The following is a 143100-nucleotide window of genomic DNA, read 5'->3' on the forward strand; positions in this document are numbered from 1 at the left end:
CCTTGCCCCCTGTCACAACTCAGCTTCATCCCACTTCCTCAGGACTCTGGTCTGATTCTGCTTCCCCCAAATTCACCCCCAAACTCTGCTCAGTGCTGTTCTGCCCCTCCTCAGCCCACCTTTGCCCCGTCCTGCAGGAGTGGGGCTCGCCCATCTATGGGGTGGGCTCACCCTGCAGTGCATGACTGCAGATGGTGGAGGAGGCCCGTGCTGAGGGCGGAGCTGGCAGCATGGCCTTGCTAGGAGCCCAGCAGGCCCCTCGCCCTAACTGCTGTGCCCCTCCAGCCTCCAACCTCCCATGTGGCACCTGCACTCTTTGCCTGCCCTGGAGCCCACAGAGCTCACAGGTGTATGGGTCCAGAGTGCCGGGGCAACCACATCCCCTGGAGGGCCCCATGCCCCTGACCATGGAGACATGGTGAATGCCCAGCTTCCCAGGCTGCAGGCTGAAAGCTGCTGCCTGGGTACACTCCACTCACTCTGCTCCTTCCCGCCTCACTTCCCACACACCTGTGGGGATGCTCAGCCCCTGATTAGGGTGAATGTGATGAAGTCAGAGAGCTACACCTGTGAGGAACCATTGAGGCACGCTGAAGAAGACTCTGGCTTCTTGTGCTCCACTGTGGAGAGGGTGAGTGTGCACCGGGGCAGTCGTGCCCACTGTGGAGAGGGTGAGTGTGCACCGGGGCAGTCGTGCCCACTGTGGAGAGGGTGAGTGTACACCGGGGCAGTCGTGCCCACTGTGGAGAGGGTGAGTGTGCACCAGGGCAGTCGTGCCCACTGTGGAGAGGGTGAATGTGCACCGGGGCAGTCGTGCCCACTGTGGAGAGGGTGAGTGTGCACCGGGGCAGTCGTGCCCACTGTGGAGAGGGTGCGTGTACACCGGGGCAGTCGTGCCCACTGTGGAGAGGGTGAGTGTGCACCGGGGCAGTCGTGCCCACTGTGGAGAGGGTGAGTGTGCACCGGGGCAGTCGTGCCCACTGTGGAGAGGGTGCGTGTACACCGGGGCAGTCGTGCCCACTGTGGAGAGGGTGAGTGTGCACCAGGGCAGTCGTGCCCACTGTGGAGAGGGTGAATGTGCACCGGGGCAGTCGTGCCCACTGTGGAGAGGGTGAGTGTGCACCGGGGCAGTCGTGCCCACTGTGGAGAGGGTGCGTGTACACTGGGGCAGTCGTGCCCACTGTGGAGAGGGTGAGTGTGCACCGGGGCAGTCGTGCCCACTGTGGAGAGGGTGAGTGTGCACCGGGGCAGTCGTGCCCACTGTGGAGAGGGTGCGTGTACACCGGGGCAGTCGTGCCCACTGTGGAGAGGGTGAGTGTGCACCGGGGCAGTCGTGCCCACTGTGGAGAGGGTGAATGTGCACCGGGGCAGTCGTGCCCACTGTGGAGAGGGTGCGTGTACACCGGGGCAGTCGTGCCCACTGTGGAGAGGGTGCGTGTACACCGGGGCAGTCGTGCCCACTGTGGAGAGGGTGAGTGTGCACCGGGGCAGTCGTGCCCACTGTGGAGAGGGTGAGTGTGCACCGGGGCAGTCGTGCCCACTGTGGAGAGGGTGCGTGTACACCGGGGCAGTCGTGCCCACTGTGGAGAGGGTGAGTGTGCACCGGGGCAGTCGTGCCCACTGTGGAGAGGGTGAGTGTGCACCGGGGCAGTCGTGCCCACTGTGGAGAGGGTGAGTGTGCACCGGGGCAGTCGTGCCCACTGTGGAGAGGGTGAGTGTGCACCGGGGCCGTCCTGCCCACTCAGGAGAATCGCGTGTGCTCCAGGGCGTTGTGTCTGGGAATCCAACCTGGCAGCCAGGAGAAGGGCTGTGACATCAAGGGGCCCTGGAGCTCGCCCTCGGGTTCCATCACATCTGTGGGCAGAGGAGGGCAGCTCTACTGGGTCTGGAGCTTCCCAGGACGCCTGCCGGGCAGGTCGGTCTGGCCAGAGGGCCCTGAGGGCAAGGGAGGGTGGCCGCTGGCCCCTCCTTGCCCACCTCCAGCTGTGGCTCCTGGGCCATCTCTGTCTGCTAAGGAGGACTTCGCAGAGCCGCTCTCCAGGTGAGGAGCACAGGTGTGGTGGCCGTGGGGCTGGGACACCCGTATAGCACAGTGGATGGCTGGAGGGGCTTGCTGACGGGAGGCTGGGGTGCAAGGTCAGACCCAGGAGAGGAGCCCATGTCACCATGGTGTGCAGATGCAGAGCTCCAAACCTGGCCCCACAATGAGGGACTCAAGGGCCTTTGCTAGGGACAGGGAAGGTCAGCCCAGCAAGGAGTGGTGGTAGGGCTCTGGCCAGTGGTCGTGGCATGCGTTTTGCTCCTCACCCAGACTGTGACAGCCAGGCGAGTGCCCACTGGCTAGGACATCTTGTGTTGGGGACGCAGGGCTGGGCAGAACACTCATTCCCTGAGAGGCAGGGTCCCCATCCACCCATGCGGAGCTTGTGCTGCTCCCAGGGCGACCGGTGCAGGGCGGGCTGCTCCCCAGATCAGTGCCTGCATTTTCTTCAAGGGGTTGCTGGGCTCCTTGCCCTCCCCAGGGGACCCTCCAACCGTTTGTTTCCTGTTAGGTTCCACGGAGCTGGAACTCCTTGCCCATCCACAGAAGACCTGTGAAGACAGGGCCCATCATCCAACGGGGCAGGAGTCCTTGGCAGAACCCTCACTGCACCCTCCGCCCAGGCAGACGTGAGATGCCCCTGCAGTCATCCCTGAGGGTTGGTCTGCTCTGTGGCAGCTGGAACCTGAGGAGGCATTAGGAGGGTGGGGTGGGTCGTGGCACCACCCCTCAGGGTAGGTGCCCCTCACAAGTGTAGCCCACGTGACTGAGGCCTGGCCAGAGTGAGGAGGTGCTGTGCCAGGAGCTGGGATAGAGTCTCATGCCTGGCAAGCAGGCCGTGGCTGACCCTCAGGAACCAGGAGCGGCAGAAGGCCTGGCTTGGTGACTGTGTGGATCTGCCCGTTTTTCCCTAGGCTTCACTGGCTCAGGCTAGTGCAGGCCAGCAGCTGCGGATGTGTGAGCTGTGGCTTGTGTGGCCACGCCTCCGCTTTCTAGCTCCTGTGAACCAGGCCAGGGAACTTGGGTGTCTGTGAGACCTGGAGTAACATTGTGACCACAGAACCGCCTTTGCTTTTCTCAGCCATAGAGAAGAAAGGGTTTTCCCCACCTTAAAAATTTTTTTCTAGTTGTAAATGGACACAATACCTTTATTTTATTTATTCATTTTATGTGGTGCTGAGGATCGAACCCAGTGCCTCACACATGCGAGGCAAGTGCTTTACCACTGAGCCACGACCCCAGCCCTCCCCCGCTTTGTTTTAAACCAGCTTTTTGCTGCTGTGAGCGAAAGACCTGACAAGAACAGTTAGAGAAGGAGATGTTTATTTGGGACTCATGGTTTCAGAGGCTCAGTCCATAGATGGCAGACTCCATTGCTCTGGGCCCAGATGAAGCAGAACATCATGGTGGGAGGGTGTAGTGGAGGAAAGCAGCTCAGGACAAGGTACCAAGAAGCAGATATGTATATATAGAGAGAAGCTCCACTTATCAAGAATGAAATATGAACCCCAAAAGCACACCCCCAGGGACCCTCCTCCTCCAGGCACTCCCACCTGCCTAAAATTACCACCCAGTTCATCCTTGTCAAGGATTAATGCGCTAAGTAGGTGAAAACTCTCACAACCCAATCATTTCACCTCTAAGCTTTCTTGCGTTGTCTCACACATGAACTTTCCTGGGACACCTCAGATCTTAACCATAACACGCTTCTTATTTGGACAATATTTATCTCACCAGAAATCAGGAGAGGGATGACAGCCTGGAGGGCCCATGAGAGAATCCCATTAGTTAAAAGAGGGGAAAGATTCAAAGCCGGAAGCCCAGAGCTGATAAAATGTGAAGAAGAAGTCAGAAAAGCTCTGGCAGATGAAAGGCAGGGCTTGCGTAGCGACGCCATGGCCCTGGCAAAGCAGCCGAGGAGGAGTGTGGGCAGAGACCCTGTCCAGGGCTGAGCTGCAGTGACAGAATAGGAGGGGCCCCAGGATACAGCTGCCTTTGAGCATCAGCTGTGAGTGAACCTCGGGACAGCCCTGGGAGAGGGCCGCAGCCACGGCAGGCATGTCTGTGTGTCCTGCAGAGTCCAGGGGGAGAGGGGCTGCAGACAGACACTGTCCAGCCAGCCAGTGGAGGGGACGCCAGGCAGAGCTGAGAGAGGTGGAGGGGTTGGGCGAGGTGGAGGTGCACTCTTGGAGTACCCCTTTTTGGTAGCCAAGCACATCCACACATGAAAGCTGAGGCTTGCTGGCCAGTGGATGAAGTTGCTGCTGACTTGTTACTGATCTTGTGATGGTTCTATTGCTTGCTTGGCTGATCCCTTCAGTCTGTGGCTCCATGTGAGGAGCCACCATCAGCTTCTCCTAGGCACCCCTGGGGTGGGGGAGGCGCTGTCCCTGGGCGATGCCATGGCTCTGGCAGGGCATGTGAAGCTGTTGTGTCTGGAGGTTGCCCCCTCTCTCTGGGCTGTGCCCCTCCCACTCTGAAGTGGGCCTGCTGGGCCCTGTGATGGTGCTCAGCCTCAGCAAGTTGGCATGAAGTGGGTGTGGGTGGACGTGGACCCTGGTCGGTGCTGGGGGCTGCTCCAGGCAGGACCTGTCTGTAGAGCCAGTGCTCGGGGGCCAGGCCCAGCTCTCTCCCCGCCTCAGCACAGACCTCCAGTGCCTCCAGCTGCATCCCCAAGGCTGCCCTCATGCTGTGATAGGGAGGGGCTCGTGCCAGCATTCAGGGACCTGCCTGTCTTTGCTGGGAAAGCCTTGTTAGAGCAGCCTGGGCTTGTCCACAGGAAGCAGGTGCCGTGGGGTGAGAACAGGTAGGCCCAGCGGCATGCAGCCTGCATCTGAGGCTGGGGCCTGGCTCAGCTGCCCATCTGGGGGATAGCATCTGATCTCAGAGGGAAAGGCTACCTTCCCGCGGGAAAGTCCCATTTGGGGCCGATGCCAGACCTGGCCCCAGGGCATGGCAACTGGCTCTGAGCTGTCAGAGCTGGTGGAGGCCATCATTCCCTGATCCAAGTCACTTGGGAAAGTATGGGCTTTGATAAGGCCAGGTCCTAGTGACTATCCAACATATCTACTGTGGCAGGATTTGGGTGAAGCACTGACAAAGCTAATGTCAGGAACTGACCACTCGAGGACCAGGTTCTCTGTCATTCCTTTCCTCCACCTGACCGGGAATCGATAGGTCCCAACCCCAGGTCAAGCCACAGGCCTGGGAAATCCAGGCAGCTGGGCATGAAGAGACAAATGAATTCTTTAATGAAGAAGCACGAAGAGCTTGTTCCCCATCCAGAGGAGACATGTGACTACTGAGGACGGAGACAGAAACCCTCAGGGACAGTCACAAACCCAAAGGCCAGGAGAAACGTTCTGAAAGCTTATCAGAGAAGCAGCTCCTGTGAAGAGAACTGCAGCTAGAGTGAGTGGCCCAGGGCCTGGCTGCCCGAGTGGGATGCTCAGAGCAGCACTGACTCCTGTGAGGACTGAGCTCCACCATAGCTGGCCTCGGGCAGCTGACTGGTAGAGGAAGCAAGAAAGCCACTTTCAACAGCAGGGGCCAGCTTGTCCTGGTTCCTCACCCATAGAAGCCTCAGGTTTGGAGAGGGGTTGTTCCCACACCAGGGTCCCACCACAGTCATCCTGACGTGAAGTGTGGGAGAGCCAGGGGGATGACTCTGGTGGTTGTGAGCCACACCCAGCTGAGCGTGCTTACCGTGTGTAGCATGTGGCACATGGCGGGCTTCTTTAACCCCTGATTTAGAGGGTATGGTCAGTCTTGTCCCCGTTTTCTGAGACGCTATCATTTTTCATCCATGCAGTGGCACTCTCAATCTAATTTTATTGGTCTATCCATCTAGCCATCATCTGTCCATCATCCATCCAGCACCTTTCCATCTATGTATCTATCTATGCATTCATTCTTCTATCTACCCAAGTATCCACCCAGCCACCCTTCATCCATCCACCCAGCCATCTTTCCATCCACCAGGCATCCTTCATCCATCCACCCAGCCATCCTTCATCCATCCACCCAGACATCGTTCATCCATCCAACCACCCATCCTTCATCCATCCACCCAGCCATCTTTCCATCCACCAGGCATCCTTCATCCATCCACCCAGCCATCCTTCATCCATCCACCCAGCCATCTTCATCCATCCACCCAGCCATCCTTCATCCATCCACCCAGCCATCTTCATCCATCCACCCAGCCATCTTTCCATCCACCCAGCCATCCTTCATCCATCCACCCAGCCATCTTTCCATCCACCAGGCATCCTTCATCCATCCACCCAGCCATCTTTCCATCCACCAGGCATCCTTCATCCATCCACCCAGCCATCTTTCCATCCACCAGGCATCCTTCATCCATCCACCCAGCCATCTTCATCCATCCACTCAGCCATCTTTCATCCATCCACCCAGCCATCCTTCATCCATCCACCCAGCCATCTTCATCCATCCACCCAGCCACCCTTCATCCATCCACCCAGCCATCCTTCATCCATCCACCCAGCCATCCTTCATCCATCCACCCAGCCATCCTTCATCCATCCACCCAGCCATCCTTCATCCATCCACCCAGCCATCTTTCCATCCACCCAGCCATCTTCATCCATCCACTCAGCCATCTTTCATCCATCCACCCAGCCATCCTTCATCCATCCACCCAGCCATCTTCATCCATCCACCCAGCCACCCTTCATCCATCCACCCAGCCATCCTTCATCCATCCACCCAGCCATCCTTCATCCATCCACCCAGCCATCCTTCATCCATCCACCCAGCCATCCTTCATCCATCCACCCAGCCATCTTTCCATCCACCCAGCCATCTTCATCCATCCACCCAGCCATCTTTCATCCATCCACCCAGCCATCCTTCATCCATCCACCCAGCCATCTTCATCCATCCACCCAGCCACCCTTCATCCATCCACCCAGCCATCCTTCATCCATCCACCCAGCCATCCTTCATCCATCCACCCAGCCATCCTTCATCCATCCACCCAGCCATCCTTCATCCATCCACCCAGCCAACCTTCATCCATCCACCGAGCCATCCTTCATCCATCCACCCAGCCATCCTTCATCCACCCACCCAGCCATTCTTTATCCATCCACCCAGCCACCTTTCCATCCACCCAACCATCCTTCATCCATCCACCCAGCCATCTTCATCCATCCACCCAGCCACCCTTCATCCATCCACCCAGCCACCTTTCCACCAGGCATCCTTCATCCATCCACCCAGCCATCCTTCATCCATCCACCCAGCCATCCTTCATCCATCCACCCAGCCATCTTTCCATCCACCCAGCCATCTTTCCATCCACCCAGCCAACCTTCATCCATCCACCGAGCCATCCTTCATCCATCCACCCAGCCATCCTTCATCCACCCACCCAGCCATTCTTTATCCATCCACCCAGCCACCTTTCCATCCACCCAACCATCCTTCATCCATCCACCCAGCCATCTTCATCCATCCACCCAGCCACCCTTCATCCATCCACCCAGCCACCTTTCCATCCACCAGGCATCCTTCATCCATCCACCCAGCCATCCTTCATCCATCCACCCAGCCATCCTTCATCCATCCACCCAGGCATCCTTCATCCATCCACCCAGCCATCCTTCATCCATCCACCCAGCCATCTTTCCATCCACCCAGCCATCTTTCCATCCACCCAGCCATCTTTCCATCCACCCAGCCATCCTTCATCCATCCACCCAGCCAACCTTCATCCATCCACCGAGCCATCCTTCATCCATCCACCCAGCCATCCTTCATCCACCCACCCAGCCATTCTTTATCCATCCACCCAGCCACCTTTCCATCCACCCAACCATCCTTCATCCATCCACCCAGCCATCTTCATCCATCCACCCAGCCACCCTTCATCCATCCACCCAGCCACCTTTCCATCCACCAGGCATCCTTCATCCATCCACCCAGCCATCCTTCATCCATCCACCCAGCCATCCTTCATCCATCCACCCAGGCATCCTTCATCCATCCACCCAGCCATCCTTCATCCATCCACCCAGCCATCTTTCCATCCACCCAGCCATCTTTCCATCCACCCAGCCATCTTTCCATCCACCCAGCCATCCTTCATCCATCCACCCAGCCATCCTTCATCCATCCACCCAGCCATCTTTCCATCCACCCAGCCATCTTTCCATCCACCCAGCCAACCTTCATCCATCCACTGAGCCATCCTTCATCCATCCACCCAGCCATCCATCATCCACCCACCCAGCCATTCTTTATCCATCCACCCAGCCACCTTTCCATCCACCCAACCATCCTTCATCCATCCACCCAACCATCCTTCATCCATCCACCAGGCATCATTCATCCATCCACCCAGCCATCCGTCATCCATCCACCCAACCATCCTTCATCCATCCACCCAGCCGTCTTTCCATCCACCCAGCCGTCTTTCCATCCACCCAGCCGTCTTTCCATCCACCCAGCCATCTTTCCATCCACCCAACCATCCTTCATCCATCCACCCAACCATCCTTCATCCATCCACCCACCCATCCTTCATCCATCCACCCAGGCATCCTTCATCCATCCACCCAGCCATCTTTCCATCCACCCAACCATCCTTCATCCATCCACCCAACCATCCTTGATCCATCCACCCAGCCATCCTTCATCCATCCACTCAGCCATCTTTCCATCCACCCAGCCATCCTTGATCCATCCACCCAACCATCCTTCATCCATCCACCCAGCTATCCTTCATCCATCCACCCAGCCATCTTTCCATCCACCCAGCCATCCTTCATCCATCCACCCAGCCATCTTTCCATCCACCCAGCCATCCTTCATCCATCCACCCAGCCATCCTTCATCCATCCACCCAGCCATCTTTCCATCCACCCAGCCATCTTTCCATCCACCCAGCCATCCTTCATCCATCCACCCAGCCATCCATCATCCATCCACCCAGTCATCTTTCCATCCACCTATCCATCCATCATCCATCCACCCAGCCATCTTTCCATCCACCCAGCCATCTTTCCATCCACCCAGCCATCCTTCATCCATCCACCCAGCCATCCTTCATCCATCCACCCAGCCATCTTTCCATGCACCCAGCCACCCTTCATCCATCCACCCAGCCATCTTTCCATCCACCCAGCCATCCTTCATCCATCCACCCAGCCATATTTCCATCCACCCAGCCATCCATCATCCATCCACCCAGCCATCTTTCCATCCACCCAGCCCTCCTTCATCCATCCACCCAGCCATCTTTCCATCCACCCAGCCCTCCTTCATCCATTCACCCAGCAATCTTTCCATCCACCCAGTCATCTTTCATTCATCCACCCAGCCATCTTTCCATCCACCCAACCACCTTTCATCCATCCACCCTTCATCCATCTTCCTGGCTTCCTTCTTCCTTCCTTCCATCATCCATGTACCACTCGTCCACCACCCACTCGTCCACCACCCACTCATCCACCCCCCGGTCACAGTTGGTATCTTGCCCTTTTATCATGTATGTTGCTTCGTATACATGCCTTTGTTCACAGGAGAGAGTGAAGTCAACTGTGGAACCCTGGGAACACGAGCCAACCTCTGCGTGCTTCAGTTTCTGCTTGTGCAAAAACCTAATGTACCTTAGAGGCCTGATGGGAAGATTAGTTATGTTAATGTATACGAAATGCTAGGAGCCATGCCCAGCTCATGGTGAGTGTCATGTGTGGAGTGTACGACAGCAAAGTACTTGTGTGCAAGTGGTCGAGTCACTTGGATTCCACTTTCTCCATCTGGAGGTGCTTGCAAGATCCAGCCCTGCTGGACTGCTGTATGATATTTCACAGTGAGGCTCCGCCATTTTTTCCAGCTATATTGAAGTAATTAATAACAAACAAACACATCTGTACAGATTTAATTCAGCCCCCTGAGCTCAGCTCTGTCTCCTGCACTGACTGAGCTCCTCTCCTGCTCCACAGCGTGGGACTCTCTCAGGGTGGTTGCCCGAGGACAGTGGGCTCCCTACTCTTGTCCCCTAATTCTAGGGCTCATCGGGTCTCTGCCTCATGCCCAGCATCTGAGAGCCATGGTTTGCTGTGTCTGCCAGCTTTTCAGTGGTTCTGAGGGAAGGGCCCCTGGACCCTGCTGGAGAGGAGAACCACCCAGGGCAATTGCTTCCGGTTTCCTCTCATCTTCCTGCCACAGACCAAGCTCCTGTGAACATCCTGAGCACCACTCCAAGGATTCATCTGCGCTGGGCTCACATCTGCCTGTGAAGAGCGGTGCCTCTGGAGGTGTCTAACTTCTGACTTTGCAGGTTGGCAGGTGTAAGGAGATGGTTAGGCAGACACTTGTTCTTAACAAGTGAGGACATGGACACGGGAATTTTGAGGACCCTCTTGAGGCCACACAGGTAGAAACAAGTTCCAAACCAGGGACCTAACCCCACATGGCTGCACCAGGTAGCCCAGGTCGGGGAGGCTGCTGAGTGCCTGGGAGGTGGAGTAGCGGGTATGGCTGTGCTTCGGGGCTGTGGTGCCGGGCTGCTCTAGTGTAGCAGTGGGCAGCATCACCTGCCCAGGTGTGGCCTCCTCCCCTGATGGAGTTCTGTACTGTCAGGAACAGCAGTCAGAGGAGAAATAGGGGGATCTTCACTAACCAGTGGGTGGGACTTCGGAGAGAGCCCGGAACTCCATGGCCCCCAGGGCGGGAAGGGGGCTCTTGCTGAGGCCCCAATGAGAGGGACATCTCACACTTCTCTGGTCAATCCCTAATTCTTCAGTTAGTGCAGTGGCTCGTCCTGAGGTGCTGGCCTGGCCACAGGGCCTGGAGATGCACTGGAGCCTATCCACACGGCTGGCCTGCTTCTGCTGCCCTGGGTCCTGCAGCTGTACTGGGGCCCACATCATGTCTTGGAGGTGGTTTCCTCCTGTCTGTCCTGGGGGCTGGGTGGAAGAGGGCTTCTTGTCTACCGTCCCTTTGAGGACGAGAAGCAGGAGGGGTTGGGCAGAGTTCCCGGTCAGCTGGAATATGGCAGGGAGGGACCTCAGTGTGCTCAGCCTGCGAGTTGCTGGATCCCAGGAGAACAGAGCACAGGAGGGGCCCACCCCCAGGCCTGCCCCATGAGGTAGCCTAAACCCCTCAGCTGTGGCCAGTGTGACGTAAGAGCAGGGGCATTTCTGGAGTCCGGAGACCCCAGGGGATGCTTCTGAAGTCTCGGTTTTACTGTGAGGCTGTTTAAGCCTGGTATGGGTGCACACTGATCACACAGGGGCTCACTGTGATCTGCTGGTACTGGCACAGAGCGCAGATGGGTGGACGCTGTGCCCCTCACCTCCCTCTCCTTCCTGCCTCTCTCCCCCGTCCCTCTCCTCTCCTCTCCTCTACCATCTCCCCTTGATTGTCACAAGATCCCCCACCTTTCTTTCCCTTTTTCCTCTCTAGTTTCCACACAAGAGAGTAAACGAGGTCAATGTCTCCTTGACCTGCTGAGTCTGGCTTACTTGGCTTCACATAATCTCATTCCATCCATTTTCCTGAACATGATGTGATTTCATTCTAATGTACAGTGGTATTCATACCACGTTTTATTCATCCATTCGTCTGCTGATGGACTCCGAGGCTGGTTCCATCCTTTGGCTACTGTGAATTGTGCTGCTGTAAACATGGGTGTGCGCGATTGTCTACAGGAGGATGACTGTGATTCTTCAGGGTAAGCACCGAGGAATGATATGGCTGGGTCATGCTGTGGTTCCATGGCTAGTCTTTTGAGGAGTCTCCACACTGAAGTGCTGATTTCCACAATGGTGACACTAATTTACAGTCCCACCAACAGTGTAATAAGAGCTTTCCTTTCGCTCCTGCATCTTTGCAAGTGTTTATTATTGTTTGTATTCTTGATGTTTGGCATTCTGGTTGGAGTGAGGTGGAATCTTGGTGAAGTTTTGATTCAAATTTCCCTGATTGCCAGGATGTTGAGCAATTTTTTCATATATTTATTGACTATTTGTATTTATTCTTTTGAGAAGTGTCTGTTTAGTTCTTTTGCCCATTTATTTTTGGTTTTAAGTGCTCTGAGTTTTCTATCTATTCTGGATATTGATCCCCTGTTGGAGGGTAACAGGCGAAGATGTCCTCCCATTCCGTGGGCTCTCTCCTTGTGCTCCTATGTTTTTTGCTGCACAGAAGCTCTTGCATTTGAAGCCATCCACTGATTGAGTCTCTTTTTCTCTCGAGACTTAGGAGACTTGTAAAGGAGGTCTGCACCCGTGTTGGAGTGTCCAAGCTAGTTTCTTCTGTCACAGTAAGGGCAGAATAGAGGTGTGAGTCTCCTCACTGAGTTGGGGGCTGGGGGTCATCCAGGGCAGATGCAGACAGGTGGTTAGTACTACCTGAGGCTCTGGGGACAGGTTTAAAGTCAGTATTAGTCTAGGAGTTGTCAGAATCCAGGTGTTTCTTAAAGCCTGGAGGGGCCCTAAGGGAGCCAATGAGACAGAGACAGGGTCCAGGGTTGAGCCTCGTGGGCACCTGCTGGCCCCACAGGAGAAACCTCCCAAGAGCATCCCGTTTGATATGTTGGACTATGTTTGTAAGCAGTTATTCCTGTGGCTATGACTGATGTTGCCTTTCACATGAAGCTACCTCAGGCAGCAGGAACTGAGACTGTTTGCTACCACTACACCCCAACACCCAGAGCATCTTTGCCCATCTCAAAAAAACTATATAGACACCTCTTTATTAAAGCAGTAACTGTGGCCAAGGGCAAGTGTTCTTTTGTGCTTGTTTTCAACTTTTAAACCCATGAGAAATAACTGTTTTATTGGCATTTGTGGGATGAAGATATGAAAATTAATTTTTTTTTTGGTACTGGGGATTGAATCCAGGGGTACTTAAACACTGAGTCACATCCCCAGCCCTTTTTTTAAAATTTTGAGACGGAGTCTCACTATGTTGCTCACTAACTTGCTGAGGCTGGCTTTGAATCTGAGATCCTCCTGCCTCAACCTACAAAGCCACTGGGATTACAGGTGTATGTCACCATGCCCAGCTAATTCTATGTTATCTTACTAAAATTCATGCTACCACTTGAGGGTTAACATAAAAATTTTCAATGACATTTTTATATAAGTTTAGAAATGAAGTATTTATTTTCCTTTCATTTTGTAACTTCAGCATGACTTGCTATTTCTTGCAAGATCTACTCTGTTTTTATAACTCTATCAACAGCAGTGATGAATAAAGGCCTGATTGTGGTCTGACTCAGCAGAGATCTTGCTCCCTTCCTGACGGGTGGCAAAGCACTGGAGCCAGGGAAGCGAGGTTGCAGGCATTTGCCACCCAGGTTGTGCCCGCTGGAGCTTCCTGGTGCTTGTGCTGTTAGACACAGAGACCGAGGCACCACCCACTCGAGCTGAAGTCTGCGTTGTGCCTGCTCCCACGTTTGGTTAAGTCAGCCAGCCAGCAGCACAGCCAGGCCTGGTGCAGATTCTGCTGTTGCAGCCATTCACACCACCGCATGGAGCTGCTGAGCTTGGAGCTGGGGCAGAGCAGCGGGCTTTGTGTTCCCACTAAGTCAGAGGCGGCCAAGGTGAGCAAGCTGGGAATACAGATGACAGCAGTGTGGAAAATAAAAAGCGAAGGCTTTAGGAATCCATTATCTGCATTGTAATAGTCCCAGAAGAAATCAGGACTCTAGCTGGCCCTTGGCCTCAGCATGGTGAGGCCAAGAGAGGCCCCAGCTCCCTACCTGGTCTCCTAGCCCACAGGAGATGTAGGGATAGGTTGTGTTGTTTTAAGCCATTCAATCTGTGATAATTTGTTATGCAGAAAGTGAAACTAATGAGTGAATTGGATCCCTTAGTTGGAAACTGAATTCAGAAAAGAAAAATCTCCTTTTTTTTTGGTACTGGGGATCGAACCCAGGGGTATTCTACCACTGAGTCACATCCCAAGCCTTTTTAAAAACATTTTTTATTTTGAGACAGAGTCTTGTGAGGTTGCTGAGACTGGCCTGGAACTTGCCATCCTCCTGCTTCAGCTTCCCAAGTTGTTGGGATGGCACTCCTGTGCCACTGCCCGCAACCATTTACGTTTTTTTATTCCCCTATGACTTTTAAAGGAGAATTTGGACGCAATGGAAGGTGCTCACACTGGAAGACGAGAACTGGGTGTCAGAACTAAACTGCTCCAGGACCACCAGGGCAGGAGCAGGAGAGATGTGGAGATATGAGGCGGGGACAAGAGAGGACAGGCTAGGAAATGGAACCACTGGAGCAGGGGACACTGGCTCCCTGAGGCGGGTTGCCAGGCATGGCAGGACACACAGGAAGACCTCTTCCCAGGAGATGTCCTGTGAACAGCAACTCATTTCCCTTGACATCCTGAGTGCACTGTCCTGTCTGGTGACCTTGCAGAAGTGGAGTTTTGTTTGGGGGGATTTTGTTTGTTTTTTGTTTATTTGGGGTTGTGGGTGGAGGGAAGCTCAAGGATGCTAAAGTGAGGACAGGTGATACAATGGGCTGCAGAGAGAGAGGGGCAGGGTCTCCATCAAAGAAAGCAGGACTCACCTCTTCCCCACACACCTGCTAGCAAGCACCTACAGAATGTTAGAGGAGCAGCAGCAGGTCTGGGACACGGGACCGCAGAGGAGGAGCACCAGGCGGGGCCCTGAGGAGGAGCACCAGGCAGGAACCCAGAGGAGGAGTACCAGGCGGGACCACAGGGGAGGAGCACCAGGTGGAAGCCCAGGGGAGGAGCACCAGGCGGGAATCTCAGAGGAGGAGCACCAGGTGGAATCACAGAGGAGGAGCACCAGGCAGGAACCCAGAGGAGGAGCACCAGGTGGGGATCTCAGAGGAGGAGAACCAGGCGGGACCCCAGGGGAGGAGCACCAGGAGGGACCACAGGGGAGGAGCACCAGGCGGGAATCTCAGAAGAGGAGCACCAGGCAGGAACCCAGAGGAGGAGCACCAGGTGGAAGCCCAGGGGAGGAGTACCAGGTGGAATCACAGAGGAGGAGCACCAGGCAGGAACCCAGAGGAGGAGCACCAGGTGGGGATCTCAGAGGAGGAGTACCAGGCGGGACCCCAGGGGAGGAGCACCAGGCGGGAAACTCAGAGGAGGAGCACCAGGCAGGAAGCTAGAGGAGGAGAACCAGGCAGGACGCCAGGGGGGGAGCACCAGACGGGACCCCAGAGGAGGAGCATCAGGTGGATTCTCAGAGGAGGAGCACCAGGCGGACCGCAGAGGATGAGCACCAGGCGTGAATCTCAGAGGAGTAGTACCAGGAGGGACCCCAGAGGAGGAGCACCAGGTGGGAATCTCAGAGGAGGAGCCCCAGGTGGTACCCAGAGGAGGAGCACCAGGCAGGGCCCCAGAGGAGGAGCACCAGGCGGGAATCTGAGAGGAGGAGCACCAGGCGGGACCCCAGAGGAGGAGCACCAGGTGGTGCCCCAGAGGTGGAGCACCAGGTAGGAATCTCAGAGGAGGAGCACCAGGCGGGACCCAGAGGAGGAGCACCAGGCGGGACCCCAGAGGAGGAGCACCAGGTGGAATCTCAGAGGAGGAGCATCAGGCGGGGCCCCAGAGGAGGGGCACCAGGCAGGAATCTCAGAGGAGGAGCACCAGGCGGGACCCCAGAGGAGGAGCACCAGGCGGGGCCCCAGAGGAGGAGCACCAGGCGGGACCCCAGATGAGGAATACCAGGCGGGACCGAAGAGGAGGAGCACCAGGTGGGAATCCAGAGGAGGAGCACCAGGCGGGACCCCAGAGGAGGAGCACCAGGCGGGACCCCAGAGGAGGAGCACCAGGCGGGACCCCAGATGAGGAACACCAGGTGGGAATCCAGAAGAGGAGCACCAGGCGGGACCCCAGAGGAGGAGCACCAGGCGGGACCCCAGAGGAGGAGCACCAGGCGGGACCTCAGAGGAGGAGCACCAGGCGGGAATCTCAGAGGAGGAGCACCAGGCGGGACCCCAGAGGAGGAGCACCAGGCGGGACCCCAGAGGAGGAGCACCAGGCGGGAATCTCAGAGGAGGATCACCAGGCGGGGCCCCAGAGGAGGAGCACCGGGCTGGGCCCCAAAGGAGGAGCACCAGGTGGGAATCTCAGAGGAGGAGCACCAGGCGGGACCCCAGAGGAGGAGCACCAGGCGGGACCCCAGAGGAGAAACACCAGGTGGGAATCTCAGAGGAGGAGCACTAGGCAGGACCCCAGAGGAGGAGCACCAGGCGGGAATCTCAGAGGAGGAGCTCCAGGCGGGACCCCAGATGAGGAACACCAGGCGGGACCGAAGAGGAGGAGCACCAGGTGGGAATCCAGAGGAGGAGCACCAGGCGGGACCCCAAGGAGCAGCACCAGGTGGCTCCCCAGAGGAGGAGCACCAGGTGGGACCCCAGAGGAGGAGCACCAGGTGGAATCCTAGAGGAGGAGCACCAGGCGGTGCCCCAGAGGAGGAGCACCAGGCGGGGCCCCAGAGGAGGAGCACCAGGCGGGGCCCCAGAGGAGGAGCACCAGGCGGGGCCCCAGAGGAGGAGCACCAGGCGGGACCCCAGAGGAGAGCTCCAGGCGGGGTCCCAGAGAAGGTGCTCCAGGTGGGAATCTCAGAGCAGGAGCACCATGCGGGAACCCAGAGGAGGAGCACCAGGCGGGCCCCAGAGGAGGGGCACCAGGCAGGAATCTCAGAGGAGGAGCACCAGGCGGGACCCCAGAGGAGGAGCACCAGGCGGGACCCCAGAGGAGGAGCACCAGGCGGGACCCCAGAGGAGGAGCATCAGGTGGATTCTCAGAGGAGGAGCACCAGGCGGACCGCAGAGGATGAGCACCAGGCGTGAATCTCAGAGGAGTAGTACCAGGAGGGACCCCAGAGGAGGAGCACCAGGTGGGAATCTCAGAGGAGGAGCCCCAGGTGGTACCCAGAGGAGGAGCACCAGGCAGGGCCCCAGAGGAGGAGCACCAGGTGGGAATCTGAGAGGAGGAGCACCAGGCGGGACCCCAGAGGAGGAGCACCAGGTGGTGCCCCAGAGGTGGAGCACCAGGTAGGAATCTGAGGAGGAGCACCAGGCGGGACCCCAGAGGAGGAGCACCAGGTGGAATCTCAGAGGAAGAGCATCAGGCGGGGCCCCAGAGGAGGGGCACCAGGCAGGAATCTCAGAGGAGGAGCACCAGGCGGGACCCCAGAGGAGGAGCACCAGGCGGGGCCCCAGAGGAGGAGCACCAGGCGGGACCCCAGATGAGGAACACCAGGCGGGACCCCAGATGAGGAATACCAGGCGGGACCGAAGAGGAGGAGCACCAGGTGGGAATCCAGAGGAGGAGCACCAGGCGGGACCCCAGAGGAGGAGCACCAGGCGGGACTCCAGAGGAGGAGCACCTGGCGGGGCCCCAGAGGAGGAGCACCAGGCGGGACCCCAGAGGAGAAACACCAGGTGGGAATCTCAGAGGAGGAGCACTAGGCGGGACCCCAGGGGAGGAGCACCAGGCGGGACCCCAGAGGAGGAGCACCAAGCGGGGCCCCAGAGGAGGAGCACCAGGCGGGGCCCCAGAGGAGGAGCACCAGGCGGGGCCCCAGAGGAGGAGCACCAGGCGGGAATCTGAGAGGAGTAGCACCAGGCGGGACCCCAGAGGAGGAGCACCAGGTGGGAATTCCAGAGGAGGATCACCAGGCGGGGCCCCAGAGGAGGAGCACCAGGCTGGGCCCCAAAGGAGGAGCACCAGGTGGGAATCTCAGAGGAGGAGCACCAGGCGGGACCCCAGAGGAGGAGCACCAGGCGGGGCCCCAGAGGAGGAGCACCAGGCGGGGCCCCAGAGGAGGAGCACCAGGCGGGAATCTGAGAGGAGTAGCACCAGGCGGGACCCCAGAGGAGGAGCACCAGGTGGGAATTCCAGAGGAGGATCACCAGGCGGGGCCCCAGAGGAGGAGCACCAGGCTGGGCCCCAAAGGAGGAGCACCAGGTGGGAATCTCAGAGGAGGAGCACCAGGCGGGACCCCAGAGGAGGAGCACCAGGCGGGGCCCCAGAGGAGGAGCACCAGGCAGGACCCCAGAGGAGAAACACCAGGTGGGAATCTCAGAGGAGGAGCACTAGGCGGGACCCCAGAGGAGGAGCACCAGGCGGGGCCCCAGAGGAGGAGCACCAGGCGGGACCCCAGATGAGGAACACCAGGCAGGACCGAAGAGGAGGAGCACCAGGTGGGAATCCAGAGGAGAAGCACCAGGCGGGACCCCAAGGAGGAGCACCAGGCAGGGCCCCAGAGGAGGAGCACCAGGCGGGAATCTGAGAGGAGGAGCACCAGGCGGGACCCCAGAGGAGGAGCAGCAGGCGGGACCCCAGAGGAGGAGCACCAGACGGGACCCCAGAGGAGGAGCATCAGGTGGATTCTCAGAGGAGGAGCACCAGGCGGACCGCAGAGGATGAGCACCAGGCGTGAATCTCAGAGGAGTAGTACCAGGAGGGACCCCAGAGGAGAGCTCCAGGCGGGAACCCAGAGAAGGTGCTCCAGGTGGGAATCTCAGAGCAGGAGCACCATGCGGGAACCCAGAGGAGGAGCACCAGGCGGGAATCTCAGAGGAGGAGCACCAGGCGGGACCCCAGAGGAGGAGCACCAGGCGGGACCCCAGAGGAGGAGCACCAGACGGGACCCCAGAGGAGGAGCACCAGACGGGACCCCAGAGGAGGAGCATCAGGTGGATTCTCAGAGGAGGAGCACCAGGCGGACCGCAGAGGATGAGCACCAGGCATGAATCTCAGAGGAGTAGTACCAGGAGGGACCCCAGAGGAGGAGCACCAGGTGGGACCCCAGAGGAGGAGCACCAGGTGGGAATCTCAGAGGAGGAGCCCCAGGTGGTACCCAGAGGAGGAGCACCAGGCAGGGCCCCAGAGGAGGAGCACCAGGCGGGAATCTGAGAGGAGGAGCACCAGGCGGGACCCCAGAGGAGGAGCACCAGGTGGTGCCCCAGTGGCGGAGCACCAGGTAGGAATCTCAGAGGAGGAGCACCAGGCGGGACCCCAGAGGAGGAGCACCAGGCGGGACCCCAGAGGAGGAGCACCAGGTGGAATCTCAGAGGAGGAGCATCAGGCGGGGCCCCAGAGGAGGGGCACCAGGCAGGAATCTCATAGGAGGAGCACCAGGCGGGACCCCAGAGGAGGAGCACCAGGCGGGGCCCCAGAGGAGGAGCACCAGGCGGGACCCCAGATGAGGAACACCAGGCGGGACCGAAGAGGAGGAGCACCAGGTGGGAATCCAGAGGAGGAGCACCAGGTGGAATCCTAGAGGAGGAGCACCTGGCGGGGCCCCAGAGGAGGAGCACCAGGCGGGACCCCAGAGGAGGAGCACCTGGCGGGGCCCCAGAGGAGGAGCACCAGGCGGGACCCCAGAGGAGAAACACCAGGTGGGAATCTCAGAGGAGGAGCACCAGGCGGGACCCCAGAGGAGGAGCACCAGGTGGGGCCCCAGAGGAGGAGCACCAGGTGGGGCCCCAGAGGAGGAGCACCAGGCGGGACCCCAGGGGAGGAGCACCAGGCGGGACCCCAGAGGAAGAGCACCAGACGGGGCCCCAGAGGAGGTGCTCCAGGCGGGAATCTCAGAGGAGGAGCACCATGCGGGGCCCCAGAGGAGGATCACCAGGCGGGACCCCAGAGGAGGAGCATCAGACCACAGCCCTGCTGAACAGAGGAAGAATACTGAGTCTCACATGGCAGAACCTAAAGGAAACTGAATTTGCATAGAAAATACATAAAAACACAACTAAAGTACAAGACCAACCACTTTATTCCCTTGGTACTGGGGATGAAACTCAGGGGTGCTCTACCACTGAGCTATAGCTACATCCCCAGCTCTTTACTTTTATTTTTGAGACAAGGTCTTGCTAAGTTGCTCAGGCTGGCCTCAAACTTGTGATCCTTCTGCCTCAGACTCCCAAGTTGCTGGGGTGACAGGCATGCCACGCTGTGCCACAAAGATAATACAATTTTTGTTTAAATCAATGAAAGATCTGAAAAGACCCTTTTCTGAAGAAGATATATGAGAAGCTCAAGATCATTGGTCATCAGAAAAATTCAAATTAAAACCACAAGTTACCACTATATGCCCACATATGGCTAACATCATTAGGAAGGCTGCCCAGCTGAGCCTTTAAGGATGTGGAGCCTGGGGTACTCATTCATCAGTGTGGGAAATGCAGTGGTTTTGCTTTCCTGGGAAACAGTCTCTCTAAAGTTCCATTTAACAACAACCCAGCAATCCCATTTCTAAATACATACCTTGGGCAGTGAGTGCATGTTCATAAGACTCATACCTGAATTTCACTACTAAGCACCCCTGAGCAGCAGCTGTATGCATAATAACCCAAAGGAGAAAACCCAAATGCCCATCATTGTGTGAATGATTAGCATATTTGGTAAAACTTTACTCAGCAATGAACAAATGATCCATGACTTCTTGCAACAGTATGGACAAATCCAAAGATGTGTGAAAGTGAAAGAAGCCTGCAGTGTGAGTCTTTGGTACAAAACCATATAGTAAAACCACTGCTGCAGACCAAGGTGAGGTCAGTGTGACTGGGAAGGGCATCGCAAGTTGGAATACTGCATGAGGAGGTGGCAGTGGCATAAGCCAATGCACAGTTGTCCAGATTCACAGAGTGACACACTTGAAAGCTGGTGATTGCTACTGTACATGAACTGCATCTCAATATAAATGGACACAAACAGGCAAGTATTATTCATGATCCAGCAATTTCCTTCTTAGGCACATACCCAAAAATGCATGCCCAAGTTCTTCAGGGTACACAAGTGAGGTTCACAACCTATTCACAATGCCCTGGACAGATGCAAGCAGATGTTCATCACCAGTGATGCAGAAAGGCACATGGCGGCATTTCACCAATGGGCTTGCAGCCAGCAATGAATGAGCTATAGTTGCACACATCAAGCACAGGGAGACAGCACAGACATGAAGCCGACCAGGTTGCTGGGCAGGGTGTCACATGGTACTGCTGTTTGTAAATGTTCAAAAGATAGGCAAGCCCAGGCAGACGGTTAGCCATGCATGCCTTGCTGACAGACACAAACAAATGCAAGCACAGCCCAAAGGAGCTGTGTGCTCAGGCCCTGCAGGCTTCTGCTCCCTGGGTGCAGGTGCACATTGATAAATCATTGTGTTGATTTCTCCCTGAAGATTTACTTATATTCCACAGGACCAAGGCTCCTAGAATCTCAACTTGGAGCATTGCTGCCTCTGAGCACCTGCTACTGTGATAGCACAAGAGCCCTTGGACAATCTGCCAGCTGTGGGAGTTCCCCAGAGCTGCCTGCTGCCCTACTGTGAGTGGCGGCTCAACAGTACCATTCCTGGAGAATGGGTGGGCACAGTAGGGAGAGTTCAGCTGTGCACTCAGTGATGTGTTTTACTGCTCGTCTCCAGAATTCATGTGCTGGACACATACTCCCCCCGTTAGCCAACACGTACTAAGGGTGTCTAGGAGGTGATGGAGCTGCGAGGACTCTGTTGCACTGACCACCCCTGGGTAATGGGCTGCCCTGGAGTGGCCTTCTTGCTCTGCCTGCCTGTGATGCCACCCACATGCCACAACCCAGCAGGAAAGAGCCTCATAACAGGCCTTGTGCTTGCTTTCCCAGCTCCAGAATCGTGAGCTCCGTGAACCTCTATTCTTACAGATTTCCCAATCTGCAGTATTAAATTATAGCAACACAATCTTCTAAGACAGCCAGTTAAAAAAGGATACAAATACTAAAAGTTAAGTGCTAAATTAGAAAAAAATCAATTGAAGTCAACACTATAGGAGATTGAATTTTAAATAGTAATAAATATGTGAAGATCAAAACAAGATTTAAAGGTGATAGGAGAAATGTTCTTTAGTTATCACATGCTTATTGTGTTGTAATCACACATGGAAACATGATTGTCTTAAGAATGTCATCTGAGCTTCTGGATCTTTGTCTTCAAGTGGGGCAGGGATGGCTGCCCTGCAGGAGGTGGCTGCCAGGATTGCAGGAGGCTGTGTGAACTTGCTGGGTGGGGCTGACTCTGTGACTGTAACAACTCCTCTCCCCCAGCGGCCTGGAGGAGAGTCATCTCCCACTACTGTGGTGCTTCTCCCCAGAGTGGGTGCCTCCCTGACCCCTGACCCTCAAATCACTCTGCTGGCTGCAGCTGCTGTAGGGTCCCCTCTTCTGGGGAAAGATGTGGCAGGGTACAGGGTGGTGGGAAGGAAGGGGACTTTGCTGCGGAAGGCTGCAGAAAGCAGTCTAATCAGTGCTAAGACTGTGCACAGGTTGGCTCCAGTTTCTACTCCTGGTTTTAGGTGTCAGAAATGAGGTGGAGTGTAGAGATGGTCACTGTGAGTAGGAGGCGTTTGAGGGGCCCCTGTGACTGCGACAGACACCCTGAAAGAAAGCTCTGTACATCTGGGATGAGGACCCCCCTCATCTTCACCTACCTGGTGTCCCCCACTGGAGAAGATGCGACCTCTGTCACAAGCCTGGCAGGGACTGTGCATGTGGGGAACCTGTGGCTGCAGTACCTGTAATGCCCCCAGGCTCCAGGCAGGACTCCTCAAAACACACAGGGTGGGGCGGGGATTGTGGCTCAGTGGTGGAGCGCTTGCCTAGCACATGTGAGGCACTGGGTTCAATTCTCAGCACCACATACAAATAAATAAATAAAGGCTCATCAACAACTAATAAAAATATAGTAAAATTTTTTTAAAAAAAACCACACAGGGTGTCCTCATGCTCAGGATAAAACTGAACTCTTGTCTCAGCCCAAAGACCCACCTCAGTGGGGTACCTACTGCCTATGGTCTCAGGCAGGAGCTTTTCTGTGAGCACAGGGGCCTTTGCTTTTGCTGCCCCAGCAGGCTCCTCCTCCAAGCCTCCTCCCCACCCTGACACAGAGGTGGTGCCTCCCCTGCATGCAGGGGCCCTGCACCCCTCGTGAGCCATGTACTGTCAGGGGCAGACCCACCTGCACACTCATTTATCCCGGGTAGACCAGGTGAAACTGAATACTTGATGCGTGTTTGGCAGGGGGCAATGGGACAGGACCCTGGCTTTGCTGAACCCCAATCTTGTGGGGAAGACATATTTGGACCACAGGGAAATCCTGCAGTTTGGGGGCCACCTACCAGAGACTTGGAAGGGCGGAAAGGAAACGGGTGGAGCAAGGAGGGGGCCGAAAGAGCCACTGACTCCACCAGCCCCTATTCGTGGGAAGTCCCTCTGAAGATAATGCAGCACTTGCCTCCCAGACTACAGCAAGGAGTGAATAAGTCTAAAAAGCCCTTGGCTCCGGACAAAACAGAGGTTATTAAGACCTGAGAAATGAGACGGCGACGCCAGGTGAGGACGTGGAGCGAGAACATAACTCGGGAAGAGGGAACCGCATGTGCAAAACACTGGGGGCAGAAGGCAGGTGAGCTTAAGCAACCGGGAGGTGGTGCGGGGGATGGAGGTGTCTAGAGAGGGGAGCAACTCCACGGGAAGGTCTGCCTTCTGAGGGGCTTCTGACGACAGGAGCTCTCTGCACCATCCCATTCTGCGCTCTTGCACCTGAAGGATGCAGCCCATCCCTCCAGCCAGGGAGGCAGCGGCCAGCCGTTTTTTATTCAAGCCTGGCCAGTAGGCTGCGCCATCCCCGCGTTCGGAGTGGAGAGGTGGCTCCATCCACCGGCGGTGGCTGCAAACCTCGTTTCCCTGGAAACCGCAATAACCGCTAGGAGTCGGCTCTGAAGCTTCGCTCAGCGCGTGGGCGCCACGACCCTCTTGTAAGCTGGCTCGCACAAGGCCCTCCCCAAACCCACACTCCGCTTGCAGAGACCGGACCACCTTCCCCGCTTTCTGGCAAGTCACGCTGCAGGAGGTGCAGGACCCACTGGCTGCTATTCCAAAATGTGCACTCCCTGCTATAGCGAGTAAACACCACGCAAGTGTCCAGCGAGCGCAGCCTTCACGTGTTTTCCCACTGGGCGGGTGGTTTCGGCGAGGCGTGGACAAGGGCCCTACGCATGGCCTCCCGGTACGTGGGTGCGGCTTCTCAATGCGCAGGCCTCCCGCCCTGCTCACTAGGATCTCTGGGCCCTTTAGGACCAGGAAGCGAGCGCTGGGCTATGCCTCCTGCAGCCGGAACCTGCGGGGCCGGTGGCTGCCGCGCAGGCGCGTTCTCGAGCACCCCCCACCTCACCCCGGGTCCTCCCCACCCCGGGTCGCGGGCGCGGCCACCGCATCCAGTGCGGCCTCAGACGCTGCGCAGGCGGCCTGAGTCACCAGCACCAGGGACAGCGAAGCAGCTCAGCTGGGGCTTCCGGAGGGTTTGGGTCCTTGGAAGGTCCGGGCCGGCCCACGGCGCCCTCCCCTCTTCCACCCAAGAGCACAGGGGTCTGAAGGAGGCGATTTGTCTCCCCACCCACTTCGCGCCAGTCGAATCAATTCACCTGAGTCCTGGTTTGCGGAAATTTCCTGCCTGATCCGCAGACCCGACCCAAACCCAAACAGATTCACCCAGGGTTTTGTCCATGACTTTACCCCAGCTCCGCTCTGTGGCTGGTCCTACAGCCCGCCCAGCGCGCACACCGGGCACACTACAAACAACACGCACAACACCCCTGCACTGCACATACAACACAGCACACTGCAAACCGCACACAACACCCCGAACTACATACAAAACACAGTACTGCACACCGCACACATTACAGCCCCTATAAAACACCCGCCTACAGCCCACACGGCATACCGCTTACACAACATACACGCAACCCACACGCACATCACAACGCACAGGTTCACAACCGTAACACCCCTCACACGTACCACATACATGATACGCAACGTGGCACACGCACCGCACACACGACACACCACATAGACGACACCACCAAACGCACCCCTCACACACAAAGCACACCGCACACACTCCCCACCCCCACCCGCACATGCCCGCACTTCCCCGAGATCCAGGCTCCGTCCCGCATCCCCCAGCAGCCCCTCAGCACCTGGCTCCCCTCGCACCATCTCCCAGCGCCCCCAGCTAACTTCCTCGGGCCTCCAAGAGCTGGCAGGAGGGTGGGCGTGGAGAGCGGTCGGGCGGGGTGGATAGGGAGGCGCACTGGTAGGCACGGAAAGGTGGGAGGTGTTGGAGGTGGGGCCCAGGGGGTCCGGGAGAGATAGACCGGGGTGGGGTGGCGTTCCCAAAGCGGCGGGCACTGGGTTGGGGCATCAGCAGGGGGAGGGCAGAAAAGCTGAGACGAGGCGGCAAGAGGCGCCTCTTCTTGGGCGGGGCAGAGGGGCGTCCTGGGGGCGGCCGGGGGCTGGGGAGAGTGGAGGGGGGCGGCGCCAGGGCGAGGCGCTCGGGGCCGCGGGCGGGTGGGGGGGCACGCGTCCGGGAGGGGCGCCACGGGCTGGGGAGGGGGCGCGCGCGCCCTGCGGTGCTCGGCGCCGCCTCGGTTCCCGGCGCGGGGTCGCGGCGGCGGGAGGCGGAGGATGCGGGCTCCGGCGGCGGTGGCGCGGGACCGGGAGGACGCGGGAGGATGAGGAGGAGGCCGGCGGTCCGGCCGCGCGGCGCCGGGAGGAGGCGCAGGCGGCGGGGGCGGCGGCGGGCGGCGGCGGGCGCGCGGGGTGCGGGCCGGCTCGGGCGCGGAGGATGAAGTGGAGCGTCCGCGGGGCCTGCGCCGCGCTCTCCTCCTGCCTGCTGCTCGCCTGCGCACTCAGCGCCGCCGCCGTCGGCCTTAAGTGCTTCTCTCTGGGCTCGGAGCTGCGCGGGGAGCCGTTCCGACTGGGGGCTGCCGCCGGCGCCTTCTACTCGGGGCTGCTACTGGCTGCTGGCCTCTCACTGCTCGGCGCCGCCCTGCTCTGCTGCGGGCCCCGGGACGCGCCCCTTGCCGGGCCGGGACCGGGGCCAGGCCCAAGGCTAGGGGTTCCCGCGGCTCCCGAGGGCGCTCCGGAGGCCGCACCGGGCGAGGCGGGGGCGGCGGCGGGGCCCCCGGGGCCGGTGAACAGCCAGAACCTGCTGCTGTTGGGCGTCCTGGTCTTCATGCTCGGGGTCCTGAGCGCCTTCGCGGGCGCCGTGATCGACGGCGACACGGTGTCGCTGGTGGAACGCAAGTACTCCCATTACTGCCTGCCCCCGCGCGCTCCCGCCGCGGTCCCCAGCCCCGCAGCAGCGGCCCCGGGCCCGGCCCCAGGGGCGCCGCGCTCCCGCAGCACCCTGGACAGCGCCACGTCCGCCAAGTGCCGCCAGCTCAAGGACTACCAGCGCGGCCTGGTGCTCTCTACCATCTTCAACTCGCTCGAGTGTCTGCTGGGCCTGCTCAGCCTTCTGCTAGTCAAGAACTACAAGTCGTCGCAGGCCCGGAGGGGCCGGCGCGGCCGGCGGAGGGCAGGTCGGGCCCTGGCGCGGCCCCGTGGCATCCCTGGGCTCCGTGCGCAGCCGCCATCCTCCCGCGCTCGGCGAGGACGGCGGGGTCGGCGGGGACGACGGCTGCAGCCACGGCCGAGCGAGGCCTCCATCCTGTCCCCGGAGGAGTCCGACTTCGCTGCCCCCGGGGACTGCGCGGGCTTCGCGGCGCACCACGCAGTGTCCTACATTAACGTGGGTGTCTTCCACGCGTTCGACGAGGCGGGCGTGGAGGTGTGCTGCGGCGGACACCCGTCGGTGGAGCTGCCCGGGTACGCGCCCTCGGACCCCGACCTCAACGCCTCCTACCCGTACTGTTGCCGACCGCCCTGTGAGGCGGCGCGCCCCTGGGAGCCGAGGCGGGCCTGCTGAGTCCCAGGCCGGGTCCCTGCACTCACGCCTCCCGCTAGAGCCCAGGGGAGGGTCCCAAGCCAGGCCTCGCGGGAGCAACAGCTCCGTGACAACTGGACAGTCCACCAGTATTATCGTTTCTGTGTCCAGGACGTTTCTCTTCTGTGTCGTTCGTATCCGGATTCCATTTAAAGTTTACAATAAATGTTTTGGGTCGGCCTGCCGGATGCACTTCTTTTTGGCAAGTCGGTTCCCTGGGGCTGCGGTGAGGTCCCGGAGCGCGCGCAGGGAGCGTGATTTCCTTCGAGGACCTCGGCTGAGCTACAGACAAAAGCCGCGGTCCTGTAGGAACCCAAGGAGAAGGTGCCGCCGGGCAGCAACACTGCGACCCCATGTGCCTGCTTCAGCCGACACTTTCTTACTGTAAAGCTCTCCATAAACAGTGACAATGTTCGGTAAATTTATTGCAATTTGAAGTTGGTGAGTTCCTTTATTAAATTAATCGCTGTGTTACTGGAGAATGTTCATCAACTTGGAGTTAGAGGGTGTCTACACGCAAACGAGCATGGGAGGAATGGCCGCACTGGGTCAGGACCTGTGTTCTGCCAGCTGTTGGCTCAGTCTGCCTGTCTCTGAGCTAGCTCGCTGAGTGTGCAGACACTGATACCAGACACTTTCATTCTGTTTTTGGAAACTGGCTGTGTGGTTTCTGCTGCAAAGCAGTAGAATTTATTTTTGGTTAATACATATGAACAATCTAATCCTATTTTGGAAAATCACAGTCATAGTTTTTCTGCAAAGATAATTTTCCTGTAAACTCATTACTCTGGTAATTTTGAATATAGCATTTCATCTAAAATATACCCCTTAAATAGCCTTAATGAATGTGAAGGTCATACTTTTAAACTAAACTAGGATGTGTGTGTGCATGTTTGCACAACGTGGAATGAACTTCATATGACGGCGCAGTGTGTGTCCATCCTTCTGCGGGGCCGGCTGCTAGTCTTGGAAAAAGGTTATCTGACTTCCTTGTGCCTGGAATCTTTGTGTCGAGCCAGGGAGTTGACTGATCAGCTGGGAGCAGAGTCCCACCCTGGTCCCAAAGTGTGTGTCCTCTGCAGTTGGGAGTAGGGGACAGTATACTCTACCGTGTAGGCACCAGCATGAAGCACTTGGGATGAAGGGAGTCAGGGAGATTGTGTAATATCTTCATGGTGTGCAGGAGTCCACTTCTGTGAAAAAGTTGAAATTTAAGGATAGTGTACAGTTTCTGGGTGCAGGCTCTGAGGTAGGACCTCTCCTCAGCCCCCAGGTACCCTGTCCAGAGCTCCCCTGCACCGCTGGTGAACCAGTCCCATCTGGGACCTGGCTGGGCTGCCTTGACCTTTTCCCTCTCAGTGTGCTAACTGTGGAGGTGCAAGCCTGTCCCACTGATGCTCAGTCAGTTCCTGCGAAACTTGGGGTTCTGATCAAGAGGCAGCAAGTCCAGTCCTCACCCGGCTGTACTGAAGCTGCCCCAGGAAAAGGAATGGCTCTCAACCAGCTTACTGGGTTCTCATGCACAGGGCACTGCCCGTATCAGCCCTGTGCTGTCCTGGGGGCAGGGTGAGCAAAAGCGTTCAGCCTGACTTGCTGGTCCTATTGTTGGTTTATTTGACCCCTTCTGCCCCAGGACAAGCATCCCTCTGGCCATTGGCCTAAGCAGAAATGTCCCAAGTGCAGCACAAAGTGACCTAAACCACTTCCATATCTACCTAATTCAAATCCACATGGCAGGTGTTTTCTATTGGGAGCAGAGCCTTCCTGAGGCAGCCAGGCCCCTCCACCTGCTGGGTGAGCACAGGGTCCTCCCTGTAGAACAGTTGCCTTGACAAACCAGAGGACGTGTAATCAGTGCCCACCTTTGTGTTTTCTGAGCTGTTTTGTCTTACATGCTTTATACAGCTCAACATGTCAAATGCCTTATGGAGCTTTCAAATTTGCTATCGGTCAGGTCTCTAAAGTTTCAGGCTTTCCTTGGGGTAAAGCAGACAACTAAAGGATAGGGAAGGCAGGTCCTGCAGCCAGGGACTGGTGCAAGAGGGTGTCATCTGTGTCCTGAGCCCTGGGGCAGCAGGGGGACCTGGGGTGCAGGAGGGAGGGCATTTCCCCAGCCTTAGGTGAGCTAGCCTCTTCCCCAGGACCAGCACACTAGGTGGGCCAGTTCAAGACTGAGCTTCCCAACTCCACAGAAACAGTAAGCTCTACTTTCACAGAGCTGGATGTGAGATGTGGGGTATCAAGTCATCATTTTTATGGTTTATTAGAGAAAACAGAATCCCACTCTCCCTAAACTCAGATGTAACAAAGATCAGCTCTCAGGGAAGGAGTGGAGGGTGTGGAAGCCACCTTGCCTCCTGATTGGACTAACTTCCTGTTGCCCCTTGACACTCCACTCCTGGCTGCAGGTTTTGCATATGTTGGTTCTGCTTTTCTGGAATGTTCAGTTAGCCACTCAGAACTGAATTGTGCTACCTAGAAAATAAGGCCAGCTCTTGACCCTTCTTCAAGTGGGTCTTATTCTGCTTCCTGCCAGGAGTTTTAGGATGATAAAATGCCAAAATTAAACACACATTCTAGCATCTTTCCGAAGGCTGAACGTGTGTTTGTGAGTCATTATTTATCATAAAGGTGCGATCTGGTTCAGCAGGAGTGCACTGCGAATGTGGGCAGGGTCTAGAGCTGAAGGGCCACGTTAATAAAGGTAACATAATGCTGTGCACGAAACTGGGCAGTGAACTCCCAGCGAGTCATGTTTCCTTAGGCTCAGCAAACCTTTAGATATCTGGGTTTTCATGCCCTTCCTTAGTCAGAGGGGGAAGACAGGTGGGGTTCTCTGCCCTGGGTACCTTTAACCTGAGCCACAAAACTGAGCTTTTGAATGAAAATTCAATTAAACAATCATTTAAATTGAAAAATCAGTCAGATGGTCGGTTGATGTGCATGTGAAGAGCTTACAGCTGAGGTTCTGACCCCTGGCTAGAGCCTTGGTGCAGTGCAGGAGGAGCTGTGAGCACAGGTGCACAAGTGTGCATGAGTGTGCATGCCGCCACCAGTACCTGCACACATCCTCAGGCACTGCACAGACGCGCACATGCAGGCATACGGACACGATGAATACACGCGTGTGCACACACACATGGCCTCCTGGGCAGTGTCTGAGGGCCAGGACAGCAGCTGTGCCAGGGGAACTCAAGTGGAACCCATCCAGGGCCACGAGCTGGCCTTGCTGCCCCTGCTTTGGCATCACATGCAGGACAAGCCTAAGGGGAACTACCCCGGGGCCCCAGCAGTTGTTGAGCCACTGGCCACATCTGGAGGACAGGCAGGTGGGGCCGGCAAATGGGGCTGGCAGGTTAGTCTGGGCAGGTAAGAACAAGAAGGTGGGCTGGGCAGGGAGGACAGAAAGGTGGGGTCAGGCAGGTGGACAGCCCCTGGTCTTGGGCAGTGCAGCTCAGTGTGTCATGACAGAGAGTATGTTGGGGCCTAGGTAAGAAGGAGGCTGCCAGGCTGCATCCCTAGACTCCTTGCAGGTGTGGGGTTGGGACGTTACCATGCAGGACTCTACACCCTCTCTGCACCCTCTTCCTCCATCCTCCAAGGGCCTGGCACCTATGCAAGTGGACAAAGGCCATGGTCCTGCAGTGCCCTCCAGGTCATGATCTCCCCAAGGCATGTTTTATCACTGAAATAGGAAAGTAGGGAACAGTAGAGGCCTGAGAAGTGACCTCTGGCAGCCGAACAGTCATCAACCGAATGTAGACCCATGTCCCTTCTTCTTGTCTGAGAAAGACAGCAACCTGATGTGAACAGGTTTAATTTCCTGATGATCCAACGTCTTGACCTAATTTGCTGTTCTGTAGTACTGTAACCAACAGAAAAAAAAAACAGTAACAAAATGGAAAACATAATTTAAATTAGCAAAATGGAACACAAGGATCCTTGTGTCCTCTGCTTGAACCCTCCTGGGCAGCCCTGGGTGGCAGGAGAGCCTGGTGGTCCTGACAGTTGTCCACCAGCCTCTGCATTTTGGAGGTCCTGGAGGAGCCCGTTACAGGCAGTTTCCCCTGGAGAGGCCCTGATCTGATACACATTTCGCCTTTTTGTCAGCCATTGGTCCTCAGTGGAACGTCACTGTCAGATCAATAAAACCTGTTTTAAAAACATAGTATACTTCGGATTCATGCTTTTCTGGCTACTGTCCTGTTTCTGACTGACCATATGAAAAGTGGCCAGATGCCCACATGCTGCAGGTGGGAGGTAGAAGTGAGCTCGCTTTTTCTGGGCCCTTTGCTGGTTCTCTCCTCAGTGGTGCTGGGCCCCTGGTTGCCTTGCCTTGGACAGCTGGCTCCTATCTTCCCACCCTCAGGCCCTGGAGCACCTGCCAACTGCCATGGAGGGCAGGCTTTGCCTCCCCTTTGATGTGATGCTAGTTCCCTGCTAATCTCACTTACTGTCACTACCACACCACTTGGTGCAGCATTACCTGAACATGTCAGGTCATGTGACCACACTCAGAAGCATGCAAGAAGGAGGGGAACCATCCTGCCAGCTTTTATGTGGGTGCTCTAGGGATGGGAGGAGCCAACAAGAGCTACCAGGTGCGGCACCAGGAAGAGGTGAGGTGCAGTTGCTGGGATACAGGAGGTGGGAGTGAGGAGGTGGGATGCAGGAGGTGGGGTGCAGGTGCTGGGATGCAGGTGCTGGGATGCAGGAGGTGGGGTGCAGGTGCTGGGATGCAGGTGCTGGGATGCAGGAGGTGGGGTGCAGGTGCTGGGATGCAGGAAGTGAGCTGCAGGAGGTGGGGTGCAGGTGCTGGGATGGAGGAGGTAGAGGCAGGTGCTGGGATATGGGAGGTGCAGGCAGGTGCTGGGGTGCAGGAGGTGGGATTCAGGAGGGTGGGTACATGGGGTGGGAGGCAAGAGGTGGGATTCACTTGATAAGAGTGAACATTGTAGGATGTACTGTACCCATGGTTTTGTTTTCTCCAATTTCAGTTACCTTGGTCAACTTCAGTTGAAAATGTATTAAATGGAAAGTAGTAAATGGAAAATTCCAGAGTGATGCAGCCCATAAGTTTTAAATTATGCTCCTTTCTGGGTAGCATGATGAAACCTTGCACCATCCCACTCTTTCCTGCCTGGGACATGAATCACTCCTTTGTCCAGCATATCCCCATGTCCACTCTACCCACCCGTTAATCACTCAGTAGCTATCTCAGTTATCAGGTGAACTGTCGCATCACACCGCTTGTGTTCCAGGATTAATATTTTATTTAATAATGGCCCCAAAGTTTAAGAGTGGTATAGCTGGCAACTAGGACATGCCAAAGAGAAACTGTAAAATGCTTCCTTGAAGAGAAAAGGTGAAAGTTCTTGATTCCAGAAAAGAAAAACATCATATTCTAAGATCCACAGTAAGAATAAATCTATTCATGAAACCATGAAGAAGGAAAGAAATTCCTGCTAGTTTTGCTGTTGCACCTGCTAAATTTATGGTGATGGTATGTGGTAAGTGCTTAATTTAGATGAAAAAGGCATTAAATGTGTGGGTAGAAGATATGAACAGAAAACAGTTCCAACCGACGGCGAAGCGTTCTCTTCCAGAAAGCACTGAGCTGACGCGAGGATACTTCAGGAAGGAATTCCCCGGAAGGAATGACAGCTAACCATTTGCCGCAAATAAGGGTGTCTAGCTTTGAGCTGAAATCAGTTACTTTTGTTAATCTCTTACTGCACTTAACTTATAAATTTGAATTCATCATGGGTATATATATGAAAATGTGAATAACACATTTTTATGGTTTGGTACCCTAGGAACATATCGTATGGATAAAGGGAGACTGATGTACATGGTGGAATGTCATGGGCAGGATGCAGGAGGTAGGGTGCAGGGGATGAAATGTACATGGTGGGAAGCAGGAGGTGGGGTACAGGAGGTGGAGGGAGGAGGTGGGATGCAGGAGGGGGGAAGGAGGAGGGAGGAAGGAGGAGTGGGGAGGGAGGAGGTGGGAGACAGGTGCTGGGAGGCAGGAGGTGGGGTACAGGAACTGGGAGGCAGGAGGTGGGAGGCAGGAGGCGGGAGGCAGGAGGCGGGAGGCAGGAGGTGGTGAAGGGATGGATGAGGCACAGGTACCTACCCTGAGGAAGCAAGGGCTTTCAGAGTGCACACAGAGTGCTTTATGGTCCAAAATACTTGGGTTCTGGCAGTACCTAGGATGTTCATTCACCAAAAGCGCTCATAGCAGCTGTTGTGTCCTGGCTTCAGTGGGGAAGGGGGACTTCTGCTCTCACCAGTGTAGGAATGGGCAATGTCCCCCTCCCCCAGAAAGTACCCGTCTCTCTGGGTTGGGTGCTGGAACAACTCCTGGGGCCACAGGTACAGGCATGAAGGAAATCCTCCCTGTGTTGTTGGACAAGGCCAGTGCGTGTCAGACCAGGGTGTTCACGGTCCTGAATAGACATGCCGGATGAGTGGCCTAAACAAGGAAGAAATATTAAAAGCAGCCATGTGAGGGGGAAAACCCTGAGGCCTTCCAGAGATTCCTATTCCAGCTGAGCAGGTTCCACTGGGCAGAAGGCCTGAGCAAGGGCTGCTCTGGACAGGCTGCTTCCCCAGGAAGAGATGCCTGGATTCCTGGGGCCTGCCAGCCTCAGGCAGGGCAGAAGCTCAGAGGCAGCTCCAACCTGTTCAAGTTATGAGCTCCCAGCTGGAGATCATTGTCACTCAGATTCCCACATTCCCCAAATCCCTTTGCCACAAGGCTTCCTACACGGTTGTCCCCCTCTCCATGGGAACAGGTACGACCTTGGAGGGTCTTGGAGGCCTGGTGGTGACAGCCCTCTTGCTTGGGTAGCCTAACTTGGGTTATTTTTTCCTTAAGTGCGTGATTTCGCGCTCTCCCACACTGAAGCTTGCCCGCGCCGTGCAACCACCCACACATGCTGCTGCTCCTGCTGGCGCCCACACTCCCTCTCTGCCATCCTTCTCCATTCCTCAAGGCTGGGCTGCGACAGGGAGGGCTCTGCACCCTGTCTAGGCTCAAGCAGCAGTGCCCTTAGATGCTTGTCACTGGGCGAAGGAGAGGGCACCATTTACTGAGGACCCTGCAGGAGCCCTGGGATCTCCCTATGTGGCCAGTGTGGCCTGGACGTCAGCTCCTCACAACTAATGGTCCGGAGGGCGTACCTCAGGGGCCCTGCATGCTGAATGGTCACTTCCCTGGGGAAGACTGGGCTTAGAGCAGCGCCTGTGCTCTGTGGGGCTGGACTGAGTCTTGCTGCATGCACTGTGAGTTCCGGGCTGAGTCTTGCTGCACGCACTGTGAGTTCCGGGCTGAGTCTTGCTGCACGCACTGTGAGTTCCGGGCTGAGTCTTGCTGCACGCACTGTGAGTTCCGGGCTGAGTCTTGCTGCACGCACTGTGAGTTCCGGGCTGAGTCTTGCTGCATGCACTGTGAGTTCCGGGCTGAGTCTTGCTGCATGCACTGTGAGTTCCGGGCTGAGTCTTGCTGCATGCACTGTGAGTTCTGGGCTGAGTCTTGCTGCATGCACTGTGAGTTCTGGGCTGAGTCTTGCTGCATGCACTGTGAGTTCTGGGCTGAGTCTTGCTGCATGCACTGTGAGTTCTGGGCTGAGTCTTGCTGCATGCACTGTGAGTTCTGGGCTGAGTCTTGCTGCATGCACTGTGAGTTCTGGGCTGAGTCTTGCTGCATGCACTGTGAGTTCTGGGCTGAGTCTTGCTGCATGCACTGTGAGTTCAGTTGCTCTCCTGGGGTCTGAGACAAAGCAGGACTGAGGCTCGGCCCTGGGTGGTGTGTGGGAGCTTTGTAACTCAGGTGGCAGGTGGGCAGATCACATCCTTGCTGCTGCTTCCTGCTCACTGTCCAGCTTCCATGCTCCAGATCCCTAATGCAGCCTTCTCCCCAAACTCAACATGTTCCTTCTCAGATGACTGACTCACCCGAGCCCACCCACTCTGGAGTCCTGCCCTGGGATCCCTGCACACATCTGTCACCAAGTCCTTCAGCTTAGCACTCTCCGAGGATTGACCTCACAGTCTTCACCAGCAGCTGTCAATCAGAGCCAGCACAGCCAGAAGCCCGAATGCCAGGGTGCCTGTCTGCAGTGCCTCCCCTAATTCAGGCCCCCACGCCCCATCCTGGGAGAACTGGAGGACAGAGAGGCTTCACATTCTTTGTTTCATTCTGAGTCTGGAAGTGAGTCCTGTGTTACATGTAGAACATACTCCCTGCGAACCAGCTGTATTTTGCATGCTGCAAGTCACGTGGGGCCAGTGACTGCTGACCACCAGTCTGGAACTGCCTCTTGGGTTTTGAATTAGGACACATCTTGAGCACAGAGTGCACAACGTAACACAGGTGCCTGAGCTACCCATTGGCACTGTCATCAAAATCCAGACATCTAAAATCTGAAGTTTAGACTTCTTTCCCTTACTTGGTCCACGTGTCTTTTATCTTTAAAGATTAGGTAGCCTGAGCTCCCCGACATCTTTCCGAAGCCTGCAGTCACCACACAGCTGATGGTGTGCTCTTCCCCAGGCCTGTTTCTGGGCTCTGCATAATCAAGAGTGCCCACAATGCTACATTGCATTCTTTGCACTTGGAACACCATGGGAGTGCAGCACACTGTATTTAATATGCTTTTTGTATTCAACATTGCCATTCTGAGACTCACGTGGCCTGTGTGACTGACAACTGTCACTGGCTCACTTGTTCTGATGTGCCTCCCGTTGTTCTGTGTCCCCTGTGGAGAGGCTCTCAGCACATTTCCTTTTTCATTATTATAATTGGTACTGCAGTGAAGAGCCATTGCCTGTTGCTATGGTCTGGATGTGGTTGGGCCTGTTCCCCAAAGGTTCCTGTATGAGAAGCTCAGTCCCTAGGGTGGCTGTAGAAAGAGGTGTGGTACCTTTAAGAGCTGGGGTTAGTACAAGGTCCTGAGGTCACTAAGGTTCCTTACCCTCAGATGGGAGCTGGTCTCTCAAGAAGGTTGTTATAAGAAGATCAATCCTGGTTCTCCCTGCCTCTTGCTCCTATCTGTCCATGTGGGCTCTGCCTCTCATACCTGCCCCACTCTGATGCCATCTGCCATGTTGTGATGCAGCACAAGAAATCAGCAAATGCTGGCCTCACATCATCTCCAAAACTGTGAGCTAAGTAACCTGCCTTTTTGTATAAAGCACCCAGCTTCAGGTAATGTGTTACAGTCACAGAAAACACTAAGCCTCACCTGGGCCCCAGGCCTAGGTGTGGCCAGGGCATGTACATTGGGCTCTGTGGGTGCTGCAGGGTTGCAGTGAACAGAGAAGTTTCAACAGTGCAGGCGTGTGCCTCTCCCTGTGTCCCAGCCTCTGTCGCTCTCAGTACTGTGAGGTGTTGTCTCATCCTCGATTGCATTCCCACGACCACAAGTAAGTGTCTTTCCTGATCATCTAGCGTGTTCTGTGCTCCTATCCTCTTGCTTTCAAAAAATTGCTTTCTTTATTTTGGATTTCATTACCCATTCTCTAGACATGACTTGTCTGTCCATTTCTGTTGCCATAACAAAACAGCTGAGGCTGGGAAACTTATACACTAGAGTAAACTTGCACACTTATACAGTGGTGCTTCTGAAGGCTGGGAAGTCCCAGGTTGCTGGCCAGAGCTGTGGAGCTGAGCCACCCTGGACTGGCTCCAGGAAGAAGAGCAAGAAAGCAAGGAGGGCCAGGCTGGCCCTTCCTGGGTCCCACACCACCATGCACCGACCTGCAGTAATGGCACTGATCTGTCCCTCCAGGAGGTCCCACTTCCAAGCACTGCTGCCTGGGATGGAGTTGAATGTCCTGCCACAGCACCACTTGCCCCCACAGCACAGTCATCTCATTTGGCAAGAAGGCAGTCACATTTATTAAGCTGTCCTGTGAGACCTGTGTTCCAACCATTGAAAGACTTCCTCCTAAAGTCCTCCTTCTTAAAATCCTCCCTTCTGAAGTTCCTCCCTCCTGAAGTTCCTCCCTCCAGAAGTTCCTCCCTCCTTAAGTCCTCCCCCCAGAAGTTCCTTCCTCCTGAAGTTCCTCCCTCCTAAAGTCCCCTTTCTGAAAGTCTTCCATCTTAAAGTTCCTCCCTCCTCAAGTCCTTCCTCCTACAGATATTCCCTCCTTAAGTCCTCCCTACAGAAGTCCTCCCTTCTGGAGTCCTTTCTCCTGAAGTCTTCCCTTCTAAAGTCCTCTCTTCAGTAGTTCTTCCTACTGAAGATTCTCCCTTCTTAAGTCCTCCCTCCAAAAGTCCTCCTTTCTGAAGCCCTTCCAGTTTCAGTTTGCTTTGACCTGTGGGCATTGAGTTCATCCAGGAGGTTACTCTGTTTCCAATGTAAGGCAGAGATCTCATCCTACTGTCATGCATACCTAGGTGTGGTCCTATAGTTGAGGATACCCACGCATACATGCCTTTAGAAAGAAGTTCTGCAGGTGGGAACGTTGGTTGTGCCTCTAGAAATCTACCATTTCCTTCTCCACATTCATGCCTTTCTCTCACATATTGTTATTTTTCTGCTGTTGAAAGTCAGCATATTTCATATCACAAAAGAACTTGAAGTTTGGTAGGTCCTGTGATGGTGGTGGTGTCATGAAATCCTGCAGGCCCTGTGATGGTGATGGTGTCATGGGATCCTTCAGATTCCTTGATAGTGGTGACCTCATGGAATCCCACAGGATCCTTGATGGTGGTGGAGTCATGGAGACTCACTCAGGCCCCGTGATGTTTATGGTGTCATGGAGTCTCACACAGGCCCTGTGATGATGATGGTGTCATGGAGTCCCACAGGCTCCTTGATGGTGGTAGTGTCATGGAATCCCACAGGCCCCTTGATGGTGTGGTGTCATGGAATCCCACAGGCACCTTGATGGTGGTGGTGTCATGGAATCCCACAGGTCCCTTGATGGTGGTGGTGTCATGGAATCCCGCAGGCCCCTTGATGGTGGTGGTGTCATGGAATCCCGCAGGCCCCTTGATGGTGGTGGTGTCATGGAATCCCGCAGGCTCCTTGATGGTGGTGGTGTCATGGAATCCCGCAGGCTCCTTGATGGTGGTGTTGTCATGGAATCCCGCAGGCTCCTTGATGGTGGTGTTGTCATGGAATCCCGCAGGTCCCTTGATGGTGGTGTTGTCATGGAATCCCGCAGGTCCCTTGATGGTGGTGGTGTCATGGAATCCCGCAGGCTCCTTGATGGTGGTGTTGTCATGGAATCCCGCAGGTCCCTTGATGGTGGTGGTGTCATGGAATCCCGCAGGCTCCTTGATGGTGGTGTTGTCATGGAATCCCACAGGTCCCTTGATGGTGGTGTTGTCATGGAATCCCGCAGTCCCGATGATGGTGATGGTGTGACGGAGACCCACAGGTCCCATGATGGTGACGTGGTAATGGTGTCATGGAGTCCTACAGCCTTTTATGAGTTTGCAGGATTGTCTCTGGATGCAGTTCAGTGTTAATTGTCTTTTACAACATTTTGTTTTTGCTTCTGTTGATTCAAAGACTGTGAATGACCTGGTATTCTGAGTTTGTAACCAACTACATTGCTAAATTTTCTTCTCCTTTCTGGTATTTTTTTTTCTTTTGTTTCCTACATCTTCCTTGAGAAATGACTTTTGTGTCTTCCTCTCTAAGCCTTGGGTGGTTTTCTGGTCTTGGTGTTCTTGTCAGCCCCTCTACCCTCAAGCAGAGGTAGCTATAGCCTCGGTGCTCCTGGGTTCAGTCCCCAGGATATGGAGTTGCTGGGAATCTTGGTAGAGATCTTTTAACGAACTGAGGAAGTTTTCTTCTCTTTCATTTGCTGAGTATTATTGTTAATCAGAAATGGATATTGAATGCGGTCAGTGTTTCTGCTCACCTGTTGTTTTTTCTCTGGATCAATCTGTTCATGTAGTAATCATACCAATGTACACTTCAATTTTAGGTCAGACTCATGCTGCATGGGGTGTGGAGGCCCCCACTTCTCTCTCCAGAGGGAGGGTGCACGTGCACCTTCTGCTTCCTGCTCCCGCCTCAGCTGGGCTTGCTGTCTCCCCATGGTTCCAGCACTGCCTTCCTGGAGCTGTGAACCTCTGTGGAGAGAGTTTGCTGTCCGCTGCTTCGTGAGTCTAAATGTCCACCCAGTGGCTCTGTAGTGTTTCCCACTGTGATTTTCTTCCCTTTTCCCTCAGCATTAACAGCTAACTGGCAGAATGTCATCCAGGGTTTTGGCAGAGGGAAACTGACCTTTCACTGAGCTCCAGGGTGCTGGGGGGTCTAGGGATTCTTCCTCATGCCACCATGTCCCTGTCCCTCCGAATGTGGTCTCTGCAGTCAGCTCTGGGCCTCCCTTCCCTCCTCTCAAGTCCCTTGCACACGGCTTCCCTGTGTCTGCCCCAGTGACCAGCCCTCTGTGTGTCCACCCTGAGGTCACTGTCCTGTGCCTGCCAGAGACCTACCTCTGTGGGCCAGCCACCTCTGCTCCCCACTGGGTGTGGCCACCTGACCCCCATTCCTCCCTCCATCAGAGGTGCTGGGAGTTGCTGCCCTTGGAGTCGGAGGACGAAGCCCTCTGGCTTGCAGTGCTGACAGTGTGACTGTGGACTCTATGCCTTTTGCTCGCACCATGGAATGTGAGCTGTGCTGGCTCTTGGTGTTGGCAGCGTGTGTCTACTTCCCTCAGCTGGCATTCGAGGGAACCCTTCACTTTGGAACTACAGCTTTGGTTCTGGGAGGGCTGTCTTATTTTATTTATCTAACGATTCTCCCTATTTTTTCTGTTCTGCACTGTTCTGCTACTGGGGCCCTGCACTCTGGGTTGCAACCCTCCATTCTCTTTGTTCCTCTCTCCTATTTTCCTGTACCTACCTTTTTTCTGCCTAATGTTTCCCAAAGGCCTATGAACTGAGGCTTGGTCCACAGGGTGACAGTGCTAGGAGGAGGTGGGGCCCGGTGGGTGGTCCTTGGTCCCTAGGGCTTCCCTTGAAAGGACCATGGGACCCTGGTTCCCCCATGTGCTCCGTTATGTGCCAGCCAGGAGGCGAGGGGCTCTGCTCCCCCTGGGCTCCTTCTGTGATGTGCCGACTCTCCAAAGCACCACAGCCATGGAGCCAACAGAAACCTCTAAAATTGAAACCTCTGAAATTGTGAGCCAAGATAAATTTTTTCTCTTATCAACTGATTATCTTAGGCATTTCATTATAGTGATGGAAAACTGACTAAAACAGAAAGCTCATACCAAGAAGTGGGGCCTTTGTGGTTACTAGATGCTTGATGATGTGGAAGAGCCTTTGGAATTGGTTTTCAGGAGGAATTTAGAAGAGTTTGAAGGAGTAGACTAGAGAAAGCCTGAAATGCTATCATCAGAGCTTATCAGGAATTCTGGTGAGAACTCAGAAGACCAGAATTCTGATAGTAATATGGACAGCAGAGGCCAGATTCATGAGATTTCAGATGGAAGTGAAAACTCCCCTGGGAACTGGATTAAAGGCCACCTGCGTGACTCATGGCAAAGAACTTGATGGCATTTGTCCATGCCCTGAGACTTCATGGGAGGTTGAGCTTTAGAGTGACAGGTTTTGAGGGAATTCAAGATGGCAGGCCAGGGGGAGGCTATATTTCCAGTCACTCTGTGGCTCAGGATCCAAGCAGCAGGAGTACTGCTTCTTAGTGAGTTGGGTGAAAGAGGGAATTCACTGAAACTCAATATCAAACAGTCAGTCTCTTAGAGACTCAGAAATTCAGGTGCGTTGAACAAAGAACAAGAGCGAGCACACTGGGGCCAAGCTGGTTGCAGAGGCGAGGGAAAACACAGAGAGAAGCCCCATGGACAGATCTGGCACAGGAAAATCTGTAGATCAGAGAAGCGGCCTAGACTTAGCTGATCCAGAGGCTGCACAGTGAACTGGTGTTTGACAGGTGCTGTTTCTCAACCTGCTACAGAGAGTTGAGGCAGGATCTGTCCCCAAAGTGGCCACGCTGCAGCTTGCTGCAGGAGCTGGGCGGTCATAGCAAACACTGCCTGCTGTCCCGACAAGCGCCTACGATGTGGCCTAGGGTGTACCTAGCTCAACAGGAGTGAAATGGCACAGAGAAGACTGACCCAGGAGAGTCCAAGTCAGAAGCACGGAGGGGAGTGAAACTCACTTTCCCCTTGAGCCTGGAGGCTCTTGTGACCAGCTGAAGAGGGTCAGGAAACTGAACATGTTGATGGGAAATACATTCAGGGACTCAGCCTGGGAAGACTGCATCATGGGCAGTGCAGTGTGTGGGACCTGTGGAGGACTGGCTTACCTGTCCCTCAGGCGTGACTCTCAGGAGCTCCTGAGGTCCAGATTCCCAGCAGAGACTGGCATACATGAAGCCCTATGGCTTTAGAGTTAATCCAAACTCTCCAGAACAAATACCACCCAAAAAAGTTCCAAAGTCCTAATTAGTCCTAATCCCCAGTCAGAGGAACTTCCCTCTTAGAACTTACAGCAGCTCCACCCTGGAAATGCATTGATCTGGTCTCTCCTGACAAAACTCCAACTGACAATATTTCCCATCCCATCCTACCTCATACTGGGGAGAAGAGAAGCTAAGAGCTAAGAGCTTCTCTCTTAGGTCACCACAACTGGCAGTGAGCAATGCAAAAAGAGGTAGGGTTTAACAACAACCAGCCCCTTGCATGTGCATGCCCTCTCTCTCAGTACATAGCCGAAGAAGAAACAGAAAGAAGGGCAGTCGGGCATAGACAGTGATCATCCAATTGTGTCCACCTCAGTGGGGACAATTCTTTCATTTTTCATTAAGAATATTTTTGCTTTTTTATTTTATTTTTTGGTGTTCTTGCTGTGCTGATTGCAGACTTATACACATATACATTTTTTTTTCTAATTTTTAGCCCATTTTACAATAGTTATTTTTCCTTGACTTTTGGTTTGTTTATTTTGTTTTTGTTTCTACCATTTCTGTCTCTCCTTTCTTGTATTACTAGCAGCCAAATTCTCTTGTTCTCTCTTGCTCCCTTTACTTTTTTCTATTTCCCCTCCATCTTTATAGCTATACTTGTACATCTCTTCTGCATTATTTCTGTTCATGTGTGAACACTCTAAACTTTCTTCTACCTTCCTTCACATTTTCTTTTCTCTTAATGAATGCTATTTTACCATAATCTAGAACTATTTGTTTTTGTAACTCCCTCTCTCACCATTTATGTTGTTGCACTTATTATTACTGTGGATGACATAGTTGACACCTGCGGATTGCTTTATGTGCCAGATCTAGTTCATGCCTACTTATTGCTTTTGATGTTGTCAACTGCTAACATCACCATTCCTGTTTTTGTGATCGGTGTTGTGGTCACCAGGTATTCATCTTAATGCTGTATATTGCTTGTTTCAGTGTTCCTATTTGTTTCCCCCCACAGGATAGAGGTTCCTCTGCTGAACCAAATATAGCCAAAAGACAATATATCTTACTCTAAACACAAATTAACCACACTCAACTTCAGCTATACTTTAATGCAAAGAATAGAAGAGACAAATCCCCAAAACAAATGACAAGGTCCCAAATAGAAATGTGGTTGGGGGCACACTCCAGACCCACTCCTACAACAAAAAGAGAGAATTAACACAAAGGCTGTGGATACAAAACCTGTAAGGGATCTCAGGACACTTTGGCAAAAGAAGACTGTACCCTAAAAAGCACTTCCCCCAAGAATGAAAGAAATCCATCCTAACAGATACATAAAACCCAACACAGGAATATAAGTGATGAAAAACCAAGGTAACATGGTGCCTTGTAAAGTTCATAATTAATATTTAAGTGGATAAAATATCACATAAAAAATTCAAAAGAATGATTGTAAGAATTATCAAGGAACTTCAAGAGAACACAGAACAACTGAATGAATTAAGCAAGTCAGTACAGAATATGAATGAGAAATTCAGAGACATTGAAAAAAGAAAAAACAGAATTATTGGAAATTAAAGTCTAATAGAGTAGATCATGCTGAAGACAGAAGCTCAGAGCTGGAAGACAAAGTAGCTGGCCTCGAACATTCAAATAGTATTGACAAAGAGAATGAGCAACCAATATTAAGAGATCAAATTTAAAAATCATGGGAATTGAAGAGAGTTGTGAGATGTAGGCAAATGGCATGGATAACCTCTTCTGGTAAATAGTTACAGAAAATTTTCAAACCTTGAAAATGATTTGGACATCCAGATACAGGAGGCATTCAGAACCAAATAGGCAAGATCAAAAAAGAAACTTTCCATGACAAATAAAAATTAAAATGTCTAAATACAGAACAAGGATAGAATTTTAAAAGTCTCAAGAGAAAAATGTTAGGTCACATTTAGAGGAAAGTCCATCAGAATTACCTCCAACTTCTCAGCACAAACTCTAAAAACCAGGAATGCTTGGAGTGATGTGTTCTAAGACCTCAAAGAAAAGAAATGTCAACCAAGATTGCTGTATCAAGCAAACCTATCCTTCAGAATATAAGAAGAAATAAAAACACAGAAACTAAAAGAATTCATGACTACTAAGCCAGCACTATAGAAAATATTAAGCAAATACTTCACATGGAAGAAATAAGTAACAAACCCCAGAGCTCACACATGAATAAATCTCATTTGAAGAGTAGCTAAGCAAATGAGAAACAAGACCAAATTAAACATTAGAAACAAATCAAAATGACAGGAATTAATAAATACTCTTTATAATAACATTGAATATAAAATGATCTGCATTCTTCAATTAAACAACATAGGCTGGCAGAATGGAGTAAAGAAACAACTATATATTTTTTGCAAGAGACACCTTGCAGGCAAAGATAGCCGCAGGCTGAAAGTGAAAGGATAGAAATTGATATATCTTGTAAATGGAACCTGAAAACAAGCAGGGGTTGTTATCTCATATCTGACTGTTTTAGTCAGCTTTTTCACTGCTGTGACTAAAAGACCTGACAAGAACAATTTTAGAGGAGGAAAAGTTTATTTGGGACTCATGGTTTCAGAAGTTTGAGTCCATAGACAGTTGGCTCCATTTCTCAGGACTTGAGGTGAGGCAGAACATAATGGCAGAAGAGTGTGGTGGAGGGAAGCAGCTCTCATGATGATCAGAAAGGAAAGAGAGAGAGAGAGAGAGAGAGAGAGAGAGAGAGAGAGAGAGAGAGAGAGAGAGAGAGAGACTCCATGCACCAGATACAAAATATCTACCCCAGAGGCACACCGCCAATGATCTACCTCCTCCAGCCACACCCCACTCTGCTTCAGTTACCACTCAGTTAATCCTGTCAGAGGATTAATTCACTGATTGGGTTAAGACTGTCTTAATCTGATCATTTCTCCTCCTCACAACTAAACCAAAACATCAACAAAGCAGACATCAAGCTAAAATTAGTCAGAAGAGACAAAGAAGGTCGCTTAATACTGGTAAAGGGAATAATTCAACAAGTAGGTATAATGATAGTGAATATTTATGTCCCAAATGTTGGTGCACATAAACTACTGTCAGATCTCAGCACGGAAAATCCAGGGAAGAGTGAGCCCTGCTCATGGAGGGAACAAACTATCATGGGGGTTGTAGGCTGTGGCAGACAGGAGCAACCAGGAATAGGAGAACATCCTTGGAGAAGATTAGTGTGGGGGTGAGGCACACGCATGCAATGAGATAGAAACCAGGAGTACTTAACTGCTGAGTTACACCCACCAACTTTTTTATATTCAGAGAGAGGGTCTTAATAAGTTGCTTGGGCCTCTCTAAATTGCAGAAACTTATTTTGAAATTGCGATCCTCCTGCCTCAGCGTCCCAGGTGTGCTTCACAGCACCCAGCCTGAAGAAGAATGTGGAGGATGGAGCTTGGATGGAGGGGAGCAGTGAATGTGGGATGGAGATAACGAATGTGAATAAGATGAACATGGTGAGTGTGAATGGGGTGGAGATGGTGAGTGTGAATGGGGTGGAGTGGTGAGTGTGAATAGGATGGACATGGTGAGCGTGAATGGGATGGAGATGGTGAGCATGTATGAGGTGGAGTGGTTGAGAGTGAATTGAGTGGAGATGGTGAGTGTGAATGGGGTGGATGGTGAGTGTGAATGGGATGGAGATGTTGTGTGTGTATGGGGTAGAGATGGTGTGAATGGGGTGGAGATAGTGAGCATGATTGGGGTGGAGGTGGCCAGTGTGAATGGGGTGGAGGTGGTGAGTGAGAACTGTATGGAGGTGTTGAGGGTAAACTATGGAGATGGTGTGTGTGAATGGGGTGGATGGTGAGTGTGAATGGGGTGGAGATGTTGAGTGTGAATGGAGTGGAGATATTGTGTGTGTATGGGGTGGAGATGGTGAGTGTGAATGGGGTGGAGGTGTTGAGTGTGAACTGTATGGAGATGAAGAGTGTGAATGGGGTGGAGCTATTGAGTGTGAATGGGGTGGAGATGGTGAGTGTGTATGGGATGGAGATGGTCAGTGTATATGAGATGGTGATGTTTTGTGTGTGGGATGGAGATCATCAGTGTGTATGAGATGGAGATGGTGAGTTTGTATTCTGTGGATGATGAGTGTGCATGGGATGGATACATTTTGCCTAAGTGGCAATTACATGACACCACAGTAAATAACTACTGCACAGAGAATGTCCATTAAGAAAGATCAAGTGCTGGGCCATAAAGGATATCAGGAAGTATTTCCAACTGCATAATAAAAAATGTGAAATATGAAATATGTTTGGTCTAAATTTCTTTTACCTATTTCCTAAAACTCTAGGAATATCCTTATTAATGTGATTGTCTTGTTCTTCTTATCCTAAACTCATGGGACATCCTTATTGATGGGATTGTCTTGTTCTAAGTCCTGATCCTAAACCCATGGGATGTCCTTATTAATGGGATTGTCTTGTTCTAAGCTAACAAGCTGACCTAGGGTCAGGTCCCTAGATAGCTTCAGGATGGGCCTGGTCAGAAGACCAAGAGTTTAGAGGGTTGGAACTTTCAATCTTGCCCACTGGCCTCAGGGAAGAGAGTCTGGAGGTCCAGCTCTGTAAGAGTTGTGGAGAGAACCAATGAGGTCTGGGTGCCTGACCACCAGAGTCAAGCATGAGGCTCCGTGCCCGCTTCCCCAGCCTTCTCTTCCTCTGGCTGTGCTTTTGCATTCTTAATAGCACCCTTTATAATGAACCAGTAAGTGTAAGTGAACGGTTGCCTGAGTTCTGCGAGCCATCCTAGCTAATTATCACACCTAAGTAGGGAGGTTGTGGAAGCCTGGACACAGAGCCAGTTGGAAGCCCAGGTCACAGTTGAGGGCTGCCTGGTGTCTGAGTGGGTGCAGTCCTGTGGGATGGAGCCCTGCCCAGTGGGACTGGGATGTCTCCAGGAAGGCAATATGACTCTAAACTCGGGGACTGTGGGAGTAAAACAGACTTTATGTGGAGTCTTAGGAGACTCTGAGTTGGCAATTTGAGGAGGGCAGCATTCTGGGTGGGAGCCCATGTGGGCTACTGAGGGCCAAGAAGGACAGGGTTACACAGACCACCAACAGCAATGAAGTACGGACAGAATGGAAATGCCCATAAACAGGAGGCTGTGACCTCCTGGGCTGCACCTGTCTGGTTGTCCTAGTTGCTCTAATGCCTGCGGTTCAAGCAGAGGTGACCCTACTCCTGCTCCACACAGCAGCTGAGTCCTGAGTACGTTCTTCCCCATTTTGAAAGCTCTTTCAAAGGTGCTTTCATTGTAATTTTTCTTTGATTTTCAGGGCAATGTCAGAATTGAATGGGATTATGAAGTACTCAGTTGGTGTCCACTGGAGAATAACTGGATATGTGAGAATCCCACACAATGGGTGCTGTGTCGTGAGAGAGCAGTAAGGAAAAAACAGGTGTCTCCCCTTGCCCCCCAGATGGGGATGTGTGCTCTTACTGGAAAAGGAGACTATGTTTAAGAAGGTAGAAAAAACAAAACAAAGTAAGGAGAAAATAGGAATAAGGTTAACAGTAAAAATAAATAAAATAGAAATAAGAGAAAGTTGATTCTTTGAAATGAGATCAGCCCCTAGAAAAAACCAATGAAGATGAGTGGGGGAGTAGACAGAGAAACTACCAGAACTAGAATGAACAGCAGATCCAAACCCTACAGACAGCATCAAAAGTGATATGGAGAGATTGTGAACAGACATGTCAATTTACCAAAACTGACACAAGACAAAGTAGAAAATCTTAATGAAACAGCAGTTATCAAATACCAAAACTGTTGTCAGAAATTCTCCAGAAAGAAACTTCAGGTTCAGATCATTCAAAGTAAATTCTACCAAGTTTTTAAGAAAAAAATTTATTTAAACTCTTTGAGAAAGTAGAAGGGGAGGGAATGTTTTCCCACTCATTTTACCAGGCCAGAATAACTCTCATGTCTGACATTTTAGTAATGGAAGACATTACAAGTGTGTCAGCCAGGTTTCTGCAACTATAACAAAATTCTTGAGAAAAGCGACTTAAAGGGGGAAAGGTTAATTTTGGCTCACAGCTCCCAGCTTTCAGTTGTGCTTGACTGTGTTGTTTTGGGGTCCATGATGGCCCAGCACATCATGGTGAGCACAAGACAGAGGAAGCTGCTCACCATGTGGCAGCCAGGAAGCAGAGAGAGAGAAAAGGTGGAGGTCCCAGTGTCCCATTCAAGGGCGGGACCTGCTTTCTTCCCACTAGGCCTCACCTCCCGACAGACCTCAGGCTGGCCTCTGGGGGACATGTAAGATCTAAACTATAAGAAGAAGAAAGGAACAAAACCTACCAGGAGCCCTCATGAACACGCAAAGGTCTTAATTAGTGAATAAAGTCCATTGACATATAAACAGCATATCACCACCACATGGGGTTTATCCCAGAAATTTAAGATCATGATAAATTTTTTTAAAAAGTCAAATAAAGTGATTCACCATATTGATAAATAAAAAATTCTGGCATGTTCTAAATCTAATTAAGACTAGAGGGGAGTTGGGCGTGGTGGTGCACGCCTGTAATCTCAGACACTCAGAAGGCTGAGGCAGGAGGATCGCAAGTTCAAACCAGCCTCAGCAACTTAGCAAGGCCCTAAAGCAACTCAGTGAGACCCCATCTCTAAATAAAATACAAAAACATGGCTAGGGATGCGGTTCAGTGGTTAAGCGCCACTTAACATGCAGACTCTTGACGGAACTTGCAGAAACATCGACCTTGCCTCCTGAGACCTTGCTAAACAGACTCAGAATCTCACTCGTAGTTAAAAAAAAGTATGACTAACTAGAACAAATAAAAAATCAACAAACAAACAAGCAAACATAACTGGAAGGGAAGAGAGATGGGGGACGTTAATCTGCGGACAAGCCAGGGGTGGAAGCGAGGCCGCTTCACATCCACGGTGTGCATGAAAACCTTCCCTGAAGCCCCTGGAAGCTCCTAGCACTTCCCCATCCTGCTCAGACCCCCACCGGTCTGGAAGCACGAGAGCTGCCCTGACAGACTGCCCTCCTGTCTCAGAGCTGTCTCTAGTGCATGTAGTCTGCCTCTCCTTTCTACAGCCAATGTAGGGTCCCGGTCAACAACCATGCCTGCCTTCTCCAAATGTCTGTCATGTTAAAAATGCTCTTGGCTCTGGTCTGCTGAATATTTCCAACTGCAACCTAGTCCTGCTGCTGGTAGTCACGGGAACTTCCCAGAATCTGGTCCTTTCCCTGGCTAGGAGCTACTGTGGTCCCAATAAACCCTTTTATGTTAGAAATCCTTTGGTATCAAGAGTTCTTGGTTTAACAATCTTAACAGAATAAAGGAGAAATATGTGACTAACTTATTAGATGCAGAAAAGCAGTCGACAAGGGGTTGGGGTTGTAGCTCAGTGGTAGAGAGCGCTTGCCTAGCATGCGTGAGGCACTGGGTTGATCCTCAGCACTGATAAAAATAAATAAGTAAAGGTATTGTGTCCATCTGCAGCCTAAAAAAAAATTAAAAAGGAAGAAAAGCAGTTGACAAAATCCAATATGAACTCATGGTACAAACAAAGAAACTCCGCAAAGGAGAAGGGGGATTCCTCACTCCGGTGCAGCACCTTTGGTAGAAGCTGAGTTGCACTTGATGCGAAGACGCAGAATCCCACCCTGGGAGCACGGCAGGAACATCTTCACAGCATTTCTGCCCAACGCAGTACAACAAATTGAGGGAAATTACAAGAGGCAGGGAGAGGAAAGTGAGGAGCAAAACTATCTCCACTCACAGGACGCCCATGCTTGTGGAGAAAAGCCAAGGAAGCTCCAAAGCTGAGAGTGAAACTCAGACCTTCAGCAAGGCCTCGGGAGCAAGGTCAACGTATCTGCAGGTTCTGTCAGCAAACGACTGGAAGGTAAAGGTAAAGTGTCTTCACAACAACATCAAAAAACACCAGGAAAAATTCCAGGAATAAACTTAAGATAGGAGGTGGACCTCTGGGCTGGAAATTGAACGTTTATGAGAGAAGTTAGAGAGACCTGCGAAATTGAGATTCACTTTGGTCACAGCATGAACAATGTTGGTTCCCTCCAAACTTATCCATAGATTTAATATAGTCCCAGCTGCAATCCAGCAAGCTTTTAAAAACAGAAATCAATAAGATGATTGTAAATTTATGTGGGAACTCAAAGGACCTAGAATATCAAAATAATTTTGAAAAAGGAGAAAAAAGCTGGAAGACATGTTTCCAGGTCTCCAGGACTTGGCATGAAGCTGCAGTGACCCCAACAGCCTGCTCCTGGTAGAGACCAGAGTCAATGGGACCCCATGACTATCCCTGCTGGAGCAGTGCAGGGAGGAAGAGAAAGTAGCTTCAGAACAGTGTGGAGAGGGGTAGCAGCTGCAATGAAAGAGGGCTCAACTCTGCTCACACCGCCCACAAGCAGCTCGAGATGGGTCATCAACAGACCAAAGCTAAAGCCAGGACTTCCAGAAAAGGTACTGGGCAACACCTTTCACCCTAACAAACATTTCTTAGAAAAGACACTTTTAGAAAGCAATAACCGTAAGAGAAATGACTGATAAATTGTATTTCATTTAAATAAGGAGCTATTCATCAAAAGACACCATTAGAAATTAAAAGACAACCACAGATTAGGAAAAAAATATTCAGAAAGAGCCCCAATAAAGCACTCGAATCCTTGGGGTTGGGGCTGTGGCTGTGGTCAAGCACTTGCCTAGCATATGTGAGGCCCTGGGTTGCATCCTCATCACCCCATAAAATAAATAAATAAAATAAAGGTATTGTGTCCATCTAAGCTAAGAATCGTTCATGTTTATATATATATATATATATATATATATATATATATATATATATATATATAGAGAGAGAGAGAGAGAGAGAGAGAGAGAGAGAGAGAGAGCTTGGATCCTGAATTCATAAGGACTCATAACACAGTATGGAAAAGATAATGGACTTGGACAGACACTTCACAGAAGACCCAAGGGACAGAAGCATGTGGGAAGCCTGAGATGTCAGGCTCATAAGGCAATTCCACGGAGCGCACCGGGAACCAGCAATGCCAGACACACGGCCAAGATGGTTTCCTCGCCACCGTAGGGTGGCGAGTGAGCTGTGGTGTGGCCTCAGTTGGAGGTGTTGTCGACACACTGCAGGGAGAGCCCAGGGACACCCCAGAGAGTCAGGGATGCACCTGAGGAGTCAGAGACGTCTGACAGGGACAGCCCAGGGACACATCTGCAGAGACACAAATGTTGACACACTGCAGGGACAGCCCTGGGATGCCCCACGGAGCCACAGGCATGGGTGACACAGTGTTCCTCTGTAAGACCATGGTGGGCTTTCTGGAGGAGGGAGACCCCACACCTGATGGAGTGGGTTACTGTGACGTGAACATACTGCAGGGACAGTCCTGGGTGTCCACCTGTCAGAATGGTACCTAACTCATCATGCATTTCAATTAATGTACATTTTGCAAAACCAACCAACCAACCTCTGGGTGGGTCTACAATGCAGGGCGTTTGGATATTTGCTGCTGAAGTTGGATGCTGGGAGGGGGCTCCTCGTGCCTCTCTGTTTCCCGTGAACGTGCTTGAGAAATTCAGAGGCAGGACCCGCTGCAGATGCAGCCCCGCCTCTGTGTCTGTGGCTGCGAGTCCTGGCCTAGTGCCTCTCACCGCTCCCCACCGCTGCTGTGCAGCTGTGCAGACACCACTGGAAAGGGAGCAGGGAATCCAGAAAGTGAGAAGAAAGGACACAGGGTGGGAGGCAGGAGGGAAGAGCAGAAGCAGCAGGAGCGAGCAGGCAGAGGTGTAGGCCCAGGTGGGCACCCCTGGACGCCACCTGGGAGTCTCAGCATCCTTGAGTCTCCTATGAAAACATCCCCAGGCCACAAAGCCCATCCTGCAGACTGGGGAGAGGAAGTAAAGCACTTAGAGTTCAGCTGTGGGGAAGGACCAGGGAGCTGAGAGAGGGCCATTTCTGAACGACACAGGGACACACCATGGAAATCTGTAAAGTGACGGGAGGAAGAATGTGTGAGGACACTGGAACAGGAAAGTAGTTAATTTAAAAAAATGTCATTCCAATCTCAACATTTAAAATAATCTTTTTCTTAAATTTTTAGGAATATTTATGAACAAACATTACTTTAAAAAATATCCGAAGTTCATCATTTTCTTTGGTTTCACTTTAATTTTTCGGTTCATTTCAGATCCCATTCACTGCCTGAACTAAGAGCGGAACCGAGTGTGGGCCTCAGGTACATGTCCCCCAACACAGAGCTGCGAATCGAGATCACTAAATGTCACTGACTGTGGCTCCTGGGGTCTGGGGCTTCCGTGCCTGGGTCCCCATGCCTAGCTCCTCTCAGGAGAGCTTTAGGCCAAGGCAGCAGTGTGGAAGCTGCTGGCCTGGCACGGACGCAGTCCGGCCCCATGTGCCCGGGCTCCCATAACAGGTTCCAGGAAACCTTTGAGCGTCAGCAAGGATGATCTCACTGAATCTGCAAGTCCAGGAGAGGAGGTCACCAATGCTGTGCAGGCCCCAGTCTGTGCCCAGCAGCAGTACTCAGTGGGAGTTGCATGGGACTGGACTCTTACACACTCAGCCTGTTTTCACAGAGAGAGTGGAACTCTGGACCTGTGAATCTAGAGGGTCAGGTAAGGGCAGCGACACTCAAGGTGCGCGGGCAGTCAACTACACTGAGATCTCATTAGGAGCTGAAGTTTGGAAAACAAGCAGCAGCCTACACTCAGGACTTCCCTGACGGGATGGTGAGAGGTTGCTGAAGAACCAGCCCACATGGGAAGCCCACACTGAGCTCCACCAATCCCCAAGCAAGGCAACTGCGTCAGAGTCCCACCTGGTGGAGGCCCACTCAGGTGAAGGGCAGATTAATGCCCTGCAATGTAGGGGAAAGAAAGTTCCTGCATACAGTTGCAGATTCTCCTTGACAACTAAATTTTCTTTCTTTCTTTCCTTTTGTTTTCTTTAGAATAACATATACTTGTTTTTTTTATTTTTTATTTTTCTTAGTTGTAGATGGACTTCTATCGTGTTTATTTATGTGGTGCTGAGGATCGAACCCAAGCCTCACACATGCGAGGAGAGCCCTCTACCACTGAGCCACAGCCTGGCCCCACGTATATTTAAATAGTTTGAAACAAAAAAAGGAAAAAAATACTAGCAAGACACCAATCCTGCTGACCATCGGTCTGAAAGAGGAGCACCCTGGGGCTCCCACTCCTGACCAAAGAGGGGTCAGTGTGAGGAGGACACCAGGCTCCACTCCTGTCCAAACAGGGGTCAGTGTGAGGAGGACACCAGGCTCCACTCCTGTCCAAACAGGGGTCAGTGTGATTGGACACTGAGGCTCCACTGCTGTACAGAGCAGTTTGTGTGGACTGGCTGTTGTCTTGCTCTTTAAGCACAACTCACAATAGCTTTTATGCCAACACTGTCTTCACTTGAGCCAGTTACAATAGATTTTTAAGTTAAAATAATGTCATTCTTATTGTTATTGTTTGCATGTGAGGTGTCCCCAAAAAGCTCACGTTGTGACAAAGCAAGAAATTTCAGAGAAGTGATAGGGTTGTGAGTCTTAACCCAATCTTAAATGCATCCCTTGAGGGTATTCACTGCCTGCTAACTGAAGGTGGTAGGATGTGGCTGGAGGAGGTGGGTATGGGGCTGTGGCTTTGGGGTGTACATTTGTATGTGGAGAGTGGAGTCTTTCCTCCTCATCATGTGAGCTGCTTCACTTCCCCACTCTTCCACCACAACGTTCTGCCTCACCAAGAGCCCAAGGAATGGAGCCTGGTGTCTATGGACAGAGACCTATGAAACCGTGAGCCCCTCAATAAACTTTTCCTCCTCTACTATTGTGGTTGGGTCCTTAGTCACCACAGCAAAAAAACAAAACAAAACAAAACAAACGAACAAACAACAACAACAACAAAAAAAACAACAACTGACTAAAACACTAAATGTCTTTATTTCGGAAAATATAATTATTTTTCTTGAAAATGTTATACTCAATTCTTTTAGAATACTTTAGATATTTAACAATAGCATCTCTACTTGCCTTTAAGTAGGCAAAGATTTAATGTTGTAACAAACAAAAAAAGTTTAACATCCCAGAAAAAAATTAGTATGTGCAGGTTATATGTAAGGGAGCAATTTCTGTGAATGAATGTCAGTTCAAATGCCCTCAGTAGTGATGGAGTCCTCCCACGTAAGCCAAGGGCCCCAGGTGTCTGTGCCTCCTGGAGCAGGTGACCCCCTGGACAGTACCCTGGGCACTCTGAGTGCACCCCAGAACCTTTGTTCATCAGTGTGAACACACATCTATGTAACTTATCAGAGGAACTTACAAGTGCACGAGTTTCTGGAGTGATTGTCAACAGGGAAAGCACCATACATACTGAAGTATTTTAAAGTCACTTTTATTAAACTACTTACTCCCTAATCTAATTTCAAGTACAGCTGAAGCTGGTTACCATCTTTGTGGGTTCACATCTTCTCTTAGATGGATCTTGCATCTAACAGACTCTTCAGTACTCAAACCCACAAGGCAGACAGCAGACTTCAAGAGCTGTCTGTTCCCAGTGTCCACCTCTCTGAAGGTCTTGTACGGCTGTGCTGATCTGCGGCCGTGAAGAGTGCGCAGAGGGCTGCTGTGATGAGCAGATGCATGCCCTCATAGAGGAGCTTTGGAGAAAACACACTCCATATGAATAAGTGGTAGCGCAGGGACGTCACCAGGATGAGGTATGTGGCGACTGGCACGGAACAAATCAGCGCATAGCAGAAGCAAGCCTGGCTCAATGCAGGACCACTGTCAACAAGAGAAGTGGGTTAGCTCCTGCCCCTGCCTTGGGACTGGAGAGTGCTGTGCCCTGTGCTCACCTGTTCCCAGGCCCTATGCTGGATTCTTGAAGATGCACCCGCTGAACATGGGGTCACCAGCAACCAGCTCTGAGAAGGTAAGAGGGTGGGGAGGGCTGTGCCTCTGGCTCTCAGAAAGGCTTGGCTGCTCGCAGACCCTCCTTGCCACTCAGGACCTGCCCCCGAGGAAGCTGGACGGGTCGTCTGGGCGGGCAGCGACTCTGATCCACTTCAGGCCTGGTGTGGTCTGACATGTGGAGAACACAACCCAGTTGTCTGTGGCCTTTGCACTGTGGTCAGTTCATGTCCCCTCACCACCCTCAACTGTGGCTCTGGGGTGAGGGTCCCTTGCCTGCACTTCTGCTCCCCACAGGGGCTGCCTTGTCACAACCTGGGAGATGGCCCCGCCACCTCTAAGAGGTGCATACTCAGCACAAGCTTCATGGTACGTGGGCTCTGGCTGTCCCTGCCTTGCACTCCAGCTGAACGGTTCTGAACATGGTCCCTTCAGAAGCCGCCGCTCAGTCCTCCCATGGTAACCAGTGTCCTACTACTCTCCTGCTGCCTGGCACGGGACACCTGAGGTGGGGGAGCACCTGGATGCAGCTGTGACCTGTTGGAAGCACTTCTGTGTGCCAGTTAGATCGGCTTACAGCTTTCTTACTTCACTGGGACAAAGTCACCAAATCGATTTACACTTTTAGAAAATGCTGTCTCTTCTCCCAAACACAGATGTGCCTGCTGTGCATGTCAGTCATCAGCTCCGAGGCTCTAAGGCTGCTGCTCTTCACAGAAGGCCTGCAGGCAGATGGAGGATGAGCCGTGCCCCCTGCAGCTGCACATCTGGGTTCCACCCAAGGTGTGCTCAGTCATGTGCCAGTCCCTGCAGGCAGAGGCGGGCACACCGCACAACTCCTGGCCCTCTTGATGTTTAGCAAAAAAGTCCAGTGCCCACTTGCAGCCTGTCTCCAACCCACCCACACAGCATCCTAGACAGTGGCAGAGGTGAGTTCCAGGCTCATAAGTGGGAGCTCTGCCCACAGAGGCTGGCTTTTGGCCCTGATGGTGGGTTGGGCGAGCTTCACTCTGAGGTCTGGTTCACACACTGCCCTGAGCACAGGTGACTGTTTTAGGCATCCCTTGTCTGCAGGAAGTCAGGGTCTGGCTGGAGATGAAGTTCTCACCTTCAAAAGGCAGCAAGTCAGCAGGCTAGAAGGCATTTGGCTCTCAAGCACCCTAAAGTACACCAGGAGCCTGGGGTGGGAAGCTCTCTCCATGGCTGAGGCCATCTCAGGGCTCTCTGGTTTCAAGTCCAGCCAAGGCCTCTTGTGGCTGACACTGATGCCCTGATGGAAACAGGCTGAGCAAGCCAGTGAGCACAACCCTGGGCCTGCAGGACACCTCCATGGAGAAGCTGAAAGGAGGTTAGATATTCAGGGTTGGAGCCTAGGGGGAGTTTGGGCCAGGCACACGAACTTGGGGATCTTGGAGTGGCTCTGGGGTTGAGGAAGGAAGAGAGCCTGCGGTGGACCAGATGACACACCCATGAAGGTGGCCACACATCAAAGCCAGAGGACAAAGCAGACCCACAGATACTGTGGGTAGAGACAGGGACGTGGAATCCGTAGAGAACCTCCTGAGGGTCGGCTGCTGCCAGAGCCACTCTTCCAATCACGGCCGAGAGGGAGCGACAGTGAGTAATGGGAAGCCCCACCGGCAAGACTGGCAGGAGCATGTAAGGGTCACAGCTACCAGGGATGGGGCCACTGGTTGCAGTGGGGATGGCTGTGAGGCTCTGGCCGACCTGGTGTGTCCCCCAGAGTGTGTGGGAGGCAGGTGCAGAGTGGCTGGCTGTGTGGCTCAGCTGGTCAGCAAGTGGACAGGCTTCCAGGACCAGGGCTACAGCTGGGGCAGGCTGTGCATCTGCAGACCAGGGCTGGGGGCACTTCCCAGTGATGCCATGCCCCCTCCCCTGCCCTGAGTAACCTCCGTTCTACAGATGGGAAGACCAGGCACAGACCAGTTTAAAATTTTTACGGGCAGCCCTTAGGCCACCCCGGAGGACTCAGAATCGAGTGGTCCATGTTCTGCTGTGGATGGCTGTCAGGTGGGCTGCCCAGCACTGAGGCTGCCTGACAAACAAGCTAGTGAAGGCCAGGTTCAGGGAGCGTCCTTTCAAGAGGAATCACACAAAAGCCAACGGGTAAGGAAGAGCAGATTCTTAGGAGGTGGGGCTGCAGTGGAGAGAACAGGCAGGCAAGGGTGAGGGCATGCTGGGCAGGCAGAAGGCACATGCGTGCAAACTGTCCAGGAGGGGAGGCCAGGTGAGCTGGGCCTGGTTAGGAGGAAGGCCTGGCCGGTGCGCACTTGTCTCTGAACTCTCCCTGCCTGGCTTCAGCCCTCTGTGAATGGGTGGCAGCCCCTTCTGGGGCCTCTCCCTTGCGGCAGGGCTTCTGGAAACCAAGAGCAAGTGTCTCTTGTCTTCTTGCCCCCAAGGGGAAGAACTAGCTCCCCTCCTACCACCAACAAGCAGGAGAGAAATTTCCACTATGTGGTTTGAACTGGGAGACCTGAAGCTGCCCACAGAGCCTCAGACTCACCAGGCCTTTGAGCCGCGAACTATGCCTCTTATTTAAGGAAAAGAAAATCTGTGAAAAGACTGTCTAATTCTTGGGGTTCTGACACCCTTACTTAGAATAAGTTTCACTCTTAAGAACAGGCAATCTGCCATTAGATTTATGCTAGAAGACAGAGAAGGCACCTCACCTGCTTGCTTCAGAGCTTAGGAAGTGTACCAAGTGGCTGGCCCACAGCACAGGTCCCGCATATGTCCCAAACACTGTCAGGAACGTGGCTGGAATTTCCATATAGGTATCTAAGCCCACAAAGCCTGCTGAGATGTCGATGGTGGCGATGTTGTTGGAGTTGCCCTGGAACACAGAAAAGGGCTGACGCTGGTTTAGCAACACAGACACCAACCACTGCTACGTTAATGTGAAACACACAGCTCAGATGAACATGCCAGTGTGGACATGTGGTCAGAGGAGCCAGAGGCCCTGGCTAGAGCCAACTGCCTGCTTCTCCTTCAGGTCACTGGGCTGGCCCAGGCCATCTGTCTGTCTGCCTGCCACATCACACAGGCCCAGGAGGAGGAAGTGGAGTGACTGATACAGAAACGAACAGGCCAATCTGCTGGCTACTGCAGTGAGCTTACACTTCTGTCCAGATCCATGGGCTAACCTCAAGACATTCTGTACCTTCTGAGGGTACTACATGTGGCCCTGGTAGGTACAGCTGCCCAGCGTGGCTGAGGGGACACCGGGCTGGAGGTCAAGTGCTGTCTATACAGTGGGTCCTGTTGGACACTGCTGAGCCATATGGCAAAGTGGGCCAGCTGCTGTGTGAAGGGACAATCTGCCACTGAGGGTGGCTTCTCTGACTGCCACCCATATTCTGGCTGGTTACAGCCCTGGCGGGTCACGAGCTGTGGAACATGGGGGACAAGGCCCACAGCTCATCCTGCATGTGTGTGGCGGGATTTTGGATCAAGAAATGGATCTGCCAAGATTCTGCTTCTTTACGATCTGTCTGCTGGTGGTGATGATCTGCCAACTCTGTGTCATGTGGACCCTCCTCAGATGCTGAGGAAGCATATGGTCTGTGGTACACGCATGTCCACAAGGCCCAGTCAAGGCCCCTCTCCAAACGCCTACCTCAGGCCTGGCTGGTGTTCCAAACCCACTCCCTCATCCCTTGGCAGGTGTGGTTCTAGGGACATCTGTGGCAGAGATGTGTGCTGCTCACTCCCTGCTCTCTTGCCTGAGGCCACACCTGCCATGGCAGTTACTGCTCGGCTTTCCCTGAAACTCTACTCACAGTGAGCTGCTCCTTGACTTCTAGTGGGGGGCCCTTCCATGGGAAAGGAGGAGGCAGGACGAGGGACAGGAGGCCTGGTCAGGACAGGAGTGGGTCTGGCTGTAGGAGACTGATGGCAGCCGCCAAACAGCGTCAGTCTGCAGAAAGGGCTGATGCTGTGGTTCAGCAGCGAGGCAGCACATGCTGGGGCTCAACTTGCATAAACTCATTACCCTCAACTAGGCTGAAGCAGAGACTAGGGACTTGGCGCAAGTGGGCACCCGTGTTCCCATCCCCATGCTGTCGAGGAAACACAGGGCTGAGGGAAGGATGCAGGGCAGCAAGGGCTCTGACTCTTCTCCCAGGAAACCTGACAGTGATGGGCAAGAGACTCAACCTGAAGGACAGGGGGAGAAGGGCGGGTGGCCAGGGCCTGCTCTGGCCTGTCTGCGTGAGGCCTGTAGGCCAGCTTTGAGGGTGCCTGCTGAAGAAACACCAGTGGCACAGCCTGCAGTGCACAGAGGGCACTGCCTGCTGCCCCACGCGCCTCCTGCCACACTGCAAAAGCTGGGTCAACCTGGAAGCAAAGCGTGCTCCAGATGCCGTCTCTTCACCCAAGTCGAGACCCTCCGCACGAGGGCCAGGTTCCACCATGCTCCTGGCTGTGTGACAGCCCGGGAGAAGGGCACTATGTGCTGTCCCCAGCTTACAGATAAGGAAACTCAGGTGAAGCAGGGGCTTGCCAGAGGGTCACCTGGTGGGTGTGCTGGACACCAGCATCTGTGCCTGTGGCTGTCTGCATTCTGTTAAGGACCCCCATGCTGGCACTCAAACGCCCCTATCCTCCACAGGTGCAGAGTCCATGGTGGGGAAGCTCAGCTGGCACACAGAGTGACCAGGGGCTGAGACAGTTGGGAGGCCAGGGAACTCTACAGCTTGATGATCTCCAACTGGTCATGCTACTCAAGGACTTAAGATATTTCTCTAATTTCACCTACTACCCTTGGTAAAAATAGAGTCAAACCACAGCTGTGGGTTGCTCCACGGGTAAAGCTGGGGACACAGGAAACCAAGAGCAAAGGAGCCTGGGGAAGAGGCTGACCTGCTAGGACACAAGCGGATAAGCCTCTGTCCATGTATGGACTGTTCCATACATGAAGGTGAGAGGTTGGTGCAGATAGAGGAGACAGAGAGATGTCCCATAGATGATCAGTGACTCAGCCAGGGAGCTGAGCTGGAGGGAATGTGGTGAGCTATACCCATTCTAGGGATCCCAGGAGGCGGGTGGAACTGATCCTCCCAGGCTTGCCCCCTGTCCAGGAGTCGTCCTATCCTTGTATACCCAAAGTGGGCGTGGCCTACTGCTGATGGGTCTTTGGACACTGGAGAAAGCCCTGACCATCCTCCGGACCCCAGGGTGCACAGCTCTGACCCCAAGGGTAAAGGGATGAGGAAGCCCAGTGACTACATGCTGAAGCCAGTGGAGGGCAGACTTGCCTCCTAGACATCAGTGCTAAGTGACCCCCTAACCCTGCAAAGCAGCAATCTTGTCTTACTCCCATGCATTCACACCTGGGAGCTGGAGTCTACTCTTAAAAAAATACATGAGATTCATCATGCATACCAACAGTTCTTTTACTGGATAAACATCACTTTCCAACTTGTAAAATTTTCTCAAAGAAAACTAAAAGATTAAATAATGTTCAAAGTTAATAGTCTTCTACCCAGAAAATAACAAAAACCTACCTGAAAATAGAAGAATGCTTGACCGAACCAATAATGCATTACAGTAATCTCAGCAGCCTCGTGTCTCAGGGGCTTCCAGATGAATTTAGTCATTACAGTCTGAATCAAGAGACTAAATGCTAACACTGGAAGATTATGTGGTCTCAAGAGCAATGCAGCCAGAAGAACTAATCCACTATAGATCTCCCACAAACCTACAATCTTGATCTTGAAGTCTGCAGCAATGACTTGGGATTTAAGCAAGTCTCTGGTGCCCGTGAACAGAATGCCAAGGACAAAGACATAAACAAAGCGAGCTTCAATAATACCCCTAAAAAAAAGCAGAACAAGTTGATTCATTCACAGCAGCCAGGGAAATCCAAGTACACATTTTCTCATGAGAAGCACATCTAACTGCAGAGTGCCTCATGTGCCTGCCAGCTAGCCAGGGGCTGTGGCACCCTCACGGAAGGGGTCCCCTCCAACCGGGGAGTGCCTCATGTGCCCAGCCAGCTAAGGGGCTGTGGCACCCTCACGGAAGAGGTCCCCTCCAACTGGGGGTACCTCATGTGCCCAGCCAGCTAAGGGGCTGTGGCACCCTCATGGAAGAAGTCCCCTCCAACTGGGGAGTGCCTTATGTGCCTGCCAGCTAGCCAGGGGCTGTGGCACCCTCACGGAAGGGGTCCCCTCCAACCGGGGAGTGCCTCATGTGCCCAGCCAGCTAAGGGGCTGTGGCACCCTCACGGAAGGGGTCCCCTCCAACTGGGGGTACCTCATGTGCCCAGCCAGCTAAGGGGCTGTGGCACCCTCATGGAAGGGGTCCCCTCCAACTGGGGAGTGCCTTATGTGCCTGCCAGCTAGCCAGGGGCTGTGGCACCCTCACGGAAGGGGTCCCCTCCAACCGGGGAGTGCCTCATGTGCCCAGCCAGCTAAGGGGCTGTGGCACCCTCACAGGAAGGGGTCCCCTCCAACTGGGGAGTGCCTCATGTGCCTGCCAGCTAGCCAGGGGCTGTGGCACCCTCACGGAAGGGGTCCCCTCCAACCGGGGAGTGCCTCATGTGCCCAGCCATCTAAGGGGCTGTGGCACCCTCATGGAAGGGGTCCCCTCCAACCGGGGAGTGCCTCATGTGCCCAGCCAGTTAAGAGGCTGTGGCACCCTCACGGAAGGGGTCCCCTCCAACCGGGGAGTGCCTCATGTGCCCAGCCATCTAAGGGGCTGTGGCACCCTCACGGAAGCGGTCCCCTCCAACCGGGGAGTGCCTCATGTGCCCAGCCAGCTAAGAGGCTGTGGCACCCTCACGGAAGGGGTCCCCTCCAACTGGGGAGTGCCTCATGTGCCCAGCCAGCTAAGGGGCTATGGCACCCTCATGGAAAGGGGTCCCCTTCACACAGTGCCTGCAGGGCAGCTGCTGTGTGCCTTCCTCGTGGAGTTGGGCAAGTCTTGCTCATGTGGGCCAAGGACCACCTGGTTGCAAGACCACAGCCACACCCTTGTAGCATGCCAGAAAAGTCCACCACCTGCTTTGTACCATTAGCTGAAATCCCCTCTGCTAGCCCAGCTGTCAGAAGCCCTCTGAGTTCACAAACACTAAGTGTGCGACTGAGTGTGTTCACTGTAGGGCAGATATGAAAGAGATCTGCACATTTATGTGTACACACATGGACAATGTGCTGTGGTCCAAGCCACTCATTTCTGGCTCTGCAGCTCTTGCTCTGTTATTTGACACTCAGTTCTGCCATTTGTGGCCAGAACAGAGCAGCATCCACACCTCGTGTGCCTGTCCTAGCAATCAGCAATAGAGAGCACATAAAGTGTTTGGCAAATAGTAAATGCTTGATAAATATTAAGTGCCTTGATGAAGTAAGTGTTTTAGAGCTTCATTTAAGTCTGTGAAGGATACAATTTATGATGCCATGCTCAAGAACTTCATCTTATGAAACATTATTACTTTGTTTTGTGGAACTGGGAATGGAAGCTAGGGATGCTTTATCACTGAGTTATATATATCATAGCCCTTTTTTATTTTTTAATTTGAGATGGGGTCTCATTAAGTTGCCCAGGCTGGCCTTAAATTTGTGACCCTCCTGCCTCAGCCTCCTGAGTTGCTGGGAGTAAAGGCATGTGCCACCATGCCTCTGACACATATATTCCTAAAGCACAATACACTAAATAGATTTTGTAAATGAAATATTTTATATAAACTACAAAAACTGATCATTTTAATATATCAGTTTTGAAAAATGAGTTCCTATGTCGGGTTTTCTTAGAAAGGTTTATTAAAAAATAGTGCTTGCTTCAGCAGCACATATACTAAAATTGGAACAATACAGACAAGATTAGCATGGCCCTGAACAAGGATGACATGCAAATTCATGAAGTGTTCCATATTTTTTCAAGAATACAAGCAACAATAGGTGTTGGAGAGGATGTGGGGAAAAAGGTACACTCATACATTGCTGGTGGGGCTGCAAATTAGTGCAGCCACTCTGGAAAGCAGTGTGAAAATTCCTCAGAAAGCTTGGAATGGAAACACCATTTGACCCAGCTATCCCACTCCTTGGCCTACACCCAAAGGACTTACAATCAGCATACTACAGAGATTCAGCCACATCAATGTTCATAGCAGCTCAATTTACAATAGCCAGATTGTGGAACCAACCTAGATGCCCTTCAATAGGTGGACGGATAAAGAAACTGTGGTATATATACACAATGGAATATTATTCAGTCATAAAGAATAAAATTATGGCATTTGCAGGAAAATGAATGGAGCTTGAGAATATCATGCTAGGTGAAATAAGCCACTCCCCAAAACCAAAGGCCGAACAATTTCTCTGATAACGGGGAGCAGGGGGAGGCAAGAATGGAGGAAGGATGGATTCTATAAAGGAAAATGAGGGGTGGGGAGAGGGTGGGGGAAGGAAAAATAATAGAATGAGACAAACATCATTACCCTATGTACATGTATGATTATGCAAATGGTGACTCTACCTCGTGTACAACCAGGAAAACAAAAGTTGTACCCCATTTGTGTATAATGAATAAAAAAAATGCATTGTATTAGAAAACTTTGTTCTAATTTCAACAGGTTACTGAGAGATTATATTTTATTTTCTAGTAAAGTTTCTGTCTGAAAGTGAAAGAGAAAACAATACATGTCTTTGGAAGCAAAACAAAGTAATTTTTTTCATTGGTCACTGGAAGTACAGTGCATCGAGTGCATATTACTTATTGAAATTCAAAATAAAAAAGCAAAAGTGTACAGAAAAAAACTCCTTTTTAAATTTGATCCACTTAATCCAAAACAGTGTGGGCACTGTGTGCCATGTGCTGGGTGCACGGCCCCGGCTGGGGAGCTGGGGTTAGGTCCTGCCATGCCCAGGCCAGGTGTGTGCCCAGATGGAGTGTAGAGCAGTCCAGGTGCAGAAGTTTCAGAGAAAAAGAGGGAAGAAATGAGGGCCTGTCTGAGGAGGGGTGAGAGTAGCTGGTGGAGCAGGAGAGTAGATGACAGAGTAGCTGGTGGTGAGCAGGAGGAAGGGCAGCACCAGACCCTCCCAGGGGTCCTCCTCGCCCTGGAGCCACCCTGCTCCACTCACCCTCCAGTCAAGTCTGGCTTCTGAGTGGAGAAGAGTGAGGTACCAAAGGCAAAGGGTCTTAGAACACTGGATGAATCTAGAGCCACAACAGATCTGGAACCAAGAATATTCAGAAGCAGGATAGATGGGGACAGGGGTGGAAGCATTTTACAGGAAGGAAACCAAGCACACTGAAAGAAAAGAAAAGGCACACTGGCTATGTTCTGGAAGCCAGCAAAGAAAATGCTGCAGAAAGCAGGTAAGACAAGGTAAGGTAGTCAAAACCTTGAGGTGACAGATGCTGAGACCAGATGCACAGACCTGAGAGGAAATGAGGAACTCATTCACATACTGCACTGTACGATCCAACAAATACCCCAGATGTAGTGTTCAACCTGGAAATCTGCCTAATCTCAGACTGGGAAGACAACAGCCTTCGAGGCGTCCCCATAGAACGCCCCAGCACCTGACCTCCCCAGCCACTGAGGCAGAGGACCCGCCATTCTGCTGCCCCCCACCAGCACACCTGTTGGCACACGCTTCTGGAATGCCTCCTGAGCCTTGCAGCCACCTGCACAGCCTGGCCATGACCCCTGCTCACAGCTGACCCTTTGGCTTCATCAGAGAAGCAATTCTTGTGAATTCTAGACACACAGTAAGGTTCAACAATAACAAAAAAGGAAGACCATAATCCACCTACAATCTCAGGTCCGCAATATAATCACTAATATTTTATTTCAGTCTTTTATAAAAATATGACAAGTGAAACACACTTGTTGGGGTCATATGACAGTTTCACAGACTGCTGCTCCACAGAGTCATGCTGAGACCTGTATGGTCCCACTGTGAGCTTCCACAGAGCCCCGAGGGTCCCTGCTCTTGTCAGACAGCTGCCTTGTCCTTGACTCTTCCAGCTGTACGGATGCCTCAGGGGCACGGATGCCTCAGGGGCACGTCTGCCTTTCCATTCCTCCTGCCCTCTGCCTGTGCCTCAAGATCCACTTAAGAAGAAAGATAGCCTGTCAGTGGGACAGTTGTGCTGGCCACCCCTCAGGAGTGGGCGCCTGCACTACCACATCCCCAGGCAGAAGAGTGGCCACTGGTGGGCAGAAACAGCCGTGACTGAGCGTTGCTGGTGGGCACAGCACGAGCTCCTGGCATGCGGTAAGGTGCAGGGCTCTGTTTCCTTTCCCACCTGCTGGGGAGCACACTTGCTATTACCCCCTTGTCCTACAGGCTCATCTCTACCTGAGCATGACCACATCCTGGCAGTTACCATCGACGTGCACATCAGCCCCCTCCTCATCTGCTGGTCCTAGGACATCCCTGGAGGTTTACCTTTTTAACTTAAAAAATAAATCTCAATGACCACCTTATTTCCAAGTTATCTGTCTCTCTCCTAAAAGAGCTAACAGAGGGGTTCATTAAGGTTTGGTAAAGTTCTAGTAGCTGTTGATGAAATCACCATTCACAAAAACCAAGCTCCAGTGTTGTGGGATTGGCATGGCATTTTTTAGGACATAAAATATGAAGACACTTCTAAAATCAAGTCCTTGCAGGTCCAGTGCACTTACTTTGAAAAGCCTTTGTTGCCTGATTGCCATGGAAACAGCACATTCCCAATGGCTGCCCTGTAGCAGAAGACACCCAGCAGCCCAAGTGCCAGGGCTGCTCTGGACACGAGGGAGCACCCTCTCTGAACCAAGAGGAAGATCATGAGCAGAGAGAGAGCGGCCAGGCCAGAGAGCTCCACCTTATGGTCAGAACTGAAACGAGACAGAAAATGCCAGAATCATTACCAAATGGAACTGGTGACCTGTGAGTCTGCACTGAGGGTCTCATAGTAATGATAGCTACAAAAAATAGCCGATTTTCCTGATGAAGAAAAAAAGGCTAGTTGTTTACATTCAAATAAAGGTTCTTATAATGTGACAAATGAGACTGCCAAGCTGAAGTCTCATTTCCCCTCACTCAGGCACTGGACAGTGAGGTGCACACAGTTCCAGTCTCCTGGACCCTCCTCTCCTGGCCTATGCTGCTTACTCACACAGATGAGCTCACAGGCTGCCACCCCACGGTCTCCTGGGTGAGGAGGAGGGGGCAAAGCTGGCCATGCACAGGAGCACTGGGATGCAGCTCATGCTCACACAGCTCAGATGGGCAGCAGTGGTAAAATGGACGAGCAACGTTCTAAGGCACACGCCTTAGAAGAAAAGACTTGAGAAAACTGAGGAGCGATGTGGCAGTGGCAGGCAGGAGGGTGGTCAGCACTCTGGACCTTGTCTGGAGGGTTGCCTGGTTCGAACTGTGAAGGCAGAGGGCCTTTCCAAGAGGGCTGCAGCTGCCTCTTTACCACCTACAGGAACGGCTGGGCAGCGAAAGGACAGCTTAGAAGGTGAGCAGCACATGTCCATCCTGAGATGACAGGCCAGCAGCATGCCAGCAACACTGGGAAATCCAATGCTTCAATTCCCCAAGAAGACATGAAGTGGGAGGGGTGTCATTGTGCTCTGCCGGGGTTCACAGCCAGGCCGAGTGGCCTGGCCTCTCTCTAGCCCCGCTCCCTTATCTTCAACATGGGGACCTGCTGCCCTTCTCCGCCAGGGCTGCTCTGGGACACACGGTTTGCTGACTCAGCACTTGGGAATCCCCACAAGAGACCGTGTGGGGCCAGGGTCCTCCAGCCCACTGTGCTCAGCACGCTGGCTCCTGTGCTATGGGCCCCAGGGGAGCAGTGCTGCTGTGTGCTGCAGTTCTGAGTCACAAGCAGTGAGCAGGTGGCGCATCTGCTCCTCTCACGAACATGCTCCTTTTGCCATTCGTGTCCATTTCAGCTCCCCAGGGACAACAGCTGCCTTGACTTCTGCCTGTTTCCCATTCTTACTTCCAATGCTCCTGTCTGCTACAGTTCACTTCCTCCTGTGCTCCCAGCCATGGTGAGAGGTCACAGTGCTGACCATCGCCACATGCTCCATCCTTCCAGAGGGAGAACGAGGGATGACAAGAGGAGGAAGGAGCTACAAAGAGCAGAGTTGAAGGAAGGCCCCGGTCCCCTGCCCACCTGACCTCATCCCTGCTGCCCAGTGTACAGCAGTGCAGAGCCAGCCACCATGAGCTCAACCTAGAGCACATCTTAGGAGCAGTCACTCTACAACTCAGGGTCTCAATCATAAACACTTATTGTGATTTAGTACCAACAAACCTATCCAGCCAGCTTTCCACTGGTTCCTCAGTTATGTTTCGTCATTTCTTTAAAGTTCTTATATTATCCTATTTGTAGGATAAAACAGGCCTAAATATTGAAGACCTAGTGTGTGACCATTCAACTATAGAGTGTCCAGTCCACGGCTGGGGCTCATGCTCACCTGGTGAGCCAGAGGCCGAGGTCAGGCCTGTGGGCTCCCTGCACCCCTGTCTGGTTCAGGGACCTCAGCAGTCGGCAGCAGGCCAGCACCAGCCAGGGGCTCACCAGCACAGCCCACCGTGCAGGGCCCCCCAGTGCTTCTGAGGGCGGGGAAGCATGGCCTGCTCTGTGCAGCATGGGGGCTTTGTAGGTTGCTCTGTCCTGCAGCACGCGGGCATGCTGCTGAGGCTTGCCGTCACCTCCTGGAAAGCAGATCCTGCAGGTTTCTTGGCTCAGAGCCAGACACAGAGTATTGACGAGGAAGTACCAAGTTTGATGCTCCTCTTCCACAAAGCTGCTGGCGCCCAGGCTCAGGACGTGGCCTGCCGTCCCCAGCAGCAGGAGGAGGTCCATCTCTGACCACCTGGAGCTGGGGAAAGCTGCCTTCTGTGAGGAGGAAATGCATTGTGAGTAGTAATCTGAAAATGACACGCGTCTCCCTGCATGTGTTAGAACCCTCACTCACAGTGAAGAACACCCAGTGCCAGATACCTGCTGCTCCTCAGCCCAGGGCCTGCTGCTCATTCTGGAAGACCCCTCCCCTGCTCCTGGGACATGGACACTGCATGGCTGGACAGCTGTCCTCATCCTGGACTGCAGGTTGTAAGCTGAGTGGCAGAGACTGAAAGCAGTTGGGCCTTCTGGGCAGTGATGGAGCCTGGAGCCAGTGGCTCCTGACCCAGCCCTCACTCCCTCTTCCGTGCCAGTTCCTGCTCTTCAAAACCAAAGATTGAATTCCTCAAACCAGACATTTAATTTCTCCATGAATTTCCAGAACTCCATGATTCTCACTACAATGATTTCTGTTAAGATGACAAAGGCAGCATACAGTACTATTCATTAAGCAGGCTGCCCAAAAGCAGCTCAAGATGAGGGCGCAACTCTTCACATTCTTCTGAAACCACTGCTTGTGTGTAGTGAAGTACCCAAGCAGAGTGACCACAAGTGACCAGGCAGACCCTAGAGATGCAGCTATGAATGATGACTATTGGGCCCTAGGGACCCGTGAATGCCTGGGCCCGACACAGCAGAGGGCCTCTGAGATCCCCGCAAGGAGGGACGGCAGCTACATGGGCTGGGGCTGGAGTCACTGCACAGGGCACTCTGGACCCAATTACAACAGTCCATTCTTATTCTCTGCCACCACCACTGAGCTCACAAACAAAGATGGCAAACCAGAGATAAAAATTTCAAAGGGATATGTCAGCCTTGGTAAGGAAACTGCACTTGGCGAGGCTGAGCAAATGAGCAGGGCCATGAGCCTCCTGTGTGTCCACCAGGAACTGTCCCTCAGCTACAGGGCAAAGGCCTCCTACCACTCAGACTCTCACGCTCCCCATCCTTGCGTAGCAGTCCTGCTTCCACCTCTGCCCTAGTCCAGAAACCCTCTTCCCAAACAAGAATAAATGTCTGGGACCTGACCACAACCATAACCTGGCAGTCAAGATGCCAGAGGCCTGGGATGGCTGCTAAAGTCCTTCCAAATTGAACCCTTTGGTATGCAGCCATCCCAGGGAACTGCCAGAACTATGCCAGGTGTTTATGCAACGTCTGATGACTGAAAGACTGGCTGACATAACGAGAGCCTACAAGTCACCCCACGCAGATGCAACTTACCTTCCTCAGAAGAGTGCCCTCGATGACTGTCCTGGTGAGAGTGGAAACAATTGCGCAGAGCAGTGCAGAAACCAGAACCATCAGCCCACCCGCCACCAGCCATGGGAGGCTGCAGAGGTAGCAGGAGCTCGTGGTTGAGGTGCACACAATGACGTGAATGGCCGAAAGAACAAGGACTACCAAATAAAAGAGCAGGGAAAACACGGGAGACCGCAGAGGAACTTCCAGATCAGCCCTTCTGCACAGCGCCTGTGGGGTGCTGAGGAGAAGCAGGGTGAGAACCTGGAACAGAAAAAGACCAGTGGTTTCTGTGGCCGGCCAGTGTCCCCTCTGACCTCGTCAGCTGCTACACAGAAAGGACAGAAGAGGCCCAGTGAAGGATTACTTTTAACCGCCTGCTAAAACTGCCGCCTTGATTTATTATTTTACCTCCTGTGGCAATGCTGAATGGAGACACCTAACACAGGCACTGCTTTGTGTACAAGTCAGGTCATGAAACAAAAGGGCTAAGAAAATTCATATTTTCCTTGTTTAGGAACAACCTTATTAAATACATTATGAACTGTCCTATTTTGGTTAAATAACCAAAGAAATTTAGCACCTCAGCCATGGCTGCATGAGCATCCATACCTCCAAAACCACGACAGTCCCCACTGCCATCGAGTAGCTGTCGTACTGGGCCACCTGTGTGCTCAAGGACAGACTCAGGGTCTTCAGTGCACCCAGGTACTGCCTGAGCACCTTGGTCCCCAGGCTGAGCAGGACGTCTGAACGGCTTTCCTCCAAGTACAGTTTGACCCAGTTCCCGTGCAACCTTTCTGCCATTTTAAACTGCTCAAATCCGGGATCTAACAAGAGGACCAAAAGATCACACACACGTCAGAACAGACACAATTCCAGAGTATCTGGTTATTCTTGGCACATTTTCAGAACTGATACCTCTCTGTCCCTTTGGAGGATGGGCTGGAGACACTTCAGTAAAAGAAAAAGCTGAGGAAGTGTGTCAGCAGCACTGCCAGGCCCGGCATCAGCACACTTAGTGAGAGTAACATCTGCTGCTTCTTCACCTCTCACCTGCCTTCTCTCTTCCTGCCTGTTGTCTCTTTCCACTCCTCTTGTGCAGTATAAAAAGTGCCCTGAAGAGCATTTCCAACAGGACCTAGTTTTGCAGAATGCTTGTCCTGGCAGTGTGTGGAGACCCTGCCCATCTCCCCTGCAAAGGCTTGCCCTCTGCCCTTGTGCTAGCACCACTGATGCCTTAACTTCCCTTCTTCAGTCCTCTCTGCGGAAGCACGAAATTCCCAGTCAGTTTCTGCTCAAGATGGCCAGTGGTATAGCCTATGTGGAATGCCAACCTCCAGAGGAGCCCAGCCTCACGGCTGCCAGAGGTCAAAGTCAACATGGACCCTTTCTAGAGCTGGCTGGGCTAAGTCTTTGCTGGATCATACTTACTAGTGACCAGATGGGTCTGTAAACCAAGAACTTCCTCTCTGAGTCTCCCTGGTGTTTAAAATGTGCTTCATGCTCCACAAGAGCCACGGGAGGGCAGTCTTCATCGTGTCTATCAGCAGCATCCCCCACCAGACACTGAGCTCCAGGGATTCTGTGAGTACGCCCTGAGCCTGGCCCAGCAATGGCCACAGAACCCTTGCAGGCACTAGAGTATGCGGCACAAGTCCTGGATGGGAACCTCAAGGCCTGCAGGCCAACCTGTGAGAGCTGGTGGATGTGACCTGGAAGAGGCAATGGCCAGCACCATGCTAAGCAACTTACTCCTTGTTTTCCATAGCAGTGACCTGGGAGTGTCATACCTGTGTTCCAGAGGTGGGAGCTAAGATGGAGGGCAAACCACCCGCCACTCACAGAACAGTAGGAGTGGAGCCTGGACTAAGGGTGAAACTCCAAAGCTGACAATAGGATGCTGTACCTCCCACCCTGAAGTGGGCCACCACTTCCTCTAAGAGAGTCAGAGAAACTCAGGCACCTGTGTGTACACCCCACAATGTCCCCATCTGGGAATCAGAGATGTGGGGCTGCCTGTTCATTTATCCAAATAAACACTTCCTGAACTCTGACTTCAGGCCAGGGGTGGTGTCTTGGGTAAGACTCATGGCAAGTGAAGTATTCCTGCTTCCTTGGCAGGATTCTGTAGGGGAAACACACACACACACACACACCCTTATATACTGTGAAGAATGCTGCAAAGGAAAAGCAGATGGTATAATGCAAGATCTCTGGTAATGAGGCGTTGATTTAAGATTGTAAGTGGGGTGGAAAAAGAGTCTAACTTGCAAGCTGAAAGTCAAGGATCCCAGTCACGTGCAAAGGTCTGGAAGCAAGGACCCGCAGTCCCACAAGAATGGGAAGACTGCCAAGGGCAGGATGGGTGTAGCACAGTTCTCGCGGAGAGCTGCACTTTCTGTGTCGGCACACGTACTGACAGTGCGACACAGGTCTCCTGGGGATGCAGGACCCCAGGGATATTTCCTCATTCCAGAGGCTGTCCTGGGTTTATCTGGCAGGTTCATCTCTTCCCCTACTCACTGGCTCTCCACTTCTCCTACCCTGATATTTCTGAAATAGGCGAAAAACCTTTCCATTGTCTCTTTTGCTTTCATTGGTGTTTTTTACAGTGCAGAAGAAAGAGTACATATTAACAACAGCAATAAATATGAAAAACTATCAAGCTAATAAAACTATTTTTTTGGTGAAAAAAAACCCCAAACAACCAAACAACCAAAAGTAACAGTGGGGCTGGTCTAGACTGAGATGTGTACTGCCAAGGTCTCTCCTACATGAAGCTCCTCCCTGGGCACCTCATGGCTATGTGCTGGCTTAGCACGTCCTCCCGCCCTGTTGCCCATGGCTCCCAGCCAGTCCCCAGTTTGCAAGGCTTCTCCATGTGACACTCACACTGTCATCTGCTGGCAGCACCCCACAACCTCCAAGAGGAAGACCTGCCAACATCAGGTCACTTGCTGCCTCAAATGGGAGGTGCCTCCTCCAGACTCCAGAGGGGATCTGGGGTCAGGCGAGTTGGTATTTGATGTGCCTGGATGTGGCAGAGTAAAGCATTTGAAAATACAACTCAGCAAAAAATGAAAAAATGTTCAACATCCCTGGCAATCAAGGAAAGGCAAATTAAAACTACACTAAGATTTCATCTCACTTCAGTCAGAATGGCAATGATCAAATAATAAAAAATGCTGGTGAGGATATGGGGAAAAGGAGTATACTCATATATTGTTGGTAGGACTGCAAACTCATACAACCACTCTGGAAAGCAATATGGAGATTCCTCAAAAGGACTAGGAATAGAACCACCATATGACCCAGCTACCCCACTCTTTGGTATTTATCCAAAAGATCTAAAATCAGCACACTACATTGACACGGTCACATCAATGTGTATAGTAGTGCAATTCACAAAAGCCAAATTATGGAACCAGTCCAGGTGCTCAGTCAGTAGATTAATAGATCAAGAAAATGTGGCATATACATACAATGAAGTCTTACATGGTCATAAAGAATAAAATTACAATATTGCCAGCAAACAAACAGAACTGGAGAACATTATGCTAAGTGAAATAAGCCGGACTCAGAAAATCAGGGGTCAAATGTTTTCTCTCAAATGCTGAATAAAGCTAGAGGAATAAGAATACAGGGAAAAGGTGGGACGGGGATTGGATATCATAAAGATATAGGGGAGACCAATGGAGTAGAAGAGGGAGATTGGGAGGGAGGTAGAAGGGAAGGGAATGGGGAATGAATTTAACACAATCACACTTGTGCGTATATAGTATACCACAGGGAATTCTACCTTTATGTATATGGAGAAAATGCCAACCAAAAACAAATAATTAAGAGAAAGGAAGATCAGCAGAATGGGGGAGGGAGAAAGGGGTCACCAGGGACTGAAATGGAGTAAATCAAGTTCCATACATGTGTGATTTTGTCAAAATGAACCCAATTATTATGTATGACTCTAATGCCCTAAAAACAACAAAACAAAACAAAACTCACATATCTAGAGAGGGCCCCGGGGAGGCACATTCTCCTCCAGGGACCATTTTTTAAAATTAAAGTTTTTTTGTTCCTCCCGGGACCATTCCTATTGGCACATAAACACCCTTTGTAGCTCTGGCTAAATTCAAAACACCTGCTCTCAGCCCCACATTCGCCCAGACAACAGTCCACTTGCCCACTCACCTTCTGTTGCCCTCAACTGTACTGCCCCAACCAGGTCCTCCTAGTATCCCACGGAGCGAGTCTGCAGGCCCTGATGACCCTGCACTTCCAGGTCAGCAGTCAGTTCCCAGTAGTTGACACAGCTGCCCACTGCCTCCTCATGACTCTCTTCATGGCTTCCTGGTCACTGAGCCCTAGGCCCTGCCTTGCAGACTTGCTCCTGGCAAGGTCTCACCCATGGCAGGGCGCAGCAGCCCCCTTTCACTGTTAAGCTGAAAACAAAGGCCCATCCTTGCATGTCTTCTGTGACCTCGTACCTCAGCGCACCAGCAGATCCTGTTTCACTCCTGTTAAAACATCCCGTGTGCAAGCACATCTCTCAGATCCCACTGCCCCTGGGGGCCTCTTCTCTTCCCAGAGCACGGCAGTTGCCTTCTGACTCGTCTCCCCTTGAGAGCCGTGGAAAACAGGCCCATGGTTTTGGGCTCTGTGCAAGACCCTGAAGCATCCCCCACCTGAGCCGAACAAAAGTGAAAGCCCTGGGATGTCCAGCAGGCCCCCATATCTCTCTGATGTCCCTGCTGCAGGACCTGGCCTGGTCTCCTCAGCCTGCAGTGCTCCCTCTTGAGCATCTGCTCAAAGGTAAGGCCTGTCCCCAGCGCCCACCCCTGCACTCCCCACTTCCCTGTTCACTTTCTCAAGGTGGCCATCTAGCATCCACCATGGTACTTTTCTCTCCTCCTTCTGAAAGGTTTTGTGAGGACAGATACCTTGTGCCATGAAGTGCTTTATCTCCAATGCTTTTAATGGTCCTTGGCTCATAAGAAGAACAGGTGAATAATAGCAGAATGAATACAGTTATGAAGGAACTGCACCTAGGCAATGTATCTGTGGGTGCTGAGGCTGACAGGTGAGGTTCTGAGGGACAGGAAGGCAGGGGCATGGTGGAAGAGTGTGAGATGTGAAGCAGCCCATGACAAACTACAGAGCACAGCACAGAGTACACGGGAACACAGGGCACAGATGGCAGTCTCAGAGGCTGGGAAAACTGCTAATTAGCTTACCTTTCTCATACGAGGGCATGTTCTCCTGCAGCAACTTGCTGAGCTGCACTGTGTTCAGGTGTAAGAATCTCAGTTGCTCCCTCACTGGTTTCCCTTCTACAACTGGGAATAAGAGACTCCCTACACTGTCTTTAGGAATTGGCAAACCAAGTCCTATTGCCAGTGTTGCAGCCAAATCAGTCTGCTGGACACGCTTTGGGTGTCGGATGTCACCTAAAGAAGAGAGAACATTCTAAGTGACAGGAAGATGGTATTCATTCTTGAATTTTGCCGCCTACAAATCACCCGCCTCTTCAAAACATTTACTATAGACTCACATAAACTAAATCCTTCCTTTGTGTGTCAATAAATTTACTGAATGACACTTTCCTGGGAGAGACTAACAAGCAATTCAGTACTGCATGAGCTGCTGAGCAGGGCTGGGCAAGGAGGTGCAGACAGTCCAGCAGAGGCTGAGAGTGGTCACTTTAATGACATCAACAGTCAACACTGAACCAGGCTGTTAGGTTCAGAACACTCTGAGTTCTTTCTGGGCCCCACACAACCCTGACAGAAACCTGGTTCAGACCTCTCAGTGACCACTGAGCAATAACAGGTTGCTTCTCCTGGGGAGGTCAGAATGAGGCTGAATCTACTGAGTAGATGCCACCCTTGACTTGGAGAAGCAAGTCTGTAATGAAAGGTCTTCAAGCCCAAAAGCAGTAAGCCAGACTGCCAGATCCTTGCAAGGGCAGCAGGTGTGGTGTCAGGCAATGGGTTCATTCAGGTCCTGCTCTGTCACTGTCCAGCACAAACTTGAAGAAATTCAACCTGGTTGAGTTCTGTCATCTGTAATGATAGCCAGCAGCCCCACACCTCAGAGGCTGTGAATAGGCCTGCAGGTCTTCCTCTGTCACTAGGAAGTCTACCCAGACGGCCCAGCAAGGTGTTGGTCTCTTGGATATTCAAGTGTAAGCCTGTGCAGATTTCACTTTAATTGCAGTAATTTGTGGCTGTGCATTTTCATTTGGTGAAATTTATTATCTTGACCAACCCTTCAACAGTGGTTTCTGGGTTGTGCTTAGCAGGAACTTTCCACTCCAATGTTATTGTTTTCTTCCAGTAATTTTTTTACAGTGAGCTAAAACAAAACAAAAACACAACACAGATCCACCTCGACCTGCCCAGGTCTCACACTCTTACGATCGTGTATCTGCCAGGAGATGGTGCAGGGGAGTAGTGTGTTCCTAACCCTATCAACTCTGGGTGTGGACAAGCAAGCTGCTAGGCTTGGGAGGGCTTAGGCAGACAGGGCAAGATGGCGAGTGAGGAGTTCGGAGCAGGGCCAGAACAAAGGAGCATGGAGAGGGTCTTCTGACGCTGTCAACTTCCTGGTTGAGGAAAGCACTCATGGACACAAGCAGGGCCCAGAAAGACACTTCCGTACTCGTCCTCCTAAGCAGGGGATCCAACAGAAAAACTAAAATAGATATGAGGATAGAAGGGGCACCGATCAAGAATAGTGAGGAGAGCGTGGACAGGGTAGGAGGTAAGGAAAGGAGGAAATTCCAGAGACTGAAAAGGAACAAGCCAAAACTCCCCCACTGGACTCCAGGCTCTGGGGCCCCTTGTCTTCAGGGAAGTCTATCTCTGTTGCTTTTGGAATAAATCTGCAACTTGCTTGCTATCTCCGGGTCCTGTTCTTCAATTCTTTGCTGAGCAGAGACAATGAACCCAGCACTCCTATAGGGTGATGAACCGGCAAAAGTAAGGTATAAGCAGTTCTCTGCACCATCCTGAATGTGAACTGGAAGAGTCAATACAAACTCAAGCTTGTTTTATCTTAGATTTCCTTGCTCTGTCCAGAGAACAGCATCAGTAGGCACCTCCAGCTCTGAGAGGATGGCCTTCAAACATACTTCCATTTAAAAGAATGGGTGGAAACTGATCAGGTTTCAGGGATACCTGTTCAATGGGCTGCAACACTGCACAGGCCAGAGGGCCAGAGCAATCAGCCATCACCAATGTCTGGGCTAAAGGACTCAGGAGCTGATACAAAGATATTTCTACTGGTCAAAGATGTGGCAATTGAATACTCAAAATAACTATGTATGGTGAGTGGAAAGAAACCAATATGCCTAACTCAATGAGTTCACCATGTTACTAAAAAAAGAATAAACTTGGGCTGGGGTTGTGGCTCTGTGGTATAGTACTTGCCTGGCATGTGTGAGGCACAGGGTTCAAGTCTCAGCACCACATATAAATATGTGAATAAAATAAAGGTCTATCAACAATTAAAAAAAAATTAAAAAAAGAATAAACTTAATTGTGAACTCATTCATTGAAATGAAACTGGTGAAGAATAACACATCATTTATCTCTCTTACTTATGTGGTAACCCTGGGCAACAGAAAAGCACCTGGGAAAGCTTTCTTTATAGAATCATTCTGGCTGCTTTGTTTGAAGGCATCTCCCAGAATTCATGTGATGGAAGCCTCATCTCCAATGCACAGTGCTAGGTCTGAGGTCTCTGGGCAGGTGTCAGCTTGTGAGGCCAACACTCTTATAAAGGGCTTGGCAGAAGGAGTGGGCTCTTTCTTGCCTTCTGCCTTCTGCCATGTGGAGATCAGCACCCTTCCCGTCAGGAAGACGTAGCATTTAAGGCTCCAACATGGAGATGGAGCCCTCACCAGATTCTGTGTCTTGGCCTTGGCCTTGCCAGGCTCCAGAAGTGAGAAATAACCTATGTTCTTTTAAATTATTCATCTGTGGCATTCTGTTACAACAGCACAAATGGACTAAAACACTGGCTAAGAAATAAGAAAGGCTCATGGAGTTAAAACATCATGTTTTGCAAACACCACTGAACTACTGGACCTAGCTGACATTCAATGGATGCCAGAATCACAGTACAGCCGGCAGTCAGAGACTATGTCTCTCTCTCCTGTGGAGAGCAGCCCTGCTCAGACCAGACAGGTCAGACCAGAATAGACCAGAAAAGGATAAACCAGAACAAATAGACCAGAACAGAATGAACCAGAATAAACTGGACTAGAACAGAACGAACAGACCAGACCACAGCATCCCAGACCAGACAGACCTGAACCAACCCCTGCCTTAATCTGCTTGGTGTCTGAATCAGAAGAAACCCACAGGATGGACGGTTGATGGCGCAGAGAACAAGCAGCAGAGTCTACACTGCAGGAGACTCCATGGGACAAATAACCAGCTTCTTCAACAATAAGTTGTGGTAAAATATAAGAATTTAGAGACCTGTGGTTTAACAGAGACTTAACAGACACAGCAATACATCACAGTGCTTGGGTCTAATGTATACCCCAACTCAAACAAATTGAAACAACCAAAGAGGGATAGATAGACATTGGAAATCTGAATATTGCTTGAAGATATTAAACAATAAATCTATTTTTAAAAATGTGATGATGGTACCAAGATTATGGGGAAAAAAGAATGCACATCTTTTATAGTTCTGCTTCCAAATAATAGAGCAGAAAGGAAATGAGCCTAGGCATGTATGGAATGAAACCGGCCACATCTAGACAGTGAGTGTGGAAGTTAGGTGGTGAACTCAATGATTTATTATACTATTTGGCTAAGTGTATAGGTCAGGAAATTTCCATAGTACAGAGTCTTCTAAAGAAGTTAAATGTTTAGGTCTGGAATTGGTGTTGGCATAGAGAATGAGGTGGAGATGCAGCATTGCTTCTTTCAAGGTTAGACAGGCATTCTGCATTGCTTGTCGAGTGATGGTCTTTCCTCTTCCAGGCTGAGATGCCAGCTGTATCATCAAATTTCTTACATACTGGAATCTCTTTGAGGGCTCTTTTCTCTTTCTAAAAAAATTTTTTTCCCCTTCCCCATATGCTCCTCCTACTTCACCCACCATTTTCTTTAATCATTTATCTGCTGGTAGACACCAAGGCTGGTTCCATAGTTTGGCAACTGTGAATTGTGCTGTTATAAACATGTGTGTGCATGCATCACTGCAGTAAGATGACTAATTCTTCAGGATAAATAACAAGGAGTAGCTGGTTCAGAGAGGGGGTTCCATGCCTAGTCTTTTGAGGAACCTCCATGCTGACATGCTGATTTCCATAGTAGTTGTATTAATTTACAATCCCACCCACAGTGTAAGAGGGTTCCTTTTTCTCTACATCCTCTCCAGTATTTATTATTATTTGTATTCTTGATGGCTGCTATTCTGGCAGGAGTGAGATAAAATCTTAGTGTAGTTTTTGATTTGTATTTCCCTGATTTCTAAAGATGTTGAACATTTTTTCATGTATTTGCTGGCCAATTGTATTTGTTTTTTCTCAGTTTTATTGGTGCATTGTATTTGTACATAATGGTAAGATTTGTTACACATTGGACATTTGTATCTCTTCTTTTGAGAAGTGTTTAGTTCACTTGCTCATTTATTGATTGCGTCTTTTTTTTTTTTTTGGTGTCTTTTTAAGTTCCTTATTCTGGATATTAATCCTCTGTCAGAAAAGCAGCTGTCAAATATCTCCCATTCTGTGGGCTCTCCCTTCACGCTCTTGTTCCCTTTGCTGTGCAGGAGCTTCTAGATCTAATGCCATCCACTTATTAATTTTTGGTATTATTTCTTGAATTTGAGAAGTCCTACTGAGGAAGTTGTTACTTGCACCTGTATGTTGCAATGTCAACCCCACATTTTCTTCCAGCAGTTGCAGACTTCCTGGTCTGATTCTGAGATCTTTGATCCACTCTGAGTTGAACTTTGTGCAGGGGGAGCAGGACCTAGTCTCATTCTTCTGCATACATCATAGCACACCAAAAGGTGCAAGGACTTGGCCATGGTTGGTACTTGCTGGCCACCATGCAATGTCTGCAGGGGTCAATCCTCTCAGGGCTCCTGGGACTGGACTTTCATCTGCCCCACAGTTGCAATAGCTAAGAGCTCTCCAGGAACAGTTATTTTTGATCCCTTGATTTGGTTCCATTTATTGGTCTGATAGGTTCTCACCAGTAAAAAGTATTTTAATAACTGTAATTTTGTCATGTGAACACAGGGCTGAGTGGATTTTACCCCTTAGACATTTCAGAAAGCCATTCTCCCAGTCCATCTCCTACAGGTCTCCATTTCCACTAGCCCTACTATGTCCCCACCTAAACCCTCTTCTAAACATCCCATCAACAGATATTCATGAGGTCCCCCACTAGGTGTCAGGTACTGTTCTAGGACCAGAAGACAGAACAATAGTTATGGAACAGGCAAAGTCCCCAACTTAAGTGCTAGTGGCAGGAGGCAGGCACCTACTCAGCTACAGAGAGTTGCTCTCCTTCCCAGACCCTTTGCCCACAACTGACCCAGGCCTGTGCTTGTTTCAGGGAGGTGCGGACTTGGAATGGGCAACAGCAGGCTGAGGTGGGTAGATGAAATCACATGTGCATACTTCAAAGCTTCATAAAAGACAACTGCCTCTTAGAGTCTCTGGAAATAGTCTATAGGCACACAGGAAATGAGGACTCCTTTATTCAAGAAAAGTCTTGGCAAGAAATTCAAGAGCCTGGCATGGGAAACAGACTGCCCTCCAATGCTTCCCTGCTCAGTGGGGCAGAAAGTCCCTCCCAGGGAGGAGTGCAGGCAGGAGCCCAGGGCTGCCTCTGCCCAGCACACAGCGGCAGGTGACACCATCCACTTATTAATTTCCCAGGGCTGCCTCTGCCCAGCACACAGCGGCAGGTGACACCATCCACTTATTAATTTCCCAGGGCTGCCTCTGCCCAGCACACAGTGGCAGGTGACACCATCCACTTATTAATTTCCCAGGGCTGCCTCTGCCCAGCACACAGTGGCAGGTGACACCATCCACTTATTAATTTTTGGTATTATTTCTTGGACCTGAGAAAGCCTACTGAGGAAGGGGCAGACTGCAGGTATCTCCCATCCTGCCCTGCTCCTGTTTTCCTCTCAGAGTGGAACTTCACAGTGGGGTGTGACAACACAGAGGCAAGGCTTACAAAGGCCAGCTATAGAGTCCGTGCCTGGCCATGGCATTCGGCAGTACTTGCAGGGAGAGAGATGTCCTTAAAATACAGTCCTCAGGTCACCAGAGAAAAAACAAGCCCTGGATGAGGGAGAAGTCCAGAATCCAGAGTTGCTACTCTGTAATTTTAAATGCTCAGTTTTCACCAAAATATTATAGGATACACAAGGAAACAGGGGACTGTGACAAACAAGAACAGGAGCGCTTTTCTGTAAATGGGTCCAGAAACCAGATTTAATAGACAGAGCCTATAAAGCAGCCATGATGAATAAGTCAAAGGCCCAACAGGAACTCCGCTTGAAGAGTCTCATCAAAAACAACTCATTGAAAGAGACAGACACCACAAAGAAAGAACTAAACAAGAATTCTGGAGTTGAAAAATATAATAACTAAAGTAAAAAATTTGCTAAGACTACTCAAGAGTATAAGAATCACAAAGGTAAAGATCAATAGAAATTACAAAATCTGAGAAAATTTCTAAATTTGATAGAAAACAGGAATCTACAAATCCAAGAGGCTCAAGTAGGATAAACACAGAAGAAACAGACTCCCTGCAGTGAAAATGCTAAAAGACAAAGAGAAAGGAGACTTCCAGTGAGGTTAGAGGTGAGGGGCAGAGTCAAAACTAGACTTCCAGTGAGGTTAGAGGTGAGGGGCACAGTCAAAATGCTGAAAAAGACTGTGAACCAGGAGTCTCAAGCCAGCAAAATAAAGACACCCCAGATTTAAGAAAACAATTTGTTGCTACCAAACCTGCTTTACAAGAAATACTAAAGGAAATTCTTCAGGCTAAAAGCAGTTGACTCCACAGAGTAACATGGGCTCACAAAAGGACAGAGCAGTTGTGGAGGTGAACATGTAGACCTAAGAGACAGTGCAGAAAACATTTCTTCTGTTTCCTCTGAACTGATCTGAAAAGCAATGACATTAAAACTGTATGTAGAGATCCAAGATGGCAGACTAGAGGGAGGCTGCATTCCTTGTCGCTCCGCAACTCTGGTCTCAAGCAGAGGATATCTGTTTCTTGATTGCTCACTGTCAGGCACCTATCATCCGCCATTTGCCTGCCTCTCGCCTGTCCATCGCCTGCCTTACACCTATCCATCACCCAACGCACGAGGTTCACCTCCCGATCGTCCGACAACAGTAACCAAACTGATCACTGACCGCCAGTGGAGCACCAGCTGCCTGCTGTTGCCTGGAAGTTCACTGTCACAGTACCTGCAGGTTTGATTACACGTGCCTGCTGCCATTTTGAGACAACAGCCAGGCCCTATAGGACCCCTGGCCAGACTGACTGAGCCCCGTCTCCAGGATCCCTCAGCCTGACCGATCACTCCCTGCCTCTCGGGCCCTCACATCCACCGACTGCTCCCTGCCACCAGGACCCCCAGACCAACTAACTGCGCCCTATCACCGGGACCCCAGACCGACTGATTGCACCCGGCCTCCAGGATCCCACAACTACACCAAACACACCCGACTTCCAGGATTTCTGCCTGACCAACCTGCATCCAGCCTCCAGGACCTCCAGTTGACCACGGCCACACCCTGAGCTGCAGCTCCCCATTTGCCAACACATTTCGAAGCCAGAGCAGCCATCTTGGATAATCCTGGAAGCCATAGTTCCCATCTTTAGGTGGGGCAAATCCCATCCTAAGACACCTGCTGGAGTCTGGAAGCTCATTGTCAGGTACCTCTCATGCATCAGGTTACTGAACTCTGGGAGGTTTCATTACTATATGACTGTTATACTCTAGATTTTCTTATTTCTCCTTATTGAAAAACTTTAAGTTTTTATTTCTTTACTTTTCTTGCTCTCTTTTCCTTTTGGTTACCTCTTCCCTCAGAGTCTCTTTTTCCCTTTTTTGCGTGCTAACATCCAATTTCTTTTGATTACACTCTCACCCTTTCTATTATCTACAACTTCTGTATAATCTTTTCTTATCCCATTCAGAGCCACATTCTACATCCCTCTGCATCCTCTTTGTCCTCCATTAGAAACTGCAGACCTTATTGCAAATCTGTTTGTTTTATTTAAGATAATATTTGAACTCATTCTGTTTATTATGACAATTTTGTTATTGTCCTCATAAGGGCTATTTGGTCTAGGATTGCAGAGTGTCTGAATTGGGCACTGCTAATATTGACCTGCCCTAAAAGAAAGAGTTTTGGAAACCTACAGGGCCACCATAGGCCTATAGGGGAAAATCTGCAATACCCCAGATCTGCACTGCTAGAGGGGAAGATACATGAACAACATGAAAAAACAAGGGAAGAAAATGATCCAAACAAATCTAGATTCTATATTAATAGAATCCAGTGACAGTATGTTAGAAGAAATGTCAGAAAAGGACTTCAGATTATACATGATTAAGATGATTCATGAAGCAAAGAATGAGATAAGAGAGCAAATGCAGGCAATGAATGATAATACCAATAAGCTGAAAGAGCAACTGCAGGAAGCAAAAGATCATTTCAACAAAGAGAGATTCTCAAACAATAACAACAACAAAAACAAACAGAAATCCTTGAAATGAAGGAAACAATAAACCAAATAAAAACTCAATGGAAAGCATCACCAAAACACTAGACCACTTGGAAGACAGAACCTCAGACAACGAAGACAAAATATTTAATCTTGAAAATAAAGTTGCCCAAACAGAGAAGATGGTAAGAAATCATGAACAGAATCTCCAAGGACTATGGGACATCATGAAAAGACCAAATTTAAGAATTATTGGGATTGAGGAAGGCACAGAGATACAAACCAAAGGAATGAACAACCTATTCAATGAAATAATATCAGAAAATTTCCCAAGCCTGAAGAATGAAATGGAAAATCAAATACAAGAGGCTTACAGAACACCAAATGCACAAAATCACAACAGATCCACACTAAGGCACATTACAATGAAAATGCCTAACATTCAAAATAAAGATAGGATTTTGAAGACCACGAGAGAAAAGCATCAGATTGCATATAGGGGGAAACCCATACGGATAGCAGCCACCTTCTCTACCCAGACTCTAAAAGCTAGAAGGGCCTGGAAAAACGTATTTCAAGCTCTGAAAGAACATGGTTGCCAACCAAGAATCCTATACCCAGCAAAACTAACCTTCAGATTTGAAGATGAAATAAAATCCTTCCATGATAAACAAAAGTTAAAAGAATTTACAAATAGAAAGCCTGCACTACAGAATGTTCTGAACAAAATATTCCATGAGGAGGAAATGAAAAACAACAATGGAGGTCAGCAAAGGGAAGAACTACCTTAGAGAAAAACCACTCAAAGGAGAAACCAAGCCAACTTAAAAACCAAAAATAAGCCAAATGACTGGGAATACAAATCATATCTCAATAATTACCCTGAACGTTAATGGCCTAAACTCATCAATCAAAAGACACAGAGTGGCAGAATGGATTAAAAAGAAAGACCCAACTATATGCTGCCTGCAAGAGACTCATCTCATAGAAAAAGACATCCACAGACTAAAAGTGAAAGGATGGGAAAAAACCTACCATGCACATGGACTCAGTAAAAAAGTGGGGGTTTCCATCCTTATATCAGATAAAGTGGACTTCAAGCCAAAGTTAGTCAGAAGGGATAAAGAAGGACATTTCATACTGCTTAAGAGAACCATAAATCAGGAAGACACAACAATAGTAAATATTATGCCCCAAATAATGGTGCATCCCTGTACATCAAACAAATCCTTCTTAATTTCAGGAATCACATAGACCAAAACACAATAATTCTGGTGACTGTAACGCACTGCTGTCACCACTAGATAGATCTTCCAAACAAAAACCGAACAAAGAAACCACAGAACTCAATAACACAATCAATAACCTAGACTTAATAGACATATATAGAATATTCCATCCATCAATGAGCAGATTCACTTTCTTCTCACCAGCACATGGAACCTTCTGGAAAATAGACCATATGTTATGCCACAAAGCAGTCCTTAGGAAATGCAAAAAAATAGAGATATCGCCTTGTGTTCTATCAGATCATAATGGACTGAGAGTAGAAATCAATGACAAAATAAAAAACAGAAATTACTCCAACACATGGAGACTAAATAATATGCTATCGAATGAAACATGGATAACAGAAAATATTAGGGAGGAGATAAAAAAAATGTTAGAGGTCAATAAGAACGATAATAAAACATATCAAAATCTCTGGGACACTATGAAAGCGGTACTAAGAGGAAAATTCATTGCATGGAGCGCATTCCAGAAAAGAATGAAAAGTCAACAACTAAATGACCTAACATTACAGTTCAAAGCCCTAGGAAAAGAAGAACAGAATAACAGCAAAAGTAGTAGAAGACAGGAAATAATTAAAATCAAAGCTGAAATCAATGAAATTGAAACAAAAGAAATAATTCAAAAAATTGACAAAACAAAAAGTTGGTTCTTTGAGAAAGTAAACAAAATAGACAAACCCTTAGCCACACTAGCAAAGAGAAGGAGAGAGAAAACTCAAATTACTAGAATTCGTGATGAGAAAGGAAATATCACGACAGACACCACTGAGCTACATAACATAATTAGAAGCTACTTTGAAAATCTGTATTCCAACAAAACAGAATCTACTGAAGACATTGACAAATTTCTAGAGACATATGATTCTCCCAAACTGAACCAGGAGGACATACACAATTTAAACAGATCAATATCAAGCAATGAAATAGAAGAAGCCATTAAAAACCTACCATCCAAGAAAAGCCCAGGACCAGACGGATTCTCAGCCGAGTTCTACAAGACCTTCAAAGAAAATCTCATTCCAATACTTCTCAAAGTATTCCAGGAAATAGAAAAAGAGGGTACCCAACCAAACTCATTTTATGAAGCTAATATCACCCTCATACCCAAACCAGGCAAAGACACATCAAGGAAAGAAAATTTTAGACCAATATCCTTGATGAATATAGATGTAAAGAGCCTTAACAAAATATTGGCAAACCATATCCAAAAGCATATTAAGAAAAGCGTGCACCATGATCAAGTGGGGTTCATCCCTGGAATGCAAGGATGATTTAACATCCGTAAATCAATAAACGTAATCCATCATGTCAATAGACTTAAGGATAAGAATCATATGGTTATTTCAGTTGACGCAGAAAAAGCGTTCAACAAAATAAAACACCCCTTCATGCTCAAAACACTAGAAAAAATAGGGATAGTAGGAACATACCTGAACATTGTAAAGGCTATTTATGCTAAGCCCATGGCCAACATCATTCTTAATGGAGAAAAACTGAAACCATTCCCTTTAAAAACAGGAACAAGACAGGGATGTCCTCTTTCACCACTTCTATTCAACATTGTCCTCAGAACTCTAGCCAGAGCAATTAGGCAGACCAAAGAAATTAAAGGGATACGAATAGGAAAAGAGGAATTCAAGTGGTCACTATGTGCTGATGACATGATTGTATATTTAGAGGATCCAAAAAACTCCTCCAGAAAACTTCTAGACCTCATCAATGAATTCAGCAAAATAGCAGGCTATAATCAACATGCATAAATCTAAAGCATTTTTATATGCAAGCGACAAAACAGCTGAAAGGGAAATGAGGAAAACAATTCCATTTGCAATAGCCTCAAAAAAAAAAAATTAAATACTTGGGCATCAATCTAACCAAAGAGGTAAAAGATCTCTACAATGAAAACTACAAAACATTGAAGAAAGAAATTGAGGAAGACCTTAGAAGATGGAAAGATCTCCCATGTTCTTGGATAGGCAGAATTAATATTGTCATAATGGCCATACTACCAAAACTGCTATACAGATTCAATGCAATTCCAATTAAAATCCCAATGACGTACCTTACAGAAATAGAGCAAGCAATCATGAAATTCATCTGGAAGAATAAGAAACCCAGAATAGCTAAAGCAATCCTTAGCAGGAAGAATGAAGCAGGGGATATTGCAATACCAGAACTTCAACTACACTACAAAGCAATAGTAACAAAAACGGCATGGTATTGGCACCAAAATAGACAGGTAGATCAATGGTACAGAATAGAGGACACGGACACAAACCCAAATAATACAATTTTCTCATACTAGACAAAGGTGCCAAAAATATGCAATGGAGAAAAGATAGCCTCTTCAACAAATGGTGCTGGGAAAACTGGAAATCCATATGCAACAGAATGAAACTAAACCCCTATCTCTCACCCTGCACAAAAATCAACTCACAGTGGATCAAGGACCTTGAAATCAGACCAGAGACCTTGCATCTTACAGAAGAAAAAGTAGGTCCAAATCTTCACCTTGTTGGTTTAGGATCAGACTTCCTTAACAGGACTCCCATAGCACAAGAAATAAAAGCAAGAATCAACAACTGGGATAGATTCAAACTAAGTAGCTTTCTCTCAGCAAAGGAAACTATCAGTAATGCGAAGAGAGAGCCTACAGAGTGGGAGAATATCTTTGTCACTCATACTTCAGATAGAGCACTAATTTCCAGAATATATAAAGAACTCAAAAAACTCTACACCAAGAATACAAATAACCCAATCAACAAATGGGCTAAGGATATGAGCAGACGCTTCACAGAAGAAGATCTACAAGCAATCAACAAACATGAAAAATGTTCACCATCTTTAGTAATAAGAGAAATGCAAATCAAAACTACACTAAGATTCCATCTCACCCCAATTAGAATGGCGATTATCAAGAATACAAGCAACAATAGGTGTTGGAGAGGATGTGGGGAAAAAGGTACACTCATACATTGCTGGTGGGGCTGCAAATTAGTGCAGCCACTCTGGAAAGCAGTGTGGAGATTCCTTAGAAAACTTGGAATGGACCCACCATTTGACCCAGCTATCCCACTCCTCAGCCTATACCCAAAGGACTTAAAATCAGCATACTACAGAGATACAGCCACATCAATGTTCATAGTAGCTCAATTCACAATAGCCAGACTGTGGAACCAACCTAGATGTCCTTCAATTGATGAATGGATAAAAAAAATGTGGCATATATATACAATGGAATATTACTCAGCTATAAAGAATAATAAAATCATGGCATTTGCAGGCAAATGGATGAAATTGGAGAATATCATGCTAAGTGAGATAAGCCAATCTCAAAAATACAAAATACAAATGATCTCACTGATAAGTGGATGATGACATGTAATGGGGGGTGGGAGGGGGGCAAGAATGGAGGAAGGAGGGACTGTATAGAGGGAAAAGAGGGGTGGGAGGGGTGGGGGGAAGGAAAAAATAACAGAATGAATTAAACACCATTACCCTATGTAAATGCATGCTGTTACTCCATGTACAAACAGAAACAACATGCATCCCATTTGGTTACAATGAAAATAAATTAAAAAAAAGAATAAAATATTTTAGTCAGTTAACAAAAACAACAACAACAACAAAAACCCTGTGTGTACACCACCCTGCTGGCAGCTGCCAACAAACAGAAATGCAGTGTGTCTGGCAGGGCAGGGCTGTCCTGGGGGAAGACACTGATGCCTCCCAAAGGTAGCAGGTGATGTTCACAGCAGTAAAGCAGAAGCAGCAGAAGGTCCTCCACCTGCAAGTAGGAACGGGGTCCCTCCACAACTTGTAATATGGTTCCACAACAGAAAGGAACGAAGAATCAACGGGCCCGCCATGGGACGAGCCTGGAGAAGCACTACCCAGAGTGCAGCAATGCGAATGCTGCGATGGCAGAGCTTCCCTCATGACACATCCAGGAGGCCCAGCCAGATACCAAGACAGAGCAGTGGCTGCCCAGGCCCGGTACCGTGGGGGGGTGGCCAACAGCAAGGGGAAGGTTAAGAAGATGGACACGTCCTGAAATTGACTGGGATAACTGCCACCCACCCATGTGAACACACTACAGGGCACGTAAAATGGCTCACAACATGGCCAGTGGGGGTCAAGAATGCGGCTGCTGCTGGGCAACCGACAGAGCCAAGCATGAGGAGCCAGGCCCGCTGTGCCTGCAGCACTCATAGACAGCTGCACACTGATTCTTAAACACAAGCCTTAGGAACGAAAAGATGAAGTGTTGGCATTCTGTTACCTAATAGCTCTGACATTCCCAGAGAAAGAATGCCTGCTTAACTGTCTCTTTTCTACCTTCTCCATGGCAAAGGTTGTGCTTAGCTCTCTTTTGTTAATCCAGCTGTACCCAACACAGCAGCTGGCTATCAGGGTTTGTGCAACAAACCCCTTTTGAGTGACCATACAGTGGATAGAGGGAGGGGCCCTCTCTCAGGCAGGTGAGACGCACACTGACCTTGCCTGAGGCATGGATGTGGTGGAATGCTGGTGCCGGAGGTGGGTGTTATGGTTCAGTGTGCGCACCTACCAGAAGGCAGGCTTTTAGGCTGGCACCAGGAAAGGCTGGGTTTTCAGGGCCAGTGACACATCTCAGGGGACCAGACCCCCAAAAGGAAAAAGCCTGTGAAGAGCTAGAAGCAGGTAGAAGCACTTCCCCAACAAATCCTCCCTTAGTTTGAAGATTCATTCATTTAGCAAATAATTTTTGGTACCTATTACACATCAGGCAACATTTTGGACTCTTGGTGTGTAGTGGTCCTGCCCTCCTCTGGCTTAGCGTGGACAGAGGAGGCAGATGTGATGTGAATCCCACAAAGAAGCCTGTAATGACAAAGTAGGCAAAGAATGAACCCTCGGAGCACAGGGTGCTGTGGAAGAGCTGACAGGTGATGTAAATTAGTCCAGGACAAGAGTGTCCGCAGGTGAGAAAGTGCCTGCTGAGGGCGGAGGCAGGGACGTAAGCAATGGGGAAAGTGGCTAGGATGAAACAGTGGGCTGGTCAGAAGCCCGTGATGGGATCTTTCCTCCACCCTGGTTCAACCACGGAAAGGTTTTATAGACAGGGAGATTGATGAAAAGGAATGTGGGTATGAGGAACAAGTGGGGCATGAGGGACTCATGTGGTGACACTTGCTGGCAAGGAAAAGGAAGGACAGAGTTGGGGGGACAGTTCAGGTGTGAAGCTGCCACACTGGCTCCATGAGTGAGATCAAAGTGCAGGGGCAGATGGGCTGCTGGGTGTATAGATCTGGAGGTCTGAGAGTGGAGGCAGCAAGAGGAGACATTTTCAACCACAAATGCAGAAGTCAACGAGCACAACCCAGGAGACAGTGTAGAATAACACAAAAAGGCAGACTGGAAAAAAGACTAGGAATGAGGCTAAGCCAGCAACAAGGACTGAGAGCAGAGAGAGCTGGGAGGAAAGCCAGAAAAATGGGCAGCTCCAGGAGCTTTGTGGCCAGCATGACTGATACTGCGGTGTCAGTGAGACCAGTTAGAAAGTACCCATTGGTCTCAGCTGCACAGCACAAATAATTGCTGCACCCACTGTGAGTGTCAGTGAAGCTGTGGAGAGACAGGCCAGAGCACATGGAGACCAACAGGACTGCAGGGTGGGTGGTCCTGAGTGTGTCACAGCTTTGAGTGCTGTGGGTCAGAGAGGCTGTCATATAGGACACTGAGGAAGGGGCCTCAGCCAACACTGCTCTGACTGCATCCCCAACACTGCTAGTTCAGTGTGTGGCTTTACATGGCAGACATATTTTTCAAAGTATAAGTATCCACATTTCCTTCAGTCATACATGCAGTGCAAATGTCTACAAGCTGCTGGCACTTTTCTTTTCATAATTCCAGATAACAAGTCAGTAGCATTCCAACTACAAAATTCCTATAAAGAGTATTTGTATTTTAAGAATTATGGCAAGTGATGTAAACTCCAAATTTTGACTGCCTCTCTCCCCGTAAATCTCATTCCATACAGCTCAGGATATTTGAAACCCGTTCAGCTTCTAAAACATGTTTTTTTAAAAAATTAAAACCAGACTGTTCGTTTCACGGTATTAAACACTGTTAAGTTCTCACCAGGTCGCCTTTCAAATGCAGAGCTGATCAGGATCAGAGGTGTGCTTACTTCCTCTGTGGAAGAGGCCCCATGACTCCCAGTCTCGGACATGCCATGGTCCCCACAAAGAACCAGCAAACTGGGTGAGAGAGTCTCTCTCTCCTGAAAGGCAAGGGAACTGGGTCAGCCCACCACACTGCAGAGCACGTGGGATCCTGCCAGGGAGCTGTGCAGATTGAAGCCCTCCTTCATAAATGGTCATTCCTCAGCAAACTGGATCACTCTTCCCATGAGCCCACAGCCAGATGAAAGGGTCCCAGTCAAGCAATGACATGGGAGAAACACACATGACCATATGCAGCTCGTGGAGTGCAGAAAAGCTGTTTGTGGCCTCCCAGAGCTAAAGATTTGTCACTGCCACTTCCAGGCTGTGAGACCTCAGGCATGGGACTCTTCCTGCCTCAATTTCCTCATCTGTTGGTGGATGAATTACAGGATTGTTTGCGGATAAATCCCCCAGCATCCAGAGAGAGCGCTAAGCCATGCCAGGAGATGCCACTGGCCTTCACTGTTCCTCTGGCTGGCACATGCCTATAGGCAGCATGTCCACCCCTCCCTCCCTTTAAGTCTCTGCTCACACCATCTTCACGGAAGGCTGCTTTGAACACACCATTTAAAACTATGGCAGGTCCTCAGAACAGCGGTGCTTCTCCCTCCACTGGCACCAACTGCTTTTGAGTTACTGATTTCTTAGTCACTACCTTTCTTATTTGCCTTTCCTGGTCAGAATGTAAGCTCCAATGCCCAAGAATAGTGAAATGGAAGGCAATCAGGGCTGCTGGGAAGATGGAGCATTGCCAGTCATGTGGCACTCACCTGAGTAGGTCTGTCCTCCCAAGATCAGCAATGGAAAAACCATCCCCACACAGCACACCCCGGCAGTCTCACCTTGGACAGCAGTGAGGTATGAATCTTCATCAGGACACTATCCATTTCACTGAGCTTACGCCCAATCAGGGGGCTGTTGGGCCCAGAAATGTGGCCAATGTGATCCAAACCCAGGTAGTGGAGGATTAGCATGTCCCAATCTCCTCTTTTTAATACTGTATCCAAATGTCTTGTGACATTATCATCCACCTTTGAAGGGGAAATGTGCATGTAAATAGCTTGACCAATTTTCCCTGCCCTGGGAAAAAGCAGCTGCCATTTTAAAATCTAGGGGATTATTTTACTTAGGTCACAGGACTCATGGGAACTGAAAAGACAAAACACAAACCAAGACAAAACAAAAATTCTTATGTCATTAAAAATAAGTAACTAAACACTAGTATTAGATTAAGCCTCACTGCTATTGTTTTTATGTCTCTAGGTTGTGGACAGAACACATCATACAGATAATCTAAATGAGCAAGGGTTGATCTGACAAAAAATTTTTCTGTGGGATCACTGCTATGCTAAACTTTTAAAAGTTAACAAAAAGTAAGTAAAATTGGCCCCACGTTGCCACGGGGTAACAAAGGGCAAAGGGCAGCTAAGACACAACAGCACCCAGAGTTAGAGTAACCAGCAGTCTTATGAGAAGGCTGTTCTTGGAGGGAAAGAGACAGCACTCATGGGCTCTTGTTTCTGAAACAAACACATGATGGAGAGATTAGCAGCTGAGCAGGTCCCAACCGAGCTGGTAGCCTGCTCAGGTCTGACCCCTCAGCTAGCCCCTTCCCTCCCACTAACACATCTACTGCAGAGATATGTTCCTGCACACAGGTATACATATCCTGGGAAGCACATTACTGCTGGTAAGTCATATGATGCCTACCCTGAGAGATGGGAAAGGGCATGCCTCTAGAGAAGGTACCCGTGTGATCGGGACTACACCACAGGTGCTCCCCCGCTCCTGCACACTACGATCAGAGGCAGTCTGACCCAGCTTCCCAGGTGGACAAGCTGGTGCGCTGGTGTTCCTGCCCTCAGGTCAACTTTAACACAGGAGGCTAATCCTGCTCTCCCTTGGCTGGAGTCTACACTCTAGCACAGGCCAATGATGCCTCTCAGGATCAGATTCTGCCTGGCTCACCACTACTCCACCTGCAGAACTGAAAAGCTAGAGGTTCCCTGGCAGTGGTGAAGTGCTGCAGCTGTGCTGTATCAGATGCTGCCTCCCTGTTCTGCCCGCTGGGAACGTCCCCACTTGTCCATCAGGGTCTGCCCTAACAGCTCCTCTGCATGATGCCCTTCCCTGCCCTCAGTGGGTGCTCAGCTGCTCTGCACATGGGCCCTGCAGACTTCTGCTCACACCTGCACCAGGGTTTATGTTCCCAGCTGTAACTGATTACATGGATGAATAACAGTTACAATTTCCCACATTACTCCATACATTAATAAATCCCACATAGAGTCACTTCACTTCTCACTAGGTGATGGTGGTGCCAGCAGGCTCTATCTAGGGTGGCATATTTCTTATTTTAAAAACTGACCTCTGTATAATCTGAAACAAAAAAGGAGGTTGTTCCATCATATTCCACAAAATGCTTTGGGAATAACTTAACCCATGTTTCATCTCCATAAAAGATCACTCTCTTCCCAGCTGCTTTTGCTTGTCTGATCACACTATCTTCCAGCAGTGCAGGAGAATTGAGGTTCCTGATGACGTCTACAAAGCCAGGGAGGCTTCCTGTCATCAATGCCTGTGGAAGAAAACACTCAAGAGTTAGACTGTTGTATCCAAAGGCACAGCAGCAGAAACAGAAGACTACCTGATCAATGAACCAGGAAACTAGGAGTGCCCATTTCTGGAGGCTGAGCCAATGAGGGGACAGCACCTGTGGTGAAGCTGAGGCGAGCACACAGATTGTGCTCAAAACCAGCAAACCCAATAATGCAAACCTAACCACAATAAAGAGCATGGCGCAGAGCAGTTCCTTTCCTGGTAGGAGAACAAAGGAAGAGGCTAGGAGAGTTAGACAACAGTAGTGGCAGAGAAGCCATGGGTTTGTGAGTTCAGACACCTGGCTAAGTGTGGTGGGTACTGAAGTCACCAACTTGTGATCCATTCCAAACTGATATTCCAGAAAGTCTAAGTATCTCTGAATGACAAACAGGAGGAAAGCCACCTATACACATGACTCCTAGGAGTTCTCAAAGTGAGTGGTACAACACCCCCACTGCTGTACCACGTTTTCTGTAAGGAGAAGTGGGTGTGACATATTTTCGTTATCTTTCTGATAATGCAGAACTGAGTCAATGACTGCCCCCATTTTTAGCATAGAACTTAAGAGGCCACAGTGATGGACCTCCATGGTTTGGAATTACGCAACCACTCTCAAAATCATCACCCAGGGACCACAAAAAACAGGAAACTGGATAATTCCAAGTATAGGAATTCTGCCAAGACCTCTTCAATAGCAAATAGACATAAATGTGTGCACATGTGTATTGATGGAGATCAAGCCTAGAGCTTCACACATGCTGGGCTAGAGTGCTACTACTGAACTATGCCTCCTGCCAAACAGAAATATGAATTAACCAGGCATATGGAATGCCAGAGGGGCTTGGCCAATATTCTCCCCCAAGAGTACTGGAAAACAGGCGTAAGTATAAAAAAGAACCATTTCAGAATTTTGAAATTCACCGAAACTATACAACCAATTGAGAAGCATGTATTCAAGAAAAGTCACTGTACCTGTGGTTTCCCATAGGGCAGCTCCTGGCTCCTTCTCCCAGTTCTGTGATGTGGAACCATGAAGAACCTGACCTGATGTGACTGTGGAAAAGCCCCATGTCTAGGAAAGTTGTGCAAGCAACAGGGAAGGCCAACAGCACAAGCAAGAGGCCAGCCGGATATTTAAAATGGGGATCTAGAGCAGGAGACAGTTACAGGTGATGTTTATAAGCTCCCACATACTTCTGGAAATCTGGAGTGACAGCAAGGACCCCAGTCACCTGGCTCCATGCGGCTGAGCAGGGAGCCCTGTTTAGAAAAGCAGTGACAGTAAGGGCAAGCTTGAAGCCTGTCTGAACAGAGTGTGTGTGTCCCAACCCACAAAGATCCCCAGAAGAGGGCAGACACCATACTGCATGATGTGCTTGGAAAAAAAACAAAATAATAAACAAAAAACTACAACTAAGCAGACACTATTTGCTGCATTCTCTGGGGGAGATAGACTGCAGACTAGTTCAGGCAAGTTTGTACAGAATAAGAGCGGATACCACCACCACCACTCCCAGGGTGTGTTCAGAATTCGGATTTGAGGTAGGGTTGCCTGGATATAAGTATTTGCTAAATCTCATCATATTGTACATACAAAGATATGTGTGTGGCACTGTATGAAAATCATCTCAGCAAAGTTATTCTTTGAAATGAGTAAAAATTCCACCCCCAAATCCTACTCTTATAGGCTACCAGGGACTTGTGAGTGCCATTTCAGACTCTTTCCTATGTGCATACAATCACAAATTCAACTAGTAATACATCATGAACCTCTTTTCCCCAGGAAACATACCATTTTATTTAAAGACACTTTATTTAAACAGCTTCAAAGTTTTCCAGTGTTATGTATATGTTTAAGCAAGACCATCTTAATGAACATTTCCCAATATCCTATGGCATTATCATTTAGTTGAAGAATTGTAGAGGTGATGCAGGGCTTTAGGGGGAAAACGGAAAACTGCAAAGGCCCAAGGCAGAAAACAGCAGTGTACTTGAGGACCTGAGTCAGGTGTGGCCAACACGGAGGAAAAGTATAGGAAGGGGAGAGCAGCTCTGATAAGGATGGGACAAAGAGGAGAAAAACCACACAGAGCCCTGGGAGTCAGAGCTCAAAGAGGGCAGAGGGTACTGGAAAGTTTTAAGAAGGGCAGGAATGTGGTCTGACTGAGCCAGGCTCTGGGCAGGAGGAGGTTATGGGGAGATGTTTGTGGTCCTGGCTGGAAACCATGGTGCTAACAGAGGAAAGGGTGGTCCAAGCAAGGGACACCCATACCCACAGTACTACATAGTATATGTCCACCTCATTTCTCATGAAGAACAGATGCTATCAATCTTTAAATTTTTACAGTGTGACAGACAAACCTGGTGTTATGGATTGCTTTTAATTTGCCTTGCTCTGATTATTAGTAAGGCCGAGAATTTTACATGTTTCTTGGCCACTTCACATTCTTCCTTTGTGGGTTTCTTTATGTCCTTTCCTGGTTTCCAGTGGATTGTCCATCCTGGATCTGATCCTCTTTACATATCATGGACCTACCAACTTATTTGTTATGTCTACTGTAAATAATTTTTTCAGTTTATCATCTGTTAGTAGACTTCTTTGCTGCCACATAAAAAAGTTCCCTACATTCATACAATCTGTTCACCCTCTCTTTATGGCTTTTACAAAGCTGTTCCCTGCTCTCACACTAGTTTGAGTTCCCACTGACTAAGGACAGCAGGTTTTACTTGGTCATCTCTCAACCGTGGAGAGTGCAGCTGACACCTGGGTTGCAGTTGCAACCCCAGGAAACCTGAAGGAGACATCCATCTGACATCAACGGTGTTGCTGTGGCTTTGGGAGCAGACGACTCTTGACTTCTCAGAATTAGGGAGAGCTCTGCAAACATGCTTTAAAGAGGATTTACTTTGTTATCCTACTTGCAGTAGAGTTGTAGGACACTGCTGCCAGAGGCTCTAGAATCAGACAAACAGGGCCATGCTCAGTTCTGATGCTGACTGTGATTTTACCTCTTCGAGTCTCTATTCCCTCCTCTGGAAAATGAAGCTGAGCACAGTGCCTTCCTCACAGAAAGGGCTTGTGTGAGGGGATGATAACATGCTGGTCTGGACAGAACCCATGCCTGCAGAGTACTTTCATATTTTCTCAAACTGGAGTCCAGTAACATTTTTATTAAAAGAATAAAGAAGAAAAGGCTCCTTCCATACTTCTGACAGGGCAGATAAAGAAATCAGTATCCCTGGCGACCAGGAGCCTAACAACTTTCTTTTAGCTCTGACAGTACTTTCTACTTTCAACAGAAGAGCAGCTACTGAGAGATTGTGCCTGAGCATGGTGACACAGTTGCCCTTCCTCACCCATCACTCCATCACTGTCCCCTTCTCAATTCCTTCCACATACTTACATTTTGTGTCCCTCCCATTAGAAAGTAAGCTCCATAAGGATGTTGCTATCTTGTTCTGCATTGAATCCCTCTAATCTAGAACACGGTGAGGTGTTTAGTAGCTGCTCAGTATCACTGAGCAAAAGATGCACCACATCCCAAAGTGACAGACAGCATGGGAAACTCACAGAAAGGGTCATGGAATGATCTGGCACTTACCTGCCTTCAGTCCTAAATAATTTTTTTTTTCATCCTGTGAACAGATTTGCTGAGCATCCACAAATGTTGCCCCTCCAAGTCTTAAATTAAGTAGCAGCTCATTCTCATCCAATTGTAAGGTCTCACATGATCAGTCAGACACAGACTATACCACACAGCATGGAGTACAGCCACAAACTTGAAAGCCTCTGCTCCCTCTGCCCCTCACTCCCTTACTCATCCTACCCATCTCCATTTGAATGTCATTTCCTCAGACAAGCCCCTCATCCACATTGGGTATCACATCCTATTCTTTTTCATCATGTGCTCATCACACTTTGACACTTTATAACCACACATTTATTTTGTGCTTATTTGTTGAATGTCTATGTATCTCACTAGAGACTAAAAGCACCAGGAAAGCAGATACTAACCACCCCCACAACTGTATCACTGTTACAGTTTCAACATATAGTAATCTATATAGAAAAATTTCCTGAGTCAATCAGTAGACCTTTATGTTTTTATTTACTCATGATTCTTGGGTAAAGTACTGCATACCTGAAAACCATTCTCACCAGAAACAGCAGTAATTGTTGAGGCCAGGTGATACTTGTTTGATCTTATTTATTCTTCAATTTTGGGCACGTCAGTTAACTAATCTGAGTTTGCTTTCTTATGTACAAAGTCAATATTAGACTTTGCACCCAAAAATTCCCACTGAATTAACCCACTGAAGATTAAAGAGAGTAGGCTACAGAGAAGGATGTCTCTTGAGCTGGCCTGGGTGATCTGGCTCTAAATCCTTTACACTTCCCATGATGCCTGAACTCTGGCTACTTGACAAGGGACACAAATCATCGTCTCAGCTCCAACCTGACTGTGAGGTGCCTTTAATGTTCTATTACCCCAGCAAAACTGACAGCACCAAACTAATTTTCACTTAGTGGAAACTGGGACTCCAAACAGAGAACTACAAAATCCCTATAAGCCTTCAAAAAAGTCAACCATGATTTATAAAACAGCAAGTCAAGCTTACCTTGATTCGGGGCATTGTAACTGTGGGTGGCTTTGCTTCGGCCACAAAACTGTGAGATGCTCCTTTTTCCACAAGATAAGTTGTGTAGGGCATATACTTCACACCCTTTGACCCAAACACAAAATCATCTCTCAAGGCATCTATCAGCACAATGACAACTCTATTGAAGAGAGGCAGTGGCAGCTTGGTCCAGTTGGAACTGGCTCCTAAAAGTGTTTGAAAGACGGAAAAAGGGAAATTACAATTTAAACTTTACTTAACGCTCAAGCACATTCAAACTTTTGCTTTTCCAGCACACATTCTGTCCTATCTGTGTATAGCAACCCCAAAGATGGGCTGTTCGTGGTAGGGAGAGGAGGTATTAACAGTGAGACCCAGTAACAAGAAGTGGGTTACCCTTAGTATGGCAAGGAGTAACTGGGGCAGGGGAGTTCCTATGTAAAAGTCCCGAATGGGACACTCAGGGAGCTTGCCCTAACAATGGGCGGCCTTACAAACTGCGTTTACATGGCCGGTGGCTGGAATTCTGGGGACCTGGCCCAGAACCCGAGAACCTTTACCTGATGTATATTGCTGTGTAGGTGAGGGATAGGAAGGGGCCTAATGCAGAAGGCCCTAACCACTGTAGGTTAAAAAAAAGGAGGGGGGGCCGTCTTGGAAAAAAAAAAAAACAAAAACAGAAGAAAACGTGCGGGGTCAACGGGAACGTTATCTGTTGTGTTTTATTGGGCTGGAATTGGGGGTCATCCAAAGGCCTATTCGGAAGAGGAGAGGCCCTTGGATGGGCACAGGGAGGCAGGGCGCATTGGTACGGGGAACAGACTGTGGTGATCCGAAGCAAGGTGGCGGTAGAGTCGGTGGCAGTGGCTGGCAAAGTTGTAGGGCACAGAAAAAGGCGCCTCGGCGGTAAAAGCGGTTTCCCGTGCTGGCAATCACAGCGGAAGAGGAGCCTCCCGGGAGGCGCCGCGCTCAAGGGGAGAGTCCTCCGCGGGGTCAGGGCCAGGGGACAGACGCTGGCGAGGGGATCCGTACCGGCAGCGGGCTCCGGCGCCGGGGGCTCTGCTCTGTGCTCCGTCCTGGAAGAGGAACGAACGGGAGCTGGAAAGAATCCCCGCAGGAAGATCGCCACCCCGAGCACTTCGATCGCTACGCAGCTGGCGGCGAAAGCCCCGGCGCCCACCCGCATCGTGTCCACGCGTCGGGCTCGGAAGCGGACCGGCGCTCCCGGCTCCGCTGCAGCTCTGAGCAGGACCCGCAGGACTGACAGGTAGGAGCTGGCTCCGGCTTGACGTCACGTCCGCCGGCGCGCCGGAAATGCGCTCGAAGGGGGCGGGGCTCCCGAGCGTGCTGCGGCCCCGTTCCCGCGAGTCTCCGCCCCCAGCACCGGCCCCCAAGTCCTCGGGCCTGGCAACGTTCCCACTAGTCCCAGATATGCCCCCCTGGGAAGGCCCCAGTTACCGCCCTGTGGCAACGCCCCCGCGAGGACCGGACTCGCCCTCTGCAACGCCACCGAGTCCCAGGTCCCTGGTAAGGCCCCGAGTTCCTCCCCCGCAATGTCCCCGAGTCCCCGCCTCTGACCACGCCCCAGGAGTCCCCGCCCCGGCAACGTCCCCGAGTCCCCGCCTCTGACCACGCCCCAGGAGTCCCCGCCCCGGCAACGTCCCCGAGTCCCCGCCTCTGACCACGCCCCAGGAGTCCCCGCCCCGGCAACGTCCCCGAGTCCCCGCCTCTGACCTCGCCCCAGGAGTCCCCGCCCCGGCAACGACCCCGAGTCCCCGCCTCTGACCACGCCCCCAGAGTCCCCGCCCCTGGCAACGCCCCCAGGAGACCAGTTGTTGCAGTCTTTAGCCACCTGGGTCCTGCGGAGCGAAGGCCTTCCAAAGGCTGCCAGGCGGCAGGTCGGCCGGCGCTCCTATTGCCCACGCATTCCTCGCTTCATGCTGCGTGTGCCCCGAAACTCAAAGGGGAGCCGAGAAACGCAGCCCTGAGTTTCCGGGGCAGGATTGCCCTTTAGCTGCAGGTCCTAACGTCTGGCGACAGTGCTGGCTGAGGCTGCCGGACGAAGGCCTGGGTTTTCGCCTCAAGAGGTGGTTGAGTCTGAGGCCATCGAACTCCAGGCCCCGCTGGAATGAGGCGGAAGCCAGTCTCCAGAAGAGACCACGGCACCTGCTGCCCACGCCTGCGCGGTGCCTTGCTTTCCTCAGTCTGAGAGCCGCCCCTCTGCAAGTCACATGGAACAACCCCTTCTCAGGTTCTGCTCTAAGACACCGGGCCCAAGGCCGGCCTGGAGGTGTGTCCTGGCCTTAAATGCGAAGATCCTGTGACAGGTGTGTCGCTCTGGGCCGCGGGAGCTGCCAGTAGCCTTCTGCTTCTCCCCAAGTTGACCTAGCCGCGGCTGTTGGCCATCACCACTGCGTTGGCAACTGAGTTTGTCTAGTTATGGTAGACTGTCCACTAGGCACTGGGCCAAGGCATGCATTTTATTTTTCTACATAATGTCTACAACTCTGAATTTGGGGTAAGGATACTAAGAAACCATTACCACCGTCAAGGGTATAAATTCCTCCTCCAAGCTTTATGGTTTTTTCCCTCTCTTTATCTTTCTTTCTTCCACTGACAATGGCATGCTCACAGATATAAGGTAGTATGTTATTGTTTTTGTTTACAGTTCTCTAGTGATTAGTGATGTTAAGCAATTTTTTGAACTTGTTGGCCAATTGTATGTCTTCTTTGGAAAAATGCCTATTCAGACCCTTTGCCTGTTTTTAAATTCAGTTATTTACTTTTTTGCTATTTAGTTGTGTGAGATCCTTAAATTTCTTGGCTATTAACCTTTTATAAGATATTTGGTTTGCAAAGATTATCTATTCTGTAAACTGACTTTATCTTGTTGATTATTCCATTTACTGTGAAGAATCTTTTTAGTTTGATGTAAGCTCATTTGTTAATTTTTGCATTGACCTTATGTTAAAAAAAATCATCAGTACCAATGTCGAGGAGGTTTTTTCCGATGTTTTCTTCTCAGAGTCTTACAGCTACATCTAAGTATTGGTCCATCTTGACTTGATTTTGTTCACAGTGTAAGGTAAGGGTCCAGTCTTGTTCTTTTGCATGTGCTATTTCCCCAGCCCCATTCACTTAAGAGAATACCATTTCCTTATTTCATAGTCTTGGTGATTTTGCCAAAGATGAGTTGAACATACATGTGTGGGTTTACTTGTGTCATCTCTATTCTACCCCATTGGTTGATGTGTCTGTTTTTATGCCAGTACCACTCTGTTTTAGTTACCATAGCTTTGTAGTGCAATTTAAAGTCAGGAGGGGTGAGGACTCTAGCTTTGTTCTTCTTGCTGAAGATAAAACTTTGACCATTTGTGGTCTTTCTTGTACCCATATAATTTGGGGGTTGCTTTTCATGTTCCTGAGAGAAATTATTACCCTCTAGGGATGCTGGGTTTGTTGTCTCTGTTCAGCAAAGAATTGAAGATCAGGACACAGAGATAGCAAGCAAGAAGTAGGTTCATTGCAAAAGCAACAGAGATAGGTCTCCAAAGAGAAGGGTCCCCAGACCTCAGAATCCAGTGAGGGAGTTTTGGCCTGTTCTTTTCATGATCTCTGCAATTCCCTCCTTATCTCCTCACCTGTCCACATGCTCCTCACTTTATTTATTGGTGCCCCCTCTGTCTATGCATCTGTTTTTTGTTTTTCTGTTGGATCCCCCACTTAGAAGCACAAGTATGGAAGTATCTGTCTAACTGGGACCCCTGCTTTGTCCACAAACACTTTGTCAAGCAGGAAATTGACCTCATTAGAAGACCCTCCCCATGCTTCTTTGCTCTGGCCCTGCCCCTGACCTTCTCAGTCACCCCCTTGCCCTGGCTACCTATGTCCTTCTATATTTACTCCAATCCCCCCTCTCAGATGATACCCCAACTACTGTTGGGTGTTGGGGTGGTGACTGCTCTAGCTATTTCAGGCTGACAAGGGGCATAATCAGAGTAACAGGGATATCTTCTGAGGAAGGTCTAGGACAAGTGGGAAGCAGCAGGTCAATCCAGAGGCCATCACTGGTGATATATGTCAGTGGGTCTGGAGGGATGTCCCCTGGGGCTCCATTTGTAACACCATCTGAAATTTTATTGCTTCTCTATGAAAGGAAACAAAGCAAATAAACAAACTGATATGTAAGGGCAAAAAGAAGAACAAACACTGGGACCGTAAGAGGCCCAAGGAGGTAAAGACCATAAGGCAGATTTTATAACTTTGGAGATATGTTGGACTATGTCCATTAAACCCTTTTCTTTTCTTTTTTTTTTTAATTTATTTTATTGTAAACAAATGGGATACATGTTGTTTCTGTTTGTACATGGAGTAACAGCATACCATTTGCATGATCATACATTTACGTAGGGTAATGGTATTTGATTCATTCTGTTATTTTTTCCTTCCCCCCACCCCTCCCACCCCTCTTTTCCCTCTATACAGTCCCTCCTTCCTCCATTCTTGCCCCCCTCCCACCCCCCATTACATGTCATCATCCACTTATCAGTGAGATCATTTGGCCTTTGATTTTTTGAGATTGACTTATCTCACTTAGCATGATATTCTCCAATTTCATCCATTTGCCTGCAAATGCCATGATTTTATTATTCTTTATAGCTGAGTAATATTCCATTGTATATATGTACCACAGTTTCTTTATCCATTCATCAATTGAAGGACATCTAGGTTGGTTCCACAGTCTGGCTATTGTGAATTGAGCAGCTATGAACATTGATGTGGCTGTATCTCTGTAGTATGCTGATTTTAAGTCCTTTGGGTATAGGCTGAGGAGTGGGATAGCTGGGTCAAATGGTAGGTCCATTCCAAGTTTTCTAAGGAATCTCCACACTGCTTTCCAGAGTGGCTGCACTAATTTGCAGCCCCACCAGCAATGTATGAGTGTACCTTTTTCCCCACATCCTCTCCAACACCTATTGTTGCTTGTATTCTTGATAATCGCCATTCTAATTGGGGTGAGATGGAATCTTAGTGTAGTTTTGATTTGCATTTCTCTTATTACTAAAGATGGTGAACATTTTTCATATGTTTGTTGATTGCTTGTAGATCTTCTTCTGTGAAGCGTCTGCTCGTATCCTTAGCCCATTTGTTGATTGGGTTATTTGTATTCTTGGTGTAGAGTTTTTTGAGTTCTTTATATATTCTGGAAATTAGTGCTCTATCTGAAGTATGAGTGACAAAGATATTCTCCCACTCTGTATGCTCTCTCTTCGCATTACTGATAGTTTCCTTTGCTGAGAGAAAGCTATTTAGTTTGAATCTATCCCAGTTGTTGATTCTTGCTTTTATTTCTTGTGCTATGGGAGTCCTGTTAAGGAAGTCTGATCCTAAGCCAACAAGGTGAAGATTTGGACCTACTTTTTCTTCTATAAGATGCAAGGTCTCTGGTCTGATTTCAAGGTCCTTGATCCACTGTGAGTTGATTTTTGTGCAGGGTGAGAGATAGGGGTTTAGTTTCATTCTGTTGCATATGGATTTCCAGTTTTCCCAGCACCATTTGTTGAAGAGGCTATCTTTTCTCCATTGCATATTTTTGTCTAGTATGAGAAAATTGTATTTATTTGGGTTTGTGTCCATGTCCTCTATTCTGTACCATTGATCTGCCTGTCTATTTTGGTGCCAATACCATGCCATTTTTGTTACTATTGCTTTGTAGTGTAGTTGAAGTTCTGGTATTGCAATATCCCCTGCTTCATTCTTCCTGCTAAGGATTGCTTTAGCTATTCTGGGTTTCTTATTCTTCCAGATGAATTTCATGATTGCTTGCTCTATTTCTGTAAGGTACGTCATTGGGATTTTAATTGGAATTGCATTGAATCTGTATAGCAGTTTTGGTAGTATGGCCATTTTGATAATATTAATTCTGCCTATCCAAGAACATGGGAGATCTTTCCATCTTCTAAGGTCTTCCTCAATTTCTTTCTTCAATGTTTTGTAGTTTTCATTGTAGAGATCTTTTACCTCTTTGGTTAGATTGATGCCCAAGTATTTTATTTATTTATTTTTTGAGGCTATTGCAAATGGAATTGTTTTCCTCATTTCCCTTTCAGCTGTTTTGTCGCTTGCATATAAAAATGCTTTAGATTTATGCATGTTGATTTTATAGCCTGCTATTTTGCTGAATTCATTGATGAGGTCTAGAAGTTTTCTGGAGGAGTTTTTTGGATCCTCTAAATATACAATCATGTCATCAGCACATAGTGACCACTTGAATTCCTCTTTTCCTATTCGTATCCCTTTAATTTCTTTGGTCTGCCTAATTGCTCTGGCTAGAGTTCTGAGGACAGTGTTGAATAGAAGTGGTGAAAGAGGACATCCCTGTCTTGTTCCTGTTTTTAAAGGGAATGGTTTCAGTTTTTCTCCATTAAGAATGATGTTGGCCATGGGCTTAGCATAAATAGCCTTTACAATGTTCAGGTATGTTCCTACTATCCCTATTTTTTCTAGTGTTTTGAGCATGAAGGGGTGTTTTATTTTGTTGAACGCTTTTTCTGCGTCAACTGAAATAACCATATGATTCTTATCCTTAAGTCTATTGACATGATGGATTACGTTTATTGATTTACGGATGTTAAATCATCCTTGCATTCCAGGGATGAACCCCACTTGATCATGGTGCACGCTTTTCTTAATATGCTTTTGGATATGGTTTGCCAATATTTTGTTAAGGCTCTTTACATCTATATTCATCAAGGATATTGGTCTAAAATTTTCTTTCCTTGATGTGTCTTTGCCTGGTTTGGGTATGAGGGTGATATTAGCTTCATAAAATGAGTTTGGTTGGGTACCCTCTTTTTCTATTTCCTGGAATACTTTGAGAAGTATTGGAATGAGATTTTCTTTGAAGGTCTTGTAGAACTCGGCTGAGAATCCGTCTGGTCCTGGGCTTTTCTTGGATGGTAGGTTTTTAATGGCTTCTTCTATTTCATTGCTTGATATTGATCTGTTTAAATTGTGTATGTCCTCCTGGTTCAGTTTGGGAGAATCATATGTCTCTAGAAATTTGTCAATGTCTTCAGTAGATTCTGTTTTGTTGGAATACAGATTTTCAAAGTAGCTTCTAATTATGTTATGTAGCTCAGTGGTGTCTGTCGTGATATTTCCTTTCTCATCACGAATTCTAGTAATTTGAGTTTTCTCTCTCCTTCTCTTTGCTAGTGTGGCTAAGGGTTTGTCTATTTTGTTTACTTTCTCAAAGAACCAACTTTTTGTTTTGTCAATTTTTTGAATTATTTCTTTTGTTTCAATTTCATTGATTTCAGCTTTGATTTTAATTATTTCCTGTCTTCTACTACTTTTGCTGTTATTCTGTTCTTCTTTTCCTAGGGCTTTGAACTGTAATGTTAGGTCATTTAGTTGTTGACTTTTCATTCTTTTCTGGAATGCGCTCCATGCAATGAATTTTCCTCTTAGTACCGCTTTCATAGTGTCCCAGAGATTTTGATATGTTTTATTATCGTTCTTATTGACCTCTAACATTTTTTTTATCTCCTCCCTAATATTTTCTGTTATCCATGTTTCATTCGATAGCATATTATTTAGTCTCCATGTGTTGGAGTAATTTCTGTTTTTTATTTTGTCATTGATTTCTACTCTCAGTCCATTATGATCTGATAGAACACAAGGCGATATCTCTATTTTTTTGCATTTCCTAAGGACTGCTTTGTGGCATAACATATGGTCTATTTTCCAGAAGGTTCCATGTGCTGGTGAGAAGAAAGTGAATCTGCTCATTGATGGATGGAATATTCTATATATGTCTATTAAGTCTAGGTTATTGATTGTGTTATTGAGTTCTGTGGTTTCTTTGTTCGGTTTTTGTTTGGAAGATCTATCTAGTGGTGACAGCAGTGCGTTACAGTCACCAGAATTATTGTGTTTTGGTCTATGTGATTCCTGAAATTAAGAAGGATTTGTTTGATGTACAGGGATGCACCATTATTTGGGGCATAATATTTACTATTGTTGTGTCTTCCTGATTTATGGTTCTCTTAAGCAGTATGAAATGTCCTTCTTTATCCCTTCTGACTAACTTTGGCTTGAAGTCCACTTTATCTGATATAAGGATGGAAACCCCCACTTTTTTACTGAGTCCATGTGCATGGTAGGTTTTTTCCCATCCTTTCACCTTTAGTCTGTGGATGTCTTTTTCTATGAGATGAGTCTCTTGCAGGCAGCATATAGTTGGGTCTTTCTTTTTAATCCATTCTGCCACTCTGTGTCTTTTGATTGATGAGTTTAGGCCATTAACGTTCAGGGTAATTATTGAGATATGATTTGTATTCCCAGTCATTTGGCTTATTTTTGGTTTTTAAGTTGGCTTGGTTTCTCCTTTGAGTGGTTTTTCTCTAAGGTAGTTCCTCCCTTTGCTGACCTCCATTGTTGTTTTTCATTTCCTCCTCATGGAATATTTTGTTCAGAACATTCTGTAGTGCAGGCTTTCTATTTGTAAATTCTTTTAACTTTTGTTTATCATGGAAGGATTTTATTTCATCTTCAAATCTGAAGGTTAGTTTTGCTGGGTATAGGATTCTTGGTTGGCAACCATGTTCTTTCAGAGCTTGAAATACGTTTTTCCAGGCCCTTCTAGCTTTTAGAGTCTGGGTTGAGAAGGTGGCTGCTATCCGTATCGGTTTCCCCCTATATGCAATCTGATGCTTTTCTCTCGTGGTCTTCAAAATCCTATCTTTATTTTGAATGTTAGGCATTTTCATTGTAATATGCCTTAGTGTGGATCTGTTGTGATTTTGTGCATTTGGTGTTCTGTAAGCCTCTTGTATTTGATTTTCCATTTCATTCTTCAGGCTTGGGAAATTTTCTGATATTATTTCATTGAATAGGTTGTTCATTCCTTTGGTTTGTATCTCTGTGCCTTCCTCAATCCCAATAATTCTTAAATTTGGTCTTTTCATGATGTCCCATAGTCCTTGGAGATTCTGTTCATGATTTCTTACCATCTTCTCTGTTTGGGCAACTTTATTTTCAAGATTAAATATTTTGTCTTTGTTGTCTGAGGTTCTGTCTTCCAAGTGGTCTAGTGTTTTGGTGATGCTTTCCATTGAGTTTTTATTTGGTTTATTGTTTCCTTCATTTCAAGGATTTCTGTTTGTTTTTGTTGTTGTTATTGTTTGAGAATCTCTCTTTGTTGAAATGATCTTTTGCTTCCTGCAGTTGCTCTTTCAGCTTATTGGTATTATCATTCATTGCCTGCATTTGCTCTCTTATCTCATTCTTTGCTTCATGAATCATCTTAATCATGTATAATCTGAAGTCCTTTTCTGACATTTCTTCTAACATACTGTCACTGGATTCTATTAATATAGAATCTAGATTTGTTTGGATCATTTTCTTCCCTTGTTTTTTCATGTTATTCATGTATCTTCCCCTCTAGCAGTGCAGATCTGGGGTATTGCAGATTTCCCCCTATAGGCTTATAGTGGCCCTGTAGGTTTCCAAAACTCTTTCTTTTAGGGGAGATCAATATTAGCAGTGCCCAATTCAGACACTCTGCAATCCTATACCAAATAGCCCTTATGAGGACAATAACAAAATTGTCATAATAAACAGAATGAGTTCAAATATTATCTTAAATAAAACAGGTTTGCAATAAGGTCTGCAGTTTCTAATGGAGGACAAAGAGGATGCAGAGGGATGTAGAATGTGGCTCTGAATGGGATAAGAAAAGATTATACAGAAGTTGTAGATAATAGAAAGGGTGAGAGTGTAATCAAAAGAAATTGGATGTTAGCACGCAAAAAAGGGAAAAAGAGACTCTGAGGGAAGAGGTAACCAAAAGGAAAAGAGAGCAAGAAAAGTAAAGAAATAAAAACTTAAAGTTTTTCAATAAGGAGAAATAAGAAAATCTAGAGTATAACAGTCATATAGTAATGAAACCTCCCAGAGTTCAGTAACCTGATGCATGAGAGGTACTTGACAATGAGCTTCAAGCCTCCAGCAGGCATCTCAGTTTAGGATTTGCCCCACCTAAAGATTGGAGCTATGGCTTCCAGGATTATCCAAGATGGCTGCTCTGGCTTCGAAATGTGTTGGCAAATGGGGAGCTGCAGCTCAGGGTGTGGCCGTGGTCAACTGGAGGTCCTGGAGGCGGGATATGGGTTGGTCAGGCAGGGTTCCTGGAGGTCAGGTGTGTTTGGTGTGGTTGTGAGATCCTAGAGGTGGGTTCAATCAGTCAGTCTGGGGTCCCAGTGATAGGGTGCAGTTAGTTGGTCTGGGGGTCCTGGTGGCAGGGAGCAGTCGGTGGATGTGAGGGCCCAAGAGGCAGGGAGTGATCGGTCAGGCTGAGGGATCCTGGAGACGGGGCTCAGTCAGTCTGGCCAGGGGTCCTACGGGGCCTGGCTGTTGTCTCAAAATGGCGGCAGCCACATGTAATCAAACCTGCAGGTACTGTGACAGTGAACTTCCAGGCAACAGCAGGCAGCTGGTGCTCCACTGGCGTTCTGCGGTCAGTTTGTTGACTGCTGTCGGACGATCCGGAGGTGAACTTCAGTTGCGGGTGATGGATAGGTGTAAGGCAGTTGATGGACCAGCCAGAGGCAGGCAAATGGCGGATGATAGGTGCCTGACAGTGAGCAATCTACACTCAAAAAAGGCGCCGATATTCTGCAGACTGCAGGTCATCACGGCAGACAAATGGGGTAAACACCAGGGAATCGATAAGCAGCAAAAACTGCCTCACCAAGAAACAGATATCCTCTGCTTGAAACCAGAGTTATGGAGTGACAAGGAATGCAGCCTCCCTTTGGTCCACCATCTTGGATCTCCCATTAAACCCTTTTCTGAAAATATTTTCTGTATTAGATTAAGTGTATTATCTCTTCCCAAATTGTAAAGGTGATAGAGCGACTTTAGAATCTTTTATTGGGATGCTTGGGGGAGTAATAGGATGTCCTCAGGAGAAACCCACCATCCTCTATGATCTACTTGGTGTTCTTGTGTTACAGCCTTTTGAGCCCTTCATTGGGTACTGGGGGAGTTTAGAAGACAGAACATAATTTTCCCATAGTAGTGGGGTAACTGTGGAACCCTGTAAAGCAGCGGCCTTGACTGCTACATCTGCAGCCCTATTTTCTTTAGCTACTATGTTCATAGCTATTATACAAACTTAATATGTCTTTACTCTTGTTAATTTCATTTTGTATTTTCCTTGTAAACTTTATAACTGCTGTCTGTTAGTGTCTTGCAAAATTACAACTTCTAATATAACAACCTGAGTTAATTTGAGATGATAGACCATCACCTACAGAACAGGATGTAAGGCTAACTGTTACAGAATGTGCAAGAATTACAGACCACCATGCTTATTGAGCCAAACTGAAAGGGAAAAAAGTCCTTTAATGAGCAAGCCAGGCAAGAAACTGGGAGCAGACTAGCACTTCAAAAGAACTCCCAACTCTTGAAGTTTGGAAGCACAGTTTATAAAAGCAAATACCACAAAATCCCCAAGAACAGTTGAGCAAGACGTAGGTCAGAAAAGACGTTGTTGAGACAGATATTTTGATTACATGAGAGAATTGTTTTGATTATACATTTCAGAGTCATTTTTGTTACACATCAGGGCCATAGTCAGGGCCATGGGAAGGTCTTAATGTACTGTCAACATAGATACAACTGTTAGGAGGCTGAAAAGAAAACATTTTAAGCAAGCATAAAATGGAGTCAGATCAGAACAAAATGGTGTTACTTTAATTCTTTTACATTTCAAACTTCGAGTACTAATACTGAACCCCAGTTAAATGAAAGGGTAAACAACTGTAAAGTTATAAACATTAAAGTTAAAACCTGGTACTCCTACATTAAGACTGGTAAAACTGGCTTGCTGAATGTTTACAACCAAAACTTGTAGACTAAATTTAAGGAAATAAAAGGACCAAGAAAATATAGCCAATATTTGGCTTTTGCCCTCTGAGCCAACTTGAACCCAGGGAACAAGGGGACTTCACTGAGGGCTTTGCAACTCTGGGCCACATGACTTCCCAATCAGGGGGGTCAGTGAGACCCTGGAGAACAGAATGCCCACCAGTACACATTTTGCAAAGAGGAGGGTCATTGAAGAGGAAAATATCCCTGATGCTTCCAAGAGAAGCCATGTGGTCAATGAGACCCTGACCCATCCTGGCAGATGGCACTAGGGGAACTAAGAGGCTTCTCTCAAGTTCCCAAGAGTGACCACCTGAGAAATTTCAGTTGACTCTTAACTGTAGATAGGAACAAGGACAATTTGACCAGCTTGATCTTAAACACCCAGCAAAACCAAAGTTATAACCAAAGCAGAGCCATACCTGGAGATTTAAAAGAAAAGACAATAATTCTTTTAATGTAACTTAGGTTGTACACTTGTGTCAACCACAGCAAAAGAACGAAGGCTATAAAGAGTGATTCTTAGACAAGAGTGCCTGATAACTATCAAGACAGACTCAGAGCCAGAAGCTTTTGTAGTCAATTTAAAGCCTATAAATCTTTCTAACCTCCTACATATGCAGACTTAATCTGTGTTTGGGACTATGATTATCTAGCCCTAAGTGACAGAAATAAAGGGATCTCTACTAAACACAGAGGTAATGCCAATAAAAAGATACTTTGCAAAAATCAGATGATATAAGATACTATATCTTATGGGGTCCTCTGACATAAAAACTAAGTGTTCCTTAAAAACATATTCTCAAACAGAGGCCATGTCTGCCCTGGCCTTGTTGTGGGAACAACTTCTTAGGTCTTGCACCTCCTGGTAAAAAATTACTCTCATCATCATGATATTCATGGACATGTTCCAGATGCTGCAACATTTATTTTGTATTAATCCCATTCCAGTACTCATGTCTTTTTGTCTCTCTCATAGAAGCACCCACCTCCCAGATGACTTCACAGCCTGTTCTTTCTGAACCAGACTTTCACCACTGACCCCTCAGGTGACCCAAAACATTCCTAAAAGAGAAACCCAAAGTGCTTGCCTTATGTCACCCCTCCCAGTCTGTGGCAGCTGGAGTGGTCGTTGTCCATTTCCCCTTACAGCAGCGCGGGTTCCCTTAATCATAGGAGGGAATGAGACCAGGGCAAAGGACAGATAACATAGATAATGAATGACTGGATGGAGAAGATGGGGCTAAGTCAAAAGGAAATAAAATGCTAATACCTTCAGAGCACTTCCTCCTCCTCAAAACCTGTCGCCATGATTACCTGACACCAGGAAATTGTTCCTCCCAGCAAGGAGTTGTTAGTGAGTACCCACTGGGCAGCTCCTTTCCCACCTTTGGTTTGGTCACATAGGCAGGATGGGAAGAGAGGACATGAGAAGAAAGGAAACCTAAAATCTATAAAAGTGGCAAGACACCCCCACCCCCTTGGACACCAGCTCTGGATCCCCTCCTCTCTGGAGGGATCTATTTCTCTCTCTCTCTCTCTCTCTCTCTCTCTCTCTCTCTCTCTCTCTCTCCCTCTCTCTCTGGAGGGATCTATTTCTCTCTCTCTCTCTCTCTCTCTCCCTCCCTCCCTCCCTCCCTCCCTCCCTCCCTCTCCCCCTCTTCCCCTCTTCTTCACCCTCACCCTCTCCCTCTCTCTGTTCTGTTTCTTAAATAAAATTTATTTATTTATTTTTTGCACTTGCCTCGGCATTTCTCAGGTGTTCAGTCTTCAACACCAGGGGAACCAAGACCAGTTTCACAAGTATGGAAGTGTCTGTCCCCTGCTTGTTTCCAGGAGCACTTTCATCAAGTTGACTTCATCAGACGACTCTCTCCATGCTCCTTTGTTCCAACCCTTCCCTCAACATCCTCACTCACCATCTTGCCCTGGCTGCTTAAGCCCTTCTACATCTCCCTTAAAATGTCATTATAATTTTGATATGGATTGCCCTGAATCTGTAAATTGCTTTTGATAGTGAATGGATGTTTTAAGAACACTAAAGTCTCCAATCCATGAGCAAGTAATAGATTTCCATTTGTCTTCTTTATCTCATCAATGTTTTATACTTTTCAGGTAAAGATATTTCACCTTCTTTAAGTATATTCATAAGTATCCTTTCTGTGTACTGCTATTGCACATGTACTTGTTTTCTGAATACTTTTGTTTGGATTTTGAATCCCCATATGTTGAAGGTTTGATCTCAGGCTGTGGAGCTATTGGGAGCCCATGGAACCTTTGGTGGGCAGGACCCAGTGGAAGGAAGTCCCAGGCAGTGTGCCCCTGAAGGGGATATTGGGACTCTGGCCATTTCTTGTTGCTATTCTCACTTCTCAGCTGCTATGAGGTACACAGGCCTCCTCCACCATATGTATCTGCCTCTTGTGGTCCAAGTAGATGTATCAGTGGATGGACAGTGATGCTGGGAGTAATGGTGCTGTTACAGCCCACCACCTTCTCTTGGTACAGCAACTGCTATCCAGACTTGCTTCCTATCAACCAATTCTTGCAATAACTGATCTACTGTGATAATCTATTCATGAAGGTGGAGCTCCCATGACATAAACACCTTCCATTAAGTGCCACCTTCCAACATTGCAGCATTAAGAACTGAAGTTCCAACATTTGGACTTTTGGGGACCTAGTCAAAACATATCGATGATCTAAAGTCCTGGATTTGCTGAAGAATTTTTCACTTTGCCACATTCCACCTTTCTTCCTTGGAAACAGTGTTTTCAGAGTGGGATCCTGGGTGTTCCGTGTCACTGGCCTCCTAGCATGGAAACCTGTCAAAAAATGAACCTCTCAGTCTTCACTTCACCATATTTTGATCCAGGAGGGGATTAAAATATTGAAACCAGTCTTGAAAATCAGGATCGGGTCCTGGTTCCCCTGGTGTTGAAGACTGAACACCTGAGAAATGCCGAGGCAAGTGCAAAAAATAAATTAATTTAAGAAACAGAACAGAGAGAGGGAGAGGGTGAGGGTGAAGGAGAGGGGAAGAGGGGGAAAGGGGAAGAGGGAGGGAGGGAGAGAGAGAGAAAGAGAGAGAGAGAGAGAGAAAGAGAAAGAGAAAGAGAAAGAGAAAGAGAGAAAGAGAAAGAGATCCCTCCAGAGAGGGGTGGGGGTGTCTTACCACTTTTATAGATTTTAGGTTTCCTTTCTTCTCATGTCCTCTCCTCCCATCCTGCCTATGTGACCAAACCAAAGGTGGGAAAGGAGCTACCCAGTGGGTACCTTTCCCTATTTTCCATATCTTCCCAGAAAGGCAGGAAAGGGGCCACCCAGTGGGTACTCACTAACAACTCCTTGCTGGGAGGAACAATTTCCTGGTGACAGGTAATCATGGCAACAGGTTTTGAGGAGGGGGAAGTGTTCTGGAGGTATTAGCATTTTATTTCTTTTGACTTAGCTCCATTTTCCTCATCCAATCATTCATTATCTTTACTATCATCCTTTGCCATATCTCACTGTGACCCTCATCATTAGCCTTAATTGGTTGGGTACATCTTGGTGAACTTGAAACTAACTTCAGATGCACAGCCTTTAAGTCCTCCTGACTGATTGATTCTACACAAACTGAAACAGTATATTCCAGGCAACACCTGTCTTAAGTTATATATTGTGTCCTTTGTAGTGGACCACCTCCTCCCCTAAAGAGTCATAATTAATCTTTTCCAGAGACCCTCACTGTTCTTATTAACAGAATATCAGCAAAGAACTCAGTGTGGTTTGAAACTTCCTATTTTCTATAAGGGTTAATTACTCTGTTCTGCAAAAGTTAAATTTCCTGCTAACTTGATGATGTACAAGAATTGTTACTTCTGCTTTCTGTGGTAAAGACTTGTGAAACCTGTGTCTAGTTTTAAAAAGTGGGAAAAAAGGTTTGTGCAAACTTCCAAACCTCTCCCCACCACTGGTTTTAAAGATCAAAGAATTTCCAGACTCGTGGTCCAGAGATATTTTTAGGCACTAGACCCCTCTGGACTGCTGCAGTTAATAAACCTGCTTCCTTCTAATCCCTCAGGTGTCCAGCCTCATCTGTTCCACACCCTTTAACAGCACATGCTGTGACAGTGGTTCACTTGGTGTTTGACTATATCTCTGTGGCTTTGAAACTATTTTTTTCTTTTTCCCAAGCTGCTTCTCCCTGACCTCCTTCCTGATCTTTTCCCTGATATTCTTTCCCCTGAGCTTCTCTTTCTTGATCTCTCCTTCCTAAACTCATTTTCTCTGAATCATCTCTATAAAAGCCTCCTGTTCCTGCTGATGGGCAGAATCATAGTCTTTGGGACAGGGGACCCGTCTCTTTCTCCTTTGCAAGCAAAGCAATAAACCATCTTTTTCCTTTTTCTCAAAACCATGTCCTTTTTATTGAATTGGCATCAGGGATGATGACCAACCTTTTGGTTACAAATCTGGTGGCCATGAAGGGACCCAGCAGCAGCCCTGCTCCAGGTTTCTTGGGCAGGTCTGGGACTCCAAGTGACCCCGCTTTCCATGCTGAGAACACAAGGCGACTGGTGAGTTTGTTGAGAGCCAACCACTGGGGAAATTGGGAGATGGTGTGAGTCTATCTCAGACAGAACCAGAGGAACTGTCCTGTGTGTAAAGGGAGGTACTGATGGGACCACCTCATCGGCTGCTGAAGCTCCTTTTGCTTTGGGGAACTCCTTCCTTCTCTCCCTGAACTGCATAAGTTGCTCCATCAGGAGGTATATTTTGAGAAAAAGAAAACTGAACTGAGGAAATTTGTGATACCCTTGACCGTTTGGTAAGTCCCCCAGTGTGCATGCCAAGACCCTTGATTCCATACACCCAGTTTCTCTTTGTGGGAACATCTGGTACCTCTTTTCTGTGGACGTCGGTGGCACCAGTGGTGTAGGAGTCATGGCTAAGTGGGACTTGAGAACCTAGGGATATGTACTCCCTTCTGATTTGTTCAAAGTTTTTGTTTGTTGGCCTCGGGCTTGGGAATTCTCTCTGGTTGTTTTCTTTGTATCTGCTACTGCCCCTTTTAAGACATGGCAAGTACTGTATTGATTCTTTTTTTAAAAAATTATTTTTATTGTAAACAAATGGGATACATGTTGTTTCTCTGTACATGGAGTAAAGGCATACCATTTGTGTAATCATACATTTACGTAGGGTAATGGTGTTTGATTCATTCTGTTATTTTTTCCTTCCCTCCCACCCCTCCCACCCTTCTTTTCCCTCTACACAGTCCCTTCTTCCTCCATTCTTGCCCCCCTCCCATCCCCCATTATGTGTCATCATCCGCTTATCAGTGATTTCATTCGTCCTTTGGTTTTTTTGAGATTGGCTTATCTCACTTAGCATGATATTCTCCAATTTCATCCATTTGCCTGCAAATGCCATGATTTTATTATTCTTTATGGCTGAGTAATATTCCATTGTATATATATACCACAGTTTCTTTATCCATTCATCAATTGAAGGACATCTAGGATGGTTCCACAATCTGGCTATTGTGAATTGAGTGCAATGATTCTATAAGCAGTCTCTTGGGAAAGATCTTGGCTGGTCAATTTAAATATTCCCATCTGTTAAAGATGGATTTGGGGCTTTTCTCTCATTGTCTTTCTCTGTGTTTCTTTTTTGTACAATTTTGCAATTGGACTTGGCCTGTCAGGTAAGGTGAGTTGAAGAAAGTCTGTCTAAGATAATGTTTTACTGTAATAATCTGACTTTAAATAGCTCTCTGGATCATTGTGCAATCTTGTAGTTGGAGTTGGTCTGTCAAAGGTAAAGTAAGTGGAAGAAATTTGTATGTGCAGGTTTGTCTGTTTAAAGGTTCCCATATGTCAGCCCTGGTTTTGGTGATCCTCCCTCATCTGTTTTTGTTTTTGTTGTTGTCATTGTTGTTCTTGTCTGTTACTGGCCCTTTAAGACATGGGCCATGCTGCGTTGATCTTACTGATAGTCTCTTAAGCAGAGAGACCTTGGCTGCATGGGTCACCTATAGGGATAAGCCTGTCTAAGTAAAAGAGGGTTTACTGTTACACAATCTGGTCTTTAATTGGTTTTCTGGATTATTATGAATTATTGATGTTGAAGTTGGTCTGTCAGTGGTAAAGTACATGAAAGAGATTCTGCATGTACAGACATTTATGCAGTTGCATAATAAGGGGTCTGAACCATCAGGAACTAAGTTGAAAGTACCAAAAGTCTCTGCCTCTGTTGTACAAGGATAGCAGGGGACCAGAAGAAAGGGCTAAAAAGATTTAAGTCTTTTAAACCCAGTGCTGGGACTCCAGCACTGTTTCTCAGCCTGCCCCCAGGCAGCTGTGGTCACTGTGGTCAAGGACACTAGCACTAAGCTGGGGGGTAAGTGTCCCAGAAAAGCTGCCTGGGGTGTAGAAAAATGGCCAAAGACAACTTGGCTTCTGCCCTCCCTTCCAGTCCCTTTTGCCCTTGGAGCATGAAGACTGCTTGCCACAAAGGCAATAGGTTCCAACACTGTCAGTTTATGATCAGGGGACAGGAATAGGTTCATCTTTTAAGATCTGACAGGAGGAGATTCGAGATGGTGGACTAGAGGGAGGCTGCATTCCTTGTCGCTCCATAACTAGGGTTTCAAGCAGGGAATATATGTTTCTCTATGAGGCAGTCTTTGCTGCTGTTTACCCCATTTGTCCACTGCAATCACCTGCAGTCTGCTAGCATATTGACTACTTTTTGAGTGCAGATTGTTCACTGACTGGCACCTATCATCTGCTATTTGCCCATTTGCATGCCTATTGCTTGCCCATCACCTGCCTTTCACCTACTCATCACCCACCACTTGAGGTCCACCTGCTGATTAGCCTACAGACCAACCACAGACTACCAGTGGATCACCAGTTGCCTGCTATTGCCTGGAAGTCCACTGTCACAGTACCCACAGGTTTGGTTACAAGTGGCTGCTGCCATTTTGAGACAACAACCAGGACCTGTAGGGCCCCTGGCCGAACTGACTGAGCCCAATCTCCAGGACATCTCGACCAGACTGACAACACCCCACATCCAGGACCCCTGCCCGACCAACTGCACCCCAACTCCAGGACCCCCAGTCAACCATGCCCATGCTCTGAGCTGCAGCTCCCCATTTGCCAACACATTTGGAAGCCAGTGATCATCTTGGATAATCCTGGAAGCCGTATCTCCCATCTTTAGGTGGGGCAAATCCCATCCTGAGACACCTGCTGGAGACTGGAAACTCATTGTCAGGTACCTCTCATGCATCAGGCTACTGAAGACTGGGAGGTTTGAATACTATATGACTATTGGAGTGTATATTTCTTTTTCTTTTTTTTTTTTCTCCTTTTAGAAAAAATTTTGTTTTTATTTCTTTACTTTTCTTGCTCTCTTTTCCTTTTTTACCTGTTTCCTCAGAGTCTCTTCTCCCTTTTCTCATGCTAACAACCAACTCTATTGATTACACTTTCACTCTTTCTATGATCTAGAACTTCTATACACTCTTTTCCTATCCCACTAATAGTTACATCCTACACTCCTCCTCATCCTCTTTGTCCTCCATTAGAAACTGCAGACCTTATTGCAAATCTATTTGTTATACTGTAGATAACATTTGAACTCATTCTGTTTATTATGACAATATTGTTCATGTATTCATAGGGGCTATTTAGTTTGGGGTTGCATATTGTCTGTACTGGGCACTGCTAAATATTGATCTCCCCCCTAAAGAAGAGGTTTTGGAAACTTATAGGGTCACTGTAAGCCTTTAGGGGGGAAACTGCAATACCACAGATTTGCACTGCTAGAGGAGAAGATACATGAACAACATGAAAAAACAAGGGAAGAAAATGTTCCAAACAAACCTAGATTCTATATTAATAGAATCCAGTGATAGCATGGTAGAAGAAATGTCAGAAAAGGACTTCAGAACATACATAATTAAAATGATTCATGAAGCAAAGGATGAGATAAGAGCAAATGCAGGCAATGAATAATCACTCTAATAAGCAGTTGAAAGAGCAACTGCAGGAAGCAAAAGGTCATTTTAACAAAGAAATAGAGATTCTAAAAAAAAAAAAAAAAAAAACAAATCATTGAGAAGAAGAAAGCAATAAACCAAATAAAAAATTCAATGGAAAGCATCACCAACAGATAAGATCACTTGGAAGACAGAACCTCAGACAATGAAGACAAAATATTTAATCTTGAAAATAAAGCTGACCAAACAGAGAAACTGGTAAGAAATCATGAACAAAACCTCCAAGAACTATGAGACATCATGAAAAGACCAAATTTAAGAAGTGTTGGAATTGAGGAAGGTACAGAGATACAAACCAAAGGAATGAACAACCTATTCAATGAAATTATATCAGAAAATTTCCCAAGCCTGAAGAATGAAATGGGAAATTAATTACAAGAGGCTTACAGAACACCAAATGCACAAAATCACAACAGATCCACACCAAGGCATATTACAATGAAAATGCTTAACATACAAAATAAAGATATGATTTTGAAGGCTGTGAGAGAAAAACATCAGATTACATATGGGGGAAACCAATACAGATATCAGAAGATTTCTCAGTCCAGACCCTAAAAGCTAGAAGGGCCTGGAACAACATATTTCAAGCTCTGAAAGAACATGGTTGCCAACCAAGAATTCTATACCCAGCAAAACTAACCTTCATATTTGAAGATGAAATAAAATCCTTCCATGATAAACAAAAGTTAAAAGAATTTACAAACAGAAAGCCTGCGCTACAGAATATTCTCAGCAAAATATTCCATGAAGAGGAAATGAAAAACAATGTAGGTAAGCAAAAGGAGGAACTACCTTAAAGAAAAATCCAAAGGAGAAACTAAGTCAAGTTAAAAACCAAAAATAAGCCCAAATGACTGGGAATACAAATCATATCTCAATAATAACTCTGAATGTTAATGGCCTAAACTCATCAATCAAAAGACACAGAGTGGCAGAATGGATTAAAAAGAAAGAACCAACAATATGCTGCCTTCAAGAGACTCATCTCATAGAAAAAGACATCCACAGACTAAAGGTGAAAGGATGGGAAAAAACCTACCATTGTACATGGACTCAGTAAAAGAGTGGGGTTTTCATCCTTATATCACATAAAGTGAACTTCAAGTCAAAGTTAGTCAGAAGGGATAAATAAGGACATTTCATACTGCTTAAGAGAACCATAAATCAGGATGACATAACAATCATAAATATTTACACCCCAAACAATGACACATCCATGTACATCAAACAAATCCTTCTCAATCCCAGGAATCAAATAGACCACAATACAATAATTCTGGGTGACTTTAACACACTGCTGACACCAGTGCATAGATCTTCCAAACAAAAACTAAACAAAGTAACCGTAGAACTAATAACACAATCAATAACCTAGACTTAACAGACATATATAGAATATTTCATCCATCAACAAGTGAATACACTTTCTTCTCAGTAGCACATGGAACCTTTTCGAAAATAGACCATATGTTATGCCACAAAGCAGCCCTTAGGAAATGAAAAAAAAAGATAAATATAGATATTACCTTGTGTTCTATCAGATCATAATGGAATGAAATTAGAACTCAATGACAAAATAAAAAATAGAAACTAACACCTGGCGACTAAATAATATGCTATTGAATGAAGCATGGATAACAGAAAACATTAGGGAGGAGAAAAAAATTCTTAGAGGTAAATGAGAATGATGATACACCATATCAAAATCTCTGGGACATTATGAAAGCGGTACTAAGAGGAAAATTCATTGCATGGAGCACATTCAAGAAGAGAATAAAAAGTCAACAACTAAATGACCTAATACAGCTCAAAGCCCTAGGAAAAGAAGAACAGAACAACAGTAAAAATAGTAGAAGACAGGAAATAATTAAAATCAGAGCTGAAATCAATGAAATTGAAACAAAAGAAAAAATTCAAAAAATTGACAAAACAAAAAGTTGGTTCTTTGAGAAAGTAAACAAAATAGACAAACCCTTAGCTACACCAAAAAAGAAGAGAGAAAACTCAAATTATTAAAATTCATGATGAAAAAGGGAAATATCATGACAGACATCACTGAAATACATAACATAATGAGAAACTACTTTGAAAATCTATATTCCAACAAAATAGAAAATAGCAAAGACATCGACAAATTTCTACAGACATATGTTCCTCCCAAACTGAACCAGGAGGACATACACAATTTAAACAGATCAATATCAAGCAATGAAATAGAAGAAGCCATTAAATACCTACCATCCAAGAAAAACCCAGGACCAGATGGATTCTCAGCTGAGTTCTACAAGACCTTCAAAGAAGAACTCATTCCAATACTCCTCAAAGTATTTCAGGAAATAGAAAAGGAGGGAACCCTTCCAAACTCATTCTATGAAGCTAGCATAACTCTGACACCAAAATCAGACAAAGACACATCATAGAAAGAACATTTTAGACTGATATCTCTGATGAATATAGACTCAAAAATTCTTAACAAAATTCTGGCAAATTGCATACAAAAACATGTTAAGAAGATAGTGCACCACGATCAAGTGGGGTTTATCCTGGGGAAGCAAGGTTGGTTCAACATCTGGAAATCAATAAATGTAATTCATCATGTCAATAGACTTAAAGGATAAGAATCATATGGTTATTTCAATAGAGGCTGAGACAGTGTTTGACAAAGTACAACACCCCTTCATGCTCAAAACACTAGAAAAAATAGGGATAGAGGAACATACCTCAACATTGTAAAGGCTATTTATGCTAAGCCCACAGCCAACATCATTCTTAATGGAGAAAAACTGAAAACATTCCCTTTAAAAACAGGAACAAGACAGGGATACCCTCTTTCACCACTTCTATTCAACATCATCCTTGAAATACTAGCCAGAGCAATTAGAGAGACCAAAGAAATTAAAGGTATATGAATAGGAAAAGAAGAACTCAAGCTGTCACTATTTGCTGATGACATGATTCTATATTTAGAGGATCCAAAAAACTCCACCAGAAAACTTCTAGACCTCATCAATGAATTCAGCAAAATAACAGGCTATAAAATCAACACGCATAAATCTAAAGCATTTTTATTCATAAGTGATGAAACATCTGAAAGGGAAATGAGAACAACTCCATTTGCAATAGCCTCAAAAAAAAATAAAATACTTGGGAATCAATCTAAGCAAAGAGGTAAAAGATCTCTACCATGAAAACTATAAAACATTGAAGAAAGAAATTGAGGAAGACCTTAGAAGATGGAAAGATCTCCCATGTTCTTGGATAGGCAGAAATAATATTGTAAAAATGGCCATACTTCCAAAGGCGCTATACAGATTTAATGCAATTCCAATTAAAATCCCTATGACATTTCTCATAGAAATAGAGAAAGCAGTCATGAAATTATCTGGAAGAACAAAAGACCCAGAATGGCCAAATCAATCCTGGGCAGGAAGAGTGATGCAGGAGGTATCACAATACCAAATCTTAAACTCTGCTATAGAACAATAGTAACAAAAACAGCATGGCATTGGTAACAAAATAGACAGGTAAATCAATGGTGAAGCCAGAATTGGGGACAGGCAGTTAGTGTAGAAATAGGAAATCGGGTCAGATCGAGAAAATAGAGGCCATCAAGCCATCCGCCTCTGGAAGTTGGAGACTGCCATGGGAGAATGGAATATCAAGGACATGCAGAACTCATTGATAACCAGATTTACCTGCCCTTGCCAGAGACTGCAGGCAAGAAGGTGCTAATCAATGCCCCCTGGGCCCTTGCCTGTCTGAGACACCTTGACCCTCCCTCTGCCCCATCCGCTTTTCGCTTTTTACATTTCAAAACCAGGCCTAATCCGGTGGGCAGGAAGGGAGGAGATAAGGGGGAAAAGAGATGGGAGAATGAAACCCATAAAAAGGACAAGATTTGCTCATCCCATGGATTCCGCCTTTGGGTCCCCTTCTTCCACCCGGGAGAAGTCTGCTTTTCCTTTTCTTTAATAAAGCTGCATTTTCCACTCTACATTTGCCTCGGCGTGCTTCTCCGGCGTTATACTTCAACACCTGAGGAAGCAGGACTCTTCACCGGTAAACAGCGGTATCAATGGTACAGGATAGAAGACACGGAGACATATATAAGTACAGTTATCTCATACTAGACAAAGGTGCCAAAAACTTACACTGGAGAAAAGATAGCCTTTTCAATAAATAGTGCTTGGAAAACTGGAAATCCATATGCAGTAAAATGAAATTAAACACCTATCTCTCACACTGTACAAAACTCAGCTCAAAATGGATCACGGATCTAGGAATTAGACCTGAGATCCTTCACCAAATAGAAGAAAAAGTGGGCCCGAACCTCCATCATATTGGCCTACAACCAGACTTCTTTAACAAGACCCCCATAGCACAAGAAATAAAAGCAAGAATCAATACATAGGATGGATTCCAATCAAAAAGCTTTTCTCAGCAAAGGAAACAATTAATAATGTGAAAAAGCCTACAGAGTGGGAGAAAATCTTTTCCACACACACTTCAGACAGAGCACTCATCTCCAAAGTTTATAAAGAACTTACAAAACTTTACACCCAAAATACCAAGAACCCAATCAATAAATGGGCTAAGGAACTGGGCAGACACTTCACAGAAGAAGATATACTGGTGATCAACACATACACAGGTTGGATTCCAGGCTCCCAGGGCACATTGTAAGAAGGTCCAGGCCTCCATTTCTCTACCTGGAACCCAAACAGCCTGTCAGGTCCCACAGATGGGCAGGTAAGTGACAAGGAGGTTGAAGAAGCAGTTAAAGAGTGACCGGGTTGCCATTTTAGCCAGACCAAAAATCAGAGTCTGGCCACAGCCTCACCAGTCTCAGGGACCTAAGTGTCCAGAGAGTATTTCCACCCTCCCCTAGCACAGACTCAGTCAAAGTGAGTTGTACCATAATGGTATGTTTATTCTCTGAAGCCCCATGGAATGAGGTCAGGGTGTGGGTGTCCTGTTGCTGAAAGCTCAGTCCTCAGCCCTGATGCCAATCCAATAACAGGAAACATTTTAGGAAAAAGGAAAAAAAGATGGTTTGTTGCTTTGCTAGCAATGAAGAAACACAGGGACCCCTGTCCCAGAGGGTGCAGTTCTATCCATAGGGGGAATAGGGTTTTTTTTTTTTTTTTTAAAGAAGTGATGCAAAGGCTACATTCCACATGTTCTCTTTCAGAGTTGTAATTCACTTGCTAATTGGGATATGGTCATTTTCTGAGAACTTCTGGTGGCATCCACAAAGTCTGAATTACTTCATTCCTATGGCAGATGTGTACTTAGGTACTCTTAAGATAACAGCCTATGATGGGAAAAATGGTAATTAGGGAGGGAGAGAGGGAGAGAAAGAAACACGTCTTTTAAAAATATGTCACAGTGGCAGAGCAGCAAGAGCTATACACAAAGCACGAAGTGGACCACTGTTACAGTAAGACAAGACACTGAGGTGAAGGGTGGAGGACAGGCCCCTCAGCCACCTTCCTGGGAAAGGGCAGGGGTGTGGGGCTCCACACCTGCCTGTGCTGCTTCTGCTGGGGGTGTTGGGCTGCACCCTCCAGGAGCCCCTCCACCTTCCTTTCCTCCAGCTTATAGCTGTCTGAGGGTCAGAGTGGGAGTCAGCAAGGGCACTTCTGCATCTTACAGTGCTGCGTCTGCCTTCTGGCTGTGGAGGAAGAGCCCTTCAGTGAGGGTGGAGGGCCCCTCAGGCCTGCACAGAGAGCACGGCCTATGCATTAGTCACACCCTACTACTTCACCTGGACCAGGTGAGGGCAGGCAAGAGCAGTACTCATACGGAAAACTTCAACAAATACAAGACAACGGACCAGCAACATACGAAGTGAGTAATATGGCATGATGAACGCGAGGTTGGTTCAATAGTCAAATCAATCATAATACAAACCATATCAAAATATTTAGTGAGACCACATGATCATCTCAACAGATGCAGAAAACAACTTTACCAAAATTCTTCAAAGTAGGAAGAGAAATGATCATGCTTAAACAGACAAAAGGAATATAAAGCACCTCATGCTCAGTGGAGAAAGCATGTACACTTGTCTAAGGCAGGAACAAGGTAACACAGCCCGTCACCGCTTCGTTCACCCCTGCACTGGAGGTGACAGCAAGGGCCTCTGACAACAGAAGTGACACACATTCACACTGAAAGGAAGAAGTGTGATCATCTGTATTTAAAGAGCATAGGATCTTTTCTTTAGAAATTCATATGGGGCAATGGGACAGTGTAGGTAATGAATGACGGGAAGATAGAAGCTGATTCAAAGCCAATGGAATGTCAATACCTCCAAAGCACCTTCCCCCTCCACATGCTGCCAAGGTTACCTGTCTCCACCAAATTGTCTTCCCTACAGAGAGTTGCTAATGAATGCTCCTTGGGCTGCTCCCTTCATGCCTGTACGCCTGGAAGGCTCCTTTCCCACCCTTGGATCACTGTACTTTTGGGTTCATGTAGGCAGGATGGGGGATAGTATGAGAATAAAGAAAATCTAAATTTATTTATTTATTTATTTTTATCAAAATCTTTTTTTTATTTTTACAGACTACATTTTGATTCATTGTACACAAATGGGGTACAACTTTTCATTTCTATGGTTGTACACATAGATTCACACCATTCATGTAATCATACATATACATAGGGTAATACTGTCTGTTTCATTCTATCTTTCTGTCCCACCCCATTTTCCTCTACACCATCCAAAGTTCCTTCATTCTTCTCTCCCCGCCAACCCCCCTCATTATATATTGTCATGCATTTATCAGAGAAAACATTTGGCCTTTGGTTTTTTGGGGCTTGGCCTATTTCATTTAGAATGATATTCTCCAACTTCATCCATTTGCCAGCAAATGTCATAACTTTATTCTTCTTTATGGATGAGTAATATTCCATTGTGTATGTGTATATATATAAAACACAGTTTCATTATCCATTCGTTAATTGAAGGGCATCTAGGTTGGTTCCACAATCTAACTATTGTGAATTGAGCTGCTATGAACATTTCTAAAATTTATAAAAGGGTAGGACATCCCCACTTCCTCAGACACCCAGTTCCGGGGCCCCCTTTCTTCAGAGAAGCCTATCTCTATTATGTCCTTTAAATAAAACTTGCTTTCTATGCTTGCCTAGGTGTTTCTTGGGTATTGACTCTTCAACACTGGGGGAAACAGGACTCGGGCCTGATTCTTATCACTGGTGTCAATATTATAGGCGGTGGTGCAAGCCTGTAATCCCAGGGGCTTTAGAGGCTGAGGCAGGAGGATGGCAAGTTCAAAAGCCAGTCTCAGCAACTAAGCAAAACCCTAAGCACTCAGTGAGACCCTGTCTCAAAATAAAAAATAAAAAGTAAAAAGGGCTAGCGATGTGGTTCAGTGGTGAAGAGCCTCTGGGTTCAATTCCTGTTCCAAACAAACAAACAAACAAAATGCTAAAAATTATTAGAACAAAAAAGTTCAATGAAGTAACAGGTCACAGGATCATTAAAAATTAGTTGTGCTTCTATCATGGGCAAGGAACAATAAAAAATGAAATTAAGGAATCAATTCTATTTACAGTAATGTAAAAAATAATTAGGAATAAATAAAAAATGTGAACTTAAACATTGAAACAATACAACACAGCTAGTGTTGGAAATGTGGTGGACTGGTCCTGGGTTCTCCTCTTCTTGGCTCTAAGGAATGTGCCATTATAGGGGAAAGAAATGGGTGGGCTCAGGGTGGGAGCCACCGCACTCTCTCCATTGTCACAGATAAAGGACTGAGGTCCATAAAGAGGCGGACAAACAACCCACACTCAAGGGGGCTGAATATCAGGCACCAACGATCTCCACCAAACCGCCCGTGTGCCAACAGGTGTTCAAGAGAGCCGCTGGGATTCGGGGCTCTCGGGGAGACAAGACTAACGGTCGAGGGGAGCGGGCTCTGGGAAGATCAAGGCTGGGCTTCGGGATCTGCAGACTACAATCACTGGAGGTCCAAGGACAGGAGTAGATCATTCAATGGAGGAAAGGAGCGATGAGTACCGCAGGGACCCAGCCTCGCAGCGCCATCGACCGCACCCCTGCACTCCGCTCCTCTTCGCTCCCTCCCACGTACACACCAACTCTGACCCTCACGCAGCATGTCCTGTCTTAAGCGGGGCGCGGCGGTGGCTGAGCTCCCAGAAACCCTGTGCGTGGCAGAAATCCGACGAGGTTCGTCTGTCTTTGTACCATGGGTTCCGATGACGACGAATTCCGTTTCCCCAGATGTGAAGCCTGAACACCTAGGAACCGCCAAGCAAGCACAGAGAACAAATTTTATTTAAAGAATAGTAACAGACTTCTCCCAGAGAAGGGGCCGGGCTGGGTGTGCGTGGGAGGCTGAATCCTGCCTTTTTATGCTTCCCAGGTTTCCTTCTCCGGTCCTCTCCAATTCAGGGGCAGTGGCCCCTGAAATTCCTGTTGGAAGGGACAATCTTCCCGGAGGCAGATGCCTTTGCGGTCATACGCTGGGTAGGGTAAACGTCCAGTACCCGAGGGGCAGGTGACTCTGCAGTCCCAGGCTGGGTAGGGGAAACGTCCAATACCCGAGGGACAGGTGACTCTGCGGTCACAGGCTGGGTAGGGGAAACGTCCAGTACCCGAGGGACAGGTGACTCTGCAGACCCAGGCTGGGTAGGGGAAACGTCCAATACCCGAGGGGCAGGAGACTCTGCGGTCACAGGCTGGGTAGGGGAAACGTCCAGTACCCGAGGGGCAGGAGACTCTGCGGTCACAGGCTGGGTAGGGGAAACGTCCAGTACCCGAGGGGCAGGTGACTCTGCGGTCACAGGCTGGGTAGGGGAAACGTCCAGTACCCGAGGGGCAGGTGACTCTGCGGTCACAGGCTGGGTAAGGGAAACGTCCAGTACCCGAGGGGCAGGAGACTCTGCGGTCACAGGCTGGGTAGGGGAAACGTCCAGTACCCGAGGGGCAGGAGACTCTGCGGTCACAGGCTGGGTAGGGGAAACGTCCAGTACCCGAGGGGCAGGTGAATCTGCGGTCATAGGCTGGGTAGGGGAAACGTCCAGTACCCGAGGGGCAGGTGACTTTGGCCATGAGGGGCTGTGTCCTGAAAGTATTAACCTTCCACTCCCCGTTGGACCAGCTGCCATCTTCTGACCCGACCCCATTCATCCGTCTACACTAACTGCTGACTTTAATTCTTGCCTCAGTGTTAAACACCAACAAACCGGAGATCTGAGAGCTGGCTGGCTGGACGGACCCTGGGAGTTTTGGGCAAACAATCGGCAGACATCGGAAGCACCTGCACGAAGCTCGCGGAGCACCGACCCCTGACCTGCCGGAGGGTGTCGCCCCGTGGAACGCCGTCCGCAGGGCACTGAGTCAGTTTAGTGGCAGAGAACACACGCCCTAAGAGGCGTCAAGAGTAGCCCTATTAACTCTGGTTGGAAAACCTAGAGACGACTGCAGTGCTTCAGAGCGCCGCACAACGACCAGGCACTGCAGCGACACCTGCGTCACCCGAGACAAGAGAAGCGAGGCGCCCCGAGGCTCCGCCCGCCCGGGGCCATCGCTCGGACTTCGCAAGACTCCCTCCTGATCCCGGTGTGCACACTGCCCGCCGCGCTGCGAAGCCTCCGTTCCCAGAGGCAACCCGCGCTCTCCGGCGGCGCCCGCCCACGGCGCAGAAGCTCGTGGGAAGGGTCTCTTCTCGCGAGAGGCCGCCCTCGACCTGGGAGCGCTCGGGTTTCCTCCTGCGCGTGCGTCGCCCCGCCCACGCCCGGCGTCTTCCGCCCGGAAGTTCCGGTCCCTGCGGCTCTCCGACGCGGCTTGTCGGAAGGTTGGGGCTATGCGGGCAGAGGAAACGTGGATGGGTCGAAGGCGCGGCATGACGTGCAGGTGCGAGCCGCCGGGGCCGCCCCTAGGCGACGCTCCGTGGGTTCCTCGGGGCGGGCGCGGGCCCGCGGCGCCTGCGAACGTGTTGTGGTAACAGCCTTGCCGGGGTCCGCGCGGCCGGAGGCCCTGCGTGCCTCCTTTGTGGGAAGCTGGTTCAGGACTCCGCAAGCGGGCCGGGTGGGCCTCCACGGGGCGACCTTCAATTTACCGGTCTGTAAGATGAGCCTGGCAGCCATCCTAACGAACGGCCCCCCAATTCCCAGGGGGTGGGGAAGTGTGGGTTTGCAGTCCTGCTCTGTGGCAGTTGTATTCCCCGCGCCCCCGGCACCGGGTAGCCCGCCTAGGGCTCTTGGTTTGAGTTTACAGAAGATTGTACGCGGGAGATTGGAATGGCCCTGTGTTCTTGGGATTTAAGTAGGTGTGGCAAAGCTTGAAGGAGGGCGCCCTATGGATAGGAATCCTACCCGAAAGAGCACCCCTGGGTCTGAACCGTCTCCCTAGCACTTAAGAGCAGGGCAGCCCCAGGGAGGGGAAATCCTAGCTCTGCATGACCTAAGCAGTTGGCGCTCCTACTCAGAGTGCTCGAGGTTGGGGTGGTCCCTCATCTGAAACTCTCACCCACAAGGTGCTCTTGGAAGGTTTGGACCAGCCTTCAGGAGGGAGAGGTGAGCTGGGCCGAAAGATGTCAGGGCCTAGCAAATGTTACTTATTGGAGGGGGCATAGGGGTGTGGTCTGGAGTAGAGGGATACCCTGTTGCGCCAGAGAGGATCTGGCTGCGATGCTCTCTAACCACATTCTAGTTTCTCCAGTCCCTGTCCCCATTGTTTCCAGAATCTTAGCTCTTTCAAAACTAGTCTGTCAACAAAACTGGCATGTAGAGATGTGTAGGTGCTCCCTCTGTCCTGATGGTTCTTCCTGATAGCTCAGGAAGGACTTGCCAGGGTCCTTCTGCCTTATATGAAAATGAAATAATTGGATCTGAGGTGATGGGCCTCACACAGGATCACATGAGGTGTAAATGTTAAGCATTCTGACGTTTTAGGTAAAATATTAATTTTGCTACAAATTTAGTCAAAACAACTAGTGTTTTTTTTTTTTTTCTCACCGTTGAGATTGTGTGTGTGTGTGTGAAACTGAAGTCCATGTAGCACAAACAGTGCTTTTAACACATTGCCTCAAACGTGTCTTTTTGGGGGTGGGGATATGGCTTAGTTGGTAGAGTGCTTGCCTTGCATGCACAAGGCCCTGGGTTCTAATCCCCAGCACCAAAAACAAACAAACAACAACAACAAACGTGTCTTTTTTTTTATCCCTAGCACTTCTTGTGTATTACGACCTTAAAGTTGCTAACACAAGTGTTTCCCATTTAATGTAATTGATCTGCTTTTGAAAATCATGAATTCAGTAATAAAATGAGCCTATTCCATTACTTAAAATGGGAAAATTATGCTGAATCACACTTCTTCAAACCAATTTCAAAGATTAAATATGCTACAGTGCCATCTTTTAAGTATAGATTAGGCATCCTTAATGCAAAAATCTAAAATTTGAAGCTGTTTTGGACTAGGGATACAACTGTTAAAAATCTATGCAGATGTTCCAAAAATCCTAAAAACTCTGAAATCTGCAACACTTCTGATCTCAATTATTTAGAATAAGGGACACTGAACATGTAACAAACTCTTATGATGCAGCAAAACTTAAAACATAGTCTATTGATATGCAGACATTTACTTTCTAAACCTTTAGGTGACCTCCATTAGCACCAATAGTCTCACTGAAGTCCTTGCAGTTGACATTGCTTTTGATTTTCAATACTTGCACAGGTGGCCATGCAGTTCACTTGATTGTATTTTAAGATTTTCTCTTAAAAAATGAGTTCTGAATGATTAGATATATAAGCATTTGCTAACCCTAACCGACTGACACATACTGGCAAAAATACTCATTTTATTGTTTCAAAGTTCTGTGGATCCACATTTTGGAATGAATTCAGCTGGAAGTTTTGCGCTAGTATTGCCTGGATCACACATGAGGTTTTGGTCCTTTGGTGTGTCGACTGAGACTGCTTACCTTAAGCTTATTTCACTTGCATAGCTAGTAATTTGTGCTGGCCCTTGGCTTCTTTACAACATGACTTTGTCCAAGGAGGCCAGCACCAGTAGGCAAACTCTTCAAACCTGTGTGTGTGAGTGAGAGAGAGAGAGAGATTTCCTGATGTCCCGTTGGCCAAAGCAGTCAAATGACAGAGTCCAGGTTTATCCAGCAGTACTGTATGAGTGCTTGGATGCAAGGAAATGTGTTGGGAACCACTACTGGAACAGTGTACTTACTACAAGAAGCATATATTATGTATGTTTTTCCTATATAATCATGGGTACAGAATGTTGGGTTGCAACATGCATACTTTTCGTGAAGCTTAAGTATTCAAAAGCAAGGGATGTGGTAGGAATGCTCACGTGGAGTCCCATGGAGTATCCCTGTATTAATAGGATAATAGTTCACATCTGAAATACATTTCTATAACAGTTTTAGTGAAGTCATAATGTCTTCCTTTTGTTTAAGCTATTATTTCTTTGGGAAATGTTAATTTGCTGCTAAATCTGTAGGTAATAGTTGTTTTAAGTAACCCCAAATGAATCCTGTTTCTAATACATACCAATTGGTGTGCTTGTGGGTATGTCTTTAGTGAGAACTTTGGTGCCTATACTTGAGACACAGAGGGCTTTCTCCTATAGAGAGGCTTTTTAAAATTTTGTGTTCCAGCTCCTCTGTAGTGTGTTGAACAGGAGAATCTAGGACAAAGCCAAATCAGTCCTCCATGACTCCACTCCATTCATCACTTCTCCAAGCTATGTTTCCAGAGTCTTCTGTGCATTTCCAGGAGCAACCAAAAATGGATAAATCTCTGGTGAGATGTTTCTTCATTTTGTTTTACATTGTATTTAATTACCTTTATGGAATCTGAGAAGTAGAAAAGTGAGATTCAGCCTCTAGGAAATGTATACAAATAAGATAAAGTTGGCATGTACCTTCAGCAGATTATAAGACCTTCGAGTTGAGTGCATACATATGTCTCTGGTCTTTCTGATGTCATGCAAAAAGGGAAGGCACAATTGTTACATAATTCAACAAAACTGAAGAGTTGAGTATGCTGACTTCTCCTGGGATGTGAAGACTTGCTGGACCCAAGGTCAGAAACACTGTCTTCATTGGTCACATTTAGCTACCTTAATGAGGTTTTATTGGAATTGCTAAAATAGTTGATCCCAGACAGCTTTCGGATGACCTGGAGGATTCAATTGACCATATGTGGTAAAATAACTGTCTGCATGTTTCTGTCAACTTGTGTAACTGTAAGGTATGCTGCTAGCTGCAAAGTTGTATTTTCTGATGTATATTCCCACTGCTCATTTGTACCTTAAACCAGTCAATGAAGTCTTAGTTCATTTTGATAAATGCTTACCAGTAACCTAAATTGTAGTCAGACCCATTGACTCTTCTCTTGAATTTTTGCCGTATTTAAGACCTCTGTCCATGTTCTTTTAGAAAATCCACTTGTTATTTTCTTCTGTGATCTCTTGTGATTTCTTTTCTACTTCCCTGAATTTTTCTGCCTTTTTTTTCCCCCTCCAAATGCCCCATCTGAGGCCCCATTCCGCTTACTCTTGCATTTCCTTGACTGATTTGTCCCTCTGATTTGATATTCCTATTTCCAGCTTGGACCTTTTCCCAGCCATTAGACCATAGGTTCAACTTCCCGTTGGGTACTTCTTTGCCGCTATGCCAGAGGCACCCTAGGCTTCATTGTAATTTTAATTTGCATTTTTCTGATGACTGCTACATCAAACATTTGTGTGTATTAGTTGTAGAAATACCTATTCAATCCTTTGCTCATTTTTAAATCAGGGTGTTATGGTTTGGATGTGAGGTGTCCTCCAAAAGCTCACATGTGAGACAATGCAAGAAAGTGCAGAGAAGAAATGATTGGGTTGTGAGAGTCTTAACCCAATCAGTGAATTAATCCCCTGATGGGTATTAACTGAGTGGTAACTGAAGGTAGGTAGGGTGTGGTTGGGGGAGATTGGCATTGGGGGCGTGGCTTTGAGGTACATACTTGTATCTGTGAGTGGAGTCTGGCTTTCTGCTTCCCAGTCATCTGAGCTGCTTCCCTCTGCCACATTCTTCTGTATCCTTGTTCAGCCTCACCTTGATCCCCAAGGAATGGAGTCCGCTGTCTATAAGTTGACACCCCTGAAACTGTGAGCCCCTAAGTAAACTTTTCCTCCTCTAAACGTTGTTCTGGTTGGGTCTTGTAGTCATAGCAGTGAAAAAGCTGACTAAAACAAAAGGTTTTTGTTGTTGTTTTTGTTTTGTTTTGTTTTGTTTTTTGAGTTGTAGGATTTTGTTTTACATGTTCTGAATATTAATCTCTTATATGTGATTGCAAATATTTTCTCCCATTCCATTGATTATCTTTTTGTTCTATTGATAGTGTCCTTTGATGCACAAAAGATTTTAATTTTGTATAGTTCAATTTACCTGGTTTTTGTTACTTGTGCTTTTGGTGTACGATCCAAGAAAGAATTGCTAAATCTGGTGTCATGAAGTTTCTTCCCTATGTTTTTTTTTAACATTTAAAATTCACAGTTATAGTTTGTTTTTACAATATAACGTGTGAGGTGATTGTCCCTTTATTCAGAGAGCCTGAACTTTAACACGCTGCCTCTTGTGTTGAGGCAAGTCTTTAATCTCTAACTTTTACAATATTGTTTGAGCTGTGCTACATTCTGTGACTAAGCCAACTGTGCAGGTGTAGAGTCCACCTGCCAGGGGCCTTGTTCCCACCTCAAGGAGGGGAAGAGCTCTAGCTGCCTTTGACCTGCATGAGTGCCAATCTCAGGACGTTTTGTTCCAGGTGCACTTTTATTTCCCTGTGCTCTCTTCTTTCACGCCACTTAGTTTTTAGGTGAAACTCTTCTTTTTTTTTTTCTTTTCTTTTCTTTTTGTTTTTGTTTTGATTTCCTAATTTAGTTCCATGTGAGCAGGGAGCACATTCAGGATTTCCATCTTAAGGCTTGTCTTCTCTGTCTGGGTATCAGGTCAGCATGGTGCCATTCATGTATTGTCTGGTTGTCCCATCAGTTACCACAAGGTGTACTGATTCCCAGCCATACGGTGGAGGGTTTGATTTCCCTCTTAAGTTCTGTGACCTTTTTTTTTTTTTTTTTTTTTTTTTCCACATCCTAAGAGACTTTTTTTGGGGGGTGCACACGCATTCATAACTGCTCATGTGTTTTGTATTGAAGTTTGTTTCCTCTGGTAGCTCTACTTGAACTTTGTTTTTAGTTTTCGCATAGTGTATTTTTCCACCCTTTTACTTTCAGTCAGTGTCTATATTTATTTATTTGTTTTCATGTCTTTATATCTAAATTATCTTTGTGGAGAGCATATTGCTGAGTCTATTTTTTTGTCAAGTCCAAGAGTCTCTGTCTTAAGTACTTAACTCTGTTTACATTAAACCATTAGTATGATGATTTAGCACTACCATTTTACTATTTTCTGTTTCTCTCATCTGATATTTCTTTGTTTCCTCTTTCCTGTCTTCTTTTGGGTTAACCAGGTATTATTAGTGTAGTCTTCCCTTGGTGTCTGTGGGGCACAGGTTCCAGAAACCCCCACAGGTACCAAAATCTTACCTTACATAAAATGCTGTAGTATTTGCATATAACCTTGCATGTCATCTCATACACTTTATCTCTAAATTGCTATAATACTTAATGCAATTTAAATGCTGTGTAAATAGTTTTAATTTATACTGCTTGTTCGGGAATAATGACAGTTTTAAAAAACTCCACTGGTTCAGTACAGAGGTAATTTTTTTTCAAATTTTTATCTGAAATTGGTTGAATGTGCAGATGCAGAACCCATAGGAAGAGCCTGCTGTATACATTGGAAAGCTTGTTAATGTTTTTATGTGTGGCCACTAAGCTTGTTGTTCTAGTTTACTCACAAGAGAGAGATGAGGGTGTCTCCATGCAGAGGAAAGACCATCCTCAGGTAGAACTGAAGCTTCAGAAGCCCCAGCCTGTAGCTCCACCACCACAGTTTAGGAAAACTGCTATTGCCTGAACCCCTGGGTCTGATTCTTTGGTATGGCAGCCATGGGAAACCATTGTGCTGTACTTAGTTCACTATTGTTTGAGGATCTTCAGTTTGTCATACCTATAGTGTTTCAGCATAGCTTCCCTTAAAAATGCAGTGCTTTGGGCTGGGGTTGTGGCTCAGTGGTAGAGCACTTGCCTGGCTTGTGTGAGGCATTGGGTTCAATTCTCAGCATATAAATAAATGAGTAAAATAAAAGGCCTGTCAACAATTTTTTAAAAATGCAGGTACTTTTCAATGGAATGGTTCCCTGTCCTTTCTGCTTTTGTTTTTGCACATGTGTTGTTACATGCTGAATCTGCATACATTAGGAGTTACCTATATGTTGTAGTAATTTTGCTTGAGCAATCATATATCTTTAAAAGAGATTAAGAAAAGTGCTGGGTGCAGTGGAGCACACCTGTAATTCCAGTGGCTGGGGAGGCTGAGGTAGGAGGATTGCAAGTTCAGAGCCAGCCTTAGCTATTAAGCAAGTCCCTGACCAATGTAGTGAGGCCCTGTCTCAAAACTAAAAAATATAAAAAGGGCTGGGGATGTGGCTCAGTGGTTAGGCACCCTGGGATCAATCCCTGATACCAAAAAAAGAAATAAAAAAAGAAGAGGAAAAGTTACTATAGTCCATCATGTCGTGTACCTATTTCCCATTTTCTTTGACCCTAATCCTTCTCAGTTCATTTAAGTCAGTTCTTGGGGCCATCTCTTGCAGCCTTCAGAACACCTTGGCACTCTTGCAGAATAGGTTTGTTGGCAGTGAATCATCTTAGTTGTTTTTATCTGAAAATGTCTTTAATTCACTTTGTCTTTAGGATAGATCCTTTGGGTGTGGGATTGCGTGTTTTCTGTCAGCACTGGGCAGATGTCTTTCCCATGATGAGGAATTGGCCATTGCTCACATGTGGCTGTCCCAGGCATGCAGTGGCTGTCTTTTCTTTGACTGCTTTCACACTCTTCTTTTTTCTTTGAGTCTCATTAGTTCCACTGTGACATGCCCAGGTAGTTTTTGACCTGATGATGGGAGATTGAGTGTCTTGAGCCTGTAAACTGCTGTTTTTCACAGCATTTGAGAAGGTTTTAGCCATTGTTTCTAAACACATTTTGTGTTCTGTTCTTGTTTACTTTTGAAATTAACTTCCACACTGTTTTCTGAGCCTCTATTTTCTTCTTCTTCTTCTTTTTTTTAATAAAGTTTAGAAAATGTCTATTGACCATCTTCAGGTTCTGTTGTTTTCTTTTGCCTTTTCCAATCTGCTGCTAAATCCATCAGTAAACTTCCATTCTGGTTTTGTAATGGTTTTGTGGGTATAGACTTTACATTTTCTTTTGGTTTCTTTTTTCAACTGCTGGTCCTCCTTTGTGTCTTCCTTGATATGAAGATGGTCCTAGGTGACTGAGCAGTCTTGTCTCGCAACAGCTGGGTGAACTGTGGTTTGTTTCTGGGGATTTTTCCCCTCTACACCTCTTCCAATTTCTTTATCTGCACAGTGATTCTGAGTTTTATCCTGGGTGTTAAAAACCTTAGAGTTTGTGGATACTGCTTAATTCTCTGGAAGTGTGATTTTTGTTCTCCAAGGCAGTGAATTCAAAATCCAAACTATGCATTCCTTACAGAGATCAGTAGCTGATTCTCTATCTCTTTTGCTGATTTTTTTTTAATTGATTCCTTTTAGTTATATGTAACATTAGGCTACGTTTTGACATAATCACAGAAGCATGGAATATAATTTGTTCTAATTCAGTCTCCAGCATTTCCCTTGCTCCCCTTCCTCCTCTCCTGATCCTTCTGCAACTTAGTTTTAGAATCAGTTTCTTGTGGTCTCCTTTGTGGTTTCCTGAGTATGTGAGTTGGCCAGTACTCCAGTGGGTCTTGTGTACTGAGCTGGTGGCTTGTATTCTTTAGCTCACACACTCCCATGACTTGCCTGTCCCCCTCAGCTTTGTGGTTGTTGCCTCAGCCTGAACTTCACTGTCTGAGGTCCTGACCCAGCAGAGCTGCAGCTTTTGTGCCTCAGTGTTGTCTGTGTGATGATCACAGTAATCTTTTTTGAGATGGGGCCTTTGCCCAGGCTGGTCTTGGACTCCTGGGTTCAGCCATCCTCCTGCCTTAGCCTCCTGAGTCACAGTGTTTGTCATGAGCTCTGAAGTGCTAAAGTAAGATTCTCAGTATTGAGCTTTTCCTTGATGCTGGAGTAAGCCTTACACATTCCTTCTCAACTGTCATGGGTGTTCTCTCTGTCAGTGAACACAAGTACCCCTCAAGTTCTACACTCATGCCTTTTCTCCTTTGATTCTGAGACTCTTCTTAGCATGCTGTTACTCTCTTGGCTTCAGCTGCCTCTGAACCCCTGCTGTTCCCTGGACGTTTGCCTTCAGTTTCAAGTTCCCTGCACTTGGTTCACATGTCCACTGCCAGCTGGACATACCCATGATGATGCAGAAGCTTCAGCACCATGTGTCTACCACATCTGTGCATCAGATTCTTGGGCCTTTTACCCACTTTTAGTTGACAGCACCAGCATCTACGGAGCCACCCATACAGACACCTGGTGGCAAACAACCTCTTCACCCCTGAACAGCAGTTAGTATCAACTTTTGTGTCTGCCATTTCTTTTGTTTTCATCACTGTTCCAGGATTGCTTCCCTGTTCTTTATTCTTCTCTGTGTCCTACTGTGGGTGGTCTGTCATGTGGTTCTTCCCCTGACTCTCCTTTTGAAGCCCTTCCCTAATTCTCCTTTCAGGAGTCAGTGTTAAAATGCAAATCTGGGCACATAACTTCCTTTTGCTGGCCTCTCATTGTTTATACCCTGTATTCACTTTCAAGTGCACACAAACTTGTGGATTTAGGAGGGAAATATAAGGATGCCTTTGAGCATGTGTTATTCTGTAGGTAATTTACTAATAACAGTGAGCACAGGTATTTTTTTTTTATGGGAGTCAAGTGTTAAATGAAGAACACCCCACAACCAGCTCCTTGAACACTGCAAAGGCCAGGGTTGCTCACCTGGACACTGCCCTTTGCAGTTCTGTTCACATGCTGTGTCCTGCATGGTTTCAGGACTGGACTGTTGCTGCCCTGTGTTCATAACACATTCATGGGGAAGATCGGTACTCTGGATCTTCGGTGGAGAGCAGTCTGATGATACAGAAAAACGTTGTTTTCCGACTTCCATGTTACCCTGATTTCCATTACAGTCATGTCTGAATTAGCTGAATACACTAGTCCAGCATGCATTTACATTTAAAGTCCTCATAGGAGATCAGAAGCTCATGGGAGAGGGGTTTCCATATCTGTCCCTGGCAACAGGGCATTTCCAGATCTGCAAGGGAAGCTACATGTGGCAGGTTTAGTAGTGGGCAGGATGTTTCTGCTATGACTTTCTTTCTCCCATGGAGTGGCCTACAGAGCATGTTCACATACACACAGAATGAACTCCCAGACTTCGTGTTCTCATGAACTGTTGCTGATCACTTGAATTAGAGGCATGTTCTGTTGCAGGGCTTGGTGTCATTTGAGGATGTGGCTGTGGACTTCAGCTGGGAGGAATGGCAGGACCTGGATGAAGCTCAGAGAACCTTGTACAGGGATGTGATGCTAGAGACCTATAGCAGTCTGGAGTCCTTGGGTGAGTGAAGGTCTCAGTATTGTCAGGAGCAACAGTTTGTTCTGAGGAAGTGTGAGCACTCACAGGGCTTACTGGTGCTGGGGCGTAGGGTTCCACCCTTGAAGAATGTGTCACCCTAACAAAGGTTCAGACTGGCCTCTTCATTGCCCTCCTGAAGCAATACTGTTGTCATTCCTCAGAGGACCCAAAGTAGCAGTGTGGCCAAAGTCCTGCACTCTTTTCCCCAGCAGGGCACTGCATCCCCAAACCTGAGGCGATCATCAAGCTGGAGCAAGGAGCAGAGCCATGGGTGGCAGAAGAGCCCCCAGACCAGAGCCTCCCAGGTGAGTCAGCACACCTGGGCAGGGCGCCGGGAGGGGCAGAGCCCAGCTAACATGGGCCAAGCGAGCTACACGTGGCCTTTCCCCTGGTGCCACACCTGCATCAGACACCTGCACTATATAGTCTTCACAGGTGGCTCCCCTGTGTCCATCCCCCATCCCATGGCTCATGGACTTTTTTCTCAGCAAACTTCTCTAAAGCCTCAGTTGCTCTTTTCCCTTCACACTTCAGGACTGTCCCCCTAGGCATCTATCATGACATTCACTGGTTCTTTCAGTGCTTGCCAGGGAGATAACTCACAGGTGCTGGTGTTTGGTGGCTGTGGGAATAACAGCAGTAATTAAACACACGTGTCTCCTTTTAAAGAACTTAATTTTTTTTTTTTTCCTGAGAAAGAAAAACCAAATATATGTAGTTGTACTTGTGAGATAAGAACCACCAAAAAATGTTTTGCCAGGATAAGGCAGCGGGAGTGGGATGTATTTGGGGAAGGGTCCCAAGGGGAGGCAGTTTTAGAGAGATTATAGTTTACTTTGGGATAGCTTAATTTTGAGGAGGTAATTTTCCAAATTCAACACGTAATGTAGAGTGCATATCAGTACTGGAGATATGACTTTGGAAACCAGTAGTTTAAAGCTGTGATTTAAAGTCAAGAGCTGGACTGGGGTTGTAGCTCAGCAGTAGAGTGCTTGCCTACTGTGTGTGAGGCACTGGTTCGATTCTCAGCACTGCATATAAATAAAGGAATAAAAGATCCATTAACAACTAAAAGCAATATTTAAAAAAAAAAAAAGTCAAGAGCTATTACTTATAAAGGTCATCTAGGTAGCAAAGAAACAAAGGAAACCCAGGAGCCAGTTTTGTGTACAGGACAGGAGATTCTATGATGCTGAGGATGACCCAGCATAGGCTAAAGTCCTGCACTCTTTCCCCAGCAGGGCACTGCATCCCCAGACCTGAGGCGATCATCAAGCTGGAGCAAGGAGCAGAGCCATGGCTGGCAGAAGAGCCCCCAGACCAGAGCCTCTCAGGTGAGTCAGCACACCTGGGCAGGGGGCCGGGAGGGGCAGAGCCCAGCCAACACGGGCCATTGAGCTCCTCCCACAGTCTTTCCCAGTTGGGAGGAGAGATCTGGGTTTCCAGGCCAGGTGAACCAAGGATGTTGTGTTGAGGGCTCAAGTTTCTGTTTGGGAGTGGAGTTTGAAGTGACCATTTTCCCTTTCTCTTTGTGGGACATACGAAAACAACAGGGAGAGTGAAATACGTGCAAGAGAGGCCATTTCCTATGAAACCAGGAGAGAACATGCTCTGGAAATGGGAGAGTGCCAGGACTGTGGTCCCAGCCAGAAGACTTCTCAGAGGTGGCAACACAGCCTGGGTTGCAGAAACAGAACCTCTAGATCAGCAGGGAGGGAGTGCCCAAGGTGGCACCGGGTGTCGACTCTGCCTGTCATGGCTCTGAGAAGCTGAGGATGTCAGGTTGAGCTAGGCTGTGGTGGACATTGTCTTCGTCTAGGTTAAAGACCCCACAGATGCCTTGTAGCTGTTCCCCCACAGAGCGGTGAAGACTAAACAAACGTAGGAACAGAACCTTGCCCCTAGGAGCACTGCTGCTCAGGTGACAAACGGCCCTGTTGGCTCTGTGGTTGCAGACCCTGGGAACTATCATCTTCAAAGCTAAAGGATGAGAAAAGAAGTGTCACGTAATGAACAGTTACTAAGAAAAAAACAGACAAACGGAAAAACAAATGGCAGAGAAACACTCAACATATAGCCAGCCAGTGGTTAGATATTTTGATTAAATATTTCCTCAGATATTAAAAAGACAGAAAACTCAAAGAGGCAGAGAAAAAGAGGATTTAGCATAGTAAAATTTACCAGTACTGCTTGTTACATCAACTTACAAGGGAGAAAAGGCATATACTTATCATACATCCATACCTATTTTTGATATTTTAATTCAGTATGCCACTAGGATACAAAGAAACTTCATACCTTTATTTGAGTATTCCATAAGAAATGCCTAAGTGTGCTTCATTGGCATGTTTTTATGTTGTTGATCATTTCAGATATCCAGAAAGTGGAGGATCTTATTGAGACCAGCCAGGAGAGTAGAGACAGACATCTGTGGCAAGTTCTGATCACCAGTGCAGCAGAGGAGAGAGTTGAATTACAAAGAACATTTAATTTGAGCTCAAGCCAGATTTCAGAGCTGATTTTAAGTAATGGGAACTATTTAGGCATGAGGACAGAAGAGCTTGTTGTATATCGGAACATGCTTCTCCCTGGTGAGCCTGATGCCGTGCATGTAGGGGAGGGCATGGCTGGAAAGCCTCTCAGGTACCCTGAGCATCTTGATCCACATCATGAGGTTCAGGCGATGCGGCAGGACCTTGCACATGGCAGAGAAGGTGGGGCCTGCAGCCCAGGGACGATACTCTTCATCCAGGAAAGGGTTCACCTGGGAGAGCCCTCCTGCAAATATAGTTCCTGTGCAGAGGGCTTCGGTCAGTTTGCCCTTGGTGTCCGGGAGATAACCCAGGTGGGAAGGAGAGCTTGTGAGTGTGGGGTCTGCGGGAAGACCCTCTCCATCAAGCCCATGCTCACTCAACTCCAGAGAATGAAACCCTTGGTGTGCAGTGAATGTGAGAAGCCCTTCATGACACAGCAGAGGACACACACACAGGAGCCCTGTGAGTGTGACTCAGGTGCTCGGTCTCTCTGCCGGAAGCCAGACCTCACTTTACAGCCCAGAGCTCATGCAGGGGAGAAGCCCCATGAGTGTCACGAGTGCGGGAAGTCTTTCTACCGCAGGTCTGACCTCACTGTGCACCAGAGGACCCACACAGGGGAGAAGCCCTATGAGTGTGACGAGTGCAGGAAGTCTTTCAACCAGAAGTCAAACCTGAGCCGGCATCAGAGGACGCACACGGGAGAGAAGCCTTATGAATGCAGCAAATGCGGGAAGTCTTTCAACCAGAAGTCAGACCTCATTTTACATCAGAGAACCCACACTGGAGAGAAACCCTATGAATGTAAGGAGTGTGGGAAGTCTTTCTACAAGAAGTCAGACCTCACTGTGCACCAGAGGACTCATACAGGAGAGAAGCCCTATGAATGTGATGAGTGTGGGAAAACTTTCTATCAGAAGTCAAAACTCACTGTTCACCAGAGAACCCACACTGGAGAGAAGCCCTACGAATGTAAGGAGTGCGGAAAGTCTTTCTACCAGAAGTCAGACCTCACTGTTCATCAGAGGACCCACACGGGGGAGAAGCCCTATGGATGTAGCAAATGTGGGAAGTCTTTCTACCAGAAGTCCGTCCTCACTGTGCACCAGAGGACCCACACAGGAGAGAAGCCCTATGGATGTGACGCATGTAGGAAGACCTTTTGCCAGAAGTCACACCTCAGCAGGCACCAGAGAACTCACACAAGGTAGAAACCTGTGCGTAAAGAATGTGGGGAATCTTTCCGTAGGAAATCTGACCTTGGTAGGCATCAGAGAACGCACAGGAGAGAAGTGACAGCCATTGCAGAGCACATCTCAGCAAGCCTCAGAGGACTTCCACCGAGGAGCCCTGCATGGCAAGCAGGCGTGTTCCCAGCCTACTCTCCTTCCAGCTGGACACACACTGAGCCCATGCTTCTCAGCGTTATTGTTGTGTACTGAACACGAGCTCTGTCCAGAGGGATGTGGAGGTCATGCCCAGTTCTAGGAACTGGTGACTATGTAGTGCTTCCTAATTTCCCATACCGTGTGGGACTGAAGTCCAGATGACCTCAGGGTGGCACTGGGAGCTGTTGGCAGGAGAAGGCCACTGCGATTTGAGACAAGGAATTGATTGAGGAGAGCAGAGATCTCTAAACCTACCCCAGAATTTCCCTTTGTACTTTGCATTAGTGAGAAATAAATACTTACTGTTGAGCCATTGCATGTGTGGTCTGTTTGCATTACAACAAAATTGACTTTTTGAATGTGGAAAATCTGGGCAGAGTTACTAGTCACTGTTTATCAGAAAATCCACACAAGAGAAAAAAACTTATATTGCCTCCTTTCATCCCTAAGTTGGTGTATGGAAGTTTCAGAGAAACTGGAGAAATGAATTTGGGGATACTTTCATCAGGGAGGGACAACTCAGTACACAGAGTAAATTTTGTTAATGTTCAATGTTACCAGTTTTAAGCAAAGTACAATATTTTTGTATATCAGAATTTTTAATGGACAGAAAACACTTGATACAGTGGACAGAAATTTTCAAATAGAAATGCTAAATACATTGTGGAACATAAAAAAGTCATGGTCAACCGCACATTTCTGTTGATTTTGCCTGTCCAGGGACATTGGCATGCTGGAGATGTTTTTGGAGGGAGCCTTTATGTGTGCCTGGTTTTCTCACCTAATTTGGCAAGGATTATTTTAGGAAAGCACCCCTCCACTGAGGCTATGATGGCTCCTCAGCACACTGATTCTGGGTGAAAACCTGGCATGGAGGAAGGAGCAGTCTTGAGACGCGTTGGGAGTCAGGGAGACACCTCAGAGTCATTCCTGAGCCCAGGGATGGGTCCTTCACACCATTACTGATGGTTTGATGATTCATTTTCCTTACAGTGTTAAAAGTATAGAGTGACAGTTGAAAAATTGAAAAGCGGGCATGTTAACATTTGCAGCATTATTGAACTATAAAGACTTTTTTATGCAAAATCCAGAATTTCTCAATATTCTGTGACTTTAATGAAGTAAAATAACTTTTTCTTTGAGAAAGTCACAGCATATTAGCAGCAGAGAAAATAATGTCTGTTGTGTAGAAATCACCACCCCCAAATCTGATGAACTCTTGACTATGCCAGGCTTGGATAGTATACAAAGATGAGTTGAAAAAGCCCCCTTTATTTTTCTACATCTGGACCATTTTAGATGAAATTAGGATTTGCAAAGACTCATTTCACATAGTTGTGACCCCCAATGGTCCTGGAGTCTTTTGCAGTGAATCTCAGCATCATTATAAGTTCTGTGACGATTGGCCTGTTTAATATTTTGAGTCCCTTGGTGAGGTAGTTTTTGCTGCTTACTGATCCCCTGCTATTTACCCCATTTGTCTACGGTGATCACCTGCAGTCAGTCAGCATATCGATGCCTTTTTTGAGTGCAGATTTCTCACTGTCAGGTACCATTTGCCATTTGCCTGCCTCTTGCCTGTCTATCGCCTGCCTTTCACCTACCCATCACCCACTGCCTGAGGATCACCTCCTGATGTCCGACAGCAGTCAGCAAACTGATCGCCAACCACCAGTGGAGCACCAGATGCCTGCTGTTGCCTGGAAGTTCACTGCCACAGTATCTACAGGTTTGATTACACATGGCTGCCACCATTTTGAGACAACGGCCAGGCCCCATAGGACCCCTGACCAGACTGACTGAGCCCTGTCTCCAGGATCCATCAGCCCGACCAATCACTCCCTGCCTCTGGGGCCCTCACATTGACTGACTGATCCCTGCCACCAGGACCCCCAGACTGACTGCACCCAACCTCCAGGATCCCGCAACCAGACCAAACACACCCCACCTGCAGGACCCCTTCCTGACCAACCACACCCCGCCTCCAGGACCTCCAGCCAACCCCGCCCACACCCTGAGTTGCAGCTCCCCATTTGCCAACACATTTGGAAGCCAGAGCGGCCATCTTAGATAATCCTGGAAGTCATATCTCCCATCTTCAAGTGGGGTAAATCCCATCCTGAGATGCCTGCTGGAGACCGGCAGCTCATTGTCAGGTACCTCTCCTGCATCAGGCTACTGAAGACTGGGAGGTTTGAATACTATATGTTAGAGTGTAGATTTTCTTTTTTCTCCTTATTGAACAATTTTAAGTTTTTATTTCTTTACTTTTCTTGCTCTCTTTTCCTTTTGTTTACCTCTTCCCTCAGAGTCTCTTTCTCCATTTTTGCATCCTAACAACCAACTTCTTTTGATTATACTCTCACCCTTTCTATTATCTAGAACTTCTGTATATTCTTATCCCATTAACAGCTACATCCTACACCCCTCCTCATCCTCTTTGCTCTCCATTAGAAACTGCAGACCTTATTACAAATCTGTTTGCTATACTGAAGATAATAATTGAAGTCATTCTGTTTATTGTGACAATATTGTTAATGTCCTCATAGGAGCTATTTGCTCTAGGATTGCTTAGTGTCTGCTTTGGGCACTGCTAATATTGATCTCCCCTTTAAAGAAAAGGTTTAGGAA

At 48.3% G+C, this 143100-nt stretch overlaps 3 protein-coding genes and 1 non-coding gene across 16 annotated transcripts; 3 read left to right on the forward strand and 1 right to left on the reverse strand.

Annotated features, from left to right (window-relative positions):
• Positions 1-25567: 25567 nt before the first annotated feature.
• On the forward strand, positions 25568-42278 carry Tmem271 (transmembrane protein 271). The gene is made up of 2 exons (XM_047566896.1): positions 25568-27275; positions 42252-42278. The coding sequence occupies exon 1, from the start codon at positions 25692-25694 to the stop codon at positions 26814-26816; it is 1125 nt and encodes a 374-aa protein (XP_047422852.1). The 5' UTR covers positions 25568-25691; the 3' UTR covers positions 26817-27275; positions 42252-42278.
• Positions 42279-53449: 11171 nt separating this feature from the next.
• Pigg (phosphatidylinositol glycan anchor biosynthesis class G) lies at positions 53450-99001 on the reverse strand. Of its 7 annotated transcripts, none has more exons than XM_047566442.1 (14): positions 98692-99001; positions 97872-97915; positions 96840-97045; positions 91987-92196; positions 90461-90649; positions 89533-89674; positions 73619-73831; positions 68997-69214; positions 68367-68648; positions 66712-67136; positions 64921-65112; positions 59792-60101; positions 56957-57120; positions 53450-54140 (listed from the first exon to the last, which is right to left on the reverse strand). In XM_047566442.1, exons 3-14 carry the CDS (start codon positions 96930-96932, stop codon positions 53891-53893), a joined length of 2688 nt encoding a protein of 895 aa, XP_047422398.1. In that variant the 5' UTR covers positions 96933-97045; positions 97872-97915; positions 98692-99001; the 3' UTR covers positions 53450-53890. The 7 variants fall into 7 exon arrangements, with proteins under 7 accessions (XP_047422398.1, XP_047422399.1, XP_047422397.1 ...); XM_047566443.1 differs by lacking the exon at positions 98692-99001 and adding an exon at positions 98020-98384; XM_047566441.1 differs by lacking the exon at positions 98692-99001 and having other exon boundaries at positions 97872-98384.
• LOC124995201 (U6 spliceosomal RNA) lies at positions 62058-62163 on the forward strand. Its single transcript, XR_007110670.1, has one exon. It is a non-coding gene; the product is annotated as a U6 spliceosomal RNA (small nuclear RNA).
• Positions 99002-126641: 27640 nt separating the features above from the next.
• Positions 126642-141156, forward strand: LOC124994990 (zinc finger protein 717-like). Of its 7 annotated transcripts, none has more exons than XM_047567364.1 (7): positions 126642-126745; positions 129510-129654; positions 136403-136529; positions 136760-136852; positions 137786-137881; positions 138101-138211; positions 138920-141156. In XM_047567364.1, exons 2-7 carry the CDS (start codon positions 129565-129567, stop codon positions 140290-140292), a joined length of 1890 nt encoding a protein of 629 aa, XP_047423320.1. In that variant the 5' UTR covers positions 126642-126745; positions 129510-129564; the 3' UTR covers positions 140293-141156. The 7 variants fall into 7 exon arrangements, with proteins under 7 accessions (XP_047423320.1, XP_047423321.1, XP_047423317.1 ...); XM_047567365.1 differs by having other exon boundaries at positions 137789-137881; XM_047567361.1 differs by having other exon boundaries at positions 136757-136852; positions 138920-141155.
• The last annotated feature ends 1944 nt before the right edge of the window (positions 141157-143100 follow it).

This window comes from Sciurus carolinensis, chromosome 10 (genome assembly GCF_902686445.1).
Source record: "Sciurus carolinensis chromosome 10, mSciCar1.2, whole genome shotgun sequence".
Lineage (NCBI taxonomy): Eukaryota > Metazoa > Chordata > Mammalia > Rodentia > Sciuridae > Sciurus > Sciurus carolinensis.

What these genes read in the sequence shown, in the direction of transcription:
- Tmem271 (XM_047566896.1), top strand. Translation starts at nt 25,692, where the DNA reads ATGAAGTGGAGCGTCCGCGGGGCCTGCGCCGCGCTCTCCTCCTGCCTG.
- Pigg (XM_047566441.1), bottom strand. Translation starts at nt 98,025, where the DNA reads ATGCGGGTGGGCGCCGGGGCTTTCGCCGCCAGCTGCGTAGCGATCGAA. An exon ending in GGCAACAAAGGCTTTTCAAA is followed by an intron (nt 60,102 to 64,920) that starts GTAAGTGCACTG and finishes GCTTTTTTTTAG; the next exon opens with GGGTATTATTGAAGCTCGCT. An exon ending in AAGCATTCTTCTATTTTCAG is followed by an intron (nt 57,121 to 59,791) that starts GTAGGTTTTTGT and finishes TCTGTGTTCCAG; the next exon opens with GGCAACTCCAACAACATCGC.
- LOC124994990 (XM_047567361.1), top strand. Translation starts at nt 129,565, where the DNA reads ATGACTCCACTCCATTCATCACTTCTCCAAGCTATGTTTCCAGAGTCT. An exon ending in TAGCAGTCTGGAGTCCTTGG is followed by an intron (nt 136,530 to 136,756) that starts GTGAGTGAAGGT and finishes TCTTTTCCCCAG; the next exon opens with CAGGGCACTGCATCCCCAAA. An exon ending in CCCAGACCAGAGCCTCTCAG is followed by an intron (nt 137,882 to 138,100) that starts GTGAGTCAGCAC and finishes CGAAAACAACAG; the next exon opens with GGAGAGTGAAATACGTGCAA.